Genomic DNA, 144,179 nt, shown 5'->3' with positions numbered 1-144,179 from the left:
CATGACAAACGTGAGCCAAAGAAATGGCGTCAGGAGTGCAAAAAAAAGCTGTCCTGTGGTTCAAATGGGAAAACTATGCTTAGAAGTCACACCACAAAGCAAAATATAGTAGAACCTCAGTGTTACAAACACCAGAGTTACAAACTAACTGGTCAACCACACCTCATTTGGAACCTGAAGTACACATCAGGTAGCAACAGAGACAAAAAAAATGCAAAGACAGGACAGTACTGTGTTAAACATAAACTACTAAGAATATAAAGAGAAAGTTTTTTTTAAAAAGTTTGACAAGGTAAGGAAACTGTTTCTGTGCTTGTTTAAATTAAGATGGTTAAAAGCAGCATTTTTCTTCTGCATAGTCAATTTTCAAAGCTATATTAAGTCAATGCTCAGTTGTAAACTTTTGAAAGAACCACCATAACGTTTTGTTCAGTTCCAAACATTTCAGAGTTATGAACAACCTCCATTCTCAAGGTGTTCATAACTCTGAGGTTCTACTGTAGCACGGATTTCTGAAACACTCAGTATTGGTTGCAGTATTGCATTAAGCATCTACAAGCCCCAGTCAGGGATCAAGACCAGATTGTGCTGGGTACCAATACAGATATATATATATATATATATATACTCACATATAATAAAAGATCCAGCCGTATGACCTACGTCCCCAAAAAATACATAAAACACCTGAACAAGTAGCATGGAAGGTTTAAAGTAAAATGATGAAATTTTCATAAAACTGTGAGCACACGGAAATGGGTTTGTAATTCACACTGGTCTTCAACCTTAACTATATAATTTGCTATCAAGTCAACATTATAACACAGAAATTCCAAGGAGACACAAAACAAACTTGACAGCTACCAATTAGCACAACCATTAACTGCACAGTTCAAAGAAAATAGGTCTTCAGCGTAATGATCCTCAACATTAGTGTGCCAATAAATAACTCCCTCTCTAAATTAGTTTGGTCACCCACACCAATTCTCTATGCTGCTGTTTGAAGTTTCCTGGCTGTTTCCCAATTCTAAAGAATGGCTCTTCTGGCAATCACGTTGGTTTAATTTTTTTAAAATAAAAAGAAAATCTCATGAGTTTACTAGCATCCAAGATGCTCTCAAGCTCACCAGTCACAAACTGAAAATGAAGTCCTGTTTTGCTAGTGGGTGCTGTGTTGAGGCCAGATCCTGCCCTGTTGAGGTTAAAGGGAGCTTTGGAATGGGCTCTACTGGGAATGGCACTTGGCCGCCGGCCATTACAATGCTGTTCTACCCTGAGCATTGACTTGTAAAAACTGGCATCGGGGGGCTCCACGTTCATTTTTGTCACAAGGATTGCTGGATTAAATGTGCCCAGTTTCCATGTAAAATCACTTCTGTGGGGCGGCTACCAGAATCTGCTGGTTACCATAGGCAGGGAGGTAATCAGCAGCAGGCTCCATTTAAGCTCCAGCCAAGGCCCGCTAAGGAGGAGAGAACACCCTGTGTGGACAGAGCAATGGGGAATCACACAGGGTAAGGGCAAGAGGAAGGGAGACTTTTATAGTGAGGGGAAGAGGAACCGTGTCAGAGGGAGGGAGAGAGGACAAATCAGGAAAAGACTAAAAGAACTTGAGAGTGATGGGAGCAGAGAGAATGTACATCACAAAGATGCCAGAAGAGAGAACAGACTGATTGACCACTCCCAATCAGACCAGATGAAAGAAGCTGGTCCCTGGGCTCCTCACCTAGATGACAGAAAGTAGAGGTGTGCTATGGGCTGTCAGGGGAAGATTATCACACAGGGTAGCATTGTGGGGCTATTGAGAGCTGTCATACATTTGAATAAGAATCCGTGGACTCATTTCCAGGGGTGCCACCTACCTGCAGCTGCCTTTGGCTTCAAAAGGAGCTGTAGGTGCGTAGTACCCCTGAAAATCAGGCTACCGAATTTTAAGATTCTTATTTAAACTCTAAACGTTTGGGGTGCTCCCTTGACTAGGTTCATATGGATTTTTGCTTTGGGGATTTGGGGTGGGGTTTGTTGCTCTTATAATGTTTTGCAACAGTGTGAACATGCATCATGCACTGAAGCAAGGCCAGTGCAATATCTGGTTAAGAGATGTAAGATGAATGCTTAGTTTTGTAGAAAAGAAACTCTTTAATGGGAACAGCCAGACCCTGTAACATTTTTGAGACCATGCAGGTCAAGCTATTCCTATTTTTTTCTTAAAGCCTATCAAAAATTATGGTAATCAAAATGAGCACATAGCCTTCCAGCAGCTCCCAAGCCCACCCACCCCTCGGGTTCATTTGGGAAACAGCCCCTGAAAAACATTTACAAAATGCTGGCAGCTATGTATCAGCTCCTTCCCAAAAGGCCTAATGGTCTTTTATTATCCAAATAGCTCAGATGGTTTGGAAAATGCACATCTGTCCAGAACAGCAGAGTGGGGAACAGGGAAAGAGGAAGATTAAATGTAAAACACAGAGCTTCTGACACTTGCCTTGTAAATGACATTACAAAGCAGAGAGGAAAGAAAGAGGTTTAGCTTTTCTGGATTGCCCTCTTGCCCTTGGTTCCTGAAGCCCAAATGGACCTGGGAGGGTCAAGGTTCTTATACAGCGATTGAACCAACATCAAATTAACCAGCACGGTCTGAAGGCGCAGCCCTATGGAACACCCTCTCCCTGAATCCCACCAGTGACCCCTGCATTGGGCTTTGAATTAAAACAGCCACGACATCCGCTTGCAGCACAAATTAACCTGGTGGCGTCCCTTTAAATCGTGATTTTAAAGAAAAAGCTCTGATATGTGAGCAGTTTCTCGCAAAGGTTAATCACTAAGAGTATGTGCCCATCATTATTTTTACTCTTTCCACCTCTGGACAGCAGGAAAATAGCAGCACGTTTTCCTTTGCCTTTTCTGCTCTGGCAGCAAATAACATTGAAGGTGTTACTCTTCACTATTTGCTAATGCTGCCAGTTGAACAAGGCAAGACACTGGCACAGAGAAAGCATGCACTAATCAGAATAAAGTAGAGAAATGATTCATGCACTAATTATCTCTCTTTTGTTGTGTTTGATGATGGCCTTCATTAAAAGTTTGAGCTTAGCACCCCAGCCATAGAACAGGTATGGCAGCAGTGCAAACTTCTCCACATCACTCTGCTGCTAAAGGACAGCTCCTCTCTGCCTCGGGGGTAGTAGCTTTGCAAGAGAAACACCCATCTACTGGGATCTGGACTGTCTCACTCAACTCATGTCACACAGACAACCAAACAGCTGTTATACTGTGTCTGACCGGGACTGCATTTGAACGTATAGCCTAGCTAGAAGGCTCTCTAGCCCATTAACAATTCCAGATTCATCCAGTCATGCCACAGATTACACACAAGCTGTATACTACTAGATTATACAGGTAAATTGGCCTTTAGGAAATCCCCTATCACGTTGTACTACTGTGACCTTAACATTGCCATTTTATTACTTTTGAGCATTTACATTCATAACACTACTAACATAAGGTTAGTATTTTAATTATGTGCCTGGAGTGATATCCTGCCCAACTGAAGTCAATGGGAGTTTTGCCGCTGATTTCACTGGGGACAGGATTTCACTGACACGGTGTGTCCACACTGCAATCAGGACAGCATACCCAAGCCAGCTTTGCTTGAGCTCGCTCACTAAAAGTAGCAGCCGATCCACAGCAGCAAAGGCAGTGGCATGGGCTAGCTGCCCAAGTACAAACCATCAAGCAATTATCTTTCTCATCGGATAACTTCTTAGCTTCATCATCTTCGCCCTCGTTCCACTCAGATTCTTTGCTGCGGTCAGTTCGTGGTCTGTTGATTCTACAAAGTAATTGATTTTTGAAAAAGAAATTCCAAAGTTTAGCTGGGGTGTGGAAGCTCCCTGAACACTTCTATCCTGGAAGAACCACTTACCTGCTCTAATATCTTTCTTTTTTGACTTTGACTGTGCTGAGGTGAGGGTAAGTGAGAATCCTGCCCACTTCCTGCATTTCTGCCTTCCCTTTTTTCCTCTAGTCTGAACTTTACAATAAGCTTATCTCAAATTTGGGTGCCATACAGTCATACATTGACAATATCATGTGATCATATATTGAAAGATCCCAGGCAGTCCATTTTTCAGTAGAATTCCCTGGGACCTCCCTGTCAGACTTGCCATAAACGTTAATAGCAACAGCAGGGCAAATTCCATTAACACCAAGCTGATAATTTGTACCTGTTCTATGTTACCTTTAGAGTGCTAGGAATTTAGCCACTAACATTAAGCAGAGCTGCTACCAGACACTACTCAGTTCTTCAGATTAGAATCATTACTTTGGGAGAGGGAAAGGGAAAAGGAAGGAGGGGCAGATAGCCTTTCCCAGCATGCGCTCCTTAGGTAGCTGGCCATTTAAATCTGGGAGCAACAGCTCCAGCCCTAATGAGACCAGTTGGTAACTAGCTCCCTCACCTTCTCTTTCAGCCAGTAAGTGTTTTTGTTCTTGCTAGATTTTTTTTTCTTCTGTATTTCCTGTTCTCTCATTTTTAAACTGGGGTACAAATTCTGTAAGCATAAAGGGGAGTCAATTTTATTAACTTGCTATGCTGCCAATTACATTTTAAAGTTGAAATCTAACAAACTAGAACTTCCAGTGTGATAAATATTGGAACAGAGTTTAATTAGGATAGCACCTTTTTTATTGAGTCCAAGGAGCATTAGCTATTTCTATTTGACCATAAAATACCCTGAGATGATTATAGGCAAAGCCTCATATTGGTATATTTGTATCTCTCTTTTATTGTCTTCTGTTAAAGTATTATATTTCTGCCAAAATCTGGCTCCTTTTTTATATCTCTGCTCTCTTTGCTGGAACATCGTCCCACTAGTATAATAAATAGAAGGGAGCAGAATGAAGGATGTCCAACCTCCGACTTTCCCAACTTTGGTGATCTTGACAGAGACATGTTATTAATGTAATATCTTTCAGTGATTGCTTTCCCTTCTAGTGCACCTTTCATTAGAGGATCTCAATATGTTCTACAGATAGTAAAACTCACAACAGCCTTGTGAGGCAAAAAATATACAACAATCAATTCATCCACCTCTGAAATACACTCACTTCTGTGGTGCAATGTAGCTTTTGTTTAACATTGCACAGGAAGATTACACAACAGTCTAGAACAGAAAGGAAGTATGGTATCAGATGGAAACTGCTGGGGGAATGCAGGTAGGCAGAAAGAAAGAATGTGTTAGAATTTGCTTTGAACATCAGAGTAAACCACCCTACTTTTATGGAAAGCACTACTGGCCCTTTAAGGACCACCGTTAGTTTTTACATCTCATCTAAAAGACAGCACCCTTCCCACAATACTGGGGAAATGAGTCAGTTCTGGCTCAGAGTACCATCTCCTGAATCATCATCACCACCACTTCCAGCAGGATCTCGGTGTTCTAGGAAGACTCCCTTCCAAACAGCAAGCTACACTGGTTAAAAAAAAAAGATTAATCTTGTGGTTAAGAGACCAGCCTAGGCGGGAGAAGATCAAGGTTTGATACTTAGCTCTGCTGTGTGACCATGGGCACATCATTTAAATTCTATATGCCTCCATTCCTTACTGTAAAAGGTGGATAATAATACTTCCTTTGTCGTGTCTGTTTAGATAGCACCTGCCCTGGAGAGCTTGCAATTTCCTACTATGTGTACGAACAGTGCCCAGCACAATGGGCTGATCTTAGTGATGGCTATTGTGATACAAATAATGATATTACCTCTGCTTAGCTAGTGATATCTGAGAGGCTCACAGATCAAGATGGACTGGCTGCCTTAGGAAGCTTTACATTCCAATCATGTTTTTGGAACCTGTTGTCTTTATAGTAGTTTTACCATTAACTTCAATAAGAGCAGGAACAGGCACTCACGACCCGGAAGAGACAGATGAGACAATCCACCCCACTACCCTATTTTAAATTTTACAGTACACACAAATTATTACTGCAGACTGATAGAAGGTTTTTGTTAGGGGCACTTTGCCAGTCCTTCTCTGATGCCTCCTGCTAGGTAGGCTAATCTATGGAACTCTGAGGGATGCAGCCCAGATCCTTAGCAACATTAAATTTCATTCAGTTAAGTTTGTTGGAGGAAAGTTTCTACTGTCTGTTACCCTGCCTTAGGTTTCATATCATTCTACAAGGCCAGGCATGCAGCCTTAGGTGTGCAAGACTGATGTAAAGAGATTCAAATTCAGAAACTCCAGCTAGGCTAAAACTGCACAATTATCAATCAGGCAATAGCACTGTTTCTTCAAAGGCAAGTTATTAAATATACATAGGAGGGAAAAGCTTGGGGAAGGTCACTTTGATTTAGTGTGGCTAGCTAGAGAACTGTGGTATCAACAGATGGGAAAACGCTCACTAAAGCCAGCCACACAGTTCATGTGTATAAGAAGGAAAAAAAGTATCTGAGTGTGGACAGCTAAAAATAACTGTAACAGCAAGTGAGGAACCTGTGTCACTAGAGAGAAAAGTGCACCGGGATGGGTATCTTTATTCAGCAGAGTAACTCTGCTAGGAACCCAAGGGTCCCTACCTGCTTTGCATTAAGTAGAATGGATCTGCAGCCTTCTGCATTTCTGAGGCAGAGGGGTAGCCCACAGTAGCAACGTGCAATGGCCTATCTTAAAATGGTCTCCATTTAGGTTGTCTGTGGTCTCCAGACCTCCCCAACCCTCATCTCCATGTGCTCCAAGACAGCACCAGTATAGCTCTGTGGATTCGGACCGTAGCTCCTGCTACTGAGCCACTTCTGTAATAACCACAAAAATGGAACACACCTTTGTAAAGAGTGGCCCTGAATCAGTTCAGGAGGAATAGCATGTGTAACATACGGGCTAAGTGCATGAGAGCATCTTTCCCACTAGTGGCTGATCCACACACAAGATTAAAAACCTGCTACTGCTACCAGCGAAGGAGTTTCTCCTTTGTATGTAATGTATTTGCAGTGTGCTTGTTAGAATATTTGATATTGTCCTCTGGGGCGGGCCCATTGAGAGAAGGGAAATGTTAAGGCCCAGCATTGTAGGCCTCAGCTCTCTGTGTGTGATTTATATAGGACTAATGCTTGTTTGCCACACATGAATTTGTTATTATACATGTAGAGAGTTCAAGGAAAATGCTATTAGAGAATGTTTTGTTTCCAGAACTGCTCAAAAATAACCAAAGGAATGGTAATATGCTTTCACCATACTGCAATTAGATCTAGTCAGAGCCCCATCAAATTATCCAGACACATTCAATAATTCTTCCCACTCCTATAATGCCATTTGTCCAAGGATCTCAAAGTGCTTCATAAGCATTAATTAAACTTCACATTATCTCTGACAGAACTAATGTATATGTTTTACTGATGGGTAAACTGAGGTACAGAGTGAGCTACCCACGGCTAATCAGTGAGTCAGTAGCAGTGGTGAATAGAACTCAGAACCTACCCTACTCCAGCCACTAGACCACAATGCTTCACTAAAGGATTTGCACTGCATATCTAACATATAGTAGTGGAAACCATTCTTAAGGTATGTGTCCATTTTCTCCTCTATTGGGACTTACTGGCATCCCACAAATTTCTCAGGTAATGTTAGGGGGGATGGTCCTCTTGTTTATGTTTCTGTTATAGAAAGAGGTGGTTTTGGAATCAGGGAGGTTTCTTGTGGTATCCAAATAGGTGTATATTTTAGTGGGGAAAAAGCAAGCAGTCAGTGAAATTATTTCTTTATTGAAGCAAACTTCCATAAATGCACAGCTCTACATCTCATATTTCTCCTCTTCCAACTTTTCCAAGCTCCTTCTAGTGCTTTCATGCATATATTGCATCTACTGAGGCCATATCTACACTACAAACTTTGGTTGGCGCAAATTACATTGGCATAAAGCTGCCACACTTAGTGTATTGCTTGTGCAATTGCTTGGCTCCTTGTGACAGCGGTGCACATACTCACCAGGAGTGCTTGTATCGATGCAGAGAGTAGTGCACCATGGGTAGGTATCCCAGTGTGCAACCAACCACCATCCAGCATACTGTCTTTTGGGAAGTTTTGGTAATGCATGATGGGGTCGAAATGAGTCACGCAGGGAGCAATGGGTCAACTTCCCTTTGTGCAACTGTCTCCATCCCATAATGTCATCTCTAACCCATAATTTCAAATCTTTTCTCAATTTCCAGCAAACTCAGACAGGACTTGTCACTGTCCACTATCTCTGACAGAACCATAGAGCCTGCACAGCTCTGCACTGTTGTCATAAGCATTGCAAGCACATGATGCACCATCCTCCAATATTTGCAGAGCCACAAGAAGAGCCAAATCAGTGGGGAACATGATGATTTCTTGGAGAACAAATTGCTGTGGGACATAGCGAGAACCATTTCATGATTGTTGGTTGAGTTCACAGAGCAGCTGCACATGGTGGAGCACCGCTTCTGAGCCTGAGAAATGAGCACTGTTTCATGGGATCACATTGTAATGCAGGCTTGGGATGGCAAGCTGTGTCTGCAGAACTTTCAGATGGGAGAGGTCACATTCCTGGATCTGTGTGCTGAGCTCACCCCAGCCCTCCAGAGCAGGGACACCAAAAGTTGCACTGATAGAGGAGAAGCAAGTACTGATTGTACTGGGGAAACCTGCAATGTCAGATTGCTACCGGCAGTGGGAAAACATTTTGGAATTGGAAAAGCCACTGCGGGGGCTGTTATCTTGGAAACGTTCAGGGCTATTAATCATCTCCTGCTACACAGGACTGTGACTCTCAGCAATGTGCAAGACATAGTGGATGCATTTGCAGCAATGGGATTCCCAAACTGCAGCGTAACAATTGACGGCACGCATATCCCTATTTTGGCGCCAGACCACCTTATCAAAGCAGACATCAACAGAAAGGGCTACTTTCCTATGGTGATGCACGTGTTGGTGGATCACTGGGGATGCATCAATGTGGGCTGGTCAGGGAAGGTGCATGACGCTTGTATTTTGAAAAACACCAGACTGTTCAGAAAGTTACAAGCAGGGACTTTCTTCCCTGACCAGTGGATTACAACTGGTGATGTTGTAATGCCAGTAGTGATCCTGCGGGACCCAGGAACCCTTTGCTCATGAAGCCATACACCAGTTACCTCAGCAGTACCAAGAAAGGGTTCAATTACCAGCTCGGCAGGGGCAGAATGACAGTTCAATGTGCTTTTGGTAGATTGAAGGGGTGTTGACATTGTCTGCTCACAAGATTGGATCTCAGTGAGAAAATATCCCAATGGTTATAGTTACCTTCTGTGTCCTGCACAATATCTGTGAAGCAAAGGGGGGAAACTTGCTGCCATAGTGGAGGGAGGACGTGGAGGGGCTGTCTGCTGAATTGAAACAGCCAGACACAAGGGCTGTTAGAGGAGCTCAGGGAGGCTGTGAAAGAGCACTTTAGCAGTGAGCCACAGGAATGCATTGGGTAGTACTGGGTGTTACCTGGCCCTGCTGTTTTGGGGCCTGTTAGGAATTGTGTGGTGCTCGCTGTATGCGTACAAATATAACACTGTCAATGCACTTATTAATTTTGTGGTGCTTGCTGTACATTTATGATTATTACACTATTTGTCACTGATCCTATGAGTTGTTGCACTGTACTGTAACAAGTAATTGGTTGCTTTCAGAACTGCTAGGCACTCTGCAGCACATGTTGTGAACTAATAAAGATGAATTATGATGTTCCAAATAATATAATTTTATTCTGTAACAAAATCAATGAAAAGAAAAATCCATGCAATTGTAAAGCAAATGCATTAAAAACTTAATACATTAATAGAACAGAATTAATGAAGGGGAAAGAACATTCATGTCCATTTTAGCTACACTGACCTGTGAATGGCACAGTTGGTGTATGTGAACTGTGGTTGTCTGTAATGTCTCCCCAGGTGGCAGGGCCATCCCTAGCAGGGTGCAGGGCCCAGGACATAGGTGCCAAGTTTCTATCTGCCAGGGGTGCTCCCAGGCCCCACCCCACCCCATCCCCCAAGACCCCACCCTGCCTCTTCCCCACCCAGTTCTGCCCCCCCCCAGCGCACTGCGCCCTCGCTCCTCTCCCCTCCCCCACAGCGCCTCCAGATGCCGCAAAACAGCTGATTGGCACTAGGTGCTGGGAGGGAGGGAAGAAGGGAGGGGGAGGCGCTGATTGGCAGGGCCCGCCGATGGGCAGGAGGCACTGGGGGTGGGGGAGGTTAGTAGGGGGGCTCCTCCCGCCTCCTCACAAAGCGCGGGGCCCCTCAAAGTGCGGGGCCTGGGGCAGTTGCCCCGAATGGTCGTACCCTAGGGACAGCTCTGCCAGGTGGAGGAGTAAGGGTAGGGCAGTAGCCCCTTGTGCCACATGGAATATTTAAGGCAGGGTGTAGGGAGATACTGCAAGGGAGTTCTTGATAGACTGCTGAGGGGGGTGAACCTGGGAGTGTTGAACCTGTAGTCACCAGAGTCTGCAGCATCTGTGTTTGCTGCCAGAGAAGCCCCATTGTGTTCCTCATGCATCTCCTTCTCCTTTTCCTGCTGGGACTCCTAGGCCTGTCTCCTCTCCACTCCTTCCTTCCCGAGGCTGTCTGCAGTGTTCACTCTCCTGGCCATGTGCTCCTGGCCAGCCCCCCACCCATCCATCCCACGGCTCCTACTGCCACCCCAGATGCCCCTTCCCATCGACCCTGGCCCCACTGCCTCTGCCAGATGCCCACCCTTCCCCCTTGGCTCCCACTGCCTCCCCATCCCCCCACCCATCCACCCCATGGCTCCTGCAGCCTCCCCCCAAAATACCCCCCCGTTGCTCTTGGCCCCGCTGTCTCCCACCAGGCCCCCACCCATCCCCATGGCTGCTGTCCCCTGCTGCCTCCCCCAGCCCCCCATATAATCCCCCCATTTCCCATGTGTCCTGCTGCCTCCCCCAGTCATGCCCTTGGCTCCTGGCCCCTGTTGCCTCCCCCAGACCCCCACCTATCACCTCTGTCCCCTGCTGCCTCCCCTGGCCCTCCATATACTCTTCCCATCCCCCATGGGTAGAGCCCTGCGTGAATACGAATGTATATCCGCTCCTGGGAGTGGCGGCCACACGTTATGCTCCTTTTGCTGCTGCAGTTCCCAGGAAAACCCTGCGGTTCTGTGGATACCGATTTTTATCGCAGCTACCGATTTATATCCGCGGATATCCGCATCCGTGGATATAGATTGGTATCCACACAGGGCTCTACCCATGGGTCCTGCTGCCTCCCCCAGAGCCCCCTTCCTCTCCTCCCATTGCCCCGACTCCCCAAGCTCTCTTGCTCACCCCAGGCAGCGGCACTCAGGCAGGCTAGTCCAGGCACCTACCTGAGCAGCTGCTGGCCAAGAAAGGACAAAAGTCTTTCCCCACGCTCCCTCTGGCAGGGAACTGGGCTGACAGTCCAGTCTTGCTTCCCTGCTCTAGGTGCCGCCTAGTGGGGATCAGCAGGATTTCTAGCTGCTGGTGCCTTTCCCAGGCATGTCTCTGCAGCTGCACTCTCTACTTCAGTGTGGCAGAAATCTGAATGGGGGAGGCATGCAACCCTTTGTGTCCCTCACACAAACACACACATCGTCTATGCATGCTGTGATGCAGCACTGGCTTACAGGTTCTCACAGAACATGTCATCCTGAGTCCTCTTCTTTCTCTTCCTCATGTGGCTCAGGTGTTCCGTCGGCGTGAAGGGAGAGACGCTGAAGGGTGCAATGGTGCCATTGATGGTACCACAGAGGTACCATTGTCAGTGCAGTCACAAAGGAAAGCATAAGTTAAGATTCAGAACTCCTGTCCCTTGCTCCACTAAAGTTTTAAAGTTTAAGTGCTTATTGACACTTCTGCTTTGGAATGCTTGTGCTCGTCGCCACTCACGGCACCAGCCATGGTGAGTATGGGCCACCGGGATGAGAGAAATGAGGAGGGAATTGCTCGGTTGCATGAAACTATGAGTATAAGGCACTGGATACTGGCACCGTTTTCCACAGGCGGTGGTGATTTTAGCTGATACCTCACTCCTGAGGGTAACAAAGGCAGAGAGAGCACAGCTGCTGCTGGCATCCAGAAGCCTCACAGGCCTGTATGCTGCTAGCCTGTGTACCTGCCAAAGTTATTGCTGACTGGTATAGGAAATGCCCTACAGCGGTGGAAGAAATAAGGCAGCCGTCCCTAGAAACCATCGGCAGAGGACTGTAGAACATCTCCATGGAAGTTTCATAAATATCTATCAAGAGGATTCAAAGGACATCCTTCTATACATAGACAAACTGCTCCAAATGTCCACCCTTACCTAACTTCACAGGGCAAAGGAAAGCAGATAACAACTCTGCCTTGCTTTGTTGTACCACTACTTCTTCTAGTGCAAGTAAATTAATGAAAAGTCCATCACTGTGTGCTGTTAAGTTGGGGGTTACATCACTGTAATGAGAAATTAATTTACACGCTTACCTGAGGATCCTTCCCCTGCGTCAGGCTTATCTGTGCTCAACTGCTGGGATGGATGGGAGTGTGGTGGGGTTTCAAACAGGTCCTGGCTTGCTGCATAATTGGACCCCCTGATGGCATGTCCTCCATCCTCCTCCACCTTGTGCTCGCTGTTCATGCCAGGAATCTCTGGCTTGGGCTCCTCAGAGGTATCGACAGCAGTCTAATGGATGGTGGTGGGTCTCCGCCAAGTATAGTATGCAGCTCTTTATAAAAGCGGAAGGTCTGTGGCTCAGCACCAGGTCAACTGTTGGCCTCCCTGGCCTTCTGGTATGCCTGCCACAGCTCCTTGGCTTTCACACAGCACTACTGCTGGTCTGTGTCATACCCCTTCTCCTGCATCCCCCATGCAATCTGCTCATAGATGTCAAGGTTTCTATGTCTGGTCCATAGCTGTGCTTGCACAGCCTCTTCTCCCCACAGGCCCAGGAGATCCAATATCTCCTGTCTACACCAAGCTGGAGCACTTCTGGAGCATGTAGCCAACATGGTCAGCTAGGCAGTTGCACACAATGAGAGAGAAAGACTAGGTGTACTCACCAAGCTGGGCAATCAGGGAAAGGCATTTCAAAAATTCATGGGGCTTTAAAAGGGAGGGCAGTGGAGTTCACAATTGTGACCAGAGAGGCCAGTGGCAGGCATTGTGGGACAGCTGCTGGAGGACTGTTAGTGTCGACATCGGTAACACAGCATCTACATTCGCACTGTGTCAACCTCGGTCCATCAACCATGGCTCAGTGCCACTCAAGGAGGTTAGTGTAAAAGGGCGCTTACATTGGTGGGAGACAAATTTTATTGTAGAAACATGCACAACTAGTTTTATGCAAGACGGCTTATGTCAACCTAAGTTTGTAGTGTAGAGCAGGCCTAATCTCACTCTATTTACTTAACATTAGATGCTACACAAATGCTGGCAGCATGATGTTTAATTTAATTGTGTCTTAGTTATGTAAATTCACCCAGCAGTCGAGGCAACAAATACATGTTTTTGTGCATCAAATTATATATACACACTGTATCGTGTTTTTCCCCAAACACTCTGGGAGTTCGGGAAAATCAGCATTTTGCAAGTAGCGCTTGAGCCAAGCTTAACTGTGTGGGAAAATGTCACCATAAATTTGTCACTGAATAGGTTGACATTTAAGGTGACTCCTGTGACAAAACATTTTGCTCTGAAAAAGCTGCATTTTTTCTGAGGTTTATCAGGATCTGGCAAATATTCCTCCTCAGTTTTAGTGATACATCAACTATGAGAGAACTTGATTTTTAAAATTAATACTAGCAAAAGGGATATTACTAACAAAGCCTTCCCACCAGAATAAAATCTTGGTGTTACTGCAGCCTGTAGGGAAGATATATGTCCTGTGAATTCAGGTTGGGTCTCATCATCATCTACTTCTTCTAGCCTTAGTCCCATCTATATGGGGTCAGTTCTTTGAGTCCTTCCCCATTCCAGTCTGTCTTGAAGCAGTTCCTCAGAAACTCCAGTTATCCAAATCCTTCTGTATAACACCCATCCATCTAGATTTGTGTCTTCCAACCCTTCTCTTACCCTCCACTTCTAAATTCCTATATATTCTTCCAATCTTATTTTCACATTCCCAAACCATCTAAGCCTGGATCCTTTCAGCTTTTCTAAAACTGGAATCACCTTTCACACTTCCCCTAACACTTCATTCCTAACAGGGTCCATCCTTGAAACTCCAGACATCTAAGGTTGGGTCTCTCACTGAACATGTGAAATTTACTACAGTTGATTCACTGAGGAATAAAGATTCCAACTTATTTTCATGAGCACCATAGTATTTCTCCTATTTAAAAAGGGAGGAACTTCGTATAGAAACTCTTTTCTGAGGATGAAGGGAGGTTTCTATTATCACATCTAAAATAGAGAAAACTGGAAGGAATTCCAGTTCAACTTTAGGCCCTGATCCTACAAACACGGTGTAGTGCTTTGAACAGTGAGTAGTCCCACTGAGATCAATGGCAGCTCACTGAGATGAAGGATGAGCTTGTGGCTAAGGCACTACAAAGTGACTCCAGAGAGCTAGCATTAATACCCAGCTCCATCACATTTTTCATTTGCGATCTTGGAAAAATCAAATGGCCCCAATCTTGCAATGGCATTTGCATCCACAGACCCCTGCCTGGTGCTCCAATTAAATCAGGGTAGCTCCAGTCAGGGACAGGAATTCACCAATGCAATGTCATTGCAGGATCACAGCCATAATCTCTCTGCTTCAGTTCCCTATCTGTAACATGGGGTAACCATATTTGTCTGCTACACTGGGATGTTGTGAGTAAAGTGAGGCAAAGTTTTTTGGATAAATAGTTTATTCACCCAAAAAAAAATAGTTTCAGGTTGGCAAAAACTATTTGGTGAATATTTTAAGAAGAACAAAGTGTGAGAGAGGGAATCCTGAAAAAGTCAAAAGATTTTGTTGAGCGTATTTGAAATGTTTAGCCTTTTCATTTCATTTAAAAAAAATGTTTTTTAATTTAGCTGGATTTATTATTAAAGAGATAAAAATATACCCAAAAACAAACTGAAAAAAAGGCCAAAAAAATCATTTCCATTTGAACAAAGCATTTAGTTTCACCCAAAATACACTTTTTCAGTTTTCCATATTGGTGAGAAAAACTACATTTCTGTGTTGAGTTGAGTTGAAATTATTTTCTTTCCTCTGTTGGGTTTTGTTTGTTTTTTGTTTTTTTGTTCAGCCACCAAACTGAAAAATCAATTATTCTCTCAGCTCTAGGGGTGAGGCTTATTCCATTAATGTTGGAAAACGCTTTGAGATCCTTGCATGGAAGGCACTATAAAAGCACTGATTATTATTTTTTTTTCCATTTAGTATACACCAGCCAGGGATCAGTAAACTAATTACATCCACTTATTGAAAAGAGAGTATATTGGTAACATTAAAGCTGCTCAGGATAAACATTCTTATATCTTCCCGCTGTTTAACTGCATTAACATAAGTGTTTAATATAACATTTGACCTATCTCTCTTGAATTTTTCTAGATTACAATTGGGCCATTTGCACTTCAATAGTTCAGGAGCTGAGCTTTATTTTCAGGGAGATCAGAACATAACTAAGCAGTAAAAATTTCCTTGAGGCTGAAACTTGGCATAAAAAGGCTGAGCCCAGGAGCATTTTTAATGCCAATTTTGGAGAGAGAAAATTATTCCATTGTTTTTGTAATTTTTGTTTTCTGAGTCTTAATACTTGAGGTTGTATCTCCAAAATGGCTTCCATTAAAAGAATGCAGTTCAACAACAGTTTGACAGCTTTTTCATTGTATGGGTTAATTTGCTAATCTTTGTAAAGTGCATCGAAGATTAAAGGTCTATGTAAATGCTAGGTATTATTATTAGTAATCATGGGCTATACAGATTAGATATAGTGAGTGGCAGTGGGAGGGAGATGAAGAGTATGAGATTTTAACTAAGGTGGCTACCTGTCCAGGTTTTCCCAGGATTGTCCCTTTTTTGAGGTAGCTGTCCTGGGAAATCTGTAAGGGTGCTCAGTACTCAGGCGTGCCTGCGGGAGGTCCACCGGAGCCACAGGACCAGCGGACCCTCCGCAGGCACGTCTGCGGGAGGTCCACCGGAGCCGCGGGACCGGCGACCGGCAGAGCGCTCGCCGCTGCGTGCCACCGTGCTTGGGGTGGCAAAATGGCTAGAGCCGCCCCTGCTGAGCACAGGGACTGTAAGGAGCAGCAGAGTTACTGTGAAAGATGGATGGGGAGAGCAGGGAAAGCCAGGCATTGGGGAGCATATTTAAGGGTTGCAGAAGAATGGGGTGCTAAAGGTTGTAGGGGGCAGAAGGAATGGGAGCAGAGGGAGACAGCTCAGGGGTAAGGAGAAGGAATGCTACCCAGTTGGGAAGACGGGAGAAGAGAGTGAGTGAAATGTTGTTTCTTGCAAAAGGCTAAACTAATCCCTTATTGTTTTTACAGTGCTATTATTGTTGATATGAACTACTGATATAAGTTTAAAGTTCTGTAATATGTATATCTGTAACTCATCAACCCCAAAAAGTAATATCAATTCTATATGCAACTGTGAATCCATGATGCATTAATTAGGCCAGTGGTTCTCAAACTGTTTATCATCCAGCTCTTCTCTTATCAAAGGAAATAAACTAGGAGGGGTGGGAGTCAAGACAGTAATGGGACATGGATGGCAGTTCTCCTATTTCAGGGGCAAGGAGAGGGTAAGTTGAGTCTACATATGAGCAGAAGGAAGAAGCATTAATTTCTGTGTACGTTAAAAGTTGATATTTTTAACCTGAAATTATCATACCCACATTGGCAAAGGAGTAGGGAGAATTTTAAAAGTCAAAAATGGACTAAAAACATGATTTGATGTTTTTTTTAATTTCATGTCAGGTGGGTTCTGACTCATGATTTTTTATTTTTTGAGGCTGGCAGTACTGGTTCAGCATGTAATAGAATGAAGCCAAAATCCCAACTGGGTCCTCTGGACACTGCCACAATATAAATGTTAAATTAGAATCTGATATATATTGTGCCAACGAAGAAACTGCATAACTTTCTGTATTCTTTCCTCCACCTTGCCAGCATCCTCCTTTGTCATTCTCAGTTTAGATTGAGAGAGAGGGACCACATCATAACAGGGCCACCTGGGGGGGGAGGGGGGCAATTTGCCCCGGGCCCCTGCGAGCCCTGGCCCAGCGGCTGTCCGGGTCTTTGGCCAGCATTTCAGTGGCGGGGGGGCCCTTCAGTCGCTCTGGGTCTTCGGCAGCATTTCGGTGGCGGGGGGCCCTTCAGTGCTGCCGAAGACGTGGAGTGAATTAAGGGCCCCTCGGCACCAAAATGCTGCCGAAGATGTGGACCGCCGCCGGGTGAGTACAAGCGCCGCAGCTCCCCAGCTTTGCCCCAGGCCCCCTGAGGCGGCCCTGCATCTTAATTCCCAGTGAAAAGCCCCAGGCACACCTATGGCACTGTATAGAAGTGCAGCGGCCAATACTTAAACTTTGTCTCATCTGTTAGCTTTTTCCCTTTCAATTGCCAATCATAGAGCATACTGTGCCATTGATTTTTTGTTACTATTATTTTTTAATCAGAATCCCCATCACAGGCTTCCCATTAATCAATTCTGACTAAAAATTAATGGCACATTATGCCTCATTCAAATCCTGCCTAGGGGATTGATCCTGCAAGTACATACTATGTAAGTACCTTTCTGTATGCAAGCAGTCTCAGTGAATTAAAGTTACTCATATGAGTATGTATTTGCAGTGTCGGAGCCTGGTTTGTAACTTACAGTCTGATTCAAAGTCCATTGAAATCAGTGAAAAGACTCATTGATTTCAGTCTTTAGTGACAGACAATGCATAGCATTTGATGTGATGGCAGTTAGATAGCCCATGTGAAATTAATTTGGTCATTTCAGTCCAGTTGTCCACAAAACATCACCACAATTGTCACCCTCGCCCACAATCTGAGCTGAGCAGCAGAAGACTGAATGGGCTTGAAAACTGGGCCACTCGCCCCCTAGTGGTGGTCTCTCTGGCAAGGGTTGACACATAGTGCTAGAGTAGCATGGGGAAAACGTGCGTTGCCACTGCCTACACAGTATCTGTTTCTGTGGATAAAAAGAGGATTTTGGGTCTCCAGGGCTGACAAACAGGAACAAAATTCCCCCAAAAAATTCAACGAATTTTGAAAAATAGTTTGTACTACAAATAATGTAAAAATCCAAGCGGTGAGGACTTGTCCATTAAAGCAAAAGAGAAATGTCTGTGCTGTGAGTGAATGTATGTGCTGTGCAGAGAAATTTATGTGCTGTGAGTGAATGTATGTGCTGTGCAGAGAAATGCATGTGCTGTGAGTGAAATTCACACCTGTGCAGAGGTTCAGCATAAGGCTTTAGCCCTTCTTCACAGAAGTGGATTTCCCCCCGCCCCCGCCCCCATCTGTAGCTGAGTTCCTGTTACTATTATTGTAGAAACTGTTCTTTTATTCTTCATCCCGACACAGCCTTGCCTGCCTGATCCTTCAGTGAGGTCATAAGTCTCAGTTGATCACATCACAGTATGTTGCCACAGAAATGATTTTAGTCACAAATTGTGTGCATTATGATTTCACAGCAGATGGGCTGTGAGGGAGGAAGTCCTCATTTAATTTTTTTTTAATTGCTTTGGTAACTAGCAAGCACAATAAGAAAAATTATGACAATCCCATCAAAGGTTAATGGATTCATCTCTCTCTGATCTGCTGAAAGTCCAAGAGGAGAAATACTGAGCAGAGGCTGCTTCCATGAGCCCACTCAGCACTTTGGTCCTCTGACTGGCTGGAAAATTCTGTAATCTGCCTGACTGCAGGAAACCAAGAGCAGTGGTGTGGAAGTCAAACTTCCCTGCATCTCAAAGAACCCTTTGGTCTATGCAAAGGCCTAGCAGGAGATGGTAGATGGTAGGGGTGCAGAAGGCATGTGGCTTTGTTAAAAGACGCTGCACAGTGAAAGAGGGAGATTTGGACTCCTGAATTAGGAAGACTACTTGGAGAGCTATCTGAGGTATTTATATGGCTCCCTTTACCGTAATGTCCAAGCCCCTCACAATCTTTTAAATGTATTTATCCTCACAACACACCTCTGCGGTAGGGAAATGCTATCATCCCCATTTACAACTGGGAACTGAGGCATAGAGAGACTGCCATACAGGAAACTGGCGGTGGAGCAGAGAATTGAACCCAGATCTCCAGGGTAGTGCCCTATACACTAGATCCCTTACCCGCAGTAAAAGAGATGTCTCTAAGCTAGACATTTGGGTCCTGATTCTCAGAACTGCTGAGCATCCACAGCTCCCGGGGACCTCACCTGGAGTTGTCGGTGCTCTGTATCTCCTTTGATTTCCAGAAGGTCTGCAACTGGGAGGTGGGAGAAGAGTCACCAGAGAATATGCTCTTCCATAGCGGAGCAGCTCAGCAATCTCAAGGCAGATTCTGAAGCTAAATATCTCTCTTCTGTGCCTGCAGCATTCATTGTGATCAGCATTTTGGTGGCCTCGGGTTGAGTCTGATGTATTTTCCTGATAGCAGAGTGAAATGCTGCATGTTCTACTTTGTTCAATGACTAGCTCTTGATCACTATAGGAAGAAACCAGATGGTTCCCACGATAAGTGATCAGCACTCCTGGAGTTTTTGAAACAGAGAAAGACAGATGCCAGCATGCCTTTTGCCAGGACCCATCTTAAGCACAGGCAATACAAGCAAATACTCGGAGGGATTGCACTTTGGGGATTCTCTCACTCTGGACTCGGCAACTAATCTTCCCAGTCAGCCATAGGACCAGAGGGGGAACACATCTTGCCTCCAGATCGCCTCCAACAGCATAGGGCCCTGAAAATCATAAGGTCAGTCCTACCCAAGATTTGATCCAATTAGACTGCTGTGCTTTTCTGTACATTTATTTTAATGTCTTATTTTTCATATAATGCATCAGATCAGCCTCTCTCTGCTCTCCCTGTGCTTGTGATTTATACAACTGAATGAGTAAGAAAACATATTTAACTGATCGCAAACCAAAATGCCCTGGTATGTAGGAGGCTTTCATTGGGTTATTTCTTTGAAGAAGAAGAAAAAAAAAAGGTGTGAGGTTGAGGTTTGGGTTTTTTTGGTTTTTGGGGAGAGCGGATTGGACAAACTGATACTGATATAGAGCCTTGTTTCTCCACCATTTGTTTGCACCATGTGTCCTGACCTTCAGCCAAACACCACTTCCTGCCATTAGCACAGAGATCAAGATCTCTGCAAAAGAAAACAGTGTTTAAACAATGTATTACAGGTACCTTAGTTTCCACTGACATAGATGATAGTACAAAGCCCAATCCACCCCTTAAATTGTAATAAAATCAACATTCAATTCAATGGATGATCCATAAATGAATCCATAGCAGAACTAGGGGGCAAAGGAGACAATGATCATAGCGAAATTACCTATTAGGGGCCAAACCTAACTCCCACTGAAGTCAATTGAAAGACTCCCATTTATTTCAATAGGAGCTGGATCTGATCCTACAGTATCAATTCTACTGTCTTGCAAATCTCCAGCCAGAGAATGTACCCTATATTAAAGGGATAGTGTCAAGTAACTTTGGTCCAAAATATAGGGTCTCTTTAATGGACACAGGAAGGTTTTACAACTCTCAATATTAAAGCTGGGCAAATAACCAAAAAAAAAAACAAAAAAATTGTGAAACTTTTAAAGGGAAAAATATCACAAAATTCAATAAGAATATTAATCCTATAATATTTTACCATCTATACCTAATCAAAACACATTTTTTCAATTTTTTAAAAATAAATGGAAACAGGTTTTGATTAGATTTCACTGTGGTGTTGGCAACCCAAACACTACAGCGTGTGAAAATCTGAAAGTAAAACTCCGTAGAAACAAGTCAGACTACCTAGTATATTTTCATTACCCAAGTAGATCAAATTGCAGCATGCAAAGAGCATGAATAGTGAAACATGCATTGGAACTGTACTCTTATTTCAGTTGTAATCAACAAAGGGACAATGAATAGTGATAAGCTTTATTTTATCTTCGCTATAAAATGTCTATCAATCCCTTTGGTCCCAAATACAAAAAGATGCATCCATGTGATCTAAGCCAAAAGGCTGAGAAGAAGACAACATCTTTTAGCCCCAGAGACTAAAGTCCCTGTCCTGAAAGGAGCTATCCATGGGCAGACCACTTTAGGCTATCTTCTGCACTGTCTAGAGGCAGGGGGAGGCCTCTCCCAGCTGGATAAGAGGCTTTTCAGCCGCCTTTATGCTGCTCAGGCCCTTTTACTCAACATAAAGGGGTTGGAGAGAGGGTAAGGATCTCGCCCTTAGTGTCACTATGAGTGAAATTCATAACATAAGGCATAAGTGGGACTTAAGTAGTACATAGGTCTTTTGCAGCAGCTCTGCCTAGGAGGTAATTTAAACCTGTGTGCGAACCTCCTGCTATGATCAACAGGAGCTCCTCTACTTATTATAGTCTTTATATGGTCTTAGAGACTGACCTTTCTTCAAAATATAAAAAGCAGGTGGATCGCTGCCTCACTGAGGGCAGCAACACTTAAGTCATACGCTGACTTTTTTTTTTTATTTTAAGCAATGGTCAGGATTCCCCTACCATGCTTATGCAAACTATAGTCATGTGTGGAGTTGAACTGAAGCATTTCTGTGCAAACCATGTGTCTCCTTCACTACAGAACAGACTTCCCAGTCATTTCTCTACTAGACCTAGCGTATTAACTCTGATTAGCGTTCTATGAAGAATAAATAATCACTGAATGAAACTGTAAGGTCCAAAGATGGTCTACAATATGTGACACCAAAGAATGGAATATGCCCTCATCATATCCTATTCCTGGCCATAAGCAAAAAAATCCAAATAATTCAGCAAGTAGGATGGTGTCACTTTACATCAGGGCCGGCAATTTTAGGTGTGGAGCTCAAATCATCATATTATCTAGACACGCTGATCATAAGAAAATAAGAGGGCATAATATTTAAAACAAGAGGGATCTCTCCTCTCACTGTCCTGGGAAGCAGTGCATGTGTGTTTTGTGCTATCTAATCAACGTGGCTTTTCTTTTGTTATCCATTGAGAACCAGTCCCACACAATAAAATGTTGCAACTTACCCTTTCACACAATGTATAGGCAATTCCCACTCTGTTACGTTGTCATCAATCCATTAAACGCAGTTTTAAAGTTGTATTAATTATAAGTGATTATTATCTACTGAAAGTTAACAAGAGTATTCATATATCTGTCATAAATAGATATATATTTTAATACATATGGAGGAGTTAGGCCACTGATTGGGTTTATAAACCAAAGTCATGAATCAACATGATATCCAAAGGCAAATAGAGCTTGTGGGGATGAGTGAATTAATTGAAATGTGCAAAATCATGTGACCAGACTGACAATGACAGAAGTTGTGCATTTGCTGAGTATTAGCAATACCCATTATTCCAGCAGGAGATTGAAATAAATTTCTTGAGAGCAGTTTGCTCCCAATTTGTTTATTTCAAATGGCAGGAAACAAATAATTTTTGCATAAGACCAAATTCTCCAAATTTTGATCAAATTATGGCTCATTTAAGTGATAGAAGATCACTAACCTTTTCTGATACAATACATATTTTTGGAGGACAAACAAATCCCAAAAGATAGTTTACTGCAGAAGTCACGGTTGGCACAAGTTATACTATCTTTGCTATGTATCAGAGGGGTAGCCATGTTAGTCTGGATCTGTAAAAGCAGCAAAGAATCCTGTGGCACCTTATAGACTAACAGACGTTTTGCAGCATGAGCTTTCGTGGGTGAATACCCACTTCGTCAGATGCAAGTAGTGGAAATTTCCAGGGGCAGGTATATCTATGCAAGCAAGAAGCAAGCTAGAGATAACGAGGTTAGTTCAATCAGGGAGGATGAGGCCCTGTTCTAGCAGTAGAGGTGTGAAAACCAAGGGAGGAGAAACTGGTTCTGTAGTTGGCATGACTTTAAGGACCCCAGGGTAGAATCAGCCCTTTAAATGTCTAGGATACTTTTTAGACTTGATTTTAATTTACATCTATGTCTATTTACACTGTGTAAAGGCAACTTAAAATGGACACAAATGACATTTACGCCCATTCACAGATTCTTTTGCACTGCCAGACCCATTTAAAGGGGCTGTAATGTAAATGAAAATCAGAACATTTCTAAAGTAGGTGGATTTTTTCCTTCTTTTTGTTCATCTGCTCCTTTTAGAAACACAAACACACAGCTGCACCAAAACATTGTGGCTTTTGTTTCTTTTCATTTTACAAATCGTGGACATGAGGGCAGTCATCAGAGATGGTTTCAAAAAAAATTGTTTGAAAGTTCATCCCTTTTTCAGAAATCTAAAAATTCAGAGCTGGCTCTGTAGCTGGTCAACCTGCCCCTCGCTAGAACCCCCCACCCCCAATTTGCAAATATTGAGTTGAATTTTTTTTTAATAAAACAAAATTGTCAATAAAAACATTTGATCAAAAATAAATCAAAATTTGGAAACTTTCAGCTAGTTTCAGTAGTAATCTTTTGTGCCTTCAATATAGGTGGAGAGTGTGTATGTCTATCCATCCCTATTCCCTAAATCTAGAGCATGAAAAGGTAAGCACAAACCTCAGTTGGAACCACAGAAGAGAAAGACAAAAATCAATTTTGGTATCAAATCACTCACAGATACTAAGCTAAATCAGGCAGTCAAAAACACTCCTACTCAGTTGAGAGTGCCCCTGTAAAGAAGTCTTTTGACATCACTTTGACATATTTACCTTCTTAGATGATTATTCAGTTACAATAACGTGGTGCTTTTCTTCAAACATTTGAATATAAGCATCTTGCAATCCCCCATTCTAGACAGAAAAAAAAAAGTTCAACAAACAAGGTTGTACAGCTGGTTTCAAAGGTGCAAGCTGGGCTCTAATTATGTACCCCAGAATACTATTAACATGAAACCAATTTGAAAACTTCAGGGGTGGTTCTAAAACCAAGTGATTCCAGGTTTTTGGAGAGTTCTATATAAACAATTAAAATATTAATTTAGACTAGATAACATGCCCCTGCCATTCAGATGATAACATGCTTCTCACAAGTCATATTAGCCTGTGGTTGCTACAAATGGCTGGTATTTTGAACTCAGATGCAATCAGTAAATATGAATTTTAAATGAATTTAAGTAAATCGAAAATAGCGTGCAACCTATCTCACTACATCCTTGTAGTTTAAAGCCAAAAAGACATTAAATCTTAATTTTAAATGGTGAAAGGATCCTTCTGTTTATAGTAGATTAATGGGAATTTCGGGCATTAACTGAGAAATAGTATTTCCCAGAAAATAATAAACAAGAGTGATCTGAAGTCTTAAAAAAAATAAAATACAAAAGATTTAAAAAGCTACATTAGAAGTAGAGCATGAAAAAAAAAACCTCCTACCTCCCCAGGTAGCCTGACCTGATTCTAAAAGAGCTAGTTATAATTAGGAAGACAGTTTCATCAATGCCCTTACAATGTAAACAATGATTGGAACCTTGTTTTCAGCTGATATACAAGATGCAGATAGTCACAGCCCGAAAAGGCCAGGACTGTCATTCCTGCCTCATCCCAGATCTGTTTTGTTTCACTAACAGACAAAATTCAGGCAGATCTGAACACTGTAAATGATGAGCACAGGCTGTTTAGCACGCTGCCTGCTTTCTGCAATGCTGCCGCCTCTGTCCCTATTCTCACCGGCTTCTCTGTCTGCTACACGTGGTCGGGATCAACAGTTTGCCGAGCTCGTCAGTGACACCTTGAACTTTTAGAGAAAAATGGGTCTCGCATGGGGATTTTCGGACACTGTCGGTTTCACCGGGTCTCCCCCTTCAAACCTCACTAGAGGAGAGCGTTCCGAAGGCTGGATCCTGCCAATTCTTTGTACCCAAGATCTCAAATTGTACCATCATAATAGAGACCGAATAGAGTCGCTCCTACTGCTCCCCAAAACACCCGGCCCCGATGCACTCCTCCAACAGTGCTGTTAAACGCTGGATCGTGCCAATTTTGGCCTTGACCCCCCCTTCCCCAAATTATAATGCCTAAACAAAGAACGAAACACCCACCCACTGCATCCTGGAACAAGAGGGCGGTAATAGCAGGTCCATTCCGCCCCCAAGACTGGATCCTTACAGTTTTTGGCCCCAAGCCGCAAAATGCCACTGTCTGCCTGAACTACGTTTAGACGGGAAAACTGGGTGTGAGGTATGCAGCCAAATATCAGCTGGACCCAGCAAGATACAGGTGTCAAATTAGAGTGTTTGCATCTCTCTGTTAGGAGGATGTGATGGGGCCAGGGGGGTACTCGGGGGAGAATGGTAAATTCATGGCGTATTCTGTGTTCTAGTAGTACCGTTTCTGTGTGTCTGTGGCCAAAAATACAGCAGGATCCAGATGCCAGATCTGAGGTGTGGCTCATCCTGGGCTGGATAGTCAAGGTGCAGCAGGAACAGCTACTGCTTGCTCGCTCTTTAGGCGGTCGCATTTGGGGGGACTAGGACCAAAAACTGACTGCCCGGTCCTGGGCCCACATCTGACTATTTATGCCGCTGGCGCTGTGGGATGCATTGGAGTCCAGAGGGGTGTGCGTGTGCAAGAGGAGCGTCTACACTTGTTCTTTAGGAAGCGTTACCATTTGGAGGGTGTGGGGCCAAAACTGAGTAGGATCCAGGTGCCAGAATCGGAGCGGGGGGGGGGGGACAGTTGCATGGGAATGTGTTGGAGGGGCTGGGGTATTTTCGAGGGCGTGGGGAGAGGAGACAGTGGGAGTGGTTAGTGTTGTTCTCTATTTTGGTGGGATAATTTGGGGTCTTGGGAACAACATTAGCAGGATCCAGGTAGATGCAGGTTTTGGCATATCCAATGATCTCTCTCCCGGCCCTGCCAACTCCTAGGTAAATAATAATATTAAAAAAAAAACCAGTGGCGGTAGCGATAGACTTTTTAAGTTACCCGAAAGGAAGAGACCCCCCCCCATACACACACGCACACGTACGTGTGCCTAGATCGCAGAGGGGGAGCAATTTTTTTTTTTACAATCAGCCTCTTAAAGGCGCCTGGGTCAATTTCAGTTTCTAACTTTCTCCCAAATAAAGGGACCCCGGTGGAAGAGCCGCTGGTGGTATCGTATGCAAATACGCATGCTGACGTCAGAGATCATGTGGGTTTTGGCGTAGATTCCCCACTGATCGAAGGATTTTTTTTTTAATTATTTTTATTTTTTTGCCCGTGTTTGTGCTGCTGGGGGGGTGGGGAGGAGGGGGCTTTGCCCAGGCTCCCACGTTCCCCAGCGTGGCGAAAGGCAGAGCCCTTCCACTGGGGGAAAGTTCGTGCCGCTGCCTCCTAAAGCCTCCTGGGCGCAGGTAAGAGACTCCCCCGCCCGCTTCCCCTCTCCTTGCCTCGCTCACCTCCCCCCCCCCCTGCAAACACCCCGACCCGCCCGGGGACGCGCCGAGGGCTCCCGCGAACCCCCGAACCTCGCTGCCCCCAGGCACTTGCGAGCGCTCCTGCCCCTCGCCCGAGCCCAGCGCAGGCGACCGCCAGCCGCTCAGACCCAACTTTTCCTCCCCGGCCAGCGCCTTTGGAAACGGGCTCGTGAATGGAACTTCAGCTGGGGGGGATTGCAGAAGGGGGAGAAGAAGCCGGAGGGGGGGGGGGATCGGATTGTGTTTAAACGCATCCGCCCCCCTCCCTGCCATGCAAGTTTGGGTGAATGGGGCAGAGACGAGGAGGAGGAGGAGAAAGGGGGAAAAAAACATGTCTACGTTTCCCTGTGTCTGTCGACATCAGCAACACAAAATATGGCGTCCGCTTTCGACAGGGCGTTACGTAGAGGCGAGCAGGGCGATTTTTTTTATTGCCTTCTTTTAACAGCTCCCTCTGGTTTAAAGCCAGATAAATCCGCGGAGCCGGGTGCCCAACGGGGGGGGGAGGTCCCCTGGCTCCCGCTGGAACGCGTGGCATTTGCACCGCTCGCCGCCCCACTTCTCTGAGTTGGCAGGGGTGGGTAGCGGGGGTGTTATTCTTTCCCAGTGACGATTTGTCCTTAATGTGGTGGCAGGCACCATGACGCGCTGGGGTGCAGCCCCTTTAACAGCTCCTGGTAACTGCAGATAAGAGGTGAGAGGGAGAAGCAGCAGCAGCTGAGACATTGTGTTAACAATCATGAGCTGGGGTGTGTTTCTACACCGGGCCCTGAGGTGGGTAGAGATTGACACCCCCGTCCCAACACACTGCCCCCAAATAAAACTTGCCACGACACTGATCATCCGCCAAACAGAGTTGCTCTCTCTTTAGTGCATCCGTCTTTCCTCCTTTTTAAAAAAAAAAGTCTCAGCGGCTGGTGCTTTAAACCATCCCATCAGAGGTTAATCCTCGTGGCTGCTGGTGGTGTTTTCAGTTCTTTTGTTGCAACTTGCTTTTCAAAGACAACGTTAGTAATCAGAGATCTTAGTTGTCTCTTGGCTTCTTCCGTCCGCTTTTGGGAAGAGTCTTCCAGATTCCTGGCAAAGTTTTTGATTTTTCTAAAGCATCACACCGGTGATTTTTGTTCTTTTCTGTCTTGGCTGAGACTAGGGGAAGAGAGACAATTCCCCCCCGTGTTGATAGGAATAAAACTTGGTTCTCAGGAAGTGAAGTTGTGATTTGCTGAGGAGTTCCACCTGATTGATTGACTTCAAAGCCATGTGGGGGTCTCTGCCCTCAACTGTTTCCTGATTGCCTTTTGTTTGCTTTTACTGTGGGAATCCAGCCTTCCGCAAAGCCAGCTTTTTAAAGGGACATTGTACATTTTTCCCCACCTGGGGCTTCTCTGGTAACTTTTTGAATGAAAGTTCCTGATCTTGTCAATGCGGATGCTGTTTGCAAACGTTTGGAGTTGTAGGGGATTGAAGGAGGCCTGCCAAAACAGAAAACCAAGCAAAACAAAACTTCTGTGTTAAAATTTGAAGTATAAAGGGGTGGGGTGGGTGAGCTAAGCAGGAGGTATTCAATCAAAAGGTAACTACATTTAAAAGGTTTCAGAGTAGCAGCCGTGTTAGTCTGTATCCGCAAAAAGAACAGGAGTACTTGTGGCACCTTAAATAAATTTGTTAGTCTTTAAGGTGCCACAAGTACTCCTGTTCTTTTTACATTTAAAAGATCTCTGTTTCATCACCTCATTACATTTATGTCCCAAGGCAGCAATGCCACAAAGTATCAAATGACTACCAAGAAGAATATACATCTTTTAAAATGGCATATTTAACATCAACCAGGGAGTTATGAAGCCCTCACAAGGGCTTGGTCACCAGTGGAATACTACTTTTTTTTTTTAATATAAGAATACCAACAAACATAATGTGATTCCTTCCCCCTGCTGCCATTTGACTGTGCCGATATCAGGGCCCCAGTTGAGGAAGATACTTCAGCACGTGCTTAACTTCAAGAACATGAAGCCTCAACTAAATACTTTCCTAAATCAGGGCTTAATGCATTAAAAATGACAGCTGCCTGAACTCCCTTTATAAAAAGAAATATTCTGGTTGTGTAAGCACTCTCTGATCTATGTTTCATTTTTTGGTGTACTTATAAGTAGTTTGCCTCTGCCCTGTTAATGCTTTGCCTTTAATTGTTACCCTTAACCCATAGCACTGAGAGTATGGTCAGCCTCAGGTATGAGGCACTAACAACCCAGTAAAACCACATAAATTCATAACTTTAACTATGTATTAATTTCCCCGTCAAGGAAAGCAAATGTACTGCACAGTATGATAGTTGAAAATGTAAATGCTAAGAAGCCTTTTAAAGTTTTAACACCAGCCTTTATTCTCATTCCTTTAACCTATTCATTCTTTCCAAAACATCTATCATATATGGATGGAAGATTTCACTTGTCATCCCCTCTCTCTGTACCCCTTATGATCCAAATCTAGGAAATCACTTAAGCACATGCTTAAATTTGAGCATGTTAATAGTCCAATTGACATCAATATGACTACTCATGCCGAAAATTAAAGCTAAGTTCCCACCTGCTCCTCCACATAAAGAGCAGAAACTCTCTCAGGTTTTCTCTAAGTAGGTTGCCAGTTGAAAGTAGCTCATTCTTGGATAAATAATTCCTCTCAAGTTCCAAAAGCCCTCTTCTCCAAGTTACGATAAATATATGATTTCTAATGAGTATGTATAAAATTAATATGTTGACCCTAGAATTAGATGTTAGTACCATCACGTCTGTTTGTTCTTTTTGCTGGTGAAACTTTATATGAGAAGACAGCTCTTGAGCATAATAAAGGTATCCTTTTTTTTTTTTCTGAATCCCCAAAGTATCTGATTGCTGCTGTGGATCTGCTTGTCCCTGTGCAGAATGTTGATTTTAATGCCAGAAATGACATCACAGTATTTGCATGTATCATGACTTCACTTTTTACTCCCCCTGTTCTTGGATTGTCTTGCAGAGTATTTTAGCTGCAGCACAGTTAATGTTTTGGGTCTGTTTGTGGTGTGGTTTGTTTTTGTTTTTATCCTGGCCCAAATTACTGTTTAGCATGTCCACTGAGTTTGAGGAATAAAAACAGCTACCGACAATAAATAAAATAATATGTTGGGTATAATTTACGGCCGTGTTGTGCAGCATCACTGTAAAACCAGATCCTTTCAGAATTGAGGGGATGTCTTGTAGATAATAGGAAAATTAAGTTTAACTTTTCAATGAAAACAGTGATATATAGATTTTTGGCTTTAAAAAGGAATTTCTTCCATGCTTCAGCATTACTTGACTAATGGTGTTATGCCCTAATTTGTGAACCTGTACACTTTTTAAATAAGTAATAAAACAAAACACAAGAATAATGCATAAGGTTTGAATTTAAACCCACCAAAGTAACTCACTGCATGGTGTGCAGGTATGTTTATGGGTGTCACATCAGCTGTAATTCATGTTTATTTTGCTGGGTTTTTTTATAAACCATATAAAAATATTTCATTCTGAAATGTATTACACATCTGTTTGTTATCCAGCGCATATTTGTTTTGGTTCAAAAATAGTTTAAGCTGTAAAGACCCTCTTGACTCCCAGATCTGCACTGAAAATATTCGTCATGTGCAACAACTTTTATGGACACAGTATTCTATTTCCACAGGCCTGGCTGAAATGCAGAGGGTGTTTGCACCATTCAAAAGAGAGCAGTGTCAGCACTACTAACCTCAGTCATTCAAAAATCATGAATCTGGCCCCAAAACATCATGACATTGACTTAAAAATCTCATGATTTTTAAGTCAAATATATTTTTGGTTCTTTGTACATACCTTGTCATTTTTGAGCCTCTACAGTTCATGTTTTTAAGCTATTATCTACAGCCATGAGGATTAGAAACTTTCTTTATGTGAAAACTGAGATTCACATGTCTCATGCCAACTCTCAGGATTTTATCAGTAGTCTCAGTATTTGGCAACACTTGATTCTGGGCCTGGCCTACACTAAAGAGTTAGGTCAGTCCAGCTACGTCACTCATGGGTGTGAAAAATCCGCACCCCTGTGCAATGAAGTTAAGCCAATCCAACCCTTGGGTAGACAGCGCTAGGTCGTTCAAGAATTCTTCTGTCAACGTAGCTACGGCTTTTTGGTGAGATAGATGACTTGTACTGATGGAAGAACACTGAAGTGCTGCCGCAGTTGTGTGTGCCGCTGTAGCATTTCAAGAATAGACAAGCCATGAGTGCTGTAGTATTGTAGAGAGAGACCCTGTGTAGTATGATTTCATACATTCAGTGTTGGAGAGGCCAGGGCCAGTATAGGTAAAGTAGGCACAAGACTACAGCTCAAATTCGTGGAGGCAAGGGGGGAACAATTTTGTTTTGCTTTATTACCAATGCAAATTTGCACACAAACTGAAAGCACTTCACTCACTTGAGTGGGTGGCTTTCCAGCCTGGCACATGGGGCCATGGGGCTACTCCCTAGATTGAGTAAAGTTGTTTCAGTTCTTGTGCAAAGCCGCACCAGTGGATGAGTGGGCACAGTCCTCGTGCACAGCTGAGTCTCACTTGACAATCCAAACAGAGCCAAGGAGAGAAGAGTCACTGGATAAATAACCCACTTCCTTCTCCAACAAGGTAGGGGCCCAGAAGTGCACGTTTGCCGAAGACCCAGTGATGGGTTAATCTGGCCTTGGGAGAAGACCCTAGATGGAATGTGTATTCTTGTCAGTGGATTGAGTGAGAAATGCAAAAGCTAAACTGAATGGCGTTCGTCACCTTTACAGCCAACAACAGAACACTAATATCATAAGAATAAACTTGACAGAATTCAATTTCTATTTTATTAATTGTTTTGACTGATAATGTCAATGTTTATTTGTAAGCATTTTTCTATTTTTATCTATTGTACAAAATTATGAGGGTTTTTTTTGTTTTAAATTTTTACAGTTGCAGGAAATTTGGGGCGTGTCAGACAATTTATTTAATGAAGTAGCTGTTACAATTCAAAAAGTTAAAGCTGTATAACCATTAAAACACAAAGTGTCACCTTCATGCCAAAGCATACTAGAGCTTGAATTACGGATAAGTACTTTGTAAGTTCTCAGGCAGCAGTTTTCTTAATTCACCCATCTATACATTTCTATTATTGATGGAAATATTTTTTCATCAGCGTGTGTGTACAGTCCAATCAAATCAACATTTACCATAAAAATACTTACCGATTAAAAATTCTAATCCTTCCAACCCTGCATAAGAAGTACCTTTGAGGACTTGCATTCTAATAGACGAATACATGCATTACAGTGTTAAACACGCTGCAACCAATGCAGAAAGGATCTTGACATTCACTCATGTGAGGCCACATCTCTGCTTTATGAAATTAAGGTGTTGAGCCAGGACAGACCTATGCTACTGCTGCCGTTCAGCCATCCAGGAGCCAGTGGGTATTTTCATGTTTGGCAATGGGAATACAGTAGCAGGAGCCAGCAGGGAGCTTGACTGGGCAAGGAATGTTGAGGAGGGGGACTGGAAGCAAATTGTGAGGAAGCAGATCCATGTATTGTGTACAGTTTAAAAACAGCGCACGGGGTGAAAGATCTATGCCTCACATACATCCTGGGGTAATAGTGTGGATAGTAAATAGAGAATTCCATGAACCTCCTTCACACAAATGTGTTTCACCCTGTTAAAAGTACAAGGCTACGCAACCAGAGTTCTGATGACTACATACCCCACGAGAATTCCGTAATTGAATTCTAGCCCCATAATTTGGATGAACGTGTGTTTATTTTCCAGACCTTTGTTTAGAAAGACCTTGGTTAATATTCCACATGTATTTTTGGCTCTCCTGCTCCCCTCTCTCCATAGTGGAATGTTCCACCAGCGGAAAATGGAACAACCAGGCCACCCAGTCAGGCTTCCCTGATGGTGTGAAAGCTGCACGAGCTGATACTCTTATTAAAAAGAGAGCATCAGAACACTGGAGAGCCCTGTGTGTTGAGCAGCTGCCGGGAAGGTAATGTTTGTAAGCAAAATAGCATGGTTGCTGGTGTGCATGTGATAGGAGCGGTTTGGGCAAGAGAACAAATGAAACAGTGCTCTGCCAAACTGCTCATGATCCCACAGTTGTGAGAATGCAACTGTGCTCCCTCAAGAGTGGGTATTCAAAGGAGAGATTGAGTGCAGGTTGATGGAGGGTCCTGTTGTTCATAGATATGGAAGAAAAGACATCCAAAGGCCAAGTCTACAGTAGGAGCGCTTTGCCAATATAGACATACTGGTGCGCTACACTGGCAAAGCAGTTCTAGTGTGCGCACAACTGACACCAGCAAAACTGCACTTTTGCTGGCATAGCGTATTCCAGCCCCATCAGTGAAATAAGCTACATCTGCAAAAGAGCAGTTTTGCTGGTGCAACTGCATTTGCATTAGGGGCTTTTGCTGGCACAGCTACATCAGTCACAAATCACACCTCCTCATACCCCTGACCAACATGACTATGCCAGCAAAAATTTGTAGTGAAGACCTGGCCTAAGACATTCCAGTGCAGAGCTGTTTGCTACAGTACATTTCTTGGTCTCTTCAGATCAAGACTGGGTGCCTTTCTGGAAGTTATGGTTTAGCCAAACACAAGTTGTTGTGCTCAATATGGAGTAACTGGGTGAAATTTAATGGCTTCTGATATACAGGAGAGCAGATTGAGCCATTCTCAAACTGTGGGTTGGGATCCCAAAGTGTGTCGTGATCCCATTTTAATGGGGTCGCCGGGACTGGCTTAGATTGCTGGGGCCCTGGGCCAAAGCTCAAGCCCCACTGCCCGGGGCAGAAGCCCAAGGGCTTCAACCCTGGGTGGCAGGGCTAGGTTACAGGCCCCCGGCCTGGGGCTGAAGCCCTTGGGCTTTGGCTTTGCTCAGGCTTTGGTTCCCCCCTTTCTGGAGTTGGGTAGTAATTGTTGTTGTCAGAAGGGGGTCATGGTGCTATGAAGTTTGAGAACCCCTGGATTAGATGACCTACTGGTCCCATCCAACCTTAAACTCTATGAATCTAAGAATTTCCCAGTGGTTTGTCCAGGCTAGTTTTAAATATCTCAGGGCTCTGATATATCCACACCCTAATATATCTTTCTTGCTGCCAGGAAATTTTTCCTGATATTTGGGCTCAGTTTTCCTTTCTTAATTTGGGCCCATTAGTCCTAGTTTTACCCCCTTTACCATCCTAAATAATTTCTCTGTTTATTATTTGCACGCTCCAGTTACCTGTAGATTTCAGATCCTCTCTTAGTTATCTGTTGTTTTTACCAGCTATTGGTCAGTAAATGCTGAAACTGTTTTTACTCATTTAGGCTTTGAGCAGTAAAACAGATTCTGAGAGCTTTTCTGACCTGCCTAAGCGAATTATCAGAAATAAGGACTCTTAAGGTTACTTTACGCTGCTTTTTAGGAGTTAGTTAACCTACTGTCTAGACTGGTGTGGGGAAGATGAAAGAAATAGCTTCTGGTACATCTCTTATGACAGACATTGTCATGTGAAAAATGTGATTCCTGCCTTTTTAAACAGAATCTTTGTATTTAATTGTTTCTTTAAAAAAAAAAAAAGAACTAGCAGTTAACTCTGTAGACAACATGGAAGGGGTTTGATACAAGGCTGAAGAAAAAAGCCCATGGACCTTTTGACATAGGTGTTCTTCTTCCCTGCTCTCCGAGTTTTCTGGAACTTTTTTCCTCCTCCTTATCTCTAAACTTATATTTCATGCTTGTTAGTTTCAGTTACATAATGTTACACTTCAGTAAGATGTTAGAAGCTGGAGATTCTTGCTCCTTTTTATAGATAGATAAAAGTCAAAGAGTAGAAAGTTTCACCTCACGTTTGAGATAGCATGTGTTCTGTATTTCAAAGACTCCATGGTTAGAAGCTGTGAGGACTAATCCTGCAAGATTTTGAACATCTTCAGCTTCCATTGAGCATCTCTCAGGTACAAGCCCTGGCTCACTGAAGGCAGGCAATTATCTCTCACTAAACAAAGTCTGAATAGTTTCACCTGCAATGTTGTTTGACATGATTTTTTTCACCACTAAAGCAGAACTGTGTTGTTGAATTCCTCCTGCCTACTTTTTAGCACTAGCTGTAAGTTACTGCAGAGAATTTTTCTCATCTCTTGTCTCTATGGTTATGCTGAGAATGCATGGATGGTGTAAATTTTATTGCTAATGTTCTTCCAGGTGTTCATATGGCTTCCCTGAAACTTACGAAATATCAAGTTATCAGAGAGAGAAGGGATTCTGATCTTGGTTAAAGCTAAATGCGCTGCGTTCCTCCAAAAAAAAATCTCATTTCACTCTTTTGGAGCAGAGTGACACTAGGTCAAATCTAATTTGTTTCCTGTAATTCAGAAGAAAGGATGTTGTTTTAAATAGTTGGCTCCCTTCCATTGAAAGCTTTTGATAGTAGCAGACTGTTATAAAGGATACACCGGCTTGCTGATTGTCAGCACCTTCAGTCTTAGTGCTGTGGATGTCTTGCAGGAGGCTGACTAACAGCCACCCATGTCCTGGGTCAAATGTAGTCATCGATGCTGTACTGCTTGGTTCATGCTCTTACTGATGGGTCTCAGGCCACACTAACCATTCCATTAGTATCCATTCTAGTATGCTATGTTTATGATGCTGCTATCTCCTAGCTCAGTTCTAAAACACAATAGGAAGGGATCATGATCTAGTGATTAAAGTACAGATTGGGAGTGGAGTCTGGGTTTGGTTCCTGATTACACGTTCTTGCTGTGTAGCCAGAGCCGGTGCAAGGATGTTTCGCGAAAACATCCACCTTGCGCCCTCCCCCGTCCCCGAGCCCCCGCCCTGAGGTGCCCCCCCCTGCGGCAGCTCCCCACCCCTCACCCTCCACCCTGAGACACCTCCCCCGCCCCAGCTCATCCCTTCCCCGCCTCCTCCCCGAGCACGCCGTGGCTGCTTCACTTCTCCCGCCTCCTAGGCTTGTGGCGCCAATCAGCTTACTTGCTGCAGGCGGCCCTCCCCGCGCTCCCCTGCCCCAGCTCCCTCCGCCTAAACGCCGGTGGCGACTGGGGTGGCCGAAGATCCGGCCGCCGCGGTCGCTGCCGAAGAAAATGGCGCCCCCCAAATCCTAGTGCCCTAGGCGACCGCCTAGGTCGCCTGAATGGTTGCACCGGCCCTGTGTGTAGCACTGGGCAAGTATCCTAGGAACTGATTTCAGAAGTGCTGAGCACCAGAAACACTCATTGACAGTAAGGGAGGTGAAAGGTATGAACACCGTAGAAGATGAGGCCTTGGGCTTCTCTTTGTCTTCCTTTTTATAAAACAGGGATGATCATGCTTATCTCACTGGGGTGTTGTGAGGGTCATTCACTGTAAAGCACTTGGACATCGTTGGATGGAAGGTACTAGATATTGTGTACATGGCCACAGTGGGGAGCAGAGAGGTCTGTTCCTTTGGCATAATCTGGATTCCCATGTAGATAATTCTCCTCGGTTTGCGAGAGGAGGCTAATGCCATTTGGGGAAGGACAGGATTGTGTTGTGACTCCGGACTGTCTAGATCTCATTATCCCCTAGCTCCATCTGATTTTGCTCTTGCAGATCCTCTGTGCATAAACCTGGGATGTCAGACTCATTGATGAACTGTTTGCTTTCTCAATGAACTTTACAGAGGACAATCTTGAGCTTCTACAGTATCCATGCCCTGGAACAGTACAGCCTGTCTGTTAGAGAAGAGACGTCCCATTGTCCCCACCCATTCCCTTGTTTTTAAAGGATTAAATTGTTTTCTTCTTTTAGGAGTACAGGTGATCAAATGTTTTGGAAAAAAGCATACACTTTTCATACCAATAAACATGTTTGAGGGAATCCTCCACCTAGTGGTACAATCCACTAGAGAAGCCTTAGAAAGTTTTTATCTTAAAACAATATTTTCCTGCCCACTCTGTCTAGCACAGCCTGGCTTACCGGAGGAACAGATTGTGAACTTTTCTTAATGGGGATTGTTTGGGATGGAGGTGAAGAGGGAGCAAATAAAGGAAGCTGTTTTGCTTATGATGCCAAATTGGGAACAAAATATCCATGCAGACTTAAAAATTGCACATGCTCTTTACATTATCAAATGCAATATTTATTGATAGCTCCTCCTCCTTTACCTGCTGAGTCTGCAATTTCTTGCATTTGTCTTTGAAAACAGATGATCCCAACTGCAGTTACTAGCAAAGATGCATTATGGGGTTGGCAGGCGGTTGTGATCTCATTGTTTGGCACAAGACAAGTGCAGATTCCAAACCCCAGATCTTAGAAGGTTACAAAAACCCATCTACTCTCTAAACTCTTTTTTGCTCTCGAGCATACAGGTATTTGAAACACCCTTAAATCCCCTTGTGTTCTGTTAGCCATTTGAGACCTTTGCCTTTCTCAAAAGTTATTTCATTCCAGAAGCTTTTCATGCTTGCCATGCTGTAGACATTTGCCTCTTGGGAGAGACTGACTGAAGCTTTGTGGTTGTCGACTAACTTGGAGAGTAGAATCTGCTCTTTAGGACGGTTGTCATACCACTCATTGGTGATAGTCCTTCTTTATATCCATTTTGATTGAGAGCACCCTTAATCCAGACGATTCAGCCAAATGCGAGAGTATTTATGGTATCTCCAAGTAGGCGGAGAAGGAATGTCACAACCTATCTTGTGCCAGATCTTCGCTCCATCCTGTCTCTTCTCAAATACCAGAAGATCATAGCACTGTCTTGTGGGTATAACTTAATCTAATAAAATCTGAACTCTTTTTCTACTTCACTCTTACATCTTTACAAGGGCAGTGTCTCATTATCGCTAACGCTCTATGGGCAGGCAGCTAAATTTCCTCTTCTGGCATTGGAAGGATCAAAGAGTTGAGACTTGCCTATAGGTCTTAGTTTCTTGGCAGGCCTTTCTTGTATCCTTTCCATTTTCCCCCACTGCCACTGTTTCCAAGTGCTCTGTGTCATGGCAATCAGTTTGCTAGAGGGGGCTGCTCATGGGTGACCTGACAATGGTCTCCCTCCTCAGCCTGAACACATTGCTCCATAGAGTCTCTATTAGTCTGGGAAGGGAGGGACCAAGCTTGGCTCCCATTTCTGAAAACATGACCAATGTTTTGGTGCCTAAATGGGAGCTGAGCTCTTCTGAAAATCTGGCCCTGATTGTGGGTATAGAATTCTTTTGAAGATTCTGGCTTTACTGACCACATTGGAGAGAGCAAGGAGTTTTCCAACAAAAGTGTTAGGGGTGTTTGCCACAGTGGCAGACTGCATGATGGGGTTGCCTGTGATGGTAGGGGCCCTTGAGCAGGGCTCAGCAGCCCTAAGGCTCACTTTTGGTTTTCATCATATGTTCCTAAAAGCTAGGGTTGCCAGTTTTGGTTGGATGTAGTCCTGGAGGATTTCATCACATGACATAATCTTTAATTAAAGATTAATCTAATTCCTGGAGACTCCAGGCCAGACCTGGAGGGTTGGCAACACAACTAAAGGCACATGCTTCAGGGTTACAGCCAGCCACCTGCAGGGGTTAGGAAGAAATGCCTCCCTCTCCCTCCCCCCCGCTGCCACCAGCACGCACATGCGCACGCACACACAGTGCATTCTGGGTTGGGTTTGGTTTGTTTCTCCTTCCTTTGAAGCATCATAGCCACAGCTGGTGAAGGGACATTGGACAGGGTGGGCCAGGGCTCTGAGGTGGCACTGAGCCCTCCCTCTCTCTGATGCTTGCCTGGCTGGTTCTTGCTCACATACTCAGGGTCTAACTCATTGCCAGATGTGGGGTCAGGAAGGAGTTTTTCCTCCAGGCTAGCTTAGCTGTGACATTGGGGGGGCGGGGGTCACCTTCCTCAGCAGTGTGTGTGGGTGCAGGTCACTTGCCAAGATTATCTGGGTATATCTCACTTAATCATTTCCCTGCTGTTGCAGGGGCCTCTGGCACAGGTGCACCTTGGTCCCTCCTATTCTCTCTGTGGCACATAATAGTCTAACCTCTTGTGGGCCGTCATACATTGGTCTACTTTCCGTTGTTGGGTTTAATGTGCGGGAGGTGTTAATGGCCTGTGTGATACAGGAGGTCAGAATGGATGATCTGATGGTCCCTTCTGGCCTTGAACTCTGTGACACAATCCAATTACAGTTTGGGTGACTAGCATTCTGCCTAAATTCACACTGTCATTCCGTGCGGATATTTCACTTACTGTCCTAAACTTTTGCTGTGAGCTACTGGGTAGTTTTTACTTTCCATTTCAGCGATGAGTAAAGGAGGGTGAAAGGCAGAGGGTGAAAGAGCTTTGATCCTTTGGGGAGAAAAGGTGGTGTATAAGTGTAAGCCTATTTTTCAGTGGTGCTCCAGGTTTATGTGAGATAAATGCAGATCACAAATAAGGTGGCAAGTGGTATGTTTCGCTCAGGATTAGGGAGTTCAGGACTTCCTCTATCTGCAGCTCTGTTATTGGACTCCTGAATAAATTGTCCTCCTTCAAGTATGATGTGAAATACTTGGTATGTCCAGGTTAAAGCCTTTTGCGTGGTTCCCAAAGCCAAAATTGCTGTCTGACGTGATGGACACGGTAGGATACTGTCTTGAACTGGGTCTTCACTTTATGTACCTTTTTAAAGCCTCTGTTTATATGTACGCTCTAGTCTGCTGCATCCCAATAGTCTCTCATCCCTTGGCCAGGGTACATTTTGAAGCTAGGAGCATTCCGGTTGTAAAATCACATTTGACGGGTGCAAGACTAATGTCCCATCCAAGAACTGGACTTTCAGTTTCCCGACAACAAGGAATTTAAAAAAAAAAAAAAAACCCTATACATTTACCATTATTTGTGCCCACTTGTTTGAGCAAAGTAGAGTCCTAGAAGGCCAAATAAAATTGAAGTAATATCAGGGCTTGCTGAAATGGCATCTTGTCCTCTCTATTGGAGTTCTGCAATTGGAATTCCAACAGCATTACCCAGATCCCCTCCAAAAATTGATGGATTCTGTACTGTTTTGTTAAGTGGAATGTAATAGTTGCTGCTTCACTGAAAAGGTATATAATGTGACTAGTGTGTAGCCGTACCACTGCTGTCTGGACTCAAAACCTTTGTGTCATAGGTACTGTACTGCAAACAGATTCTCCTGTAAGCACAAGTGGTTGGAGGAATGTGGTTTTGGAGTAGGAAAATGAGGTGGGTTTTAGCCCCACTTTCTCCAAGAGTTTCCTAGGAACCAGTAGCAAACGTAAAGTGCTAAGTGGTCGTGGATGTTTTAGAATATCAATTTGTTAAAATACCTATATCTGATGCGTCCTTTACTCTCACAGATTGCCTGGTATCAGCAGTGCCTTGTGCTAGGTAAGATTTGGTCCGACTGGCTCATGTCTTTGTATCATGCTTTTTCTTAGTAATGAGGTGGTTTTGGAAATCAGTCTGTTTTTGTTAACACCATTAGCGATATGAATTCCACTTCTTCCTCTTCTCTCCCTTCCCCCCCTGGCCCCTCCTTTTCGGATCTCTAGATGGAGGCAGTTACCTCATGCTGTAATGTTATGCTGGCATCCCACTTGTTTCATGCAGCTAGGCACTGCAATAGCTTCCTTCTGGAAAACCTCCCCCAGGCTTGCTTTCTGGCATAGATCAGATGGGAGACCATTCTTCTGCTTGAATCTGTTACAGCTGGCCTGCACGACAGAGCAAAGGGACTGTGCATTGACATGGTTCATTATTACTCTTTTTCAAAGTACAGACTACTCATTCTGAAACATCACTTGCCTTTCGGTCTCACCAGTTGGGTTTCTTTTTGGTGACTGCTTGATACATTTTTGGCTTGCTCGAGTGTCATTGGCAGTTTACTGTGTTTTAAAATCTGTAAGCAAAACAATACACGTACAAAGTACTGAAAAATCAGCAGTGTATATGGTTAATAACACCCTTCCGGACACTTACAAACCCCCTACCCCTAAATTCATATAAGTGAATCTCGTTATGTTTGTTTTAAAATAAAGCAGTTGTTATATTAATATAGGAGGCCGGTTAAAATGCATCTAAAGTCAGTTATGTCGGTGGTTCTCAACCAGGGGTACATGTACCCCTGAGGGTGCACAGAGGTCTTCCAGGGGGTACATCAACTCATCTAGATATTTGCCTTGTTTTACAACAGGCTACATAAAAAGCACTAGCGAAGTCAGTACAATCTAAAATTTCATACAGACAATGACTTGTTTATATTGGTCTATGAAATGTAAGTACAATATAAAAAAAATCTATTGTAATAGAAATCATGTAAAAATGATAAAGTAAGCAATTTGTAAGTAACAGTGTGCTGTGACACTTTTGTATTTTTATGTCTCATTTTGTAAGCAAGTAGTTTTTAAGTGAGGTGAAGTTTGGGGGTAGGCAAGACAAATCAGACTCCTGAAACAGGTACTATAGTCTGGAAAGGTTGAGAGCCATTGAGTTAGGTGACATTTTTGTTATTAAACTTTTCTGGCTGTTCTGCACCTCTAAACATCTGTTTTCAAAGATGTAAACATTGTTTATTATTTTTAAAAAACCCATGCTTGATAATATTTTTTGTATGCAAAGTTTCAGCCTAATGTGATTTAAACAGTTTTAAGGTATTAACGTCTTTAAATCAAGGGTTATAATCAATTTAGGAGATTCCACACTTAAAATATGAAAAATGTTACTTCCCGTAGGTTTTAAAGGGAAGCTCTTGTGAATTTGTTGCTAATTATGCACTTTATTATTTGGGCCAAGTGATAAATAATTACTTGAGTACAAAAATTACTAGAAATTTACAATAATACATTCCTATTTTAAAGGGCTTTATACACCGAGGATTTAAAAAACCAAAACACCTCTCTTCTGTACTGAAACTTGACAGGTAGGGTTTCATTGATGTGGAGGGAAGATGACTATTTTTGTTTAATACTAGAAAGCAGCTAATTTTATAGCCGTGCTCATGCAGAGTACCCCAAAATTTACCTGAAAGCGCTGTTTAGGTTATAATTATTTTTGGTTGGGGAGGGAAGAGAACATTCTGGCTCTGCCTTTTCAACATCCACATATGGGTTTCTTAGTCCAAATCTTAATTAGTTTTGTTTTGTTTGCAAAACACTGGGCCAAGTGCTGCACTCGGTTGTACCAGAGTAACTCCAGATTTGCATTGGTATAACCGAGACCAGAAGTTGGTCAATAGTTTTGCAAAGAAAACTCTCTTTTTACATTCTTCCCAGTTTAATCTAGAGCGCCTGAAAGGTTCTGAATTGATAGCCCTCCACCAAAGTGCTCTGTGTAGCTTCGGAACAGATACAGCTCAGGCAGCAACAATGAAAGCTTCCCCACGCTGCCCTGCTAACAACCTGGAAGGAACTTCTCCTAAGGGCAGGAATGCAGGTCAGTTTCATTTCCCCATTCAGTTGTTGGCCTGTCATTTTCACACCAGTTGTAGTTATTGGTATTAACGACAAACACCAGTGGTGGGTAACCTGCAGCCCGTAGGCCGCACGCAGCCCGTCAGGGCAATCCACTGGTGGGCCGCGAGACAGTTTGTAAACATTGACCATCTGCAGGCATGGTTCCCCGCAGCTCCCCGTGGCCGCGGTTCACTGTTCCTAGCCAATAGGAGCTGTGGGAAGCAGCGTGGGGTGGCCGGCGCTTCCCACAGCTCCCATTGGCTGGGAACAGCACACTGTGGCCACTGGAAGCTGCGGGCAGCCGAGTCTGCGAGCGGGTAATTGATGAAGGGATCCATTCTTGCACTGTACTGAATGGGCAAGCATTTCTATTCTTGCTTCCCCTAGCTCCAGCTCCAGCTGTCTCATCAACTATTAATGACCTGCTCATTAATACTATAGAGGGCTAGGACCAATCCTGCAAGTTTTCTGGGCTCTTTCGCATAGTGAGCAAGTCATAAATATTTCAGGAAAGGGCAAGAGCAACAGCAGATAACATGCCTTCAAGTTTCATTTGGCACTATTATTAAAGAGCTCATGAATATGAACAAGGCAGTTTCTTTCTTCTCTCTTTCTGAAGTTGCACTGCACAGCTAGCTGGAGGGTCAAACAGCCTGCCTACAATTGACAGTTTTGAAGCACCAGCGAGTAAATGGGTCCCAAGCTGTATGTTTGTCATATGCTCCAAGCTAAGTTCTGTAACACAGCAGATTCATAACCGAAGCAATGCAACCTACATACTTGTCCCCACCTTCCCGCAAAGTTGCAGCTAATTTGCAAATGATCTGCCTTTGCTGTAGTGTTTGCCTCTGATATTGATGTGAGTTAGAGACGTTAAACCAATTAAGCCTCACAACAACCTTATTAAGTCAAAAGTATTATCTCCCTTTTATGGGGAGATGGGGAAATGGAGGCACAAAGGTTAAACGGTTTGTCCAAGGCTGAGTTGCAGTAAGTCAGCCGGGGCTGCATGTGGTTTTTCTAAATTTTGCTCAGGCTTTCGATTAAATAGCATTCACCACTTCCTCTCGCCGGATTGATGCCTCCGGCTCCATGCTCTCTTTTCTGTCATTCTGTTTTTATGAGTGACTCTGGTGAGATATACAGATTGACACAGTAATCTCTCCATCTGCAGTTAATATCATCACCCTCAGTCAGGCTCTGCCATCATGATCTTTTATTAAGTTTGGTCACAGGGAAAACCTTTTGGTAAACAGTGTTACTACATGAACATACCTTTTATATAATTACTCTTTATAATTCTCAGGTTCCATATATTTTGCTGTTATATATTCGTTCTTGTCTCGTCTAGTCTGCCTCTCAATCTGTGTGCTCAGTTCCTTATAGTCTCTCCTTCATTTTTCTATCTCCAAGCCGTTCTCTTCCACTCTGCATCCTTTTTCCACCAGCTCAAACACCTTCTCAGTTAACCAACACTGACTTTCCTGAATGTGTTCTTTGGCAGCTTCAAGCATAATGGTTTTCAGTTTATTCCAGGTTTTGTTGGGGGTTGTCATCTTTTCACCTGTGCCAATGCTTTACACGCATTCTGGACAGAAGTTATTATATAAGTGCTATTGGGGACTTATTGTAGGACAGGACTAGGGGTAGATAACATACCTGCAGAATTGTTTTTCTTTTGGCCCAATCCTCTAATTTGTCTAGGTCCCTCTTAAACGCTGGAGAACCGAATGAAAGGAATTTTTCTGCCGTTACCAAAGAAGGGAGACACATAACGGTGTAGTAAATATCATGCCATCTCCCAGATCAAGCACACAAGCAAGATTCCTGATCTTCATAATTCAGGATCACATGAAGCAAAGGATAGAAGCAGAACTACCACCACAGTAACCTGGCCTCCCAGAGGGCTGAGCCACATATGACCAAATCGCAAATATCCATTGAAAAATGCAGAGAGTACAATTGCCCATTGATCATGTGCTTCATTGATGACTCAAAAGCATTTGATATTGTCTGACACAACTGTCTTTGAAGGACACTGGCAGACATGGGGATTTCATACCATCCCATTGAGCTCATTGCAAGTCTCTACCAACCACAGACCACAGTGCAAACAGCAGTAGGCCACAGAGAGTGGGTTTCCATACGACAGGGTTTAAGACAAGGGTTTATTTTGTCCCCAAGCCTCTCTGCCATGTACACAGAATTTATTAGGAGAAAAGCCTTGGACAGTTTTGAGGAAGTGGAAGGACTGGGATTTCCACTGGTGGACACCACTTAACCGACCTCAGACCTGCTGATGACACGACGCTCTTTGCTACAACCACCAATGCAGCGCAACAAATGTTGGAGTCTGCAAAAACAGTTAACAAGGAATATGGACTATTCCTGAATGCGACCAATAAAATGCATGCACATTAACACAACTAGCAAAAACCGGATGTAAGCAAACATCACAATGTAGTGGACAAGCTGAACAGGCAGTACATGAGTTTTTCATTTTCTGGGGGTCATATATGTCCAACCTAAGAGGCAGTTCCAAAAGAAGACGAGGGATGATCTGCTCAGCTATAGCCTCCCTTAAGAAAGTACGGGGAAACTGTGGCATTTCAACATGTACGAAGGTGCAACTGGTGAAAAGCCTAATTTTTTCCATAGCAATTTATGGTTGTGAATTGTGAGAAGTTAATGCTGCAGACAAGAAGAAAATTGAAGCTTTTGAAATGTGGGGCTGGCAAAGACTCTTGTGTATCTCCTGGATGGGAAAAAAAGACTGTTAGAAGTATTATTGGATAGAAGCAGACACTAATGTCCGCTGCAAATTCATGTACTTTGGCCACATTAGGCATAGAGATAGAAATTCCCTTGAGAAAGTTATTATGGAAAGAATGATGGAGGGTCAAAAGATGACTGGTGAAAAGATGAATGGATGGTATGTGACAGATCACTGGAAGGTTAGTTGCTGAGGCTCAAAGTTAGCGATGGATCGTGAAGGTTTCCAAAACGTCTGCTATGCTGTCACCAATATTCATACATATGTAAATGGATTTACTGACTTCTGATTAAGATACTCTCTCTTTCATACCAAGAGTACATGTGTACCATGTCCAACAGCCCTCCAGCTACTGCACTTGGTATATGAATGAATTCTCTTGCTGGGATTCAGAGCTTCATGGCCCATACTGACAGGTCATTCCTTTCTCTCCTCCCTCCTCTCGCTATGCCTGTCGTAGTAGGGTCTAAAAGAGATGCAACAAGAAGGTGAAAGGTTCTCAACTGGAGTATTGTGTCCCGTTCTGGGCACCACATTTCAGGAAAGATGTAGAGAAATTGGAGAAAGTCCAGAGAAGAGCAACATAAATGATTAAAGGTCTAGAAAACATGACCTATGAGGGAAGATTGAAACAATTTCGGTTTGTTTAGTCTTGAAAAGAGAAGGCTGAGGGGGGACATAACAGATTTCAAGGACATAAAAAGTTGTTACAAGAAGGAGGGAGAAAAATTATTGTTCTTAATCTCTGAGGATAGGACAAGAAGCAATGGTCTTAAATTACAGCAATGGAGGTTTAGTTTGGACATTGGGAAAACTTCCTGACTGTCAGGGTGGTTAGGCACTGGAATAAATTGCCTAGGGAGGTTATGGAATCTCCATAATTGGAGATTTTTAAGAGCAGGTTAGACAAACACTTGTCAGGGATGGTCTAGATAATACTTAGTCCTACCATGAGTCCAGGTCTCAAGGACTCTCAAGGTCCATTCCAGTCCTATGATACTCTGAAGGCTGAAAAGACCTTCAGTCCCAGAGCTCCAAGTAGTCAGTCTGTTTCATGTTCCTTCCAGTTTGACAATCATGTGATTTGTCATTAGTTTGATCATCATTGGAGTTTGTCCCTTCCCTGTGAAATGGGCAGGTAGGGGGTCTCCCTTAACCAGAGAACAACTGAAGATTGGCATGGATCTCGGCCATTCCCTCTCCCAACATCATAGTCCCATGCTGCCATAGGCTGCCTTCTGTAGGCATTAATGTTGCTTTGAAGGTTCATTGACTCCTGACTGGATATATTGGCTCAAGGAGTGCATGTGCCTCAGTGAACCCTACCTCTAGCCCTCCTTTTCAGAGTCCAAACTCTACGGATCTATATCACCATAGCATCTCACAACATTTGATGGTCCCACCCTTAGGACACTCGTGTGAGGCAGGGAAATGTTATCCCTATTTTAGGAAAGAAGAAATTGAGGTGCAGAGCGATTAAGGCCCAGATCCTCAAAGGCATTTCGGCAACTAACTCTCATTGATTTCAATGTGAATTAGGCACCTAAATCACTTTGAGGAGCTAGGACTAATACTTTCCCAGGCCATGCAGGAAGTCTGTGGCACAGCCAGGGAATGAATACACAGCTCCTGAGTCTCAGTCCAGTGCCTTACCCACAAGCCAGTTCTCCCTCTCAGGCAGAGGAGCTTCCATTGAGTCACAGAGAGGAAGGAGAATGCCATGGATTTGTGTGACCCCTCCCTGAGCTGTCTTCCAATTGCTTTGGCTCATCTCCACTCTAAAAGCAGGGTGGACAATATTTTCCTCAGTCTGGAATTTGAAAATTAAGCTGTGCTCTTCCTGCCTGTTACATCATCACCAGCAATGAACAGTCGGCAGTTGGGATTCAGTGGGCAATTTAGGTGGTGATATGCCAAGGAAATTAGCATCCAGCTCTTTCCTACAGCTGGCTGCAGGGGAGGGGGAAAAAATTAAGGAAAAAAGGGGGGGATTAGGTGGTCATTAAAGTAAGCAGATAACATGCCTTCCAGGGAACAGGCATCTCAAGTAAGAATGAGCTCATTTTACCATAATCCCTTTGAGTATAACTACACTTGAAAAAACAAGGTTATTCTGTATAAAGTATAACGCCTCCTTTTCTGTGCAAATGCCTTCACCAGTGTAATAACAGCTCTGTGTTTTAAGCATGCAGAGTATATCACAAGTGGCCTGTCTTTAATGTTCTTCTTGCTTCTGGACTTGCTAATGGCACTGAAGTGGAGGACTCAGGCAAAACAGACGCACATCAAAATCCTCTCTGCTTTTTGTCTCCTTTTTTACAGTGGTTTTTATCCAATTTCATGTCAAATTTCAAAGAATATTTGGTTTCCTTACTAGACTCATTAGTTCCATTTGTTGGAGGCTGGAGAGCAAAGTTGAAGTGGACTCAGGGTAGCCCACCCCTCAGTAAAGCAGATGTCTAAGGGTTTATCTGCACTACAGAATTTTCTCCTGGTAAGACACTGTGGAGAGTTGAGTTAGCTAACGCTCTGGTGACCATGACATTTCAGTTAGTGTAGAACAGTGGTTCTCAAACTTTAACAACCTGTGCACCCCTTTCACTAAAATGTCAAGTCTCACGAACCCCCTAGTAAAAATGAATATTTCCAGGGATTTTCTCGTTTACCTGAATATAAATTAGAAAAGCAGTGATCCTGGAAATATAAATTCTGTTTTTATGACATGCTTATTACACACTATTTATTATTAATTATTATTTATCATTAGTCTTTTTATTACATTATGAAAATGGCAACTCTTCCAAAATCTCACTTTCATAGCTTGTATCATTTTGAATAAGCCTGTTTATAAAACAAGGCTCCTATGTTTCATCAAGGAGTATCAGACGTGAAACAGCATGAAGGTATTTAAGAGGCCAACTCAGAGTTCTTCCTACACAAGCATTCAGGTCTTGAGTAGTCCAGGCAAACAACGCACGTTACAACAAACCTTAAACTTGTTCTTCATAATAATTTTTAAAACAATACTAGCTGCCTATTTAATTTTAAAAACAGCAAAAAATATCCACCGCCCTTTCCATTTCTTACAAGGAGTCTTGAAGTTTAAATCTCCTCAGTGTAATAGATGTGCTTGCTTTAAACTTCTTAGCTCTTGGAAGTCCAGGGGCTCCAGGCTGCTGGCCCCGTGCTGCCCGCAGTCCCTAGGGACAGCTCTGTCCGCCATTAGGGAATCTGTTCCTGAGAACCCCCTGTAACATTTCGCGAACCCCCAGGAGTTCACGAACCCCAGTTTGGGAACCACTGGTGTAGAACAAGAATAGGCCATTGTCAGTATCCTGTCAGCTACTCATGGCTAAATCCTTGTCCCAGTAAGATTTAGCAATGACCAGCTGACGTGATGCTGAACATTTTGTCCTTGTTCAACAGTGCCTGCAAAGCCACGGTCAGCATCACGTGAACTAAACTGACACTTCACAGTCGTGTCCTAATACAATAACATTTTGTACTGAAGATAAGGCCTTAGGCTCTTGGGAATCGACTGATCTGGGAGCTGGGTCCAGACCTCTGCGTTACCACCAAGCACTCTGAATATATTAAAGTGATTTACTGAAAAACCAGGGAACAAGTAGATGGCTGGGCCATACAAGGATTCATATTGATCTTAGAATGCCTCTAAAGTGGCAAAAATTGGATATTTAATTCTTCATCTGTGCAACTACTCCACAGGCCACAATAATAGAAGCTGTAGTGTAGCCAGAGCTGAAGCACTGTTTTACCACTATGTCATCTAAGCTTGTTCTGAGCAGGTTTGGACAGCACAGTGATAAATAACACATGAGCTTGTTTTGCACTACCCTTGCACTTCTGCTACCATTAGTGAAGAACGGTGGGTGCACCATGAGAGGTCTCTTGCTCCTTCAGTTAATTTTAGTTTGAGTTTTAAATGCGGGCTGATGCAGGCATTCTGTGGGAAGCCAGGTAGGAAGCCTGTCTGAGTTAGAATATTTCAGTAAAGGTCCTAATTCCGGGGTTGATCCTGCTCCCACCGAAGCCAATAGCAAAAAGTACCATTGACTTCAGTGGGAGCAGGTTTGGTGGTGATGAAGATCTCCAGTAGGTAAGAATGTGTCTGAGCCTACAGAGTACCAAGAAAAAGTGGGAAGTCCTCTGTAGAAAAGCAAAATTTGGTTCTCCTCCAACTGTTGGTGACATAACTTGAACTAAAAGAAGAGCTGCTCCCAACCAAAGTGATTGAAGATGCACCTTCTGTTTCCCACCAAACTGAGGGATACATTTCCAAGGAAAAACCTACATCAGTTGGGAAATATCCTCACAGGCCTGAACAGAATCCTAACTTCAACAGATTTACATGCATGAAATTCTGAGCTGCTCTTATGATTGTTTCATTTCATTTTCCATTCTCTCTTTTGTTGCTATTACATTTCTGAAATGTCTTGTCAAGACAAAAATGGTTGCCCGAATTTTCAAATGTAGGCGCCTAAAGTTGGGTACCTAAATCTGTCTTTAGGCACCTGAATGAGTGGCTTGAGCCCTTCCAGTTCAATGGGAGTTGTGGGTGCTCAGCCCTTTGGTAAAACAAGCCATTCATGTAGGTGCTTAGATATGAATTTGGCTGCCTGGCTTCAGGCACTCAAGTTTTAAAATTTCAGCTCATATTTTCATGTATTACTACAACTGCTGTTATACACACACTCTCTCTCTCTCTCTCTCTCTCTCTCTCTCTGCCAGTCATCCTAGTGTCCGGATAATTTGATATGATTTAGGGGCAAGAAACATTAACCAAGCACAATAAGAAGAGCAAATAAAAACTCACAGCAACACCGTTTTAAAGAACAGAGCCTGAGTAGCTGAGTCAATGGGGTGTATGCCAGGGATTCCAGAAGCTGCAGTTAGTGGAAATCTTGGACAGAGCTCTCTTGCAGTGCATTCTAAATGTGGTCACCTGGGAACAGTCCCTTCAATTTCAGTCATTCTTTGATTTGTATTAATCTCTCATCATTCACCATGGATGCTGTTTATTTCTTGCATTTCACTCAGATTGAGTGATGAAAAGTAGGCTCATTGCTTCCACTCTTGTCTAGTTGTGTTCATTCTCTGGTGCTTAAGCACAAGCACAGTGTGGTTGTGCCGGAATGCTTGACACTATAGGGGAATATTTATGTGCCTTACAGCTTCTGTCGAGGGGCTGAATCCTTTCCCAAAGCAGTGTTAATTTAGGGTTTGTTTATTCATGAAAACTCTTCTACTAGGTTTTTGCAAAACTTTTTTTTATATTAGCATCGGCATCTTGGTGCTTCTGTTACAGTACTTGACACTTAGTGGGGTGTAATGTGAGGCTTTTGGGGAACGTGTAGATAAAGGTTGAATTTTGTGTGAATATTCTGAAATGGTGGGTTGTAATTCAGACTGTAAAGCTAGACTCGATTTCTCCATTTCTTCTGAAAACACCTTAGTTTTATGTACAGTTAAAAATATTTTCAGAGCCTTGTCAACAAGCAGAGGACAGTCATGAAAACTGCATATTAATGATGTGGCACCTCTTCTCTTGTGTCATTTTCTGATGTTCCCTAAGCATTCTGGAACAGGGCACCGCTGGCTGTTGTTCTAGCTGTGCATGATTTAATATTGTATAATGTTGCAAGATCCAAAAATAAAAAGGGGAAAAAATTGCAGACAGAGGAGGCAAAATGGAACTTTACCTCTCAGGTCAACACAGTGACTTCCCTCCCCCACCAATGCCGTTCTCCCCCTGAAGGATTGACATCTCCACCAAACTTTTATCTTCTACTCTGCTCTCCCAGCCCTGGATTTTTGTTGCTATTACAAGTCTCACAGATCAAATACAACAATTTAAGTTGTTCCTCTTCCCCCTCTGTCATTTTTAAAGTTTTCTGCTTCTTTCACTGGAACGTACAACCCAAGGTCATTCCCTACACCTTCAATGAGCCACAGAAAAGGCATCTATCTCTCTATCTATCTATCTCAATGGTTTTCACACAGACTCTCACAGACTAAGTCAGAATGAGGAAGAGTCCAAAACTCACTCTACCAAGTTTGGGTACCAGGGTTTTCTCACACATCAAAAACTGGCCTTTCCCCCTCACGCTCTTCTCTGAGTCCCTGCCACCATGAGGATTTGGCTACTGCAGGGTCTCTTCCACATGCAGAAGCATCATGGATGATCCAGGCCGGATTTAGGGTCTGATATCCAGCAGTTGCATAAACTCTAAACCAATATTGTTTACAGCAGTGAAGAGCTGGATCCCTGGCTTTCCAAGGCATAAGCATTCATGTTTGGCTTGCTCTGGCTTGTCACAGGATATCAGACCTGAACACGGTAGTGTTCAGTTTATCATCTCCCCGCACGCCATGTTGGAATTCTGACATTATTTCAAAAGCCACAAACTTAAGTTGCTGTAGCACTAGTAGCCAATGCCTGGACTCCAGCATTCAAAATCAAATGCTTCATTTTATTTATTTCATTTTTTTTATTTTTTCCCAGAAAAATACAAAACAAAGTACAACAAAACCATGAACGAGAGATGTAAATGAATACACATTCTTATTACTGATATCAGGACAGAGGAATGCAAACATACAAGTCTGTGGCTTTACACTTTTGTCCTCAGGGTTGTGTTGTGTTGTTTTTAATTTTGGTCACAGAAGAGTGAGTGTACTCAGGGTATCTCCTTACAAATGTCATCCAAACAATATATTATTCTAGCAATGCCATGTCATGTACTGGATGTGCTACATCATTAATGTATCCAGATGACTCCAAATGGAAGTGTATTCTTCCTACCCCATTTTGTCACCAATATAGAACCATATTTCCTCCATCAGAATTGTACAACCAGGGGTCTCCAATGAAATTAATAGGCAGCAAGCTTAAAACAAACATAAGGAAGTACTTCTTCACACAACGCCAAGTCAACCTGTGGAACTCATTGCCAGGGGATATTGTGAAGGCCAAAAGTATAACTGGGTTAAAAAAAAATTAGATAAGTTTATGGAGGATAGGGCTACCAATGGCTATTAGCCAAGATGGTCAGGCATGCAACCCCATGCTTTGGGTGTCCCTGAGCCTCTGACTGCTAGATGCTGGGACAGGATATGATAATTACCCTTGTTCTGTTCACTCTCTCTGAAGTCTCTGGCACCAGCCACTGTTGGAAGACAGAATACTGGGCTAGATGGCCAGTGTGGCCATTCTTATGTTAACCATTATGCATAAGCAAAAGTTGGTAATAAGCAGGTGCTACAAGGGCAAAAATTGCATTTAGAAGACTTGCAAAGGGATTTCAGACCTGAAACAGGACAGCCGTTAGCATTAAGAACCATTGAAGTCAATAAGATATAAGCACATGTTTAACTTTAGGCATGTGCTTAAGTACTGCACTGATTAAGGATGTTTTCCTGTTTAGGGACAGCTGTTAAGGCCCCAGTACCAATGCTTTCAGGGCCAGCGATCTCTTTCCAAGCACTGCAGAGATCAGAAAGAAGAGCAAATGACCCTGGATTCTTATGTCATAAAGAGAGAAGAGTGACTTAAAGTGAGGAATAATCAGGAGGGGTTCATGCAAATATTTTCATGAAAAGTAACTCACACTCATGCTTCTATTGCTAGCCTGGTCTACACTACGGGGTTAGGTCGAATTTAGCTGCGTTAGGTCAATTTAAAAATGACTGCGTCCACACAACCAACTCCGTTCCATCGACCTAAAGGGCTCTTAAAATTGACTTCTGTACTCCTTCCTGGCAAGGGGAGTAGCGCTAAAATCAACTTTACTGGGTCAAATTCAGGGTAGTGCAGATGCAAATTGATGGTATTGGCCTCTGGGAGCTATCCCACAGTGCTCCATTGTGACCACTCTGGACAGCACTTTGAACTCCAATGCACTAGCCAGGTACACAGGAAAAGCCCCAGGAACTTTTGAATTTCATTTCCTGTTTGTTCAGCTTGGCGATCTAAGCAGCAGAGGTGACCATGCAGTTCCCCCAGAATCGTAGACCATAGAATATTTCTACGCTTCCCCTATAATCTCCATCCCTGAGGTTATCGCAGATTAGAAGGTGAAAAAAACCACACTTGCGATGACATGTTTTCCGAGCTCATGCAGTCCTCCCGCACTGAGAGGGCACAGCTTGATGCATGGAGGCATTCAGTGGCAGAGGCCAGGAAAGAATTAAGTGAGTGTGAAGAGCGGAGGCAGGACATGATGCTGAGACTAATGGGGGAGCAAATGGACATGAAATGTCTGCTGGAGCTGCAGGAAAGCCAACACAAGCACAGACCCCCGCTGCATCCACTGTATAACTGCCTACCCTCCTCCCCATGTTCCATAGCCTCCTCACCGAGACACCCAAGAATGTGGGGGGGATGACACAGACACAATGACTCACTGGCACGGCGCCTCCTGCTGGTCATCCTGAGAATTAGCTCTTCCAGCCCGGAGCACCCTCTGCAGGTCGGTGTCTCACCTGCCGCTGGCCCCCGTGTCCCTCCTGGACCCCGGTGCCCCTCTATGTCAGTGTTCTGCCCCCAGCAGTAACCCACAATCTGGGTCCCCCGGGAATTGATTGATATTTGTGAAGCACTTTGAGATCAGAAATGTGCAAAGTGGTGTTATTCTTGATAGCTGAAGTTGTAACCTAGAATGTTTTCTGAGAGGCTGGGTGAACGGTGTTTGGCAACACTTGGAATGGAGGTATTATTCGTGTTTAATTTCTTAAGCATCTATCAACATGTCATTGAGGTGCTTTAACATGAATTAATACCAAATAAATATACAACCTATCTACAGCTGCTAGATCCAGGACCTTTGCATCATGGAGGGTCAAGCTGGTAGCTTGCCAGGAGCCACAGGGCTGGGATGGTTATTTTGCCAGATGCTGTATGATAATTTGCCAGATGCCAGAGGACTGCATCTGATTTGCACCTATATTTACATACATACTCTAATTAAAAATAAATGAACACCACCACGTCTGCCTGGATAGATTTACAGAAAAGGCTGCTGCTTCTTTGCATTCACCAACAATAAAATCCTACCTTGACTTCACCCTCCAATAAGAGCTTGAATCCAATGACACAGTGAGTTCTCAGGCTATAGACTAGAATCTTTAAAATGTAATTGTGGGTTCTGCAGCAAACAGTTGTGAAAAGTCTGAGGGCCAAACTTTGCCTTCATATCCCTGCATCACAGTGACACCAATGGGAGCTTCAAGCTTGTGACTAGTGGTAGAATTTGGTCCCCTGGATCTGCATATCTGGGCATTTTTGCTCTCTTGATTTACCAGTGTCATTGCAAACTGTTCATGTTCTGAAGGCCTTTGTAACACCTCCCTAATAAGCATAATGGGGTAAGCTTTTGAGAACTGCAAAAACGTTGTATGGACAGTCTCCTCCACTAGTAATAGCCCCTGGCACTGTTCATTATCCAAGCGCTACAGACACAGCTCCTTATGCTTCAGGTTTTCCATAGGGACAGGAGTAGAGTGCCTGAGGCCTGGTCTACACTGGGGGAGGGCGGTCGATCTAAGTTACACAACTTCAGCTATGCAAATAACGTAGCTGAAGTTGACGTACTTAGATCGACTTACCATGGTGTCTTCACCGCGGTGAGTCGACTGTTGCAGCTCCCCCGTCAACTCCGCCTGCGCCTCTCGCAGCGGTGGAGTACAGGAATCGACGGGAGGGCGCTCGGGAATTGATTTATCGCGTCTAGACTAGATGCGATAAATCAACCCCCACTGGATTGATCACTGCCCGCTGATACGGCGGGTAGTGCAGACATACCCTTAGATCAACTTACCGCGGTGTCTTCATTGTGGTAAGTCGATGGCTGGCGCTCCCCTGTCAACTCCGCCTGCACCTCTTGCTCCGGTGGAGTAGCAGAGTTGATGGGAGAGCACTCGTCGGTTGATTTATCATGTCAGATGCAATAAATCAACCCCTCGCTAGATCAATTGCTGCCCGTCGATCCAGCGGGTAATGTAGACAAGCCCTGAGTGCAGCCCCATTGACTTCCATGTGATGGACCTCTGCACTCGTGGGAGTCCCATTGAACAGCTGGCAGGATTGGGGCCTTTCTTTGCACTGATGACATAGCACCTTCCACCAGAGAATCTCAGAGCACTATCAAGCAAATCCTTGCAATACCCGTGTGTGGTAGGTAAGTCCCCAGGTTACAGATGAGCGAACTGAGGTTCAAAGTGCAACTTGTCTAGGATCACAGATGGGAGCCATGGACAGAACTGGGACCAGAGTGCTGGAAATCCTGGTTCCTAGGCTTCTGCTTAGACCACCTATGCATTCACATGTCTGGAAGTCTGGAACATGCCAGTGTATGAAAGGATAACTCTGAATTATAAATAACCCCCAATCTGAATTAAATGTAATCTTCAACAGGTTCACAGTTTCCATGTGGACAGCGAGGGATGTCGGTATTACTGTACTATTCTCCAGTTAATGGGGAATATGTCCTAGAACGTCACCAAAGAGACACACCAGATAGCAAAGTTATGACTGATATTTAATAAACCACTTTATGCCTAAGGGAGAGCTCTAACAACCCAGGAAGGATGTATAGGGTTGCTGAGCGTCATTTAAGGACGTCGCCCAATGGCAAGGCTCTGTATAAAATATTTCAAGCCTCCGCCTTCCCCCTCCAAAATATTCCGTGCTTCGCTAGGCACATTCCCTGACGCCTTCTAAGTAAACTTGGCTCCATTCATTTCTGGATCCAGAAGGAGGGAGTCAATTCAATTTACATAGTGTGTCATGTGTTAACTAATTTGTACAATAGTCCTGTTAAGTAGTATTAACTGTGCTGTGTCTTGAACTTCCTATGAGAACAATGGCCAGATCCTATGCATTGAAGTCAGCGGTAAGTGCATGTGTATAATATATACAATCACAGAGGAGAACCTCAGCATTTAAATATGGAGATTCCCTCAGTCCTCCCAAGAGCTCGTGTGATCCTAGAGATAGGTGACGTGGTAGGAAGGAGAGCCTTGTGGTTGAGGCACAGGACTCAGATTCAGTTCTCAGCTCTGCAACAGACTTCCTCTGTGTCCCTGGGCAAGTCACTTAATCTCTGCGTGCCTCATCTATGAAATGGGGGTAATAATAATTTCCTACCTCGCAGTGTAAAAATCATTAACATTTGTGAGGTGCTGTGCTGCTCAAAACACCGAGTGCCTGCTGGTCCCTCCAGCCACAGAAAGGAAGGAAGGCACAGGGGGGACAAGACAGAGCTCACCTTTCCTAGATCAGCTCCCAGTGAAGCTTTTCCAGCCCAGATGGACCTGATCAAAGAAAGAAGCCAGAATGTGGAGCATATTTATTTTGAAAATATGGTCTATTTTTATATAAGCATCTTTCTAGGTAGATGGGTTTTCATTCCGCCAGCCAGTTAAGAAGGGTACTTTTTGCTGATGCTTTGGGCTCATCCTAGAATAATGACTATTTTAATTTGAACCCAGGAATCGTTTTAAACACCACATTTTCCACAAGACCTTCGTACAACATCTCTTGCATGAGAAGAGAGAGCTAGAAAAGGAATTAAATGAGCAGCACGGAGTTTATGAAAGGTTTCCTTTAAAATTACTAATGACTGTATAATTTTAAAATTCACTGCTAATGCCTTAAATTTACTAAACACTGTAAGCCAGTTTTTAATCAGCAGACATTGTAACAGTGTGTGAATATTTTAAGGATCTTCATATCCTTTTACTGTCGGAGAGATACCTGGAGACTTGGTAAAGAGAACCCTGGCCTAGTTTTTTCAGCATAGCTAGCAATTCATTTTCCTTTCTCTGTTTAATGTGATTCTATCCAATCTTGTTTTTCAAGGGGCTTTCACTAAAGATCACAAAGCGCAGAGCAATCGGTTAACACATAGCATAAGACAGACGTCAAAATACAGTACACCAGCAGTCCCGCAATTAGTACATTGAAAACTGGATTTAAAACCTTGAATAGAGTATACGAGAGGCCATTCCAGAATTTATAAAATGGCACAATAACTGGATCCCCAAGCCCATTATTAAGGAGGCATAGGCCCTGATTCAGGAAGGCACTTAGGCACATGCTATAGCAATTGTCCTGACTAGGAGCTATAATTGGTTATAGTTTTCTGATTTACCACTGGAAAATATGGGGGCAGGAAGGAGACTGAGAGCCACGTGTATTGTAGGAGAGGAGTGTATTATACTTCACCTAATAGCAACAAAGAGTCCTGTGGCACCTTTATAGGCTAACAGATGTATTGGAACATAAGCTTTCGTGAGTGAATACCCACTTCCTCAGACGCATCTGTTAGTTTGTAAGGTGCCACAGGACTCTTTGTTGCTGTTTACAGATCCAGACTAACCCAGCTGCCCCTCTGATACTTGATACTTCACCTAACCAGTCAAAAATACAAGGTAGACTTAAGCAAATTGTTACCTCATATACAGGGCTTGTTGGAGGAGAACTAAGAAGAAGAAATTACAAGCTGTTTTGGATGGCGAATGAATGACTAATCTATGGATTGTGAAGGAAATTCTCTGAGTGAGAGGGGATCTAGAGCCCTGCTTGCATGAAGGAAATTCGCTCCACTGTACCTATATTGCTGTAGTTACGCCAGTACAAGCCTCTCATGTGGACAGTGCACCAGCCCAAAGCAGGGCTTACATCAGTGCAGCTGACTTCTACGTGCTACCAGACTAAGTGTCACTAGGGCAAGCCTGGCTTTGAACCAGTACAATGCACTTACACTAGGGGTTGGCGGGATGCAGCTACACTGGTGCAAATTTCTTTAATGTAGACAGGGCCTAAAATGGCAGAATCTTACCTTATCCTTGTCATTTCTGTAATACACAGTCATTAAACTAGTGGGTCCTGAGGGCTTAGGATTTTTTTTGTATTTTGGAACCATTTTTTGGAAACTATTATTCACCTTCCTATTCTTGGCCCTCTGTTGGGGAAAATGAAAAAATTGTAGCTCCTTGACATGGATTAGAGTCATGGGTTAGAGCCAGGATGACCCTCTGGGTCTGAGTCTGCCAGTTTGAGCCCTGCAGTCAGGAAAGCAATCAGCAACGTTAGGCAGTTTGCTCATGGTCTTTGACATTCAGGCATGTGCACACACTGCTCCTGCTTGTGTGCTTATTCCCCTGTGAAGTGAGAGCCTTGCCAAAGTGCTAAACCAGCTTTCAGCAGAAGCACACTTGTTAATCAGGCTCCTGGGCAGCATTTAGATATTCCGGATGCTGCAACACCAACAAAATATGCAAGAGCATCTATCAGAATTGAAGGAACTGCATCCTGAAAAGCACTTGAGAGCCAGTTCATTAGCTCTTTGTTTTCATTGCGAGTTAATTAATCTTCCTTGCCTCTTATAAATTCCTTTCAGCTGTCGGCTTGAGTTTCCAGTGAATTTTATGAATTGCCACAACTCCAAACTGTGTCCTTTCAGAGGCAGTGTCCCTTAGAGCACATCTTCCCATGTTGCTTCCTTGCATCCACAGAAGGTTGATGTGTCACATGAGGGATACATTGGGGTACATCGGGGAGGGATGGCTCAGTGGTTTGAGCATTGACCTGCCAAACCCAGGGTTGTGAGTTCAATCCTTGAGGGGGCCACTTAGGGATCTGGGGCAAAAATTGGTCCTGCTAGTGAAGGCAGGGGGCTGGACTCAATGACCTTTCATTAGTCCCTTCCAGCTCTAGGAGATTGGTATATCTCCAATTACCCTTTACCTTTATGAAGATCTTTACAGCAGATCACTCCCAGGACAGAATCCAGCCTTTGTCTGCTGATATCTTATTATTATTAATTTATTTAATTACAATAGCATCTTGAGGACCCAGTCAGGAACCAGGAAGTCATTGTGTTGGCTGCTATACAAGCATAAAGAAAAAGACAGTTGCTGCACCAAATAATTTACCATCTTGGTTTCAACAAGGGGATGAAACCAGCAGGTGTTGGGTGACAGGGAAGTAGAAGTAGGATGACCAAATAGACAGCGTGAAAAATTGGAACGGGGGTGGGAGGGAGTAATAGATGCCTATATAAGAAAAACTCTCTAATATCGGGACTATCCCTATAAAGTTGGGACATCTGATCACCCTTCAGGGAAGTGGGAGAAGGGGATAATAGTGACACAAGTGTATTTTTCACCATAAGCAGTTTCTGCTTATCTTCCTAGCCAGTGTTAGCTGTCATTTGTCGGCCTCACAACAGAGGTGTGAAGGAGCGTTTCTTCTTAACAGAAGTAATGTGTTAAGAGTTTCTGGATAAAAGAATCAATCCAGACACATAGTAAGTGTTTAACATTGTAATGAAAACCAAAAACCCCGCCTTTGATGAGGAGTTACCCAGCAAGACTAAACTTTAGCTCAGGTGAATGTCAGACTTAAGTTCTAATGAACAGTAGGGAGGGGGATGTTAACTTAAAATAATTTTAAAAAAGCTTTTTTAAAAATAATTAAAACGTAAAGTATTTGCAGAATCAGTAGAAACACTGACCCAGATAAGTGTGTGAAAATTGGTTTCATGCCCTAGAACTTTTTTCTGCATGCTTTTTAATGCAATGTATCTGATCCTCCAAAAAGAAGGTAACATATAGGATCTCAGCAGCTTTGAAGAGTCACATTGGAATAATAACAAGAAGAGAGTTGGAGAAGGTATGTGCACATGTACTTTTTGCACACATTAAATACACTAAGAAAGGAGAGATTAACGCCATTATCTTTCAAAATAGGAGTGTACATTGTATGCCAGAGATTTTAAATTGTGAAATGCCGTCATCCTGAACAACTCTCCACAGTGGAACATGGTTTTTAGGGAAAATAATAAAACCTGGTCTTTCACCTCACTGTATTATAGTTCCATCCTGCTCCAGCTGAAATCAGTAGCAAATTTCTGTTTTAAATGGCAGCTGAATTCATTATATCCTGGATTATTAGTCAGCTGGAAAGCTGCAAACTAGCTATATCTGCTGCTGCAAACGTGACTCGACGTTTCTAGAGCACATGATTCTTCAAACTAATCTATCCAAAAAACAAATTAATCTCCAAGCAAATTTATTTCAGCCTCTTTTACAGTAAGCATCTGATCCTGAATTCTTTGTGCTCCCCAAACTCCCGTTAAAGTTCAAGGAGTGGGATGGAGTTTGATGTGAAATAACAAATAATTGTTACTATTGCTGTAATTGTGATAAAACTGATGTGATGCAGGGTGCAAAGGGAAAGTTCATTCAGTTTCTTTACATTCCTTGCTTTTAAAAACATTTAATATATAGATGGAAGGGAAAGAAGGACACAAGATACTATAACTTAAAAGCCAAATCCATCAGTGCAGTACCTACCTATGTAGCAGGCTGTGACCTGGACAGCTCCATGGTAGACCACAGAGCAGCCACTCTCAGTAGCCTCTGCAGATCCAACGTGAGGGTAGGACTAGAAGTGGATGCTCTAGCAAGAGAATCACTAGAGCTGTGAGATGATGTATAACCCCCATCCCCGCCTAGTACAGTCACCACTGTGGAGACCTTCCAGAGCCATGGACGTGTGGCTGGTTGTGCCCCCACACACCATCTTAACTATTTATATGTTTTTTTCAGTCTGAAAAGTATTCCCCTTTGGCCTTCGCTTTGTGTCCCAAGTAAATAATGACTTGAAAGGTAATGATGGCTCTTCACTCCTATGTACAAAATGTGAGGTTAGGGAGTTATCGAAGGGCTTGTCTACACTACCGCGCAGGGTCGATCTAAGATGCGCAACTTCAGCTCCGTGAATAGCGTAGCTGAAGTTGACCTACTTAGATCTACTTACCGCAGTGTCTTCACTGCAGTAAGTCAACAGCTGACGTTCTCCTGTTGACTCCGCTTACGCTTCCACTCCGGTGGAGCACTGGAGTTGACGGGAGAGCACTCAGTGGTCGATTTATCGTGTCTATACCAGACACGATAAATCGACCCCCGCTGGAGCGATCGCTGCCTGCCGATCCAGCGGGCAGTGTAGACAAACCCTAAAAGTCCCCACGGTGGCCAGACTTACTTGTTAGTTGTTTCAGTGTTTGGGATTTCTTTTATGATTTCACCCCTAGCTGAAAGCATATATAATAACGTAGGCTGGTTTGATGGCTTCTGATAATGGGAGCACATGGAGCTAAATGCCGAGAGACTGTGAGTGACCATAAACCAGCATATAGTGGACTCCTGGCATCCTCTCCCACGATCTTTAATGCCTCCTTGATGATTACTTTTAGCTGAAAATAGGTCACCTGGCCAGCTCTTATGGGCTGCTGTCCAGATTGCTCCTTGTTTAACATCATAAATGTAAATGCATATATGCACTTATTGAAAATAAGAGGCCAGATAATGCCTAATGGCAGCCGCTGCAAATGAAACACGAGTACAATCATCTGAAAAGGGAGTGAAGTGATTTTTTGTTTTATTGTTACATCCTGTGCTCATATTATTTCCTTTGCTGCTTTTGCACTGGCTGCTGCTGTGTTTGGCAGGAAATTGCAACTCTGATGCCTCCAGCTCAGTCAAAACCAGAAATAGTCCAAACAGCCTGATAAGAGAAACCACATTTTTAATAACAAAATTTGGACATACGCAGCATGCTCAGTATTTTCTTTTCAGTTTTCTTTTTTGGTTTTCAAATTAGGGAGAAAGGGAAGAAGGGGAATGCTTTTCTGTATGTAAGCAGAAACATGGGCCAATGGTTGGGAAGCTATTGGGACTTGGGAGATCTAATTTTAATTCCTTGCTCTGCCATAGACTTCCTGTGTGGCCTTGGGCAAGTCTCTTAATTCCTCTGTACCTCAATTTCTTCATCTGTTAAACAGAGATAATAGCACTGCCCTAGCTGACAAGGGTGTTGTGAGGATAAATACATTCAAGATTGTGAGGCGCTCAGATACTATGGTGATGGGAAATGTATACGTCTCTACAATAGGTAGAAATGTTGCTATCTGCAGCCCAACACAAACTAGTCACAGAATTTACTGTTGATCATATATATTATGGTGTGACCCCTATTCATTCTAACAAAAGTGAACTGATTATAATTTAACCTATCTTCTTTCTAATTTGCCAAGCTCTCTTTTTAACCAATAATTAGTTCAGGGCTTGATCTTTCAGGATTTGGATCAATCTATTTCTATATTTTATTGCCTGAAGTTCTCTTTGAAATGTAGCCATGTTAGGCTTTACTCTCTACCCTCCCTATCACAAGCTGAATGATCTCTGGGGATTGGAAAGAGTGTGTGGTAACTGAGCTAAGCCCCGTATGCATTATGGCTGGTAATATCAATCCTACCTATTCCTTTGTGTATTTCTACCAAGCATATCACTGTGGTTCCCAGACCTGCTCTACCAGTGTTTAATACAGTGTTCAGAATTGGGTTGTAATTTAATTAGTTGGGGGGAACATTCATAGCAGGGTGGCTTGTTGGTTTTTTAAATCACTGTATGTGTGCTGGAGAGGAAAACAGTCTTGCAACACTGCGACTGTAGCAACAGCTATGATGGGAAACAGTTATCAATCATGGTTCTGGCAAAACGGTGTCTGACACGGCTTTCCAATACATATATTACTAGCACAGTTTAAGTACAGTGTAACAAGCCCTCATGTTGCATAGTGTGTAACTTTTTAAAGGGTGTCCATCTCAACTGTGTAGGAAGAGGTGATGTAAATATTTTGGATTATTCCTCTTTACATCTATTTCAAGCCAAATAAGTTAACGATGAACTTTCTATTGGTTGGCCAGAACCCATCAGGACAAACACCACTCTTTGGCTGAATTTTCTTATGTATTCAAACAGTCTCTAAAATACTGACTGCCAATTTAAAATAGCACGCAAAAGTGATATTTCTCAGCCATTCTGAAAACACAGCTCTTCTCTTTTGATGAACAAATAAAGAAGCAAGAAGAAAAAATAAATAAGGTAACGTGATTGTTTCATAGGTAACACATACAGCTAGAAGGTGTGATAAGAGAACTGCTGAAAAACATCTTTTTCACTAGAAAAATTCTGACAAGATTTAAAGCTGGGGATACTGAGGAATGGAGAGACTATGTGAACTGTCTAAATAAGGGTGTGAAGGAATAGCTCCCCAGATGTGTACCTTTTTGTTTTTTAACCCCAGAAAGGCTCGGTTGCTATTGATTTTATACGGAAGGCACTCAGATACTACAGCGATGGGCAGCAATATAAAACCCTCACACAGATACCCTAGACCATGATTTGTCTCTCTCTTTTGTGAGTCTTCAGATGACATGCACCATGGTGAAGTGTAGAAGCACCATGTGGTGCACTAATTTCTAGTGCCAGATGTTCAGGTAGCTGCTGTTTACCAGGTTTAGAGCATTACACCCTAGTGTTGTCCACACTAACATTCCAATGAGCAGGTAATTTTCTGGATTTTTTATCTTTATATATAGCACTTTTCTCCCTTGCCTCCTCACCTGCTTCCAAGAATTTGGAGGTAACTGGCAGAATCTAGGACATTTTTGAATAAAATGTTAGTCTGTTCTTTGTCTTGCTGTAATTTAAAACAGATTTGAATTCAGAAGGTAAGCTCAGATTGACAAATTATTTAGGCTTCTAAGTTCCATTGAAATCAATAGAAGTTAGGAGTGTAAATATCTTTATGGCTCTGGGCCAAAGAGAACTCTGAAATACAACCCATGTTGTCATCCGCTTTAGTGTGGAGGTGGACAATATTTTGTCACTAGTATAACTTACATTGGATGCTGGCTAATATAGCAGTGGTTGTCTAAGATGATTAAGGAGCTCCAGTCATAGACTTTGAGTTCATTGTGTGATTTTTCCTAACACACCAGTGTTTGAGGAAGTACAGTGTCTCACAGAGCTCTCTGGTGTCCAGGGGAAGTGTGTACTTTGCACCACCTCTTGGATGTGGTATGCCTCCCCTTTTCCTCTAGATATTCCTGGCCAGGTCTGCAAAATGATGCAAATGGGATGGGTGAGATGGGATCTGTCCCCTCCTGGGGTAGTAGTAAAGATCAGGTCCAGGGACAGAGCACAGCATAGCCCTTGGTGTTTCTAAGTTGTGGTTTTGTTTCTGTTTACTGTGGCATGCACCTCACGGTTCAAATGGATTTGATACATTTTCTTCCTGACCTTCACCCACTTAAATTTAAAGTGCTTCTGTCAAGGTTTCCAGGCCCCAGACTCGTCCTCATTAGAGTGTAACATTTTTAAGGTGTACTAAGTCCTTAGTCCTTCTCCTAGTCTCTCTATTTAAATAAATACCTGATGTTAATAGTCAGAAACCAACCACCACTTCAGATAAGACTCGGGGGGTGGGGATATTGTTAGATTCCCATGACTGGCTATGCAGCAGCTATTAACTAACAAAACAAGATTTCCCCAGAGCTGTGCTGACCTTGATCAGCAATGTCTGTGCACAAACCGAGATTTTAGACACAAGGTGCATGTAAGGTGAAACTGTTAAATGTAAACATTCATTTGAAAACCATGTACTTTTATTTTCTAGGTCAGGGGTTGGCAACCTATGGCATGCATGCCAAAGATGGCACGCGTGCCGATTTTTTAATGGCACGCAGCTGCCAGCCAAGGTACCGGCCACCAGCCCCACTCAGCCCGCTGCCGGCCTGGGTGAAATAAACCCCAGGCTGGCAGCGGTCTGAGCGGGGCCAGTGGCCAGGACCCCAGGCTGGCAGTGGGCTGAGTGGGGCCGGCGGCCGAGACCCCAGAGCGGTGGCGGGCTGAGTGGCTCAGTCCGCTGCTGGTCTGGGGTCCCAGCTGCCGGCCCCACTCAGCCCGCTGCTCTCCAACAGGGAGTTCCTCCAGGAAGGGCAGGCAGCCGCTGGCCAGGGATTCTTCCCCGTGGGGCAGCAGAAAGGCACCTCGGTGATCTTGGTTGTGAGTTCCGAAGCCCCTGCCCATGGGGCTCGGGGAGCACTGGGGGGACTGGGCTCTGGGAAGCAGCTGCCTTACGGCTCCCAGATGCTGCATGAGCGGCTTGTGCAACTCTCTCCTGGCCTCTGGACTTTAAAGGGGGAGCCTGGACTGGTGCAAGGCGTCACAAGTTGCAACTGCCCCCACTCTTTGCATGGCCCTGCTGCCACCTCATGCTTCCACTCTCTTCTCCCCTTCTCTGGCACTGCATGAGCCGGCCGGGCAGCAGTGGGGTTGGAGGGGTTTTGCAGCCTCTGGAAAGAGCAGCTGGAGACAGGGAGGCTCTTGCTGTGTCTGTGCATCCTAACACAGTGGCACTTCAGCTCGGGCAGCTTTCAGCCCCCAGGAGAGTTCGGGTTTAAAATGTGCAAAATGCAGAGTGATCTGGGTAGGATCTGCATCTCAAAGGGGAAGGCAGTGGGGAGTGCAGTGGTCCCTAGATGCAGCCATATGAGTTTTTTGGGCAGCAGGGACCCAGGTCTTAAGAGCCGCGTCTGAGAGCTCCAGTCCCTGTTGTGTCAGTTTCATATCAGGAGTTGCAGCTGAGCTGCTTCTCTGAACCATTGGCATCACCGAAAGGGAGAAGCTGAAACTCCCCTGGGCACTGTGTCAATAAAAGTATTCGGTACACAGGTTCATTTGAAAGAACCTCCTAATGCTCCTTTATGTGGTAGCAACGTCCGCCTTCCCTTCTCCCCCACACCATCCCCACCCCGCCCTGTTGCTGGTACAGTCACTGCTTTTCCTCTTAAATGCACGTGCTACCATCTTCTGAACTTGAAAAGTATCTGGGGTGTTTGTGTGGATCAATATTGCAGGGAGAGATGGGAGCCAGAAAGGGCAAAATCTATATGGACCGTCCATTTAGATCAGTGGTAGGCAACCTATGGCACGTGTGCCAAAGGCAGCACACGAACTGATTTTCAGTGGCACTTGCACTGCCTGGTCCTGGCCACCGGTCTGGGGGGCTCTGCATTTTAATTTAATTTTAAATGAAGCTTCTTAAACACTTTTAAAACCTTATTTACTTTACATACAACAATAGTTTAGTTATGTATTATAGACTTATAGAAAGAGACCTTCTAAAAACGTTAAAATGTATTACTGGCACGCGAAACCTTAAATTAGAGTGAATAAATGAAGACTCAACACATCACTTCTGAAAGGTTGCCGACCCCTGTTCTAGGTTATTCTTGGTTCAAAAGCCTTTTATTGAATTATGTGTTTCTCTGGGGTCAGTGTAAAATGCTGCGGTCCCTTTAAGGAAATCATGGTTTCCAACAACAGCTGCTGTTAAATGGAAATAGCCATATCTATTTCAGCTCCGTTCAAAACACAAGAGAAAGCCAGTTAAATGGGATCAGGACAAATCAGTGGGGATGGAAGGGCAGGGATTATTGTTTCCAGGAGGATCTGACACATTGCATGTTTTGCAACATTATAGGTGTTTGTAAAAGACTCCAAAGTGTATCCTTTAACTTCCTTACTTTATATTTCACGTTGATGTTTTTTAATAAAAAACTTGTTCCCTGGCTTTATGGGTTTGTCTGGGAAACAAAGGGGAAGTGGATTCATTAATCCTCACAATACACCTATCAGGTATGTAAGCATTATTTATCCACATCATAGAGATAGGTACAGGACTTGCCCAGGCTAACACAGAAAGTCTGTAGCAGAGCCAGAGATAGCACCCAGATCTTCCGATTCCAGTCTTGCGCTCAAACCATAACGCCATACTTCTCTTTTATGTGCTTTTTGTTACTGTAGCAATGTATATTTAGTAAATTACACAAGGTTACTGACTAAAAAGGGTACTTGTATGAGATTTGCTAAAAAACAGCTGATGAAGGAATGATTCTCTTGCAGCAAAGCTTGCCTAGTGCTTAAAGAAAAGAAGCTTAGAAACCCAAAATCTTAGATGTTAAAACTGATGTCTGTCCTGCAAAACCAGGATCTACCAGGATGAACTGAATTTTCAGCACGTTGATACAGATTTCCAGAAAGTTTATAGCTTCTAATTATATCATAATAACAGCATATAATCTACAGAATGCAAACCATACATTTCCTGTGCAGCTGTGAATATTGAATTCAATATCAAATAAATAATTCAAGTAAATAGGGCTGTGATTTTTATTATGGTAATTTTTAGGGAAATCCATGTATTAGGGTGAAAAATATCAGAACCCTTTGCTGTGGGTTAAATACTCAAAAGGTACAAGTCTTGGATTCTCATTTAAAGGGGTCACTTCAAGAATTGTGACCATAATGCCCTTTTTGATGCTCTGCCTACCTGAGTGTTTCTCGTGTTTGAGTACTTTATGGGAGATAGTTGGAACAGGGAGCAGAGGGAGATCTTGGCTACCTTTGTGACAAGTTTGCAATTATCAGCATAGTTCACATTGGGTTGCAAGCTTGGTGCCAGCTGTGTCTCGCCCTCTCCACCAGTACCCCCTCCCCCTTCTCTCACACACTCACTCACTCTCTCTCACACACACACACACACACACACACACACACACACACACACACACATATATATATTTCACTGGTATGGGTCAGAACTCCCATTCCCAAGAGCCCCACCATTCCAAGTAGGGGCTTGGTTACTTTTTAGTGCTTATGCTCCTGACAGAGCTAAAGTCCGAGAGATATTGTGATCCTGCAGCGAGAAAGCTCTATATATAGGCAGTAAAATACACCAGCATTGGTGGGCAGAGAATCTGAGTTGAAACTTGGAAGGCCTGGGAAGGGTCACAAGTTCAGGCTAAAGCTTTGCCTCACAATATTTGTCACCACAGCCTGGATGTAGTCAGTTTATCGCACTTCCTCTGATGTCTGTTCTTTCCTTTAGACAGACCTCTTCCATCCAGACAGGGAAAGGGCAGGGCAGTGCAAATGCTCTGATGAGAACATTTTCTTTGATGAGAGAAGCTGACTGTATAACATGTAGACAGAAGGATAATAACCAAATTGAGTAAGTCTCTCTTGCTCAAATGTGGGATATGTTGGTTAGCTGGACAGAGCGCTTTCCTAACTATGAATCAGGACATTTATACTCCATGATCAAATAAGGATAGTAGAGCACAGCGTCTTTTTAAAAAAGAGAGACAACTCATTTATTACGACTTGCCATTCCTCTTTTCAATAATAAGACTGAAATGTGGGCTCATTTTAGCTCAGGAGGGAAGCAGCACTTTGTGATACTTATTTTTATATCTCTGTCGATAGGGGTAACATAACACGTGCCAACTGCCTTCCCCACTGCCACTAGTGTTTTGCATTGTAAACAGCCTGGGGAATGCTGGAGCCGGAAGGTTTGTGTCTACTGTCCAAAGTACACCTCTACTCCGATACAACGCTGTCCTCGGGAGCCAAAACATCTTACCGCATTATAGGTGAAACCGCGTTCTATCGAAGATGCTTTGATCTGCCGGAGCACCCAGCCCCGCCCCCCTGCAGTGCTGCTTTACTGTGTTATATCCGAATCTGTGTTGTATCGCGTTTTATCGGGGTAGAGGTGTACTGTGTTAAGCCTAAATAGGAAGAGCCAGAGAGTCTGAAGGCTGTTCTCTGCCAGCAGATGTTTTGCATTATCTCCTGGACACTGATGCTTTCTGTGAAATTCACTAGGGCTTAAACTACCATGTTGGCATCTTCTGGGGAAAATCTTTGCTTTAAGAGCAAGCGTAGCTAAGAAACGCAAACAGTTCAAGGACTCCCACTTTCATCATACACATTTCTTACACAAAACTGATAATTTTCTTAGATTCAGTGAATCTCAAAGGAATTTCTTTTTACCTTGGTATTAGAAGGTACCGTTATTTTCCCTCTCCCTTCCCTCCCCTCCCCCATATCATCCCACAGAAACATCTGCTGTAGATCTATGTTCCAGATCACCAAAGATCTCGACATCTTGGGGATCTGTTTCCTTCAGCTTGAACAATGAAATTCTCACTGCCGTTATGTTTGGGCTGCAAAAAAATGCATGGGAATGTTTGTGTTTATAAAAACAGTTTCTAATAGGGTTTTTTTAGATCCTTAAACTATTTGTTATGGTGTTAGATTGTTGTCAAAACTTTTTTTTTATAGCAATCTAAATGTTGCACTCAATTTGAGACCCTTTTGAGGGAGGCAGGATGGACCATACAGACTGGGATACAGAATGGAGAGTCAAGAGATTCAGATTCCAGGCCAGAAGAGACCACTGTGATCATCTAGGTTGATGTCCCGTATAACACAGGCCAAAGAACTTCCCCAAAATAATGTGATGTGAGTTCTGTCAGTAACTTAGTGAGTTAATGTGGGCAAGGCTCAGAACCTTTCCAGTGCCTCAGTTTCCTCATCTGAAAAATGGGAATGATGATTACATACCTTTTGTAAACATTCTGAGATGTCTGTGTGAAATGCACCATTAGATGTGATCATTTATTACCTGCTGTAATTTCAGTAGTGCCAACCCCAAACATTCAAAAATCAAGTCAGGTCCCCAAAAATCCTGAGATTGGCTTAAAAAAACATGATTTTTTTTTTAAAATACATATATATTAAATGTGGGACCTTTTTATTTGCCTTCTGGTTTCTTAACCTTTAGGTTGACCCTCAGGTTATGGTTTCAGTGTTTTCTCCACACCAGTGAGGAGTAGAAACGTATGTTTAGAGCTGAGAATCTCACATAATCACTGTAGGAGCAGGGGCTTTATGAAAAGCATCAAACATTCTAAGACTCACCATAAAATCCTAAGCAGTAGCAACACTGTACATTTTTATAACCCTTCCTTTAAAAACAGAGTGGAGATGGGGCTATCTCTGTTGCAGTCACAATTCTCATCACCTTCCAGGAAAATAGCTGTCTCCAGCGCTCGGCTCAGGAATGCCAACTGTTACTGTGATAGATTTGGAGCTGCCTGTAACTTACGACTATTCTGTGTGTTTGTAAGGGGGTTTACTGTATGAGAAGAAGGGGTTAATTCAAGACGAGGCTGGCTGCACATAGACAGGAAAGAGTACAATGTCCTCAAATAGCCACTCATCTACCAGCACTCTCAGGACACTGCAAGAGCCATTGACTTTGAAGCTCCACCTCTGATACCCTGCTGAGCTCACCAGACTGGTTTTGGGCAGCAGGGCAAAAGGGGCCTGGGAAATTGAGAGCAAAGTGCTTTGGTTGGATTTAAAAGCCAGACCCTCAAGAACATGGTGAGGGAGAGTCAAGGGGAACAGACTGAGACCCGGGCTCCTGAGGGTAGAAGTCTGGGGTAAGATAGGCCTGCCTAGGATTCTAGGTAAGGTAGACATGCATGCAGACCTTTTTGTTTTAAAAAAACCTTTTCTCTTATGCTGTGCTTTGCTCCTACTAGTAAGATTAAGCAATACTTTGTTTTAAGAAAGCTGTTTTGGGTCACAGTAATCCAGTGGTCGCAGCTCCCGAAGGGAAGAACTACAGGTATTGAACCCAGCTGGCTTGAGCAAGGTTGATACACCGAGGACTGTGGCTGGCTGAGACCCAGTCTAAGAGAGAATTGCAGGATTCTGTCTGAAGGAAAGTAAAGGCACGAGGCCTGGCAGCTGAGGGGGTGCATGCAGAGAGACCAAAAGAGGAGTAAGAGGTGTAGCTATCCCTGTAACTATGACTGCAACTTGGGTATGTTTACACTGCAATTATAGCCCTTCCTTTAAAAACAGAGTGGAGATGAGGCTATCTCTGTTGGGTATGTCTACACTGACTCAGGCTCCCAGGTCGAGCTGCAGGGCTGTTTAATAACAGTGTAGACGCTGCAGCTCAGGCTGCAGGACCCAGTGTGGTGCGGGGCAGGGGGGATCCCAAGCCCAAGCCCAAATCAGCTGGCCCAGGTCAGGAATGGGTGTCTAATTTCAGTGTACACATACCTTGTATCACTTTTTAAAATTACAGTTCAGGGGAATTAGAACTTCTTTGTAATTTGAGGCTGAGCAAAGTAGATGCAGTTTTCTTTTAACTATGTAACTTTTTCTACTCAAACTTCTTGAAAATGGTTTCGGTTGTATCACACACCCCAGTCTCTCAGTTATTGGAATTGCTCTGATGTTCTTTCCAGAAATCAAGATGTATCTTCTTTTGGGAAAAGCCAGAAAACATCATCCTCACTTGCTGGAAAAGAGCAAAAGACTTATGGCTCCTCTCTTCCTATCCAATTACAGATTTTCCAACTTCCCATTCAGATGAATGACAAGACAGCATAGGCATGTGCAGCACATTTCATTAGAGTGTGCACCCAGGGAAAATTTCTTTTTAAAGGCAAACATTCATTGAATACACAATCATAAAGGACATTATTTTTATTCATCAAACAAACTAAAGAAACTAAAACTTAATTAAACTTATTTTTTTTAAATTAACAACTAAATTTTACTTAAATTAAAATTCAAAGCCACTTTTTTTTTTGAGACATTAGGGTGTGCCTGGGCACGCCTCCTACACATGCCTATGCAAGACAGTCTGAAGTTTCTGTCCAAATCCTTCAGACTGAGTTAAAAATGCAGGTGGTTCTCTCTCTGCTGACTGAAATGACAAATTTCCTTCAATCCCTTCTCTTAAACTATTGGCCTGCTAAACCCAGCATTGTGAGTTCAGTCCTTGAGGGGGCCATTTAGGGGTCTGGGGCAAAAATCTGTCTGGGAATTGGTCCTGCTTTGAGCAGGGGGTTGGACTAGATGACCTCCTGAGGTCCCTTCCAATTCTGATAGTCTATGATTCTTCTTGCTCTTACCACTCCCATGATTATTCATTACCTCCTACCTCATTCCAAACCCAGCTTACTCTACAGGCTCAAGGGTTGGCTGTCTGTCTGTCTCCCAGATACACACGCCCCTTCTGAGTCACGCTGAGCTTTTATCATCAGGGCTATTGCTACAGCTGCTGACAACAGGACTTGCCCTCCCTACCCTATCTTTGTTCTGGTAAGAAACGGAGATAGGTAAAGCAAACTATAACATTTGGGGCACATCAGATGAGTCTTTCTGGTGGGGAAAATAGTAGCAGGACTTTCTGTCAGCAGGTGCCACTACTCTCCCCAGAGTTCCACCACACCCTGGATGTCTGACCTCTTTGTCAAGATGCCATCTCCCCATGAGCTAGCAGAGCAGATTGTGTTTTGGAGGAACGTGTCTATTGCTGGTGGACCTTTGGGGATTAGTTTCGGAATACACAATTAGCAGCAATGTTTTAGGATTCCAGAATGTATGATAGGTTTCCTCTGTCTGCTGAGCTTAGACAATATGAAATCTTGTTCCAGACACCTCCCAGGTAAATAATGCTACCTCCATATGAAGTGAACTCCAAGCCTTCTGGTCTAGCACTCTAATGGTTAGCCAGAAAAAACTATTGTCACTCACCCTGCTCTGATTTTTGTTTTACTTGCTGGTCAGAGAATTGGGGTGGGTGTTTGCTTTTTCTCCCTTCCTTCTGATTAGTTAGGTTTTTATTCCCTTCCATCCCGTGTAGGTGTCTGAAGTTCTTCCTGTCTTCAGTGTGGTTAAAAATACTAATAATCCCATGATGTAAGGCAGTGCTTCTCAAAGTGATGGTCCGTGGACCGGTGCCAGTCCACGAGCCATCGGCTGCCAGTCCGCGGCGAGTTTCCTCATAAGAGCATCGAATAGGATAATAATGTAGCACTGGTCCCTGGCACATTGGGGGAAAAAAATGCCAGTACTACACATCAGATAGCTTGAGGAGCACTGATGTAAGGGATAGGTTACTGGTGAGTAGCATTTTCTCTTTTGTTTAAAATGAGAAATCTGGGTTTGGTCATTCTGAAGGAAGGAGATAGAAGATTGAAAATGAAAGTTAAAGTGCCTTTATTTAAGAGATTTTGTACAGTGAGAAAATCCACTGTTGTGTGATTTTTGACATATCCGGTAAATCACAAAATAAGGTCCATATTGTGTTACCGTATAGGCTGAATAATAGCCTTGCTGAAGACATAAACCACATGGATGTGTTTAACTGAGAAAAGGGACAACAAAATGGAGCCGTGGCACTATCCAAAACTCATTTATTGTTTTATTTGCTGTGCCACAGAAATGTTGATTTTTCATGTCATTGGAGATCTAAGTTCAGAATTCTTCTTTAGTGGAAAATCTGCATATTCTGAAGGGAAAAGGGAAAAAACGGTTCTATCAGGATTCTGATGGCATTTGTACCTAAGACACCAATTGTATCATCGAAATAGACAACTGGTCTAGTTGTTCCTACTGCTCCCCAAAAACCAGACCCAGTGTGTCCCAGAGCAACAGCACCATTAAACCACAGGTCTGACACCTAGATCCGCCTGGATCTAGCCAAGTGTAGAGGATTGGGACAATGAGAAGCGCAAATACCAGGGGGGAAATTGGGGCCAAAAACTCTAGGATCCAGGGGTCGGATCCAGGCATTCACATGCTGTTTCTCCAGGATGCACTGGGATCCAGATTTATGTTAGTGTAAGAGGAGTGCCTACACTTGCTCTCCATTTAGGCAATACAGTTTTGAAAGTGGAGAGCAAAATACTGGCTGGATCTAGGTGCCAGACCCAGGGTTTAGTGTGGCATTGTTCTGGGATACGTATGTGCTTGGTGCGGGGATGCGTGAGTTTGCAGCAGTAAAAGCAGTTAGTCTGCTCTCTATTTTTATGTTGTAATGTGTGGTCTTGGGCACTAACATGGGCAAGATCCAGGTAAACCTATCTTTTATCCACACCCTACAGTGATGCCTGTTAATACTTCCAAATGAGCAGGACTTCAAGTTGAACTACAATCCCATTTTATTTTGCCTCAATGGAAATAATCCCTTTGCAAGGATGGGTCACAGAGATTGCAGAATGAGACCACAAACTGAAACCATTTAGGGAAGTAAGTAGTAAGGACTATATTTTGCTAACGAGAGAGATAGAGACCGATTCCAGCTGTGCTGAGAAAAGAAATGGTCACTAAAATACCTAGCAGTCATTTAGGAATTGAAAAATGTAGGTATAGAGTAGCAATTCTGCAATAGAAAATCCTGTGTTTCAGTCATTTGTGAAATGTTAAAGGTAAGCATAAAGAGGCAAATATTTTGGAAGAGAATCTATTTTTAAAGTGCAGTTATTGTTAGAAAAGTGACTCTGAGTTATCAGGGGATTTTTTATTCTCTTTGATAACTTCCATAGCACATATTCTCCAGTTGAATAAAAAATGTTTTTATCTAAACTACCAGTGTTTCCAATGCCCCCTAAGCTCTGAAAATCTGCCTGTGTTCTTTCAGTCAGTAGCTAAGACTCTGCAGTCAGAACAGAGGCCATTCTGCTTCCGATGCATGAGCCAGACCAGAATCCAGCTCCTTTGCCTGCAGCCATGTTGGCTGTGCAGTGCCAGCAAGAGTAGAGCTTGTTTGTGTCAGTAAATTCAGCAGATATGATGGGGACAGTCACAGGGGATAAATGTATTAAGAAGATGCCATCTTTACCTAGTGTCTCTTTCTGAACATAACCATGGGTTAGAGGGCCACTTTAAAGTTGTTTGTTTACCTAGCTTGAAAAGTAACGTTAATTTGTTTTGAAAATTAAATTCATACATTTGAACATTGGTTGTGGGGGGTCTTTTGTTTGTCTTTGGTGGTTGTTTTGTTTTTCTCTTTAAGGAGATTTATAAAACTCACATTCTGGAATTGCACCTTTCCTGTACAGTAACAAACCACTTCTCCAAAGGTTCACTCCATGGCAGTCCTTCCCTCCCCAGCTGTTCCTTTAGACACACTTCTTCTAAGGTGTCATTATTGAAACTGGCAAGAATCCTGCTCTTCAGCATTTCTGGGGCCCCTCTTACGAATTCTAGTGTAGTGTTAGCTTAAATAAGAGGAATAAACTGGCACTGGGTGCAGCTGGAAGATGGGGAGACTCACTCGTATTTGCCTGCTCACTCTTCAAAACTCGGCTGGTAGCTCAAGTTGAACAATGTCCATCTTCTAAGTCAGACCAAAGTGAAGGGATGATTTTGAATGAGGAGTGCAGCCTGTATGTGCCACTAGTATATCACAGCACTGTTGAGAGAGGGAAGAATAAAACTGAGATAACAGACCACTTGGAAGCCACCCAGGTAATTGGTGTGCATTATTCTCATGAGGCTATAAAATTATTTGCAGTGTGATGTGCTCACTGCAGCATAGTAAGAGCAGACTGTAAAATTCCCAGCTACCTGTCTCCTAATGTACTGGCACATTAAATCCTGTTGGACAGAAGTGTGAATGAAGAGAGTGATGCACTGGGGAATGCAAAATGTCTGCAGCAGAGTTCCCCTGACTGACTGAGGGAAATGATACTGCTCGAGAGGTGGGGGAGAAACTGGAGCTGGAAGAGTTGAGTTTCTGCACCTTTGCGATCTGCATTTCCTTTCAGTAGTTTCCGGTAGTTACCAGTGCCTAAGGGCCAGATGGTTAGTTATTCAGAAATACGTTTTAAGTGTAATTGTCATGTTCAACCTGGTGAGATTTTGAGGGGTCCAGGGGAAGGAAAATCCTTTAATATCCCTTCACCGTTTTTTTTCTCTTTCAGTTCCCCTGCCTTTCCTCATGGCAAACTTTCCCTAAGCCAAGCAGAGCTAGATATTGCCTGTCTTTTTTTCCCTTCCTTTCCTCCCTCAAGAGCTGTCAATGTTGCCGCAGAGGTCACCCAGACAAGCTGCTTAAGAAAGATCTGAGGGTCCATCCAGGAACTGAGCACAAAGCCACCACAGTGTTTCAGCATCTTGCCTGGTACAGGGCTCAACAACCAAACCTGGGTCCTGTGTATTGAGGTGCGGACCTGGGGCAAAACTCAGAGTAAATCCTGTGTAAGGGAATGTGAGTTACACATTGTTAGATTCATACCCACTTAGCAATCTCACTTAAGACTCACCTCTGATTTTGTTCCCAGGTGTTTTCTACATGTTCAGATAAATCAGAGATTCACCCCGATTATAACAATGAGAAAATCCTCTTTCCTAGTTACCCAACAGCTAATGATGTGCCCGAGAGGCCTAATCTCAGATACACCAGTGTAAATCAGGAGTCCATTGAAGTCCATGTATTGACTTTAGCCAACTTCTTTTGTGATGATCAGTTGACTTCATAGTGCGTGGTTTGTTTTAAATGCATGTTGGCCCTTCTAGTATCGGATTCAGGATGTAGTGATTTTGCGTATGACACAAACTTCCTGATTATCTGTGGGTCATATAAAGGAGATGTTTGTTGCGGCTGACTGTTCACTAACTGAAAAGGTTGGGGTGGTTTTGTATTCAGTCCTGTGTTTGCTAACCGTTTGTAACCACGTTAAAGACAAACAAAGCAAAGGAGAAACTTCGCTGAGTGAGCACAATAATGACTGTGCAAAATGTGGCCACGTGACAGCGGTTTGCTGGGCTTTCCTCTCCTCTTTTATGTGAACTGAAAGATTCAACTCCAGCTGTGGAGTTTCTTGATAGCTAAGATGTTCATTTGCACTTTCACCAGAAAGCCCACCTCTCTAAACATCATCAATTAATAGGCAGATATTCCCTGTGCTAAGTCAAACCATTGCCCGAGTAGTACTGGGGGGAGACCGTGTATTGAATTTCTTTAAAAAACTGAACACACCTAATAGTACATAGGGGGGAGTGAGGGGAATCCTGTCTCCAGAGGGTCCGAGCTTAAATAAAGCTACCCTTGTTTGACCTCAGAACTTGAGACCAGAGATCATAGTGACCAGAGATGGAAGGCACCTGTTAGATCACACAGTTCTCGCCATGGCAGGATGAAGAGGAGACTTATTCCTTATTGCTATGAAATTACATTCGATCTCATACATGTCGGGGTCAGAGTTTCCAAAGCATTCACCATTGGCCTAGCTCTTCTCCCTTGACCGTTGTAAGGCTGAAATCCACTATTCTGTTCTTTCTAGGTTTTGATAAGGCACACCTCTCATTAGTATCTCAGGATCCTACCCAGTAGATCAGGGCCTTACCGTGCTTAAAAGAAAAGGAACAAAAAAAATCATTTAAAAAAAAAAGTTTTTAACTGTTGGGGGGGGAAGGGGCAGTTTTCATTCAGCAGGATGCCACGAATTGCATCAATCCAAGAACTGCTTGTGGTTGTCATAGTCACAGCCTACAACACCCAAACAAAGCAGCAAGGAACCAAAGCTGGCATCCGAAAGCTGTTATATTAATCACATTCTTCTGGTTAATTACTAATTTATGTATTTATTTTCCATTTTTTTAAAAAGGCATGAAACCTAATCATCTTTTGCCCACAGCTTGGTATGGGTTTTTAAATAAAGCCTAAGTTTTCATCCTCCCCCAAAATTGAACATTACCATGGGATTGGAATTTCTGATTCAGTAAGAATCCCTGCCGCAAGTTCTACTGGTATGACACATAGGTAAAATCCTGACCAGTGAAGTCAGTGGTAACACTTCCATTGACTTTAATGGGGCCAGGATTTCCCCCATGGGAAAGGGGGAAGGTGATTCAAATGTGATTGCCCAGTGGGCAGTCTTTCAAAGGTCATTGCACACATGACGATATCCATGTGATAAATTGCACAGGGCTGTGACAAATAAATTTATTACAGGCCTATGTCTGTATTGCTTGCTTCCTAACCCATTTCCCCAAGACTTATTCTAACATCCCAAGCCCTGGAGCAGTTTCAAACTCCACCATTTTTTCAATAAAACAACCTGAGTGAGAAAAGTTTTATCCTTTTACCCCCAAATAAGGAATTTATGGCTCAAAATTTACCTGCACAATGTTCAGGATAAGTGAGATTCTGTCCTGAGCCAGGGACTTATTTTCCTTTCTATAAAATATCATAGCTGTAAAATTTGGTACCTTGGGATCCTGCAAAGCTAAAAATACGAGCTTTATGCAATTGGAAAGGTAAGGCTCAAATTCCTACCTTCCCAATGGAGCCCAGTGCCTGGCAGGGGCTGAGATATCAAACTTAAAAGTGGTGACGTTTTTATGTATTTAAAAAAAAAAAAAAAAAAAGTTCTTCCAGGCTAGTTTTGAAAGGGTTTTGCATTTACCAGATTTATTTTTTTTCTCCCTCTGAGCCCTGCACAGTTGGATTTATGGCAGTGGTTCTCAGACTGTGGGTCGTGACCCCCAATAGGGCCGCGCCATCAGCAGATGGGGTCACGGCAATCCCTAATGTGTGGAGGATGCTTTTGCTCCACACAGCATGACCCTCATGTATGATGCGTGTGAGGACACCATTTTGCGCTATGAAGAGGCATCCCCTGCACAGCATGACCTCACCTGCACCATATGAACGAGGTCATGCTGTGTGGAAGATGCTATTATGTAGGGCAAAATGGAGTGATCCATGCATGTGACCTTGCACATGCAGTGCGGGTGAGGTCACACTGTGCAGAAGATGCCATTTTGCTCTACAGAATGGTGTCTTCCATGCTGCCTGGGTTCTGGGAGGCAATAATTCATTAAAATGGGGTCATGCCGACACAAAATTTGGGAACCCCGGGATTATGGTAACTTCAGGCACCTACTACAAGAAATAATCCTAATATTTATTTTAGACTTTACTAAAATAGATTTTCTGTGACACATATGGTACAACATACATGGTTATGTGGTATGAGCTAAAGGTTTCATGAGCACTCATTTAGAATAATCTGCATAGTTTATTCATGCCTTCGTCACTTGTGAGTAAAGCAGCCATTCCAAATTTATGCCAGTAAAACCTCTATACCATCCCATTCCATTATGTAGTACCTATTTAATAGGGTCTACGATGCACACTCCAAAAGCATTTTCTTCCCATGTTGGGGACAGACACTGAGTGCAACAGGCATTAGCCATAACAAAAAGGTCAGAGTCCAGAACCAAAGCGACCACAGATGATGGCAGAGCTCAGGGACTATTGATTCAGCGACTGCTGTATTCTTATCAACTCTGTCATTACTGTAAGACCTTGCAGGGGGCTCTCATTAAATAATAGCTAGTGGTTGATTAATATGCTGTGAGTCAGCAGCACAGTATTTTAGCTTTCTCTAGTTGCTATGGTAACATTATTTTAACAAATAGCTTTTTAATATTTAATGAAAACTATGCTTCTGGCAAGCTAGAGTAAGAACTACTACAATTACTACTACAAAGGGTTAGCAGTGAAGAATATTTCAGAGCCACATTTTTTTCCCCCGGAACTGTCAGCTCCCTAAAAATCACTTAACAATTCATTAGTTGTAAGGAAATGTAAGCCTGTTCCCAAGACACAAAGCAAATGTAATGCAAATCCGCAGTTACACTCTGCAATTGAAGGTTGTCTCTTCTTTGGTGTGTAATGTCAACTCACTACATAAGGACATATCAGTATGATAGCATTTACTAAACATTTCTTTGTAGCTGGAATTCCTCTTTTTACCTGTACTTGCCTGATGAGATCATTCTGATTTTGTTTGCTTCATGTTCCTTATGTGTCAGGTTGGATGCTGCCCCCTCACTCCATCAGCTTTTACTGGTGGCAATTGCTGTATCCAGATCAGACTCCGGAGTGAATCTTTTTTTAAGGTGAGCACCTGTGTTCCCTAATGAACCAAATATTCTACAGGGGAGACAATAACAGAGAACCAAGTCAAAAAAATAATTAAAAACCCTTTTTATGAATTATATTATTTTATATTTTTTATCATCTACATCAGGGATCGGCAATGTTTGGCACGCGGCCCATCAGGTAAATCTGCTGGTGAGCCAGGACGGTTTGTTTACCTGCAGCGTCTGCAAGTTCAGCTGATCGCGGCTCCCAGTGGCTGCAATTCACTCTTCCAGGCCAATGGGGGCTGCGGGAAGCAGCACAGGCTGAGGGATGTGCAGGCCGCTGCTTAGGGTGACCAGACAGCAATGTGAAAAATCGGGACAGGGGTGGGCAATAATAGGAGCCTATATAAGAAAAAGACCCAAAAATCGGGACTGTCCCTATAAAATCGGGGCATCTGGTCATTGGCCTGGAATGGCGAATCGCAGCCAGCGGGAGCTGTGATCAGCCGATCCTGCGGACGCTGCAGGTAAACAAATTGTCCTGGCCTGCCAGCGGATTTCCCTGATGGGCCGCGTGCCAAAGCTTGCCAATCTCTGAACTACATAGTATCAAAAGTTTCTGGGCTTTTTATATAAGAAAGCTGCTCTGGAGAACTTAGTGTGTGTGTGTGAGACGAATAATATAATAAGGAAACATAACATGAGTAATTCTATATAATATTAGTTTCATAGATAACATTTATATTACATACTTTTATATCACGCATGAAACATTATTTGCATATTAATTAATTTTCTTTGTAAAGTGCTTTGACATCTTCAGAAGATTCCATTCTCTTCTAGATATCTTAAGTAGTTCTCTGGTCCCCAACACTGTTGTATCTGAGCACCTCAGTTTTATACATTTATCCTTGCCACAATCCCATGAGGTAGGGAAGTGCTGTTATCTGCATTTATCATTGGGGAACTGAGGCACAGAGAGAGAAACTGACTTGGCTAAGGCCACACAGGAAGTCTGTAACGGAGCTGGGAATTGAGCCAAGTCTCAGGCTAGTGCCCTAACCCTGGACCATCCTCCTCGTTCTATGTAGGTTTTTATACCACCCTTGTCATCTTCGTATGTGAGCAACGTCCAAAGCAACTTGATTAACATCTGTCACGTTCATAATAAGTGTTATAGAAATGAAATAGCCCAGTGAGAGGCAAACATTATTAAACCCAGTGAGTTTCCATATGAGCAAAGCAAGGCGCAAAGACGTTCAGACCCGCTGAAGACCTTCTAGAAAGTCAGTGACAAAAACAAGGCAAGAACTTAGGAATCCTGCATTTCCTGCTCTACTCCATTAGACCACAGTCCTTCCCATTTATGCTAACTAATTATAAGATCACGTAAAATAATCAACGAGGGAAGAAAAATAGACTCACGGTCTCTTATTTTATTTTTCTTTCCCCATTGACTATTTTAAGTGATCTTTTACTATATTTGCTTAATATCGCACAAGCACTAAAAACCTTTGTTACATCTGATACCACACCTCTTATCTACATGCTGAACATTTAGATTCATCTTATAGCCTTTTATATCATGTATATATTTGTAGCTGCTGTAAAAACATACTCAGTGTCAGTCCCTTTGCCATATTACCCTCTGAATTGAGAAGTGTCTCGAAAGCTGAGTCTGACAGACAAAAGAAGGAAAGGTGGGCAGGGAAGGACAAGGTTAATTTAGAAGATCGCACAGGTATATAGGTTAATTCTTGTACCATTCCTGATAGCTCCAATAGAGAGATTTTTGTTTTACAAAAATAAATTAAGTAAAAGGCTGCTACCACAGAAGCAAACTCAGTGGTCTTGTAGCAAAGGTGGATCTCTAGGAGGCATTTAAAAGAGCATCAGGTAGTGGCTTTGCAAATTAATCAGGGAAGGCATTCCATGCCTAAGGGCCAGCATGGAAGGAAGGCCTGGAGATTGTTTTGAGAGAAGCTGACAGACACATGGAAGAGGGTTCAATTGCTGGTGGAACGGAGGAGGCAAGTGCCGAGATGATGACAAACAAGAGCTGACAATTATGGAGGGGCAAGAGCCTTAAAAGTGAGGATTAACAGTTTGAACTTAATGCAGTGAAACAGAGGGAGTCGGTGGAGGGACTTGGAAGGTGATTTGGTGACAGTGACTAACAAGGAAGGATGATTATCCTAGCTGCTGTGCTTTTGAGTGCATCAGAGTGGGGTGCTGTGTGTAACCAGAGAGGAGTTGGCAATAGCCAAGAAAGGAAATGACCAAGGCCTGAACTGGGGCTTTAACAGTGTGGTTAGATTTTGGAAATAATGTGGAGGGGAAAGCAGCAGGATTTGTGTGCTACCTGGATGTGAGGAGTGCAGGCGAGGGAGGAACCAAAGATGGCCTGGGTCTGAGTGACACGTGTTGTCAGTAGTGCTGTAGAATGGGAGGGGAGAAGGAAGATTTTGGTAAGAAAGGTCAAGTTCTTTCCTGTTCCACTGTTCCAAAGTTCCACTGTTTAGCTTGCTGATGAAACAGTCAGGGGATGGTGTCGGAGCGATTGCTCTGAGGGAAGGTATGCAACAGAGTGGTAGGGCTCTTCTGTTCACCCGGTTAACAAGTTTTGGAGCCCTCCTGGGTGATGTGATGCTGACTGATAACTGCTGACTCCTGGCAGGTCTGACTTGTTAACTGTATTACCCAGGATAGAAGGGAGGTCAGAGGAGCTCTGAGCGGAAAGGCTAGGGGGCAGGAATAGAGAGGTTTCTGCAGGGAAACCCAAGGATCAGCCAGACTTGGGAAGAAAGCTTAGACTAACGGCAGGTCTACACTACGGGGCTAAATCGACCCAAGTTACGCAACTCCAACTACGTGAATAATGTAGCTGGAGTCAATGTACCGTAGGTCAACTCATTGCAGTGTCTACAGTGTGCTGGGTTGACGGGAGAGTGATCGGCGGTCGATTTAGCGGGTCTACACTAGACCCGCTAAATCAACCCCCAGTGGATTGATCATGTGCGTTGATCCCCCGCTAAGTGGAGACAAGCCCTAAGGTTCATGTTTTTGTTGTTTGTTAGGACAGATCTATGCAAGAAAGTTTTGCCAGCCTAGCTATGTCAGTCAAGGTTGTGGGGTGTTTTGTTTTTGTTTTTGTTTTTTTGCTGGCATAGATATGCAAGTAAAAGACCTAGTGTAGATACAATTATACCAGTATAAAAGTGCTTATACCAGTATAATTTGTGCCAGTTCCCCAACCAGACTTTCCACTGTAGACTAGGCCTTTGTCATTCAAATGTAACCTCCCCGGAAGGGTGTTAATTCCAACTAAATACAATATGTAGAATCTGTTTACAGCAGGGTTAGAATTTTGCCTGCTTGTAATACAAAGTCATGATCTAAACCCTAGCATATTCCAGCAATACTATTTCACATTAAGGGTAATAAGCGTATGGACTTAGGCTGTGTCTACACTTAAACTGCTACAGTGGCACAGCTGTTGTGTATCAGTGTAGATACTCACTCCAGTGACAGGAGGGGTTCTCCTGTTGCTATGGTTAATCCACCTCCCCAAGAGACAGTAGCTAGGTCAATGGACGAATTCTTCCATCGACCTAGCAATGTGTACATCGGGTTGGGAAAGTTTAACTACGTTGCTCAGGGTGTGGTCAGAATTTTTCACTCACCTGAGTGACGTACCTGGATCAGCCTAACTTTTTAGTGTACACCTAGCCTAAGTTTCTGGGGAAGTCTGCTCTAGAACAAAGGGTGTAGTTCTGTAAAGAGAAACTGAGGCCTGGTCTACACTAAAAAGTAGTCAACCCAGCTACGTCGCTCAGGGAATTGAAAAATCCACACCCCGAGCAACGTAGTTAAAGTGACCTAACCCCCCCACCCCGTGTAGACAGCGCAAGGTCAATGGAAGAATTCTTCTGTTGACTTAGCTACTGCCTCTCCGGAAGATGGATTAACGACAGCCTCTGGAGAACCGCTCCCGGCACTGTAGTGAGTGTGCTGAAGTACTACAGTGGTGCAGCTGTGCTGTGATAGATGTTGAAGTTTAGGCATAGCCTAAGTACCCAAGATCAGAGATCAAGATTCTGTTTCTCTGTAACAGATGATGATACCATGAGCACCCAACAGCAGGGCGAAGAATGCAGCTTAAAGCATTGTTGTAGGTATTTGTGATGATTGCTTACACTTTCCTCTGAAGCTTCTGATACAATCCACTGTTAGAGACAGGATAGAGCGCAAGGTGGAACATTATTGGTCTTTTTTGATTGGCAATGCCTGTGTTTCTAGATCAGTTTCTCTTGGCTATTCAGGAATAGCTCATTCAGTGAGAATACTTAATACATAATCTTCAGCAGCACTGGGAAAAGAGACCCACCACAGAGAGCTGCTTCAATAACACCAACAGCATGAGGTAACCTTTGCTAGCACTGTCCTCCCAGTGACTGCTCCTTCGGGGCATCAGCTAACACAAGTGTGGAAATCAGTCAGGGTTGGTTTTCTAGAGAATGGACTGCTTATGACTATGACTCCAACCGTGCATTAGGGAAACCGAGTTCTGTCACACTCCCCTGTTGTGCCACTCACGTGATTTGCATCATAATTAGTCCCATGTGATGCAACCATGAAATTTTGCATTGGTTAATTTGTGTTTAGCACTGATTTTGCTTTGAAGCAAATCAGGCTAGTATTTTATAAATACACTGTGCACACACTGGGGTACAATAATAGTCTGAGTTTTCTCAGTTTTTACTGTCAACATTAGTCATCACTCAGTCAGATCTAAACAAATCTGGCATGTTTTCATTTCTACACTGCCCAAAGTACAATCCTCCCACTGAAAAGTCTAAAACCAGTCTGCAACTCCATTCCGCACAGTCTGAATCCCAATCAGTACTGCCATGTGTGAATTTAACCTAGTACCTTTTCACAGTACCACATTGCAGGTTTAGGAGGTTTATGTGTGTAGGAGGGAAGAGAGAATGCAATGTTGAGAACCACTACAGTAAAAGTCATAAGATCCAGTATTACAGGGAATTGTGCTACATTTTGAAAAATGCAATTCTGGGTGAGAAGAAATGTATTATTTTTTAATTTTTTTTTGCTGAAGGAGGAAGTGGATTTTTGGTTTTGTGCTAAACCATTTAATGGGTTTCTACATTTTTCTCTGGTGTGCCAGAAAGGCCGAAACATGAGACTGAGTCACCATGAATCAGCTTTCCCCTCCAGTACCAGTGGAGTGCCTCATATGGTGATGATAACACTCTTTCCATTCTACTACTATCTCTGGAGGAATTTAAACAGAACCTACTAAAGTTAGAGTATTTTAAATCAGCATCCAAGAGTTTTAAAAGAGCTGGAGCTCACTGGATGGTTAATGTTGATTTTCAATAAGTCTTGGAGCACGGGGGAAGTTTCAGAAGATTGGAAGAAAGCTAATGTGCCATTTTTTAAAAAAAAGGGTAAATCAGATAACCTGGGTAATTTATAGGCTTGTCAAGCCTGCCATCGATCCCAGGCAAGATAATGGAGCATTTAAGACAGGACTCTATTAATAAAGAATTAAAGGAGGGTAATGTAATTAATGCCAATCAACATGGGTTTATGAAAAACAGATCCTGTCGACCTAACTTGATAGCAGCAAAGAATCCTGTGGCACCTTATAGACTAACAGACGTTTTGCAGCATGAGCTTTTGTGGGTGAATACATGCATGCATCCGATGAAGTGGGTATTCACCCACAAAAGCTCATGCTGCAAAACGTCTGTTAGTCTATAAGGTGCCACAGGATTCTTTGCTGCTTTTACAGATCCAGACTAACACGGCTACCCCTCTGATACTTAACTTGATAGCGTTTTCCATAAGATTACAAGTTGGGTTAATAAAGATAATCAGTAATAGCATTGAAGTAATATACTTAGACTTCTGTAAGGCGGTTCACTTGGTACCCAATGACATTTTGATTAAAAAATGAGAACGATATAAAATTAACGTGGTACACATTAAATGGATTTAAAACTAGCTAACTAACAGGTCTCAAAATGTAGTTGTAAAAGGGGAATCATCATCAAGCAGGTGTGTTTCCGTGGGGTCCCTCATTAATAGCCTTACGCTGTTAAAATCCTCATCAATGACCTGGAAGAAAACATAAAATCATCACTGATAAAGTTTGCAAATGACACAGAAATTGGGGGAGTGGTAAATAATGACGAGGACGAGGTAAATAATGACGCACTGATTTAGAGCGATCTGGATCACTTGGTAAACTGGGTGCAAGCATGTCCCCCCTCTGGTGTCTACGCGGAGGCACAGCCAGATGGCTCTGCATGCTGCCTCGTCCGCAGGTGCCACCCCTGCAGCTCCCATTGGCCGCAGTTCCCAGCCAATGGGAGCTGCAGGGGCGGCACTTGGGGCAGGGGCAGTGTGCAGAGCTGGAGGAGGGACATGCCACTGCTTCTGAGAGCCGCATGGAGCTGCGGCACATGCGCACAGAGCAGCCCCCGACCCTGCTTCCCAGCTGGAGCACAGGAGTGGGGCAAGCCCCAGATCCCACTCCCCAGCAGGAGCTCAAGGGCCGGATTAAATAGGCTGGCGGTCTGGATGTGCCATAGTTTGCTCACCTCTGAACTAGATGATCACGATGGTGCCTTCTGGCCTTAGAATCTATGAATCTGTGAAAGGGGGACAGCCTGTTTCCTATGTCTTGCAGTAATATCAGGGCCGCCCAGAGGATTCCGGGGGCCCGGGGTCTTCGGCGGCGGGGGGGCCCTTCCGTTCCGGGACCCGCCGCCAAAGTGCCCCGAAGACCCGCGGCGGGAGCCCCCCGCCGCCGAATTACCGCCGAAGCGGGACCCACCGCCGAAGCGCAGCCCGGTCTTCAGCGGTAATTCGGTGGGGGGGGGGGGTCCCCGCCGCGGGCCTTCGGGGCACTTAGGCGGCGGGTCCCGGAACAGAAGGGGCCCCCCGCCGCCGAAGACCGGGCTGTGCTTCGGCGGCGGCGGCGGGTCCCGCTTCCCCCCCCCGCCTCTTACCCGAGCACGTCTCCGGCGGGGCCTGAGCTCCGTCCCGCTCAGAGCCGCGTGGTGAGGGGGCGGGGCTGGGAGCTCCACGCCGAGCGGAGGCAGCTGCCCCGCCCCCTCCCCACGCCGCTCTGAGCGGGGCGGGGCTCAGGCCCCGTTGGAGCTCCCAGCCCCGCCCCCTCACCACGCGGCTCTGAGCGGGGCGGGGCTCAGGGGCTCGGCCAGAGACTCGGCGCTTGATGCGCTGAGGCTCCAGGAGAGGGGCGGAGGCGGGAGCCTCCGCTCTTCTCTTGGGGGCCCCTGCGGAGCCCGGGGCCTGGGGCAAATTGCCCCCTTTGCCCCCCCCTCTGGGCGGCCCTGAGTAATATGCATATGGTATTTGATCTTGCACCTGTTGAATTCAGTGGAAAAATTCTAATTGACTTCCATGAGACAGAATCAGGCCCTTAGTGCTTGCTAGGCATTAAAAAAACATGCAAGTAGACAAACAGAGTGAATGCTCAGGTGGATGTATGCATGCAAAAAAAAGTCATAACTGTGCATTCCCTTCATAAAGGCCTCAGCCCATATTGTAAAAGAAAAGAATCCCTGTAGCATTCTATAGCAATGGTCTGAAACACATAGCTACTTACTGTGATGATTCTGCAGTGGTTTGGTCCACTACTCTAGCATACTGGCATTTACTTTATTTAGAAAGGATTCAAAGCTATTTACTCCTCTTGTCTGTGCTGAAACCCTGAAGTGCAAATTTCATGTATATGGTGAGAATCTGGAAGTATCTCTTTCAAGACCTTTCTGGTTGGGTAATTGTGCCTTTGTGACTAACCAAGGATTGCTTGCACTAGAGTTGCACTGATGTACCTCCATAGGCTTCACTGGAGCTAGACCTGATTGACATAGTGAGATCAGCACTAGGCCGTTACTGGTGAGAGAGACATAAAGCTGTCAAACTCTGTGATATGTAGCAGTGTGGTGAGTTTTCCAGGAGCTGTAATTTTGGATCTTAAAAAGCTCAATGGATTTTTTTTCTTTTAAATGCTTACTTTAACACCCGACCGGATGCAGTGGCGCACACCTATTTGGGAGGCTGAGACTGGCAGGTCGCTTGAGCGCAGGGGTTCTGGGCTGCAGTGCGCTATACCGATCGGGTGTCCGGCGCCACTGACAGCCTGGCCAGTGGGTGATTGAAGGACTGGCTAGAACAGGGGTGGGCAAACTACGGCCTGCAGGCCTCATCCAGCCCACGGGACTGTCCTGCACGCCCCCAAGTCCTGGCCCGGGAGGCTACCCCAGCCCCTCCCCTGCTGTCCCCCCTCCTACCCCTGCAGCCTCAGCTCGCTCGCTCCGCCGCTGGCGCAATGCTCTGGGTGGACAGGGCTGCAGAGCCCAGCCTGATGCAGTTTCTGTGCTGTGTGGTGGCGATGGCGGCGTGGCCCGGCTCCTGCCAGGCAATGCAGATGTAGTGCCACCAGCCATCGGTGCTCCAGGCAGCGTAGTAAGGGGGCATGGGGGGGAGGGGAGTTGGATAGAGGGCAGGGGAGTTCAGGGTGGTGGTCAGGGTGTGGATGGGGTCGGGGCATTTGGGGGGGAATAGGGGGTTGAATGGGAGCAGGGGTCCCGGGGAGGCAGTCAGGAAGGAGGGGGGTTGGATGGGGCGGCAGGGGGCAGTCAGGGGACAGGGAGAAAGGGTGGTTGGATGGGGCAGGGGTCCCAGGGGGCCATCAGGAATGAGAGAAGGGGTGGGGGTGTGTTAGTCACTCCTAGTGGAGAGATGGCAGCACAGTTTGAGAGATTACTTTAGTGAACATGTCCCACCAGAATGGAAAACACATTCTGACACATCCTCAGGCCCTGGGCTGGCAACACAGAGAATGTGCTGAGCCCCCAAGAAGGTCTCCTACCCCTACTGTGCTAATGGCAAAGCCATGCAGCTGAAGGAGTGGTAGACATAGAGGAGGAGAGAAAATGGAGTCAAATGGGAGCATTGCTGAACAGCTGTTGTTTTAGTAGCTATGGTGTAGCCACCTATTTGGATTCCTTTCCTGTGCTAATTACAGCTAGTTTTAAAGGAGAGGGGATCTTCAACGAGCTTTTAATGGCAGAGTGAATAGCAAATCTGTGATGAGGAATGGGCATATCAGGGATTTAAGACAGCTGCAGCATAAACAAACATTGAAATCTTGCCTACAAGGGGAGAGGATTTCTACATTCATTCATGAGTGGAGAGCACAGTATTACCTGTTGTGTTTGAAGGCAATGCAGCAATAGGTAGAGCTCAACTGGGGTAGCGGACCAGTTTAAAAGTTCCAGTGGCTTGATTCTCCTCACTGCACAGGCCCTTAAGGAGTCAGCTCTGGACCTTACAAGCACATCCCTCTTCCTTCTATTCCAGCAGGGTTTTCTTGGCCAATGTTAGCTCGCGGGGCCTAGAGGCTCTTGAGTTCCACAAGCAAGGTTCACTGCACTGCTTATCTGACAGGAGTGGCGGGGAGTTTCCTGCAAACTCGACTGGAGGCAGACTCTCTCTCTCTCTCTCTCTCTGTGAACAGGCTCTGTCAGTATTTATCAGCCACTCTTCAAGTCACCAGTTCAGGCCATGGCCTAGTTTGTAGATTACATTCTGCTTCATTACATATTGCTGCCGTAGCAGAATATGCTGCTGCACTCCTGGTCCTTTGAACTGCCCTTTCATGTTGCCTGCTCAGGATATTGTCACAGCCTAGATTCAGTGTTCATAAAACTCCCAAATAAAAAGAATAAAAACTCAAATAGATTTAGCTGGTAAATTAGATTGTTAAAATGGAATCCCAAAGGGACCATCTTCAGCACCTCCCTTTTGTAACACAGCTTTTCTCTCCAGCTGATACAGAATTGTTTCTGTATCAGCTGAATACAGCTGAATATTTTTTTAAAATATATAGAAACTACTTTATTACTTTTAAAACACATTTTAATGCGGCATGAGGCAGTTTAAGATACTGTACCCCTTGCTTCTAAAAGACTTAAAGGAAACACTTCCATTATACCTTACTGTGTATTAATATGCGGGGGGGAGTGTTTGCACGGTGCCCGATTGTGGTAACATCTTCTCTCCTTCCAGCTGAAATAAATGCCTGAGGCCTAAAAATACAGTTATGCTCCTGACATCAACATAATAGACTTTGGGCTATGCTTTATGGCATGATGTTTAAGGGAAAAGCGATGTGCAGTGGGCTATATTTTCATATCTCTTGTACTGGGATTTACACGTGAAATGTCTTGAGCACTGAGCTGGTGCTGTATCAGCCAAGCACTCTCCTTTCGAAGCCCTCAGTGAAACAGGCATCTTCTATGAAGCTTTCAAACATCATTTTCTCTGTAAGTGATGATTTTAAAGTAAATCGTTCAATCCAGTGCATTCTGTTTATACTGTATTGTCTGAGTCAGGCTCAGGGTCTGATCTTGTGAACACAACTGACTGTAGCACTCATTACCATAAGCATTTGCAGGATCAGACCCTTTGGCTGTAAGGTCTTGGAGTAGAGGCTGTGCCCTCTTCTTTACAGCCTGATTGCACTCAGTGAGCTCATGCATGCAGTTCTTTTACGTGTAAAGGTCTAGAAAACATGACCTATGAGGAAAGATTGAAAAAAATGGCTTTGTTTGCTCTGGAGAAAAGAAGACTGAGCTGGGAACATAACAGTTTTCAATACTTAAAAGGTTGCTTCAAGGAGGAGGATGAAAATTGTTTTCATTAACCTCTGTGGATAGGACAAGAAGCAATGGGCTTAAATTGCAGCAAGGGAAGTTTAGGTTGGACATTAGGAAAAACTTCCTAACTATCAGCGTAGTTAAGCACTGGAACAAATTGCCTGGGAAAGTTGTAGAATGTCTATCATTGGAGGCTTTTAAGAACAGGTTAGACAGACACCTGCCAGGAATGGTCTAGTTATTACTCAGTCCTGCTTTGAGTGCAGGAGATTGGACTAAATGATCTATTGAGGTCCCTTCCAGTCCTACTTCTATGATCCCCTACCCTACCTGACTTCTACCAAGATTTGTATTGGTGACATCTTCTAAATCCCTTTTTGTCAGTGGTGCTCGTAAGGAAATACTTTTTAAATTTAATTCCATAGATGGCTATCTCAGTAACTCTTATCAGAGTCCTCTTCCTTCCTTCCTGCTCAGTCAGCAGATTTTCCTAGTGAAGAGGAGAAGGCTTACCACACCTTCACACCTGACAGAGCATCCTACTCCATAAAGGAAATGAAAGCACTAGATGACCTACATCAGTGGTCCCGTAACTGTGGGGCATGCCCTAAGGGGACATGGAGAAACATCCAGGGGGGCACAGCAGGGCCCAAGCCAGCCCCACGGGGGGGGGGGGGGTGGAGGGAGCACCACCCAACCCCATTTTGCCCCCAACTCTGCTCCAGCCACGCCCCAGCCACAGTCCGTTCCCGTCCCCGACTCAGCCTCTGTCCCCAGCTGTGGCTCCAGCCTCTGGCCTCGGCTCCGGCCCTGAGCCAGCCACGACTCCACTCCTGGCCGGGAGGTGGAGGGGGGAGGTGGCGCGTGCACATTCCATTACAGGTAAGGTTGGGCGTGACAGGAAAAGTTTGGGCACCTCTGACCTAGACTGTCTGTTTCACAGGAAGCCAGCGAAGCAGACTGGCAGGATTTTAGTTGTTGGGATAACAGGATCATGGAATTTGTTTTTACAACACCTTTCTTTTACTTTCCTGTTATTGCAAAGAAAGGTTTGCCAGTTTCTCTAAGCCCTTAACTGTAAGGGCAAGTATGGTACCATATACTAGTGTGCGCAGTTCTTCTGACCCCTCACTGAACTTCACCTTCCCCCTCATTTGCAAAACCCCCAGTTAACCACCCCCCTGGCAAGCACCCGCAACACCCCACACAGCTGCTGCTCTTTCCCTTAACTCCTCTGGCAAGTATCCCATTCTTCTTCCAGCTACAAAGCCTTCCTTCTGCTCAATAGAAGCACCTCATTCTAACATCCCTGTTCCTCACATACACTTCCTCTGTGGTGCCCAGCTCTCCTGCAAGCACCGGTCCTCAGCCCCTCAAACGAATCTGGTTTCCAGGTGTCATCCACCTGGAAATTGGTGGTGTTCAAAGGGTTAAGTAACTAGCTTTTTTTCCTCTTAAGATGACATTTATGCTTTTTCAGCAAAGGAGCCATTCATGCTGTTAATGAGACTAATTCAGGTTTAAAAATTTTATTAAAGCTAATGTTAAAATTATATAATACACAGGTTGAGAAAAGAGTGTCTGTACATCTGGGTATATAGTGCTTGGATTATCCACAAATACAAAGTTTTGTTTTTAAAAGTCATATGGTACATACAGTACATGATCAGCAATAACCCAGATTTAGGTGAATACATTTAATACAGTTTAGATATTTAGCATCCAAGTATTTGGGTACATCACTCATGAAAAGTTGTACAGAGTTGGTTGAAGAAAGCAAAATATATCAATGAGTGAAGATTGTCCCTCAGTAATTGAGAATGAGGGCAGATTGTCCATTTAGAAAATACAGTCCATCAGGGAAGTATTTCAGTTACTTCCCTTCTCTTCGGCACTCCAGCTCATCCCCACTGGTATTGCCAATGTCCCTCGACCATCTGATGGTGTCCGACACTATGAGTTGCTGCATCAGCCGAGCATAGTGTTGCCCGATTCTGCATTCCTGTAATGCTTGCTTGTTACTGGGGTCCCATGAACCCAGGGCTCTGATGATCAGCATGTGTGTCTGAACCTGGTAACCCCTACCTCTCAAGGTGTCGGCTAGAGGGGTGTATTTCTCCACCTTTCGAGCTTGGGCATTGTGGAAGGCCAGGGTCCTGTTCTCGAAGGGCACTGTGACGGCCTTCTTCCGGTCCTCATTGGTGATGATGATGTTCAGTTGCAGTCAGTTCTGGGGATGGTAGAGTTCATGGCAACCTTCCCTATGGGTGGCAGGACAGTGCTGACCAGGCAATCTTGGATGGCATTGTGTCACAGCTGCCAGGCTTTATTTTTCTGAGGTGTTGAGCACGCAGGGCTCCCAGTACTCCTTCTGGTGTTTTGAGTGCTGAACATCAGACCCAGGCTGTGTTTCTGTGGCCAACCCGTAAAGTGTGCACATGAAGTTTTGCTCTGTAATTGTATGGGGGAATTTGATGCTTGTGAAGGTTAGGGACCAATACCATGGCTAGAGCCATCTACATGTGCTGCTGCACTATGCATGCTTTCCCAGTACACTATGATACCAAGTGTCTCTTGAGCAGAGACTTGGTGCCAAATTATGTTGTGATGTTTTGATGGAATTGGAAGGCTGTGCTACTGTAACGCTGACAGACCCCGGTTGTCAGCAGGCAGGATCGAACCGGGGACCCCTGGAGCTTAGTGCCTGAGCCTCTACAGCATGAGCTAGAAGCCAGCTGGCTGTTAGCTAAGGCTGTAGAGCAGACTTATTTTATCTCTCTCTAAGTGGTCTTGGTGCCACAAGCTGGGACAGCACACCACACCTAGAAGGTGTGTGGGTTACACTACCTTAAGCAGAATAGCAGTTAACTAAAGTGAGTGCTGTTTTATAAACTATCCAAGGAGTGGATTCCAGTGTAGCAGAGGACAGAAGGCTCCCTGACAATATCAGCTATCCTCTGATTTTTGCAGGGTGAAAGTATCTTCAGCACTCTTCTTACTCATCACATTAAAAGGGGTGAGCAAAATTGCCTAGTTGGCAAGTGTGGATGGGGGGTGGCTATGAGAATGCAGTTAGCCACACCTGTTTTCCTCACTCAGCTTAAACATGCCAAGGACGGCTATCACAGATGTCAATTGCCACCAACCAAACAATTATAAAGTGTCTTCAGGATATTGCTCAACCATTTACAACACTTTAAAATTTAAATTTAACAGAGAGTTCAGAGGAGGATGTGGCGACTCAAGAGAACAACAATACTTAGCACATACATGTTTTTTACCTTCAAAGTAGTTTATAATTAATAATTCTCACCTCCTCCTGGCGAGTAAGGTCAGTATTAAGATTGTAAATTGTTTGGGGCCAGGGACTGCCATTTACCATTTAATTGTACAGTGCTGAGCACCATAGGGCCCTGATCTGGTCAGGCTTCTAGGGACTGCTGCAATTATATAAATATAATTATTCCCATTTTTCATCTACGGAAGCTGAGATACAGAGGTTAAAGGACTTGTCCAAAGACCCAGAGTCAGGATTTTCCCAGTAATTTGCTAACCACTAGAACGTGTCTCTCTCTTTCTAGTCTATGAAGAGTTTTCTATCTCTTTGGGGAGATCTGTTTCGCTGTTCAAAGTTCCATAAGTATACAGAGGGATTTGAAACTGGCTGAAAACTGTATGTTTTTGGAATGTAACCCATTTAGTGAGGCATTCTTGATCTAATTTGTAACTTAATGCAAAAGAAAATGCAAGGTTCTCTTGGCTTGTTCCATTAATAGGGTATATATGAACCAAAGTACCTGGCATGTCATTAAACATATCATGATTCAATACTGACATATATACCAATAAGCATCAGAGACACTGGGACCAAAAATGTCATTTGTTTTACATGTTTCTCTATTCAAGTAATTGCATGGAATATAATCTGCAGGGAACCATAGAAATAGAGGGCTGGAAAGGACCTCAGGAGGTCATCTAGTCCAGCCCCCTGTGCTGAGGAAGAACCAAGTATACCTAGACTGTCCCTGACAAGTGTTTGTCTAATCTGTTCTTAAAAAGCTTCAGTGATGGGGATTCCACAACATAACATCATAATAACTGTAGTGGGTCAGACCCATGGTCCATCTACCCCAGTATCCTGTCTTTTGACAGTGGCCGCTGCCAGATGCTTCAGAGGGAACGAACAGAACAGGACAGTTTTAGAGTGATCCATCCCCTGTTGTCCAGTCCCAGCTTCTAGCCGTCAGAGGTTTAGGGACACCCAGAGCGTGAGTTTGCGTCCCTGACAATCTTGGCTAATAGTCTTTGGTTGGCCTATCCTCCATGAATTTATCTAATCCTTTTTTGAACCCAGTTATATTTTGGCATTTACAACATCCACTGGCAAGGAGTTCCACAGGTCGACTGTGTGTTGTTTGAAGAAATACTTTCTTATGTTTGTTTTAAACCTGCTGCCTATTAATTTCAGTGGGTGACCCCTGGCTCTTGTGTTATGTGATGGGGTAATAACAGTTCCTTATTCACTTTCTGCACACCCGTCATGATTTTGCAGACCTCTATCATGTCCCCCTTTAGTACTCTCTTTTTAATCTCTCCTCATATCCAAGTAGTTCCATACCCCTAATCATTTTTGTTTCTCTTTGTGCTTAGAATTGGACAAATATATCTTTTTTGAGATGGGGCAACCAGAATTGCACACAGTATTCAAGGTGTGGGCGTATCATGGATTGGTGTGGTGGCATTATGATATTTTCTGTCTTATTATCTATCCTTTTCCTAGGCGTTCCTAACATTCTGTTCACTTTTTTGACTGCCGCTGCAGTAGATATTGTCAGAGAACTAGCCACAATGATGCCAAGATTTTTTTCTTGAGTGGTAACCGCTAATTTAGACCCCATTGTTTTGTGTATATAGTTGGGATTATGTTTTCCAATATGCATTACTTTGCATTTATTAGCACTGAATTTCATCTGCCATTTTCTTGCCCAGTGTGGTGGTGTATGCACACTCTGTGTCCCTTTGGGGTTGATCATGGGTGTGGTGACACCGTGGGTACAGTCTGCCAGATTGTCCTGGGCCTCACAGTGGTGCAGCCCACTGGCCAGAGTCAAAACAGCTGCCCATGGGTTCTGGGCTGCATGGCCTTATGGCCAGAGTCAATACCGTGGCCCTCGAGTAGAGGGCAGCATGGCCTAGAGGCCAGAGTCAATACCGTGGCCCTCGAGTGCAGGGCAGCATGGCCTTAGAGGCCAGATCTAGGGGGCCACTACCAAAGTGGGGGTGGCAGCCAGGGAAGGGGGACCTAGTCCACCCGACTCTACTGGGTCCAAGCCCAGGGTCCTAACAGTAGCGGAGTGGTCCACCACTGGGTCAGCAGGGAATCCAGCCACAACACGCTGACCTTACACGGGTGGGAGATACCACTCACTCCACCTCCCTGGGCTACTTCCTACTGCACTTCCTGAAACTGCAGTCCCTATGAGATGGGAGTCTCCAGGCTCCTTGGCATGGGTAGGTGCCTGGGGCTCTGACTCCAGCCAATCAGCTGTGGGTGACAGTTCTAGTCTGTGTCTTGGGATCTCTGGCTTCCACAGGCAAGGGCTGTAATGGCTCCTGGGCTGGAACCTCCACCAAGCATCCTTCCTCCTTGGCAGACCTCCTAGATTGAGCTGGGCAACTCGACTTTGTACTAGCACTGCAGTTGGAGCATGCCCAGCGCGGTCTGAGGGGCAGGACTTCCTCTGCCTATAGCAGTACGCTTCACTATTTCTGAAGTAGGGGGCCACTTCGGCAAAAATCCTTCAATGCGAGAGCCGCATCAACCCACCACAGACGGTTGAACACTCCGAGTTTTTTGTTGGTTGATATGGTTATATTACCATTATTGGTAATATTGCTTGGGGTACAGGAGGGAATATGGGGGGCTGGCTCTGGGAGGGGGCTCAGGGCTGGGGCAGGGGCTTGGGGTGGAGGAGGGAGCATGGGGGGCTGGCTCCGGGAGGCTGCAGGTTGGGTGACGGAAGAGCTATTCAGAACCTGCCCACTGAAGGGGATGACACTTACTTCGGGTGGCCCCGGCCCCACGCCACTCCTGGAAGAGGCCAATGTGCCCCTGCAGCCCCTGAGGGGGGCATGTGGCTAGCGTGCTGCCCCTCTCTGCAGACACCGCCCCCGCAACTCCCATTGGCCACAGTTGCCCATTCCTGGCCAATGGGAGCTGTGGGGGTGTTGCTTGCAAGCAGTAGCAGTGCACGGAGACCTCTGTTCACCCCCTTACTCCCCAGGGCTCGGGGGCATGCTGGCCGCTTCCAGGAGTGCCATGAGGCCGGGGCAGGCAGGGAGCCTGTCTTAGCTGCAACCCCACTGCGCCGCCAGAGAACGCGATCGACAGGGAGCCACACTTAGGGTCCATGGGAGCCGCCACTGGCTCGCGGGCCTTGTAGTGAAGAACACTGGTCTATAGTATGGAATTAACCCTTTCCTGCACAGTGTGGGGTATGCTCTCCCCATCACATCCAATCTCCCAGTTTTGTGAGATCCCTTCATAACTCTTTGTGGTCTGCTTTGGACTTAACTGTCCTCAGTAACTTTGTATCGTCTGCAAACTTTGCCACCTCACTGTTTACCCCTTTTTCCAGATCATTTATGAATATGTTGAGCAGCACTGGTCTCAGTGCAAATCTCTGGGGACCCTGCTATCTACCTCTCTCCACTATGAAAACTGATAATTTATTCCTACCCTTTGTTTCCTTTCATTTAACCAGTTACTGATCCATGAAAGGACCTTCCCTCTTTTTTCTGATAACTCCTTGCTTTGCTCATGAGCCTTTGGTGAGGGACATTGCCAAAGACTTTCTGAAAGTCCAAGCACATGATATCGAGTGGATCACTCTTGACCACATGTTTGTTGGTCCCCTCAAAGAATTCTAATAGATTGGTGAGGCAATTTTCTATTTACAAAAGCCATGTTGACTCTTCCCCAACAAATCATGATCATCTGTGTGTCTGATGACTTCTGTTTTTTACTATAGTTTCAACCAATTTTCCTGGTGCTGAAGTTACAGCCTCCCTTGGAAGCCTATTCTAGTGCTTAACTATCCTTATAGTTAGAATATTTTTGTACTATCTAATGTAAATCTCCTTTGCTGCAGATTAAGCCCATTACTTTTTGTCCTACCTTCAGTGGACATGAAGAATAATTGATCACTATCGTCTTTTATAACAGCCCTTAACGTATTTGAAGACTGTTATCAGATCCCCCTTCAGTCTTCTTTTGTCAAGACTATACATACCCAGGTTTTTTTAACTTTTCCTCAGAGGTCAGGGTTTCTAAAATTTATATCATTTTTGTTGCTGCCCTCTGGACTCTCTCCAATTTGTCCAGATCTTTCCTAAAGTGTGGTGCCAAGAGTTAGACCCCGTACTCCAATTGAGGCCTCACCAGTGCCAAGTACAGCAGGACCTCCTGTGTCTTACATACGATACACCCCAGAATGATATTAGACTTTTCTGCAATTACATCATGTTGTTGACTCTTACTCAATTTGTGATCCATTCTAACCCCCAGATCCTTTTCAGTGGTATTACTGCCTTGTCTATTAGTTCCCATTTTGTAATTGTACATTTGATTTTTTTCCTTCCTAAGTGAAGTACTTTGCACTTTTCTTTATTGAATTTCATCCTGTTGAAGTCACAGCAATTTTCCAGTTTGTTAAGGTCATTTTTTAATTCTAACCCCGTCCTTCAAAGTGCTTGTAACCCTTCCTAGCTTGGTGTCATCTGCAAATTTTAGAAGCATGCTTTCTACTCCATTATCCAAGTCAACCCAGGACTGATTCCTGTGGGACTCCTTAGATATGCCCTCTCACTTTGACAGTGAACCGTTGATTATTATTCATTGAGTATGGTCTTTTAACCAGTTGTGTACCTACCTTATAGTAATTCCATCTCGACAGTATTTCCCTAGTTGCTTATGAGATTGTCATGAGAGACTGTGGCAGAAGCCTTACTAAAATCAAGATATTTCATGCCTACTCCTTCCTCACTATCCACTAGGTCAATAACCCTGTCAGAGAAGGAAATTTGGTTGGTTTAGCATGATTTGCTTGTGATAAACCCATACTGGCTATTCCTTATAAACCTATTATCCTCCAGGTGCTTACAAGCTGATTGTTTATTAATTTGTTCGAGTATATTTCCAGGTATTGAAGTAAAGCTAAGTGGCCTATAATTCCGCAGGTCCTCTTTGTTCGTCTTTTTAAAGATAGGTTCTATGTTTGTCCTTTTCCAGGCCCCTGGGACCTCACCTGTCCTCTGTGAGTTCTCAAAGATAATCACTAAGGATTCTAAGACAGCTTTTGCTAGTTCCTTAAGTACTCTTGGGTGAATTTCATAGGCCCTGGAGACTTGAATAACTAAATATTCTTTAGCTTATTTCCCTATTTTGGCTTGCATTTCTTCCCCCTTGTTGATAATATTGTGTTAAGCATCTGATCACAATTAACCTTTTTAGTGACGACTGAAACAAAATAGGCATTAAACTCAGCCTTCTTGATGTTGTCCATTATTAGCTCTCCTCTTCTGCTTAAAGGACCTACCCTTTCCTTCATTTCCTATTCTCCTAATGTGTTTACAGAATTTCTTCCTACTGTCTTCTGTCTCCCTTACTAGATCTAAGTCATTTTCTGCCTTAGCCTTTCTAATTTTGTCCCTGCATGTTTGTGCTAAGCTTTTGTACTCATCCTTATGAATCTGTCCATGTGTCCAATTTCTGTAGGAATAATTTTGAATTTCAGGTAATTAAAGAGCTCCTGATGGAGCCATATTGGCCTATTACTATTCTTCATAACTTTTCTTCACATCACGATAGTTCGCTGTTGTGCCTTTAATGTTGTCTATTTGAGAGACTGCCTGCACTCCTGAACTCCCTTTTCCCTTAGAGTTTCATCCCATAGGACCTTCCCTAAAAGCAGCAAAGAGTCCTGTGGCACCTTATAGACTAACAGACGTTTTGGAGCATGAGCTTTCGTGGGTGAATACCCACTTCGTCAGATGCATGTCACCTTCCCTACCAATTCTCTGGGTTTGTTAAAATCTGCTGTTTAAAAGTCTGTTGTCCTTATTCTGCTGCTCTTCTTCCTTCCTTTCCTTGGAATCATGAAATCTGTCATTTCATAATCACTGTCACCCAAATTGCCTTCAGTCTTCAGATTGGCAACCAATTACTTCCTGTTAGAATTAATTCTAAAATCGCTGTCCCCTTCGTTCCTTCCTCCATTTTCTTAAACAAAAAGTGGCCCCCAATACATTCCAAGAACTTACTGGACATTTTGTCAAGTATCAGAGGGGTAGCCGTGTTAGTCTGGATCTGTAAAAGCAGCAAAGAGTCCTGTGGCACCTTATAGACTAACAGACGTTTTGGAGCATGAGCTTTCATGGGTGAATACCTACTTCGTCGGATGCATGGACATTTTGTGTTTTCCAACAGATGTCTGGGCAGTTAAGTGTTATTACCAGGTCTTGTATTCTGGATAATTCTGTTATATGTTCTAGAAATGCCTCGTGCATCCCTTCCTCCTGATTTGGAGATCTATAGTAGACTGTGCCATGACGTCACACCTTTTCTCCCCCTTTTATCCTCACCCAGAGACCGATTTGCCCATCTGTCTCCTTCTGGACCTCAGAACAAGTGTATATATTCCTAACGTATAATGCAAGACCTCCTCCCTTTTTTCGCTGCCTGTTCTTCCTGAACAAACCCCTCCAATGTTACAGTCAGGAGATTTATTCCAGCAAGTCTGTGATGTCAGTTAAATCATAATTTAGTTTAGGTACTAATCCTTCCATTTCTTCCTGTTTGTTTCCCATACTCCTTGCATTTGTGTATTGACACCTAAGATGTTGAGCAGATTTCCCCACCCACCCTCCAAAATCCTTCTTGTTGCTCCTATGACACTGTTGTAATTTTCCATTTCCCTGTCTTCTCCAACATTTAGCCCTCTGTTAAGGTCATCCTTTTTTATACCTACCTGTGAGCTTGTGTCTCTGCCCCCTTTGAACCTAGTTGAAAGCCCTCTTCACTAGTCTCGTCTCTTTCTTGGTCAGGTGGACCCCATCTCTTACCAGCATTTCTCCTTCCTGGAACAGCATCCCATAGTTGAGGAAGTCAGAGCCCTCCCTTTGACACTATCTGCACAGCCATGCATTTATCTCCAGGATGCTCATGTCCCTACCTATGCCTTTCCCTCAACTAAGAGCTTGGATGAGAACACAACCTGCATCCTGACTCCTTTACCCTCACTCTCAGAGCCCTGTAGTCATTGCCAATCTGGTCAGGGTCAGACCTGGCAATATTGTTAGTGCTCATGTGGATGAGCAGCATGGGGTAGGGGTCAGAGGAATCTATCAGCATGGGCAACCTTTCTGTAATATCTCAGATGTGGGCTGCAGCAGCCAGCACACCACATCATGTCTGGTCAGCAGATGGATGCCTCCTTTCTCCTCAAAAGGGAGTCCTCGACCACCACCACCACCCTACATCTCCTCCTCCTAGGTGTGGTGGCCATGAGTCTCCATGAGGGACTATAAGGTTACACCTGAGAAATCTTCATTTTACTCATGTACATTTAACATCCAAAACACTGACCCCAGGGCCATTATTGCAGCAAATTCATGAACTTCTATTTCCTTGACACTTTCAGACCTCTTCATGCCCTAAATTCACCTTTCCTGAAGCAAAATAAATCCCATGCACCAACCCTCGGTGTTGATACCTACAAAGTATATTATGGAGGTGCCAGTCCATAGTTAAGGTTGAGTTCCAATTTGAACTCCAAGTTTCCAGTCTGTCAGCTCAGAGTTCATGAATGGAGAGCCATTCTGGGTAGGACTTCTCCTGGATAATATAATATCACATCTTCCAAGGGTGTTGTATTGGATTTAACTTCCTTTTAAGGAAGGTAAATATTGAGGCCTAAGCATTTCCTTTAAAGAGAACCTTTTCAAAAATTGCATTGGGCCTTTTTGAAGATAATCCAGTTTAGGAAGAAGGTAGGCTTTTCCAAAAACAGGTTTCCAAGCCTTTAGAACTTCTTTCCAGTCCATGTTTTAAAAATTTAAGTCCTGCTTCTACCCAACCTTCTTCAAGTTCAGCTGGACAGTCCGCAGGGTCAGATGGTCAGTTTACTGACAACTATGATAGGGTTTAACCTTTTTACATGGTCATTTAATTTAAATGGAATGTCAAGAGAGAATTCAAAACAAAAACGTTATGGAGTGCATTAATTTTCCCCTTTTGTGTGTGCTTTGTTTGGAGGGAGTCTGGGGAGTCTCTTCATGTGTATATAAATGCAAAGTATTAGAAAAATTAGTGCAAGGAACATGTTTTGTGCTGGCTACCATATTGGCTGAAGCACCAGAGACTGAGCTGGAGACCTCACAAACTAAAAACATGTATCTATACCTTGAGCTAAAGAACCAGTTTTACAAGCTGAAGCAGACCCATATCTTCTGTGGGTCAGACACAGAGGGATGAAGTATAATACACATTCCCCAGTAGATTATGTCTCCATCAGTGGGGCATGAAGATATTCACCTAATCAACCTTTTGCGTGTCTCTACCACTTTCACCATGAGGAAGAGTGATGGAGTTATCAAAGAACTGGATGACACTTTTATCATGAAAGGTTGCTGAAACTTGCCTGGCTCCAGGTTTCATGACAAACCCAGAACCTGGGCTGGTTTCTGAACCTTCAGAAACCCTGGGCAGATTTACAGCCTTGAGAACATGCCATTGGAATCTGTAACTTGTAATGACTTCAGACTGAAACTGGTCAGAGTTTGGGAGTTTGCTGTGAACACCTGCAGTTAGAAACAAGGGGAGATTGGCTGGCCCATTGCAAACAGAAAGTGCCAGATGCTATGGGGAATTCAGTTAGAGCTGAGGTTGCTTAGCTCCTCACAGGTTCAAAAGATCAGAGATCAGAGTTCCTTAGAACTCTGCAGGTGCTCAGCCTCCTCTCTAGGCCAGCGCTGCTTTAAACAGCCTCCACAACCCTCCCCAAGTAGAACTACTTCTCCCGCCCCAGGGAGGTGCTATGGAAGAGAGGATGGGAGCTCCATTGTGACTGGTGGGAAGGGAGAGAGTGTGGTTGAATTGATGAGCAAAGGGGAAAGCATCAGGAGGATGGGGAGGATGCAAGGTATTCCTTTATTTCCCCACCCCCATTTTCCTCTGGGGCCTAGTGACCTCATAATTCTGTTCATTTTCCCCTTTCTTCCCAGCTGATGGGGTGTGACTCAGCAGGTGCCCTTTCATGACCCATCTGAGGCTCACACCTCACAAACTGAGACACACCTCTCTAGAATCCATGCCACAATATATACACAGGAACCAATCTAACGGCTCCTCCATGGTAATCTCTTTATTAAAAACTGGAAAGACTTACGCGACATAATCAAAGCTCTGGTGTAGGAAGGGCTGACAGAAAATGTCCTGCTCACCTAATGCCCCTTTTTAAAGCATCTGTAGTAGGTGTAAATGGACTAGATTTTTCTTTTCATTCCTTTTTTTTTTCCCCATCATTTCTCTGTTCCTTCTTCATAAGAACTTCAGTGCTACATTAAAGAGATTACAGGTGCATTTCATCTCTACTTTTTTCCCCATTTTACTTCTTTCCAGCAAGCCTCAGTGGGGAGAAAAAAAAAAAAGCAGCTATTGATTTATAGCTTGCTTTCCTGCTAGGAGAGATTGACCTGCTGCTATGTGTCTTCAGACGATGTTCCTTTTGAGCCACTGAAGGTTGGAAGCAGGGCTGTGTTAAAAGGTGTTCCTCCCCTGGAGCTAGCCGCACCCCAAAGAAATTGTGATCACATGCAGTGTTGTTTTATATCTTCACATCAGTTCATTTTTTGTGGACTCGGGGAGGGAAAACACATTTTCTTTTATTAAATAGCCTTTTGATTTCTCACGCTGGATCTCTCATTCACTCACTTTTCTCTCCCCCTTTTCTTCCCAATATGTTTTCACATAGGCCTCGGGCTGTACTTCTTTTCCCCCTTTTCCTCTAAAATGCTAAGCTTGGATCACATCCAACATTTCTTTCAGTGGGTTAAATAATTTGTGCTGCTTCTCCAGGTTTAATACAAGAGTCTCTCCCTTGTAGCTTATGGTTCTTGCATCTCTAGAACCGGAGACACAAGGTAAGCAGCATTCTTCAAGCTGGATGTTGGTACATGAACTGGGAATGGCCTTTTTCAGAGCAAATACTTACAGATACATTTATCCCAGGAACCACCTTATTATTTCATTTTAAAACATTAAACATTTAAAACGTTAAACAATTTAAACATTTAAAACATTAAAATATTAAAATATAAAATATCTCTTTAGACTGCTTAGAAAAAGGGACTTTTCTAGTTCTTGCTATTGGCTATCAACAATAAATTGCTCCAACTTCAAACCCACTTGATACTGACAACAAGATGGCCATCACTTTCTAAAAGGTGAACTAAACTACATTAAACACTTTGGGCTAGATCCTCTGATTATATAAACTGGTCTAACACCATTAACAACAACGCCTTGATCTTGGGTCTATATCTACATCCGTACTCTGTTAATGATTCGGGATGCTGAACTTCAAAAGAGAATGGGCCATTTCTTCAACTGGTGTAAAATCTACCTAATTCCATTGTTCTTCCTTTTCCAGCCCCTTCAAGCAACAGTTGGTGACTGCTGAGTCCAAAAGCAGTGCTAGGAGGGTAGCCCCTGGTTCTCTTTGAGTGTAGTGGTGTGCATCAATGTTACAAGAGAGCAAGAGGTTCTGAGCTCAATCGCTGGCAGTCGAAAAACTTTCCTGGGTTGCATTTTGGTCTCATTTTATCTGAAACTCCAAAGTTTGGGATGGATAAATGATTCCGCTTTGAGGCTGATTCTAACAGAAACCATTTAGATCTAGAACTTGTCTCTGCATAGTCTCCTTTTGTCTTCACATTGTGTTTCACCAGATTGGCTTTATTTTATGTCTTTGTCTATTGTTGTATATACTAGGTAACCTACTGGGAAGTGTCTGTTGTACCTCTTCAGAACTGCTTTACTTTTTCTTTCTCCTTCTTGCCTGAAGAGTGGGAAATTTTACTTAGGATTGAAATGTTTCAAAAGAGAAACAGAAGCACAAGCTGCTTCTTCCGCTCCTGATGCGTAGGGAAAGGGATGTAAAGGGCCACTGATCTGTACCATTCCCAGCCTCATCCACTCACCTGCAGCAATACCTCCTTGTGTCAGACCTCCGCTATTTCATGTCTTGTCTTGAGGCCACTGAAGATGCCAAGTGAACGGATGCATTTTGCTGTATCGGGCCTGGAGTTTTCTAACCCAGTACCGCTCGTCCTCTCCATAGGCTATGTAAAAGAGTCCCTGTAGGTATTTTCTCCTAGATGGGGAGACCCTGGCCACTCCCAGTTATCTACACTGGGTGGCTTACACAGAGACCCCTGTATCTTAGCTCTTGCCAGGGGGACCCCTCCCCGTGCAGGCCTTCTTAAGTCTCTTCTGATGGGGAATCAATAGAGATGCCAACCCTCCAAGATTGTCCTGGAGTCTCCAGGAATTAAAGATTAATCTTTAATTAAAGATTATGTCATGTGATAGGAATACATCCAACCAAAATTGGTAACCCTAGGAATCAAAAGGAAAATTAAATGTTGCAGTGCACCTGAGAATAACTTCTTCCCAGAGCCTCCTCAAAAGGAAAAAGGCCAACAGTATGTCCTTACAGCGGAGCCATCTGCGTAGCAGTTTTCGAAGAGGCCTTCTGTCTGGGCTGCTGGGAGTTTGCCTGTAAGGCCAGGATGAAAATCGCCTGGATGGGAGTGCCCCCTACAGCTTCCTGCTCAGGGTGGTCTCTCCCCTCAGCTGACTGCAGTTTCCTCCTTTTTAAGGGCCTTCTCCCTCCCATACATGATTGGCAGGGCGGGGCTAGCCCTGCACACAGGGCCTCTCTTACACCTTCCTCTTCAGTGTGGGGTCTATACACTGCATCACAAGCTGGCTCAACAAATGTACCTCTAAAGGTTTCCAGCCATCTTCATTCAAAGGCAGGACCTCTACCGGTGGTCTGTCCAGGGGACAAGTGTCCTTAACACAAACACCCGCATGGCTGGAACTAACTGCATCTTCCCAGTGGCCTTAGCAAATAGATCCAGAATAGAATGGGCAATAAAACTGAACTCCTAGCCTAAGAGCTGGTGTGATGGTACTTCCCCTGCTCTTCATGGTTAGGGTTCTAGCGCGTTGGTAAAGCAGCAAGGAGAGGACTGCGCTGCCGCAAACTGAGCAGCACTTGTTTAATAGATGATTAAAAGACTTGAGACTCGCAGGCAGGCAGTCTCTTTAAGTGAGATTGAGACAGAGATACCATGAGGCAGGAAAAATATCTGCTAGATTTCTATTTGTTGGTGCCTACTGATAACTCACTCATTTAAACCACTAAGTGGGGTGAAGGAATAGTAGGAGGCACAGAAAGCTGCTTAGCATGGGGTGACGGGGTCCCCAGCTGCAACCTGGGCTGCCTCGCACACTATGGTGCTAGTGTTAAGCTTACCAGCCTCTGATAGGCACTGCACTTACACAGCCATCCACAGGCAGGGACACACCCAACTGAGCTACATGAATGACCTCCCAGCCACTCATGAACCATCAGTAGAGAGGCGCCAGCCAATTCCCCCAGCTTCCCAGCTGTGCACCCCAGAACTGTACTGTCTTTCACTAGTCAGAAGCCTGGCCAGTGTAAATTCATTACTTAGTTCAGAAAGCTAGATTTTAAGTGATTATAAATACCAGGCATAGAGCTCAACGTTGGTTACCTAAAAAATAAAATAGAAACTCAGTCTAAATTCTAATTTTAACAGACTAAGCAAGATTAGAATCAAGCAATGTCTTATCCTAACAGATGGTACAAGCAGGTTACAGTTCCTCAGTACACAAACTCAGGACCACCCAGAGGATTCAGGGGGCCTGGGGCAAAGCCGGGGAGCTGCGGCGCTTGTACTCACCCAGCGGCGGTCCAGGTCTTCGGCGGCATTTCGGCGGCGGGGGGCCCTTCAGTCGCTCCACATCTTCGGCACCACTAAAGGGCCCCCCGCCGCCGAAATGCCTCTGAAGACCCGGAGCACTGAAGGGCCACCAAAGACCCGGATCGCCACCAGGCCAGGGCTCGCAGGGGCCCTGTGGGGCTGGGGCCGGGGGCAAGTTGCTCCACTTCCCTCCGCCCGCCCCCCTCTCCCCCCGGGCAGCCCTGCACAAACTGGACACCCTTCCAGCCTGGGATCACTCTTCCCCAGTTCAAAGTCTTGTTCTTCCAGGTGTTGAGATGGGAGGCGGGAGGGAAAAGAGGCCAAGTGATGATGTCACTGTCACTCTTTTATACCTTCTTCCAGCTGCTTGAAAAATCCTTGCTGTGACATGGGAGTCAGACAGTCAAGCAGTCTCCTTTGTTTATGTACCTCCTCTAAGGAGCCTCTGGGATAGTGGATTGTTTTCTTGATGGGCCATTAACACTTTCTGGGTACTTACTTTGAGGTACAGAGTGTCACACATGGTGCAAAAGGAAATTTGAAGAATAAAGGAAATAAAGGAAAATGCAGTTTGAATTTTTCAGAGAGTCCCAACCAATGAAAGCACCAGCAAAGGGTATATGTGGGGACTAGTTAAGGGGGAGAGACCCAAAATGTATAGTGTGATCCATCTCCTGAAATTCCAAACTGAAATTCTATTTAAAAAAATTCACCCTGGCTACCAGGAAGCTGGTCTCAGTAAAATGGACACACAGGCAGATCAGTACAATGCCAGGAATGGCGACGATAGAAAATAATGATGATGTCATCAAAAGACAGACCACTGCTTTGGCACAAAGTGCATCTCAGCTGGGATTTGGGAAGGGGAAGTGATCACAGCAAGCAGATCACTGCCACTGCAGTAAGAATCTTAAGAATAAAGTAACTTTTATACAACACAGATAATTATAGCAGTGGATTTCTTTTTCTTGGACTTCCAGAGAATACTAAAGCGAATGGGCCCTACATATATCCTGCAGTAAATGGATCCCTGATGCTTTGGCTCTAGAAGTATAATCCTGCCTGATCTAATTCTCTGGATATTACAGAATAGTTTTGAGACTTTGAGTGCTGGAACTAGGGGTGCTGCTGCAACCCCTGGCTTGAAGTATTTTCCATTGTTTACAGTTTGGTTCAATGGCTCTCAGCACCCCATATTTACAAATTGTTCCATCACCTATCCTTGAGACACCCCCCCCCCCCCAAAAACAAGAATAACTCTAGATTGCTCCGTTAAATAGGCATAATCAGCACAGAATTTTGCCACTGATAAGAAGGAAGCAGGATATTGTTTAGAAGGGACAGAAACCCCCTGGATTTGCCCTGCTTTAACTAGGATCAGATCTGGATCCAAAATAGTTACACAAAACTGTTGGACTGGGTTGCATGGCTAGATTTAAGCATACGATCAATAGGCATGTGCCTAGGTCGCCAGCTGCTGGAGAGGTGTGATAGGGCTAAAACTGAGGTTTTCATTTAAATGAAAAAATTGTTTCTAGCCTTTATGGTCATAAAGAAAAGCTTGAAAATGTGACCTATGTTTAATTGCTGCAGGGCTGTCTTCAGACTTCCAGCATCCTTCACTAGAGCCAGGGAGGAAGCTGTCAGGCCTCCACCTGCCTCAATACAGGCCAGACCCCTTCTCTGGATGCAGGGAGCCTGTCTCTTCTGTGATTCTGGGAGCAATCCCCTGTTGCTGTTCAGGGGATGAAAGTAGCCTAGGCTCCCATCACTGCCTGAGGAGAGGGCAGTAGCACCGGTCCACCTGCTCTACTGGAGTGGTGGCCATGGGGGCCCACATGGACCAGTGCCTATGATCCCAGATTGCCTTAATCCAGACCTGTGTGGGTGAGTAGAATGATTTTAGGCAGCATTGCTAACGTGATTTATTAATGTCATCTGCCTTTTCTGTTTCGGAAACAAAATATTGAATATACTGCAGTGTAAAAATTAAATATCTGGGGTGGGATGTGTCCTATAAAAACAAAACACCACCACCAGTGAATGCATTTAAAAGCACTACAGAGGAGCTGGGTACCAGTCTGAGATAAGATCCATTCAAAAGTGAGGTGTAAAATTGTTGCCTTTCTCTGATGTCTTCAGTTTCCTGAAGTAACCTGGTTCTTAGATTAGAGTAACCAAGCCGGAGCTTTTTACCACTCTCTTCCCCCCCCCCTCCCACACACACACACCCCAAAATGTATTTTAGCACTAGCTGGTTACAAAATCAGCAGTTCTTGGAACTTCAGAGTGATTTGTGAATCTTTTCCTCTTCTGAGGTTTTTTGTGTATTTTACTGCCAGATGTACTGCTGAATGATTAACATGTCTGAGCGTTTATTTGTTTGGGGCCTTTTTTGCAGAGTCAAGGAAGGGAGGAGTGAAAGTGTGTGTTAGGTGAACTGAGTGAGAAGCCAGGATATAGTCTAGTCTAGGGTTGCCAGGTGTCCGGTTTTTGATTGGAAAGTCCAGTCAAAAGGGGGACCTGGCAGTGTCCGGTCAGATGTACCGACTGGACACCAAAAATCCGAAACCACGGGGGGTGGTGGTGGAAGGGAGGCACCAGGGCATCAACCCGCATTATCTCCTGTTCAGCTGGGGTCGCCTCCTACCTGCATCTCGTGGGCAGGCAGCAGGCTCCACATCAGGCTGCAGTTCCCATCCCAGCCCTGGAGCAGAGGAAGCGATGAGGAAGGAGGAGGGGGGAAAGCAGCAAGCAATAGAGGGAGAAGACCGAGAAGGGGCGGGGCCTTGGGGGGAAGAGGTGGAACAGGGGGCAGGACCTCAGGGGGAAGAGGCGGGGCAGGGGGTCCAGTTTTCAGAAATTAGAAATTTGGCAGCACTAGTCTGGTCTCCTTGCTGTCCTCCTTCTTTAGACCTGTCTGTAGCGCTCCTCATGCTTTTCACACTTTGTGATCCTCCAACACAGCATTGTGGATTATTAACTTCTTGTTCTGACTGAGAAAACATGTATTTTAGCACTCTGCAAAATTCAGCCTTTTGTATTCACAGGGGCCTCAGGAAGAATTTTTTTTGCAGGGGATGGGGAGTGAGTGATTCATACCCTTAATTCCACCTTCAATTTGTGGGTTATTTTGCAATTAAGATCCCAAGAGAAATTCACATGAAACTGCAAAGTTCTGTACAGTGTTTGGATTCAAACAGAATTTTGACTGGCTTCTGACTGAAAACATCTTTCCGTTCCATTTGGCTTGAAAGGTAGTCCAGGCTGCCCAAAGTACAGCTCCTTACTGAAATAATTATATGTAGAATTTTTATAACACCTTCCATCTGAGGTTTTCAAAGTGCCTCATTGACAAACAAGCCTCACCACACCCCTGCAAATTAGGGACGTGCTGTTGAGCACACTTTCACAGATGTAGAAACCAAGGAATAGAAAGATATTAACACTTTCTTTCGATTTCCCCTCCCCCCCTGCAAAATTTAGTTATAAGAGACTCCATCATGATAGCAAGCACAGAACAGCATTGGGGTTTAGAGCAGGAGGAAAGAAGTTGAGGGAGGGATAAGAACCATAAAACGTAAAAGGAAAACTGAAGTATGGCATTGAAGTGATGTTAAAAACCTAGGCCTAGATCCTGCTTCCCTTCCACTGATTTAGATAGGTGCAGAATTGTGAAGCTTTGAGTTTGTTTACACTTTTGTACTTCCATCAGCTGTATTTTATTTTGCACTTGCTGTATTTCATTCATCCTAATATAATCCTTTTGGAGAGGGGCTAATACATTTTGCCTTTGGGATGAATAGACTAGTTACAAGAAGTATTTTAAATAATTTCTTCAAATATTTGATAAAGGAATAAACCTGTTAAATGCCTAGACTTGGCATGCATCAAAAAAAGGCAAAAGCAAATAACAAGTGGACTTACTAAGTGGGAACTGAGAATTATTTCTCTAAGAGGACGTTTTCTGTATAACTAAGCAAGTGTTTTCTTTGTAAAACGAGAGATCTCACTGAAATGTCCATCTGTAATTCCCCATTTCTGCTTTTGTGACCTATTGCTCAAGATACATTATAGCAATCTTACTCATGAGGACATATTTCTTCCTTGCAGCTGCATGGGCTGAAAGCAGGCAGTAGGACCTGACAGCAGTGGACAGCAGCTCTTATTGTGAGGACCAGCCAGGGCAAAGGTGGGACAAGGCTGGATTCACTGCAGGACAGTCTGACCCAATCGCTCTACTCCAAGGCCACAAATAATCCAGGACTTCTGCCTGCCTACAGTGCCCCCAATAGCCTCATCAAAACCCTGGAAATTACCAGATGCCCAGACAACATCTCCTTGGTAACTGGCTGGATCACTGGTGGTTAATTTTAAAAAGAACATAATTACACAGGTAATGAGCTTACTGTGCAATTTTCAGGGGTTGTCGGTTCCTAAAACTCTTGTCCAGGGTCTTATCACCTATCTCTGGCCTCCCTGACATCCATATTGCCTTCTCCACACCAGTCCTTACAAAGCAATGCTGCTAAGGACCACATTCCTTGCCTGTGGATCTGATCTGATCTTGTGACATGCAGTACACCCCTCTGAATTCCTCTCTTGCAGTTACCCCTGTATTTCATTTCAGCTTATTCAAGCTTCCTGTCTTCCTCTTCAACACCCCTCCTCCCCCATACATTCTCTCTCATCTGATTTTTCTCTTACCATGTCATCCCAAGCCCCCTACTCCATCAGTGATGTCAGCCTCAGTACCCCATATGAATGTTTTTCACAACCACCTCTTCACTTTATTCCATGCTGCCCCCTCAGCATGGACCAGCTTTCCTGAGCCGCAGTACAAAGCCCCTGCCCTCTTCTCATTCAAATCCTTCTCGAAGTCCCTCTCTTTCTGCACTGCTTACAAGAGACTTAAGGCCAGATTTTCAGGGGCGGTGAATACCTTTTACTCTCATTGACTTCAACTGGAATCCTGGGGGCTCAGCACCTCTGAAGGATTTCTGGTCCACTGAATTCGATGGCAATCCATTCATTGGTTTCATGGCCACTGGACAAAGTCTAAGTTACTTCAAATACTTACTAATTTTATTAATCTGTAGTCCATCATCCTGTGTGTGTGTGGCAGAACAGTTACATAATTTGATTACTGTTCCCTGTGTGCAACTACTAATTGGCAGGGTTCAGCAAAAAAAACTTCTCCAAAGATTAGGTTATTACAGATTTATTTACTACTTCTTGCACCTTCCTTTAAGAATCTGGTATCTATCTGAGACAGGACATGAGAAACCACTGGCAGTTCTAAGGATGAATGTGCCATGCAAGTGCAAAGCGTAAAGCAAGTGATCTAGTTTGATCACACATCTATAAAGCTACTTGAGGGCAAGAAGAATCCTGGAATTCAATGAGCAATATATTCGAGTCTCTAGTATAAGCTACTATAAGAATATAAGAACGGCCATACTGGGTCAGACCAATGGTCCATCCAGCCCAGTATCCTGTCTTCCAACAGTGGCCAATGCCAGGTGCTTCAGAGGGAATGAACAGAACAGGCAGTCATCCAGTGATCCATCCACTATTGTCCATTCCCAGCTTCTGGCAAACGGAGATTAGGGACACTCAGAATGTGATGTTGCATACCTGCCCATCCTAACTAATAGCAGTTCATGGACCTTTCCTCCATGAATTTATCTAGTTCTTTTATGAATCCTGTTATATTTTTGGCCTTCACAACATACCCTGGCAAAAAGCTCCACAGGTTGACTGTGTGTTGTGTGAAGAAATACTTCCTTTTTGTTTGTTCTAAACCTGCTGCCTATTAATTTCATTGGGTGACCCCTAGTTCTTGTATTATGTGAAGGAGTAAAACATTTCCTTGTTTACTTTCTCCACACCAGTCATGATTTTATAGACCTCCATCCTATCCCCTCTTAGTCGTCTCTTTTCTAAGCTGAAAAGTCCCAGTCTTTTTAATCTCGCCTCACAAGGAAGCTGTTACATACCCCTAATAATTTTGTTGCCCTTTGCTGAACCTTTTCCAATTCCAATATATCTTTTTTGAGATGTGATGACAGATTTGCACACAGTATCCAAGGTGTGGGTGTACAGTGGGTTTATAGAGGCATTATGATATTTTCTGACTTATCTATCCTTTTCCTAATGGTTCCTAACATTCTGATAGCCTTTTTGACTGCTGCTGCACTCTGAGCAGATTTTTTTTTCAGGGAACTATCCACAATGACTCCAAAATCTCTTTCTTGAGTGCTAACAGCTAATTTAGACCCCATTATTTTGTATTTACAGCAGGGATGAGGATTATGTTTTCCAATGTGCTTTACTTTGCATGGATCAACATTGAATTTCATCTGTCATTTTGTTGCCTAGTTTTGTATGAGTCCTTTGTAACTCTTTGCAGTCTGCTTTGGATTTAACTATATTGAGTAATTTTGAATCATCTTCAGATTTTGCTACCTCATTGTTTTACCCATTTTTTCCAGATAATTTATTAATGTCCCAGTACAGATCCCTGGGGGACACCATTATTTATCTCTCTTCATTCTGAAAACTGGCCATTTTTTCCTGCTCTCTGTTTCCTATCTTTTAACCAGTTACTGATCCATGAGAGGACCTTCCCTCTGTTCTGATGACTCCTTACTTTGCTTAATAGCCTTTGGTTAGGGACCTTGTCAAAGGCTTTCTGTAAGTCCAAGTACACTATATCCACTGGACTGCCCTTGTCCACATGTTTATTGATCGCCACAAAGAATTCTAATAGATTGGCCAGGCACAATTTCCCTTTACAAAAGGGACTCTTCCCCAACAAATGGTTTTGTATGTTTCCAAACCAGCTAATGTTGCAAACAGGCCCACTGATAGGATTGCCAGGTGTCCGGTTTTTGACCAGAACACCCAGTCAAAAAGGGACCCCAGCGGCTCCGGTCAGCATTGCTGACTGGGCCATTTAAAGCCCGGCTGGCAGGCTCCCTACCTGGCTCCACATAGCTCCTGGAAGGGGCTGGCATGTGCCGCACTCTGGCTTCTAGGTGAAGGGATGGTCGGGGGGCTCCAGGCACTGCCCCCACCCCAAGCGCCAGCTCCGCAGCTCCCATTGGCCAGGAACCGCAGCCAATGGGAGCTGCAGAGGCAGTGCCTGCAGATGGAGGCTGTACACAGAGCTGCCTGGCTGCGCCCCTGACTAGGAGCTAGAGGAACATGTCACTGCTTCCGGGAGACGCCCAAGGTAAGTGCTGCCTGGAGCCTGAACCCCCTCCCATGCCCAAATTCCTGCCCCAGCCCTGAGCCCACTCCCAAACTCCCTTCCACAGCCCATACCCCAACCCCCAGCCCTGAGCCCCCTCCCACACCCAAACTTCCTCCCAGAGTCAGCACCCCAACCCCCTGCCCCAGCCTTGATCCCCCTCCTGCACTCCAAACCCCTCAGCCCCACCCCAGCCAGAGCCCTCACCCCCCACACGCACACTCCAACCCCAGACCAGAGCCACCTCCCACACCCTGAACCCCTCATTTCTGGTCCCACCCCAGAGCCCATACCCCCAGCCCAGAGCCTGTACCCCCTCCCACATCCCAACCCCCTGCCTCAGCCCTGAGCCGCTTCCTGCACCCAAACTCCCTCCCGGAGCCCACACCCACTCCTGCACTCTGAACCCCTCATCTCCAGCCCAGACCCCCTGCTGCACCCCAAACCTCCCATCCCCCACCCAAGAGCTGGCACCCCCAGCTAGATCCCTCAGCTCCCCAACCCTCTACCCCAGCCTGGAGCCCCCTCCTGCACCCTGAACCCCTCATTTCTGGTCCCACCCCAGAGCCCATACCCCCAGCCCAGAGCCTGTACCCCCTCCCACATCCCAACCCCCTGCCTCAGCCCTGAGCCGCTTCCTGCACCCAAACTCCCTCCCGGAATCCACACCCACTCCTGCACTCTGAACCCCTCATCTCCAGCCCAGACCCCCTGCTGCACCCCAAACCTCCCATCCCCCACCCAAGAGCTGGCACCCCCAGCTAGATCCCTCAGCTCCCCAACCCTCTACCCCAGCCTGGAGCCCCCTCCTGCACCCTGAACCCCTCATTTCTGGCCACATCCCAAAGCCCACACCCACAGCCTGTACCCCTTCCGACACTCCCACCCCCTGCCTCAGGCCAGAGCCCCCTCCCACGCTCCGAACCCCTGGATCCCACCCCCCAGCCTGGAGTCACCTCCTGCACCTCAAACCCCTCATCCCTGGCCCCACCCCAGAGCTCGCACCCCCAGCCAGAGCCCGCACTCCCCCCACCCGCTACCCAACCCCTTGCCCCAGCCCAGTGAAAATTAGTGAGTGAGAGTGGAGGAGAGCGAGCGACAGAGAGAGGGGGGATGGAGTGAGTGGGGACGGGGCCTCAGGGAAGGGAAGGGGCAGGAGGCAGGGCAAGTATGTTTGGTTTTGTGCAATTAGAAAGTTGGCAACCTTACCCACTGAGATAGAACACCATAATCTGTCTGAGACCCATCACTCCCTGCTGTAATTCAGATTAGAATTAGCAGAATTAATACTACAAACAACAGTTTGCTTTGCTTCCTTGTGCCTTGCCTGCCTGACCATTTAAAATGGGAAGAAAGGATTGTAAATTTGAGAGACAGGTTTGTGTTTTTCCACCAGATTATGCACAATCAATTTTGGGTGGCAAGGGGAAAGAATTGCCTTGTGCACCCAAGTTCTAGCACGTACAAAGGCCTTTTGTGACCTTGCCAAATCTTTGTTGTAGCAAACCATTACTGTGCATAGAGGGCAATGGCTTTATACTGTGTCAAATCTGAGTGGTGAAATATGCTTAGTAGAGGAAGGAGAAGTCGTTCTATCATGTGATCTGAAATGGCAAAGTGTGTTTGTTTGCCATTGTGCCTAATAGATGCCTGATTTGCAAGTAGTAATGCTTAATAAACTGTAAAAGCTCACCTGAAATGTCAGGCATTATATGGTTGGACAGCCCTTTTCCCTAGGAATGGGCACTGTTTGAAAGGTTTAATAGCAGGGATGTGTGTTTGCAAACTATGCTTATATTCTCACCCACTTTGCAAGTAAGGGGTGCATTGGCCTAAAGGAAACAAGTATCTGAGTCTAAGTTTAATTTCCTGTATTTGAGACTCTTGTCTCAACTCTTGAAGTAGTTATTGTCTCATTTGTTACAAATGAAGCCAACTTCGTTGGCTAGCATTCCATAGAGTGCATTTTTGAAAAACTTGACTATATCCACAGTTTAGAGGTTGATGGGAAGGCCGAATTCAGTGTCATTATAATGATGTTTTTTATTTATGAAGTTGCTACCATGGAAGCTAGGGACAATGATTCTGGATCCAGTTCACTGAAAGCAGCATGCTGTTCAGTTTCTTATTATTCTAAATAAATGTGTTGCTTGTGAGAGGTGCTGGGAGACTTTGTATCCTACTGTTATTAAACATTGGGTGTTGTGAGAATAAATATACAAAAAAGATTGTGAGGTGCCCACATTCTACAGTGGTGTGGATCATATAAGTTCCACAGATAGATAAGTGCCTAAGCTAGAAGTCTGTACGTGTAGAGGGGACACAGAAAGGTATAATTTCAAATTGCTGCAAGGGATTTTAGCCAGTAATGGAAATCACCTGGCAGCACTTCAAAAAAAAAAAAGTCCCCTAGTTGTGGTGTTGCATTTTGATGGCCATCTACAGAATACGTTTGAAAATAATTTTTCCTTTAAACAAGTTACAATAAAATACATTTTAATTAAAAAGTGTGACAAGATCAGATTGGATCCCAATTATACCAGGATATCTTTGTACAAAAGCCTCTCATTAAAACTAAGTCCTCTAATCACCATGGGATTAAAAAAATAGAGAGACAAGAAAGCCTAACCATTGTAAACCACTCCCCATTCAAGTACTGTATTCCTTGTATCATTTTGGCTACGCTTAAAAAAGCAAATCACCACCACCCCAAAGTAATCAGTCACAATGGGGCTGTATAGATTTGGCCAGCTGATCTCCATCAAAAGCTTCTCTATCTTATAAAGATACTTTTGCACAAGATCTTTGTCTTGTCCTGGGGTGAGTTTCTTTTAAAAACTAGGGGAAGCAAGTTTTGTGTTAATATCATGCAGCGCTGACTGTGACTGCAGGGGAACTAATCAAATTTTAGGAAGGAGCTGTACCAAACAAACTGTTTTCCCCAGTGACAGGAAAAATAAAGGCTGGAGTGCAAGGCTGAGATTTTCAAAATGGGTCCCTGAGGTTCATCTCCTAAATCCATATTTAGGTCCTGACTCAGCCAGGTACTTAAGGATGTGACTAGTACCAAAGATTTCAGTGGGACTGACTATTCTGTGCTTAAAGCCAGACGTGCTTAAGAACCTGGCTGAATCATGGCCTTAGGTACCAAAATAAGAGGCCTGGTTTTCTTGGGTGCTAAGCACACAGCAGCTACCCTTGGCTTAATTTGAGAGGTACTGGATGCTCAGAATGTATGGAAGCCAAGCTGTTTATTTAGGTGCCTAAATATGGACTAAGGACTCCTATTTTTTTTAACATTTTTTGAGAGCATAGTTATTGTGCAAATACTTCTGCTGTGTTTCCCCTGTAGTGCATCCTGCACCCTTCCTTATAGTATCAAGGCACAGAAACCTCAGGAGTTCACTTTTAGTAGAGGGGTTTTAAATCTGGTTTCCTTTTATTCCAGATTGGAACCGGTGGTTTAAAAATGGGAACTATTGACCTGTCATGAGATGCTAAAAAAAGGCTCTAGGCTAACTGAAGTTCACATTTCAGAAACCTTGCCAATTTAAATGAGTACGAATGATAGGTGGCATCAGTGGGAACACAGAGTTAAAGGAGGAAAATAAGGAAAATGTGGAAAACAGCAGTATATTGGGAGTAAGGTTGAAACCACCATGTGGGAGGAAGATTTTAAGCTATCCCATTCTCAGATTACCCTCTCCTGATCTGTGAAAAAAGGCTCAAAGAAATAGTGATCCTTCTTCAGCAATGTAAAGATGAAGTACATACAGAAGCCCTTGAAAGAAAGGAAATAAAGTAGTTAAATAGTGACCCAACTACATAATAAATATTTAAATCAGGCGGCCCATCCCTATGTTTTGATAATGCATCTTGGTGGGTTGCTACCCATGCAGCAGAAACTTCTTAAGCATTTGATGGCACCTTATTTTATATATATAGTATAAAAAACGTTTATTTTGCTTTCCACCTCTGCTAGATTTTCCTATGCAACAGTAATATTACAAACCTAAGCTTTCAAAAATCATGAGCCAGGCCCCAAAAAATCATGAAATTGACTTAAAAATCATGATTTTTTATTTTTTTTGGGACCACACACACCAATATGGTTCTTTCTATTTGCCTTCTGGTGCTGAGGCTTTAAGAACTTCAAATATCACAAAATTACAACTGCTGGCAACACTGAAGAGGTGTCCAATATGTAAAGGCAGCACAATGGGTGTATCATCAACAGCAGGGATCAAACCCAGAATCTCTGGATCTGAAAGCATGAACAGCTGATGTGTGAGCTAAAAGACCCATCTCTCTTAGCCAAGGCTGATTCTGCAGGCTTATTGACCTCTCTGTGTCACCCAGTCAGCAGAGACGGAAAGAGCACCACATTGAATAAGCATGAGTTACCAATGTACATCATTCATTTTTTAAAGTTTTTTGTTTTTATTGTTCCATTTTATAAGGTATCTACTAAGAACTTTCCTAATTGGTCAATAAGCTACTCAAACAAAAGTCTGTCGCGTGCGGGGGGGAGCTGAAGGGGGTATTTGTCATTCAAACACGTCCTCTTGGTTATACGCAGGTTTTTTCATTCCCTTCTGTTTGGTTTTTTTTCGTTTTTGTTTTCCAAATTAAAAAGTTTTCAGTGCTTGTGAAAGGTGCCAGATTGCTGATGCTGGAAACTGAAGCCCAAAATTCACAGGACAAGTACAGCAGGGAAAGCTTTTCCACAGCAAACCACCAGCGTGCCTCAACCTTCATTGCAGGAATCACATTTAGAAGTGAGTCTCCACATATATTCAATCCCTGACATTTCTGCTGAGACTTAAATCAGGCATTGAATGCCCCCAACTATGCAGGTTTACGGGAGGGAGGAGTTGGGGTGGGGGAGGGAGCTTTTAGTACAATAAGTTTTCTCCTCTGTGAAGTCCTCTGGGCACTGCCTGGCTTCCTGTATCATTCGTGACATGTGCCATATGTTGTGTTTGTCAAGCCAGAGAACAGTGCTTTATGGGATATTTTTCAACAAACTAAAGATCTTTTAAAAAGGCAGTTAAAACTTGTTTCTGTGCTGAATGCCCCATACAGTAGGAATATCCAGCAGGTACATCTAGGCTTAACTCTGTTTTCTTTAACTTTGTAATTCAACTTCAAAAGTCTGCATGAGTGCCTGTAAATTGATGTTGTTGCATGGAAAAGGTGATTTTTTTTTCTAGTTAGGTGAAAAGATTGTACAACTCTCCGTGGAGAAGACTGGTGCTAGAAACACAAAAGGGTAAACACTTTGTCCTATTGCTTAAAAACTGTAAACATATGAAGAGAAGAAATCAAATGATGAAGGACCTGGCTAGACCCTAGACTGTCCAGTTTTCCTTGTGGTCTGGGGACACTTAACCTGGTAGAGTTCTTACCTTATGTTTAAAGTGGATAAAATTACTTCAGCATGAGAATGTATTCCATGTAGGTGGGGAAAAGCTGTCATGGAAGAGATCAGAGGAAGGAGAAAGGAAACCCAGGAGGTGCCATTTAGATGTTTGATCTTAACAAATGGAGTTGGTTTCTAAAAGTTGCTAGAATGAAGAGTGATCCTTTAACTCACCCCCACCCCCACCCCAGGATAACTCACTCTTCTGTAAAGGCATCAAATGTGCTTCAAAAGAGAAGAAACTAAATACTCAGACAAATAATTTTCTCCATGTAAAATCAAATGTGGATGCAGCTGGGGTTTACGCAGTGTAGTGGAGGGTCCTATCTAGAAATACATTTTCTATTCTGTATCTGTAAATAACATGCCTCCCATCTTATGGCCACAGCTAAAGCCAAGATGGAGAAAGTTGAATCCAGTGATGGAAATTCAACCAGCTGAATAGGCAGGGAATTAGAGTGGCTAGGGTAATTGTTTTGTAATTTTATACTTTTCCTATTAAGAAAACTCAGTCAAATTTTTAAAAACCCTTTTTAGAAATCCAGAGTTTGATTTTTTTTTTACACACACAAAACTAAAACAAACAAACAAAAAACACAACTTTACTAGCAACATTTTTTTTACACAGTGCATAATTAACCCGTAGAATTTACTGCCACTGGAAATAATTGAGGCCAAGGATTTGAAGAGGTTAGACATTTCTGTGGCTATTGAGAACACTTACTATTACAAATAAGTAGGATATTTAAAAATATAGTTTTGGAAAGATATAAACCTTCATGCCATGCTTGCAGAAACAGTCTGTTCCAGTGGATAGAGCACTGGACAAGAAGTATGGAAACAGGGATTCCATCTCCAGCTCTGCCACTGATCTGCTGTTTGACTTTGGACAAGTTACTTCACCTCCCGGTGTCCATTCTTCCACCACCCCTTGTCTGTTTAGCCTGTAAGCTCTTCTAGACAGAGTCAGTCTCTTACTATGTTTGTGGAGTGTTTGCCAGACAGAGGCCCTCATCATTGGGGGAACCACCATGCATTACTGTACTGCAAATAATTATGTTTCAGGGTGTAATCTAACCACCAAGTGACAAGGGTTAGAGGAGAAACTTCCCTTTTAGACAGATTATTCCATGATGATTCAAAATACAAAGTCAGGGCCAACATTTTCTGACTTGAGAGGCAGGCTCCTAAAACTGCACTCAGGCACCTACATATAATCAGCTTGATACGGTGCTAAGAACCTGAATCTCCCGTTGATTTTACTGGGACTAGTGAGTGTCTTTTGCATTTATATTTAGGTCCCTAAACATGGATTTATGCGCCTAACTTTAAGCCATCAACTGTAAATATTCTGGCTGATGATTCTAGCTGGGAATTTTTTTTAAAAGTCATGGCACACAGTATTTTAGTTTAATATTAAACTTAACTGGGAAAGGACTGTCCATTTGTGTATGTACAATAGCTAGTGTAGCCCTGATTCTGTCTGAGGCCTTGGACTCTCAGCAATGCAAATGACAAAGTTTATTTTTCATGATGAAAGTCTTCAAATAGCTGTCATCTATAGTTTAAAAATCTGCAATGAGAACAAAGTACCTGTGTAAATTATATAACACTTACTAGTATGTCTTGGTTTGATGAGGCGTCTCCCAGTATACATGATTTTATACCATTTATAAGCCCAGATCACTATCACACTGGTCATATACAAGCCAAATTTGTTTAAAGACAAAGGGGAAGATTTTCAATGGCACAGAGGGGAGTTAGTCACACAGCTCCTATTGGCTTTAATAATAATAAATACCAACCACTCTTCGTCAGTAGATCTCAGAGTGCATCGCAGTCTATAATGCATTTATTCTCACAACGTCCCTACTAGGTAGGGCAGTGCTATTATCTCCATTTTACAGATGGGGAACTAAAGTTCAAAGAGGCTAAGTAACTTGCCCAAGGTCACACAGGAAGTCTGTGGCAGAACAGGGAACTCATCCCAGGTTTCCAAAGTCCTAGGCTAGTGCTATTACCACTGGGTCATCCTTCCTCTGCAGTCAATACCCCTTGGTGCCTTTGAAAATTTCCCCTCCCCCAACCCACCGTCCCAACCCCCCCAAAAAACAACATGGAGTCTTGTTCAGTAGTTAATTGGCAGGCTAGGGTGATGAAGACCAGTGACTAGTGATTTGGGGTGCCTCCTTTAAAGGTACCTTAAGGAGTATTTTAAGAGGGCTTGATTTTCAGAAAGTGCTGAGCACCAGCTGTCGGAAAGTCAGGCCCTTTGTACTGTCCCAGGTTGGGTGCCGAAAAAGTAGAGCGCCCAGAATCACTAGTCGCTTTTGGAATCTTGACCATATGATTTTATAAGAAAGAAAAACTACAAATCACTTTTTTCGTTTAGAATTCTAGGTGTCAAAAAACAGCCATAATCATGAACACCTGGATGTTTTCAAATTGTGTTCTGTTTATGGCACTATAATTTTTTTTTAAGTTTCATTTTGTCACTACTAACATACACGAAGCAAAAATAATAGAATAATTCAAATTATACAGAAGTTTATCTTTAACATTAACCTAATAAATTAACATTTCCACACAAATATTATAAAACGTATTCAGAACCCTCACCTTCTAATTCCACTTTCTTCTAATTCCATTTTATTCAACCTACAAAGAATCAAAAGGGTCTCAAGCCTCTAGGCAGCTCCAACATGAATAAAAGTTTAGAACAGGGTTTCTCAAACAGGGGTCGCCGCTTGTGTAAGGAAAGCCCCTGGCAGGCCGGGCCGGTGTGTTTACCTGCCCCATCCGCAGGTCCGGCAAATCGCGGCTCCCACTGGCCACGGATCGCTGCTCTGGGCCACTGGGAGCTGCTGGAAGCGGCGGCCAGTAAGTCCCTCGGCTGGACCTGTGGACGGGACAGATAAACACACCGGCCTGGCCCGCCAGGGGCTTTCCCTACACAAGCAGCAACCCCTGTTTGAGAAACCCTGGTTTAGAAGATCTAGTCTGTATTCCCCAACACATTGTCCAATGTAAACTGTGCTCCAACTTCCAAGTATGAGATCTTCCCGAAGTTTTTCCCTTCTACTACTATTTTCTTCTGTAAATCATGTAAGCTATAACCAGCTGCTATATATGAACCTTCTTATGGGTCTCATTTGCCCTGGTCCACTTGTGCTTATTCCCCTGTACATTATTAAAATGTGCTAAGCATGTAATTACAGTAGAATGTAATGGCATTTTCGCTATCCTAGTTGATATGCTTTTTTATATTACTGTAACAGCTGCACGCTAAAAACAGTTGTGGGGGGAGGAAACACTATCCCGTATAGGTTCCTTTTCATACCCTGAAATGTAACTCTCCTCCCACATCCCTGGATTTAGCTTTTCTAAATGGGGACAGGATAATAACTCTAATATACTGCACACCTTTGCCATCTCCCCCTCCCATGGTCTTTGTGTGGTGAAAAATAAGGGGGGGGATGTATGATGATTGATCATGTAATGTTAATTAAAATCTGCTCTGGCCTAAACTCCTCGAGTTTGACTTTTGCATAGCCATGCCTCTTGGAATCAAGTGTTTCAAAGTCAAGCATGCACATCCACACTTTGAATCTTGTAGATGATGTGCAGGCACAAGTTGAAAGGTATGGGGAGAGGAAGCCATCAATGAAGCAAGTCAGAAATTAACTAGCCAGTTCAGGTATAGAGTAGTTGCAGCATTGTAGAGTGCTTGGCTTTAGAGTACTGATAGTGGTAAGAAATTCTGCTGATAAGAGGAAATAAATGCAACTGATTTTCTACTTTATAAAGTGGCCGTGCAGTTTGTGAGTTGGTAGAAACAATATCTGAATGGCATCTAAGAGTAATGAATGTAGACTGTAATTGTTTTTCAATCAGATTGATTTGTTGCACTATAAACTGGGATAATATCCTGAAACCTGAAGGCATAAAGACTTGGCTGCTGTCTGTCAGAGATGTCCCTAACGTGTGTTCCCCAGCTGCTTCATCTGTAACTCACTGTGAGGAACGGGTTCCAAAGAAAAGAATTGGAGAACTGTGTGAGGCAGTTCAGAACTCAGTGAAATTAGACATCCGATCTGGGGCATTGTTTCTTGTAGCTTTTTTTATTGTTACAGTTTTGAGTCATAGGGCGCAATTCATTCCTTGAGTTGTGGTGACTGTTTGTTGTGTTCAGGAAATTTATTATCAAGAACATACTTTTTATGGAGATTAGGCTACTGAGCAATTAAACCAAAAGATTAGTAAAAAAAAAATCCCAACCCTCCCTGTTCAAAGTGACGACACCACTCCCACCCTTTCTGTATCTTGGAAGTGAAACCTCAATTTTTTGTTTGTTCATTTTAATTTATATTTTCTTTTGATTATTGTTGTTCTTTCCCCTGCCACAAATTCCTGGATGAAGGCAGGTGCTGGGGTCCCTCTGTGTTGATGTATGGCAGAGCAGACAACTGAGTAAGACAGATCCGTTAGATTCTGTTAGCGTGATATAAGCCATACAAGTGATGCCAAAGTGTGTCGGGGGGAGAGGGGTGTAATTTTTCTTTAAAAACAAAACAAAACAAAAAAAAGACAGACAGACCTCTCAGGTATCAATCTGCAGTAGGCACAATTCACCGAGGATAGGGTTTCAAACAGTTTGGGGTTTCATCCCTTACCCATTTGTCAGATCTGGCCAATTTTGATACTGTTGTAGGATGCTGTATAGCATGGTCCCATTTCTGCTGTCTCTCTCCTTTCTCCCAGAGTTACGAAGATTTTCCTTATTGCTTTTTAAGGAGAGGTTTCTTACAATTTCTGATGATGTGAGGAAATACCTTTTTCACGCCCCTCATATTCTGCATGTTGGAGTCAAAGGCACCTCTCATCTTCTATGTCACATTGGTTGCAGTTGCTCTTCTCTGGGTTTTGGCTTTGCTTTGTGCAAATGGGCAGTATCCCAACTGCATGGGAGATTTCCACTCTGCTGCTTCTTCTCGGGAGCCAGCTTAGAGGGAGCACTGTTCCTTAAGCAGATAATTGTGGGGAGGGAGCCCCAAAGTAGAAATTAGGAGGTGCAACTGGCCAGTGGTTAGGGCCACAAGTGTTGAAAGAGAGGGATGTGAGGGTATGAAGAGGGGCTAATGCCCACTTCTCAAGAGGCTCAGCGTTCAGCAGGTAAAGAATTTTGATTCTTGGTCTGATCAGTCCTAGGCTAGAACAACTCCTGAAGCCAGGTCTACACTAGAAACCTTTGACAGTACAGAAATGTCAGATAGGGAAGTGGATTTTTTTTTACATTTCTATACCTGCAAAAGCCCTATTGTAGATACAGTTATACTGGCATGAAACTTATTTACCTCAGGGAACTGGCATAAGCTATGTCAGTAAAAGCACTTTTTTGCCAGTATAAGCTGCATCTATACTGGAAGGATTTGCTGGTATAGTTACACTGGTATAGCTATACTGGCAAACCTTTTCTAGTGTAGATCTGGCCTAAGCATTGGTTCATTTTTCGCAGCCTGTCGCGCTGTATGGTTCTTAAGAACCCATCAGTGGCCCCACTCTTGCCCTCTATTCAGTGCCTAAGGGCACAGCTAAGAAGTCTGGGGCTTTTTCTCACATGGATGCACAAAATCAGTTGACACTCTGTCCCTGAGTCTGGCTCTGTCGAGCCATTTTCCTATTTAAAAAGTCATTGTGAGGGGGAAGTTGAGTTATTCTGACCCAGAGTTAAACAGTAACAAAGCCGTTCACTGTGGCCACTCGTTCAAATGCTGTAATGGATTTTTGAGAAGATATATTTAAAGGAGCAGGTCACTTTTGACCTGTACAGTACCAGCTCAAATCAGTTGTCTGTCTCTCTCTCTTTTTCTCTCTCTCTCTCACACACACACACGGTTTGGACCAAGCTCAGGCATACAGCTGTGTGTTTAGAGACAAGTGATCTCATTTTTAACCTTTGTTGTCTTTAGCTTTTTGTGTCTTAGCTCATGAAATACCAGGATTTTGTGTTCTAGCATGGCAAGACAAAAAGGAAGTATGGCAGCCCAGGTTGCAGGGGTGGGGGTGCAGGAAGGAGGCCAGGGTTTGGCTGTGTGAAGTCTATATTTCATCCCCATGTTCAGGTGAGTCATGTATGCTTGGCCTGAATGAGTCACTGGTCTAAGGCTCTCTGCCTGTTGTGCTCGCTGAGGCCTAGTTCCATGGCTCCTGTGGTGGAGCACCAGTAACAACAGCTCATCTCTGCACCCCCACACTGCCTGAGACTGCTTCTGTCAACAAAAGCAACTGAAAGGAAGGTCAATGGATTCCCAATGATAATGAAACATAAACAACAAAACAGGCTGGGTTGTGGTGGGGGAGGCTGTGCGTGACTAGGGCAAAAAAATAAAATAAAATCCATTCCTGGCAAAACACCATTGGCTTCATACCAGGGATGAATATGGCCCCTAAAAATCTTAGTATTTTTGAAAAAATAAATGAAGGCTGTGAGATGAGGTTTAACTTTTTTGTTTTCTACGTAGATTTGTTTGTTGCTGTGGAACAAAGCTAGGCTGTAGCTGAGTGAGTTTGGGGTTTGTTTGATTTTAAATCATTGCTAGTTACAGAAACAGCCATCTGTTGGTACAGTGTGGTGACTCATGCCAGCACAGTGGTTCTCAACCAGGGGTCCAGGGCCCCCTGAGGGGCCACGAGCAGGTTTCAGGGGGGCCACCAAGCAGGGCCAGCATTAGACTTGCTGGAGCCCAGGATAGAAAGCCGATGCCCACTGCATGGGGCTGAAGCCCAGGGCCCTGATCCCCGCCACCCAGAGTTGAAGCCAAAGCCTGAGCAATGTGGCTTCGTGGAACCCCTATGACATGGGGCCTCAGGCAGTCACCCTGCTTGCTATCCCCTAATACCAGCCCTGGCTTCTATTTGCACAAAGCCAATTGTTGTGGCACAGGTGAGCCATGGAGATTTTATAGCATGTTGAGGGGCCTCTGAAAGAAAAAGGTTGAGAATCCCTGTGCTAGCAAGTTGGTATTCTTCCTTAGCGGCTGATCTAGTTAACTTTTAAGCACAGGAGAGTCTGAGGCGCCCATTTCAGAGAAGCAGAGGCAGAATCATTTAACAGCTCTGTCAGAAGACCCAACGAAGCTAAAAGCCATCTTTTGTGGGCTTTGATGTCCTGACAAGATGCTTCCTTTTGAAAGCTCTGAGACACTTCTGTTATTTTCTCTGACATTCCCAGTGAAAAGCTATTAAATTAGATGTGGCAGCCCCTCCAAATTCATATGGTGTGATTCTTTGAGATTTGGCATATGTGATCTTCATTTGGTATGAGAACTGACTGGTAGCTTCAGGGCTGGAGGGGGCTTCTTAACAACTTTATATTAATTTATCCCAAATGAGACGTGAGCCAAGGTATTGGAGGGGCAGGCACCATGGACATCTGAATTCACAACGTCTCTACACTTTGGCAGACATCCCATCGAGGAAGTCAAGTGCTGGAGAGATGTTTTCCTCACCCTGACAGCAAAAGGCAATGTCTGCATCAGCTGGTTTGAGATGCCTCTTCATGGGCTCTAGAGATTTGTGCCCTATTTTTCCTCCTCTTGCAGGCAGGCCATCTCACGTAAAGGTCAAGGGTTCAAAGTGGTTTTCTGTGGCATCACAGAGATCTCATTGATGTCTGGGACTGGGGAGAACTTCTGTGGATCTTTTCCTGCAAGTAAACACGGATGATCAGAATAGAGTTAACTTTTTACAAATCTCTAAAGAGAAGCATCCGATTTGTCCTTAATTTGCACATAGGGTCATAATTTTTTTTGAGCGGAAAAACTAATTCTTAAAAATAAATTTACAAACCGTAGGTTAAAAGGAAAAAAAAGTCTTTCCACATCGCTATTTGAGACCATGCCCAACTGGAGCCTTATACAATTTTTAGCCTTAATCACAATCTTAACTGGAACAGTGTCTTGCTTTCTTCTACATCTATCTATCCATCTGTCCGTGTAGCTATTTATAATGTACCCATCATTGTGGTATCTCAGCTCCTCCACTCTATCCGAGCATCCTCACATGCACACGTTCAATAAGTCTTGTTTTGGCTTTGATGCCTCTTAGATTCTCTTTCTCTTTCTTTTGCTGATTTTACCACATGGTTCTTTTAGAGAAAATAAAACAAAAACAAAATAAAATAAAACCTGTTCTTAGGGAGGCACTGTTGCCTAGTGGATAGAGCACTAGACTTTGGAATTGGGAGAGCTGGGTTCTAGTCCTGTCTCTGCCACTGGCGTGCTCAAGGACCTGGGAAAGTCACTTCATCTTTCTGTGCCTCAGTTTTGCCACCTGTAAAATGGGGATAATGATAATACAGGGGTAATGCATTTGAGCTCTGTGGCTGAAGAACTAGGTGGTATTATTATTTCAAAGTGGTGAAGCGAAAAATGAGACAGGGAGATGACTAAAAACCAAAGTGGCCTCTTTGTCCGTCTGTCTCTTTCTCTCTCGCTCGCCCACTCTTTTTTTTAATCTTTATTTTAGAACAAGAATAGTGGAAGCTTAGAAATAATTATACAATGGTTCTGCAGTTGTATTTCATTGTGTGATGTCTGGATTTTGCCATGGTATGGAAACTGAAACATATAAGAGGAATTATTTCAGGGAAATTCTATGGCCTGTTATGCAACAGATCAGACTAGATCAAACTGGTCCCTTCTGGTTTTATAATCTATTAATAGACTGACTGTGATCACTGCAGTATAAAAATGAGTTTCTTCTATGAGCAAATTTGAATTTGTTCTTTTTGATGGAATAATCTGTCACATATGAAAGGGGGATGAGGATAGATGGTCTTGCATCCCCCAGCACTTTTCTAACAATCTTCCAGCACCACCAGTGGTAGCAAAAGATTTTACTGCTGCAGCATCTAACCCAGCTCTGAGTAGATTTAGGCACAATGGTGGTGAAAATGGATGAGCCCTTTTTACTTCCATAAAACAACTGTTGCTACCAGTGATGCTCAATGGAGACAGGGGCCTGCAGTAAAAATGGTATGTGACCATGTAATTAAAGTCTGTAACATAATGCACATAATGCAACCTGAATTCGGCCCCCTTGTGTGAACTCTTCAAATAAAAAGAGAACTCTTATATGAGTCAATCCAGATGTGTACAGTACCCCAGTGTATCGCATCAGACTCTGCAAGGCTTTGGGATATGGACAGCATTATCTTTTCTGGTGTACAATATTGGTGCTCTCCAATCAGAGGAGCATGGAACATAATAGCCCTGATTCAACAAAGCATTTCAGCATATGCTTAACCTGAAACACATGAAACAGTCCCATCCCCATTAATTGAAGCACCTAATGATGTGCTTAATTCCCATTGAGTCCCAATGGGACTTAAACATGTGCTTAACATTAAGCACATCCGTCAGTGCTTTGCCGAACTGGGGCCAATATGCATTAGCATACTTCCCCAGCATGCCAAAGCATCGTCTCTGTTAGCATGTAGAACAGAGCTGTCCATACTAATAAAAGGTGATGAGAGGAAGCTGACTGTGACCGAGGTATGTCTGCACTACGGGATTATTCCGATTTTACAGAAACCGATTTTTGTAAACAGATTGTATAAAGTCGAGGGCACGCAGCCACACTAAGCACATTAATTCGGCGGCGTGCGTCCATGTACCAAGGCTAGCGTTGACTTCCGGAGCGTTGCACTGTGGGTAGCTATCCCATAGTTCCCGCAGTCTCCCCCCGCCCATTGGAATTCTGGGTTGAGATCCCAATGCTTGATGGGGCCAAAAATTTGTCGCGGGTGGTTATGGGTAAATGTTGTCAGTCAATCCTCCCTCTGTCAATCATTTTTCACCCTTTTCCCTGGATTGCCCGGGCAGACGCCATAGCACAGCAGCCATGGAGCCTGTTCAGCCTTTTTTCACTGTCACCGGATGTCTACTGGATGCTGTTAACAGACACGGTACTGCAGTGCTACACAGCAGCATCCCCTTGCCTTTGCAAGTTAGCAAAGACGGTTACCAGTCATACTGTACCGTCTGCTGCTGTCATGGGTGCTCCTGGCCGGCCTCAGTGAGGTCAGTCGGGGGTGCCTGGACAAAAATGGGACTGACTCCCCAGGTCATTCGCTTCTTTAAGTTTTGTCTAATGGAGAGTCAGTCCTGCCTAGAATATCAGGCAAACGTACTAAAGAACCAGAGAGGCAAACGGCCGGTCTGGGTCAGAGCCCCAGACATCCCGCAGAAATGATGAGCTGCATGCCATTCTAGGGGGTGCCCCTGCAATAACCCCACCTGTTGCTTCCCTCCTCACCCACCCCTCCTGGGCTACCGTGGCAGTTGTCCCCTCCCATTTGTGTGATGAAGTAATAAAGAATGCATGAATAAGAAACAGCACTGACTTTATTGCCTCTGCCAGCAGAGATCAAAGGGGGGAGGGGAGGGCGGTTGGCTTACAGCAAAGTAGAGTGAACCACCATTCTGCACTTACTCAGCCTATAGCTGAAAATGGGAATCTGTGACAAGCACTAGGATAGAAGCACAGGCAGGACTGAATCTCCATTTGTGTGTGGGCCTTTGGTTGACACTGGTAAAATACAAAATGTCCCAGGATATGTATGTTAGGGGACAGTTCTAAACGGCAGCTTAATTTTTTTTATTTGAGGCAAAATGTAGAGGTCTAAGTATCTGATTGTGTCCCTGGTAGCAAGAGGTAGACTGGGGTAGGCGCAACCACGCGGTGCTGTTGACTGGGAGAGCAGCCTGAGGCAGAAGCCTCCAGCTGGCATGATATTCCAGGCAGGACTGAATCTCCATTAGACAAAGAAGAGAATGACCTGGATATATACCCTGAACCACCCGCAACAATGTTTTTGACCCTTCAGGCTTTGGAAACTCAGCCAAGAATTCAAATGGTTTTCGGAGAGTGCAGGAACTGTGGGATAGCTACAGATAGCTACAGTCGTCAGTCGCCCCTCCCTTCGTGAGCATCCATTTGATTCTTTGGCTTTCCGGTACGCTTGTCTCAGCTCCTTAAGTTTCACACAGCACTGTGTTGAGTCCCTGTTGTGGCCTCTGTCCATCATAGCCTTGGGATTTTTTCAAATGTTTTGGCATTTTGTCTATTGGAACGGAGTTCTGATAGAACAGATTCATCTCCCCATACAGAGATCAGATTCAGTATCTCCTGTACGGTCCATGCTGGAGCTCTTTTTTGATTCTGGGACTGCATGGTCGGTCACCTGTGCTGATCAGCTCTCCACGCTGGGCAAACAGGAAATGAAATTCAAAAGTTCGCGGTGCTTTTCCTGTCTACCTGGCCAGTGCATCCGAGTTCAGATTGCTGTCCAGAGCAGTCACAGTGGTGCACTGTGGGATAGCTCCGGAGGCCAATACCGTCGAATTGCGGCCACACTAATCCTAATTCAAAATGGCAATACCGATTTCAGCACTACTCCCCTCGTCGGGGAGGAGTACAGATATCAATATTAAGAGCCCTTTATATCGAAGTAAAGGGCTTTGTTGTGTGGACGGGTGCAGGGTTAATTTGGTTTAACACTGCTAAATTCGAGATAAACTCGTAGTGTAGACCAGGCCCAAGACAGCATGGATCTCTACTGAGACATCTATTATGTAACAAACAGCATCTTCAGCTGTGTTCTCCTCCACACTTTTGCTGTACCATTTTAATAATTCACATTTAGTGAGAGCCTTTTGTGCCCAGGTGCTCCACACTGTGAAATATAGGGAATCGCTTCACCCACCACTGAAATGCAGGCCCTTTTGGGGCTGGAATGCCATAGCTGTTTAATAGTGCACAGTAACCCTGGACAGGAGAACACTGTATCCAGTTAAAACTGCCATGCAATGTTATATCATTTAATTTAGATTCCTCCAATGTCTCTGCTAGGCTCTGGACTCCTCCCAGCATTTAAAAACAGGCAATTAGAAAATTTAAAATATTTCCATACAGGACCTTGATCCATAAATTCTCCAATTAATAGTCCCCCTACAAAAATAAAGGCCCTCTACCTACTCATTTCATACGTCCCCTTCCATATACAGCTCCTCCATCTATGAACCCTGGCTGCCTCTTAGTAAAGATTAGTTCTGCAGCATGCACAGAAGTTTACAGAATCCAGGCTCTGACAGATCAAGGAAGGAAGCAAATTGGAGTTAAGGATCCATCAAAGAAAACATTCTGTCAGTAGGAGGCTTCAGTTCAAGTGCTTGTCTTTGCTGATCACTGGCAACATTGCATAAGGAGAAGGGTCAGTCAACTGAGTCCCAAACCATTCAGTGTTTTATAACTTAAAACCAGCACCTTGAGCTCCACCCAGAAATTTACATGAAAGCAGTTCTCTGCTGTTATGTGCTTCTGCCTGATGCACCACACACCAAGTGGGCAGTCACATTCTGCACTAGCTTGAGCTCTTGAGTGGTCCCAAAGTGAACCAAACCCGGGTTTGATTGTGAATTAGAGAAATGCCTCAGCACGCGACTGAGATGCACTTTCAGGACCTGAGCCATTGGAAATGTGAACAGCATTTGCAAGATTTTTAAAGCCTATTTCTGAAGTAGCATCACCTGAGTTTGAACTGGAGAGTTAAATCCATTGGCATTGAAGCCAATGGATGCAGTTATTTTTGGTTTATACCTGTGTAATCAAGAGCAGATTTTTGATCTTTTTTGAGTTTGACCTGGTTTCCAGCAGTGCTGAGCGTCCATAGCTCCATCTAACTTCAACAAGAACATCAGGTTCTCAGCACCTCTGAAAAATCTGCCATTATTACCTAGAAACAGATATTTTCAGAAGGTCTCTATGTCCCTTTAACTCTTCCATTTACTTACAAGTGAAATTTACACTGACATCAATATTTTGGTTTAGGTACATTAAGTTGTTGTGACACTTAAATTCCATCCCCTTGATCAGCACAGAGAGATCATAATACAGCTTGTGTCATTTTGTTCTTGTTTGCTATTCTACTGACTGGTGTTGATGTCATGTTCTTTTAAAAAATAAAACATTAACTTAAAAAAATCCATGCAGAACATCAGGAGTTCAAAATCCTACAATATGTGAATCCAACCCCTGAAATAGTTAAATAGAGCTAAGGAAATCCTTCAGAAAAATTCAATATATAACTTATAGTTTTATCATAACACCAGTAGGAACAAAGTACAGTAAGGGTGGGTAGATGTGTGTGTGTGTGTGTGTGTGTGAGAGAGAGAGAGAGAGAGAGAGAGAAATGGGCCTTCTAGAAATTTCCCTCAGTCATTTTTATCGATTTTCAGTGAAAAGCGTTCTTTAAGAAAACTTTATTTATATCGCTGTAACTTGTAGCATCTTCACAAAGGGCTGATGCAGCAACTTGCTGTCTATTTTAACCTATTCTAAATCAAGATGTAGCGTTTCGAAATTGAGTGGCTGTGTATAATAAATATTTGCTTTGCCCTAACTCTCTTTTTTTCCATTCTGCATGTACCAACACAAGTGAGACCACCATATATCTTTGTTTAGAAATCACCCTGGATTAGTAACCACACTCATTCAGTAGCCATATACTTACTATGCAAGCCACCGTATGAAGTAATTAAGTTTCATATAAAACACATTCAGTTTTAAAATTGTAGGCTTAAAAATAATGGTAATAGAAGCTGCAGCTTCTAAAGAAAGATACATGTATAAATATTGTGTATCTTCTTCCTTGCCCAGCTAAATTTATTGGCTCTGTAATGGGTCTTAAACATTATGTCTGATCATCTTGACTTCTGTTCCAGTGCCATTTTGTACCTTTAATGAATTTTTCATTCTGAGATGCTCATTTCTTTTGTCAGCCTGATCCTGCCCTTGAATTAATTGGGAAAAAATATTAGATGTTCTCATGCCTTGTAATACATGAAGCAAGCCAGTGTTTTCATATCCATCTGTCTACTATAAGGAAAAGAGGGTGCTCAGCATTATCCAGGGTTGAATCCTAGATTTGGGGGCTGACTTTTTTTTTTTTAAATGCATTATAAATAAGAATCTAATTGTGTGTTTTGTTTTGCAGGTGTAATGCAGCCCAGTATGTTTGGGGGTTGGAGCTGACGATCACAGATGGCACTTAAACTCTTTTGGAAACATACCAGGCCATAACATTCAAGGAAAATCAGCCATTAGAGAGGGCTTCTTTGGGTTTATTCCCCCAAAAGAGAGTCACCATCTGAAACAGTTGCACACCATAATAGGTGCTATGGCTAGCAAAAGAAAGTCAACAACTCCATGTATGCTGCGATCACCTGAATTAATGGAGCAGGCTGTTCCTGAGGATGGAGAAGCCTTAAAAGAAAGAGGTGCTGGCACTCCCCAGCAGGATTCTAAAGATGGCTGGGCTGCTGATACAGAAAACTCTGTAAAAGAATGTGAAGTGATGGATGGAAAAGTCTCAGTTGAGAATCAATCCAAGAAACCCCAAGGTGGTTATGAATGTAAATACTGTCCTTATTCAACACAAAACCTAAATGAATTTACAGAGCATGTTGACACACAGCACCCAAATGTAATCCTCAACCCTCTCTACGTGTGTGCTGAATGTAACTTTACAACCAAAAAATATGATTCCTTATCTGATCACAACACAAAATATCACCTGGGAGAGAATAATTTTAAACTGAAATTAATCAAACGCAATAATCAGACTGTGTTAGAGCAATCCATTGAGACAACCAATAATGTTGTCACTGTCACAAACAGTGGAGTAGAAAATGCAGAGTATGATGAAGCCCTTCATGGTGAGATCAATGTAAGTAAAACCCCAATTATGAAACAGGGAAAGCCTAAAGTCGAGACCAAGAAGGGTCCCAAAAAGACAGAAGAGGGAGGTATGGAAAACCATGTTGATGGGACCCTCCCCCGTGTCATTACAGAAACCACTGAATCTATTGCTTGTATCAACGGAGCTGACCTTCTTCATGATGTATTGGCTCATGTTATGCCCTCTGTACAGCTGCCACCAAATATCAACCTTGTCCCCAAGGTCCCAGTCCCTCTGAACAGTACCAAATACAACTGTGCACTGGACACTAATGCAACCATGATCAACTCCTTTAATAAATTTCCTTACCCAACACAAGCAGAGCTGTCATGGTTGACAGCAGCATCAAAACATCCAGAGGAGCAAATCCGAATCTGGTTTGCTACCCAGCGTTTGAAGCATGGAATAAGTTGGTCTCCAGAAGAGGTAGAAGAGGCAAGAAAGAAGATGTTTAATGGAACCATCCAGTCAGTACCCCAAACCATCACTGTCCTGCCAGCTCATCTGACAGCTGCAAAAATGCCACAGCCAATTATCCAAACAGCTTTACCTTGCCAGATACTCGGCCAGACTGGCCTGGTTTTGACTCAAGTGTCAAATGGATCAACAGTTTCTTGCTCACCGATTACACTTGCTGTTGCTGCTAATCACGGACAGAAACGGACAATACAGACCTTGTCGGGTGCCCCAGAAGTAAAGCGTCCACATGTAGTTCATGTGCCTGAGGTCTCACCCAAGCTGAATGCTTCTCCATTGACACCAACAAATGACCGAAAAAAGACCAAGGAACAGATAGCAGAACTAAAGGCTAGTTTTATCATGAGCCAATTTCCTGACGATGCAGAAGTCTACAGGCTAATAGAAGTAACCGGTCTCTCCAGAAGCGAGATCAAGAAGTGGTTCAGTGATCACAGATACAGAAGTCAAAGGGGCATTGTTCACATCACTAGTGAATCTATAGCAAAAGATCAGTTAGCCATTGCAGCTGCCCGGCACGGGCGTACATACCACACATACACAGATTTCACATCCCAGAGGTTCAAAGAGAAAACACAAGAGCAGCTTAGGATTCTCGAAGAAAGTTTTCTTAGAAGCTCTTTTCCAACCCAAGGAGAATTGGACAGACTTAGAGTGGAAGCCAAGCTGAGTAGAAGAGAGGTTGATTCCTGGTTCTCTGAGAGGAGAAAGCTAAGGGATAGCATGGAACAAGCTGTCTTGGACTCTATGGGATCCAACAAAAAAAATAAGGATCGGGGACTCCATAATGGTACAATAAGCCAGACTGAGCTGCTGAATAGCTCCCAGCTACCCAGTTCTTTGTCCGAATCCGAATCCTCCACAGCATTTAACAAAAAAAACCAAGAGCAGATTCACCTGCTGAAGAGCACATTTGCAAGAACCCAGTGGCCATCACCCCAGGAATATGACCAGTTAGCAGCTCAAACTGGGCTCACTAGAACTGAAATAGTCCGCTGGTTCAAGGAAAATAGATCCTCCCTAAGAACTGGGACATTAAAATGGATTGACCGATACCAACAGCAGTATGTTGTTGAGGGTCATAATGAGCAAAACCAGAAAAAGGGATTAAAACAAAATGAGAGTCCAAAGAACAGTAACCAGGTGTCTCGGCAGCATTACCAGGAGCACAAAAAGTTGAATGAAGAGAACATGGGCAAACTAGTCATGAGAGCAACAGAAGACTATGAGCCACCAAAAGACTCTTTGTTAGAGAATCAAACTGAGGACAGATTGGAATGCAACAGCCAAGACGGCCACGGTAGTGAGGAAAATGAGGATGCTGGAGATGTGAACTGGGTGGAGGTGACAGTAGGGGATGATGATGCTGTCTCGGACTGTACAGACAGCTGGAGTCAAACTGCACCTGAAGGCCCAGCTGAGTTAGCAGATTTTGATTCTGAAAGTGTATCTGGAGACAATTCCCATATTTAAACAGGTAACACTACCACTGCCCTGTTAGTCTGACCTACGTCCTGACCTTTTTAATTTAAATCCCAGGAGTGCTTTCCTGATGCATGTTGTGTGTCTACTGGATTTCTGAGCACAAGGGAGGCTGTCCTGTCTTCTGTAGATTAAACTAAATGTTTAATATGGGAGGGATTGGGAACATTTTCTTTGTTGTGTTTTTGGTGTTTGTCATGTACTGGATAAGAGAAGATGCTCGGAATAACTCATTAAGCTGAAACACTCTCCCTTTAATTGACCTCACATAACCTCTTTAGAGTTTGATATAAAGCATGCCGATGAAGCCATACAAAGAAAAAGTAGTAACCATAGTTACTAATATCCATGTTGCTCACATAATGATCATCTCCAGTGAATAGAGGCCATGACTATTTTTGCAACAGGTCAGCATGGATCTTGGCTCAGCAGCAGTCTGCCCTGCTCAGAGAAGAGGTCGAGATGATGCCTGGGCCCAGTTCAAAAACATTCTTTTGTTACTTGCAACAGCAAGTAACAATATGTTGAGCCAAGTGGGAACAGAAATGACTTGTGCAAATGTGCAGGTCCTCCTGCAGATGAGGGGACCTTTCTAATGTTAAACACACAGGGACATGGGGCACTGTATTCTAGACGCCCAGGAATCCAAGGCTTGTATGTGGGTTAGCAGCTTTTCTTCACAAGAGCCTCACTGTAAAAGTGAACTGCAGGGGCTTTGCTAAGAAGATTTCTAATTCTAAGCTCTCTCTGTGTAAAAGGGAGTGTGGTTTGAAGACTTGGAACCAGTTTCTGATCTCAGTTATACAAATGTAAATCTGGAGTAACTCCATTGACTTCGTTGGACTTCAGTGACTTCTTGAGTTCATTGAAGTTACTCCAGATTTACCCTAGTGTAACTGAGATCAGAATCTGTTAATGGAGTCTCCTTAAACTATCCTCTCCTTAGTCCATTAGATAAATAAAGTAGCATGTATGTGTTAGAAATTTATTGTTAAATAATACCTGTGTTGCAGATTATTAACAATTTTCCATTGACCTACAATAAATGCAAAACGTGCAATTTCTAGCACACCCAGAAAATTCAAAGCTATGACTGACGCTTAGCACTGTCTACATTAGAAAATTGTGCTGTTCAGTTGAATTGAACCACTGTAAGCTACCCATCCTGGCTTAGTGCAAAATCTTCAGCATGTCTACTTGAAGCATATTTCCAAAAGTCCCCAGCACATCACCCCTTGGTGATAATCTGAAGATGAAACAACCATTTTGAAAATAATGCAGATTTTTTAAACTATCATTTTGTAAAATTAAATGGCACCAGTATGGCAAAAAATATTTGTAACTAAAAAGGCCATCGAGATTGCATGCAATGCACCATATTAAAAAAAAATTGTGCATTAAATTTTCAGAAGCTGCAGTAGCATAAAGCAAAAAAATGATCCTGAGCACAGGAGATTATGCATATTGCATAGAGTGGTCACTGATGGGGCTAGAGGTGCATTGTGGGACTGTGCTGGAAGAACTAATTGCAACAGTGCAGATGCAGTTGCCTGTACTTTTAGTCCACGCTACAGCAATATAGGATTAATTGATGCTTAGACTTGTTCTGAGAAAGAGTATTTGCAGTGGTGCTGGTAACACTGGTACACCGTTGCAACAACTTTTGCATGCAGAGATAGTCTTACTGTGATGTGTTCAGAGACTTTTTTAAAATATAAAACATATTTTAACATCTGTTAAATTTCAACTAGTTTATCTTTTTTACAAGGAATTTTCATATAAAGGCTAGTAAAATAAAAGTATATTTTAAGGAAGAGTGATTCTATCATATACAGGTTTGGGTTAATAGGACTTTCACCTATTAGATTATTCAAGAAATGAAGACTTTGCCCTCTGTTAATATATTCATTTCTTAGCACATTGGCCCTAGTGCTGGATAAAAGCCTGAAGCCTTTATCTATTTTGTTTTCCTTCATACAAATCCATCACTTCAGTACTCAAAATGTGAGCCCATGCCCTCTAGTGGCAGAATGTGAGGTTCTTCTGACATGCTTGGCACTATTTGTTGATATGTTTGCCTAAAAGTAGTGCGCTGCTTGTACTCTTCTGGCTCTGACAACCCCTGAAATATCACTGCAAGCTCTTGGAGGCACACACAGAAAATCACGGTTGGAAGGGACCTTAGGAGATCATCTAGTCCAACCCCCTGCTCAAAGCAGGACCAATCCCCAGACAAATTTTTACCCCAATTCCCTAAATGGCCCCCTGAAGGATTAAACTCACAACTCTGGGGTTTAAGCAGACCAATGCGCAAACCACTGAGCTATCTCTCCACAGTGGAATATTCATCTCATCTGCTAAAAACATATGAATGATTTCAAATTGGGAGGAAGAGAAAATAATTGTTCATTTTTTCCACAAGACAGATTGTTCTAATTTTCTTCATTATTTTTTTAAACCTTTGACCCCACTTCATAGCAGGTTTTGTACAACTTGTTGTATTAAAAACTAAACCTAAATTTTGGTTCTAACCCACCTAATGCTGGACCAGATTTTTTTCTCAGTTTAAAGCAGTGCAAGTCCAGAGTAACTCAATTAAAGTCACTGGAAGTACCCTGGTTTTTTCCTACTCAAAATATGCCTCTCCAACAGCCCACAACAGCACTATACATCAGTTTAAGACAGAAAGTGACAATTAATACTGTATCTTGTGAAAGCGGAGGAGGATTCTTGCTAAGCAGAATATTATTATCCAAACTGGAATTTGACTAAAGGATTGACTGTGAGGGGAATTAATAATAACAATAGATGTCTAATTATTGATTGATCATTGCTTAAATAGTGTGATACCTTCTTTTCCTAATGTGATTAGATGCAATTAAATTGAAAACTAGTTAAATTTGGGACTGAGTAGTGTTTATGAACTTTGAAACCTACAAAAATTAAATAAGATTCCATAATCTCAGTGCTTTTTCTCATACCCAGGACGTCAACTGAAAATGAGTGATTTTTTTAATGTTAATTTAACAATAGCATTTTAGAAATCCACTCCCAGGTATTACTTAAAACTAAATGTTTTCAGCATTCATTTTTATACTTCTATTGTCTGCCGAGTTCATGTCAAATTTCCCTAAAAATTGATAAACATTTCACATATTTCTTAGGTTAATCTTAATGGATAAATGTAATTTGAGTAGGTTCTTAAATTATTAGTAGCTGTATAGTGAACGTTTCTTTAGAGAGTGAAAGAGAAGGGGATTTTCAGAAGCATTTGGCATTCCCCAGACTCTACTCCCAGTGAAGTCAATGGGAGTTTTACTGCTGACCGATTTCAGTGGGAACAGAGTTTGGTCAATACTGAATGATTTTGAAAATTCCACCCATAGAATATAAAAAGATTTATTATTAAATCATATACCATAGGATCGCAAGACCTGTACCCTTAAGGAGCCTACAGTTTAAGGGCTAAGAATTCACTCCTGCCAGGTGCTGTGTGCCTCCTGCAAGGTGCATTGAAGACAATGATTTTGAAGGTACTCTGCCCCAAATGAGACCCTTAATCCTACTCACAATGATGTCAGTGGGCCTGATTCTGATATGATTTGCACCACTTTTATATCGGTGTAGTTCCATTGACCTCCGTTTACAATTTGTGCTAGTAAGACAAGCAGAATTTGGTCCTAAATACAACACAAATATGGGCAGGCATGAGAGTGGGAACAGATAATGCCAGCAGGGTTAGTAATTACTGCTGGTTTTCTTCACACTGCTGTCTCCCACTGGGGCGGTCCCAAGACCGGTTTCTCTCCGAAGCAGGACTTTTTACTTTTAAAAGATGTGGGTTTTTCCCTTTTCTGACAGTTGCATGAGCTTGCTGTTTAGAGCTGTTACCATCGCCTATGACAGGGATCGGCAACCTTTGGCACGCAGCTCTCCAGGGTAAGCACCCTGGTGGGCCACGCCGGGTCGGGCTGGGCCAGTTTGTTTACCTGCCGCGTCTGCAGGTTTGGCCAATCATGGCTCCCACTGGCCACGGTTTGCCATTCCAGGCCAATGGGGGCGGCGGCTAGCACATCCCTCGGCCGCGCCGCTTCCCGCAGTCCCTATTGGCCTGGAGCAGCGAATCGCAGCCAGTGGGAGCCGCAATCGGCTGAACCCGTGGACACAGCAGGTAAACAAACCGGCCCAGGCCACCGGGGTGCTTACCCTGGTGAGCCGTGTATCAAGGGTCGCCGATCTCTGGCTTATGAGAATCTTATTCCTCAGCTGCTGAAATGCTTCCATGTGCCTTCTTCGTTCTCGGCAGTCCATATCTCCACCACAGTCTTCTCCACTATCTCACTGCAGGGGTGGGGCTGGGTGTTCCTTGCTTGCAAGTGAGTCAGGCCCAGAGTGGTGCTTCGCAGAGATTTACCAAAGGCAACCTGGGAAGTGCTTACAAAGAAGTTTCTGACTCGCTGTTTGCCAAATGTACACATCACTTTGTGCGTTCGGCCCCTGAACTGCACAGTGCCTGCTGGTGCCCTCAACTTCCTTTGACTTCAGTGAGAGTTGAGCACACTCAGCCTGTCACATAGCCTGGCCCAGCTCTAGATGGGTGGTTGGTTTGGTAAAAGGATAGTTGCAATATTGGGGTTTCCCTCCCTTTTCATTCAGGTTCTCATTTCTTTAGGGATTTAGGGCTATATCCTAAAAGGCATCTGCCACTGGCACTATTGATGTCATTGCATGTTGGAATAAGGGCTGCAGGGGTGGGCCCCAAGTGCTTGATCCTGTTCCCGCTAAAGTCAGTACAAGTTTTGCCACTGACCTCAGCAGGGGCTGGATGAACCCAAAATGGTCTAGAATGGCCTGTGGGTTTGATCCTGAGATGCTGAGCACTGACAACTTCCACTGAACTCAGTACGGCTTTTGGTGCTCAGTGCCTCTCAGGAGCAAGGTGTAAATCCCTAAATAGATGAAACAACTCAGCCTGATACAACATTTGCAAATTCCAATTGATTTCAATGGGAGTTTTGCTAAGCAAAGACAACAGGGTCTGGGAATTTTTTTACCGCCTGTGTGTGTGCACCATTTCACACTAACAGACTGGTTTGCCCTGCGTCCTGAATGATGAATGGTGCTCTCAGAAAATAAGACTAATTGGCAATATTAACAAAAGGTCTGGGATGAATGACTCGCACAAAGTTTTCAAACATGTTTTAGCACAATGGTGTTTGATGGGTTTTGAAAACTGTGCAGAATCTGCCAGTCTGTCACTACTGGACTCACATCAGAGTAAACTGATGTTTGCACTTTCACCCAGACTCAACACTTCACTAATTTTCATATTTCAAAACAAATCTCTACTGTAATAACCTTGCATCTGAAGAAGTGGGTATTCACCCACGAAAGCTCATGCTGCAAAACGTCTGTTAGTCTATAAGGTGCCACAGGATTCTTTGTTGCTTGTAATAACCTCATTGTAAATTGGTCCAGTACATCCCCATCTGAAATGCCATGAGAACTCGGGGGTGTCTTTTAGTTTGTTGAGAGGTTTGTTAAATCCCTGCTTCAAGAAGAGTCCTTTACTCATGAGGCATTGATGCCAATAAACCACAGGAAAGCTAGCAAGAGAGGGTAGCCCTGAAACTATGTGACATAGAGGGGCCTGATTCTTCATTACCTTGCACTTTGTGTAATCACTGACATCTGTTCAGAACAATAGCGTATTATACCCACTTCACAGAAGCGTCAGTTAATACACAAGGTACAAGGCGGTGAAGAATCAGACCCTCCTAAATCATAGAGATTCAGTGAAGAATCAGGCCTATTTTATGTTAGCATTAGAAATCTGTATGGGGAAGTATCAGTTAAATACTCTGTAAATTGTAAAACTCTAGCACATTGGGAAGGCCTCAAGGTACAGTTAATGTAAAATATAATAGCACTATAAATGTGAAGAGGAACATTGACAGCGCGAATGTGTGCTCATCATTTATTTAAAAAATAAAATATTTCTCTTTTTTTATTTTTGTAGGGATGCCAATCAGTCGTGCTGTCGTGATAATCAAGGGGGGAAAACTGTCTCTGAAAACAGGATAACCGTCTATTTTCCTACTTGGGACAAGATAACCAATGAGTTGCAACTCTGAGTTGAACCACGCTTGCAGAGGCACAGTGAGAAATATCGTGGAGCATTGATATGGAATTGTTCGTAGTGCCAAAGTCCTACTACCGCATTAAAGAAGAAAGGGTCCTTGTACATAGGTTTCTCCCTAACTTCCCTTCCCCTCACCCTTGTCCTCTACTGGAACTGATTTGTACAAAGTGGGAATTTTGTTACCTTTTTAATTGGTGCAAGTTACTTTTTCAGATCATCCCATTGCAAGGTTTGGGGCTTTTTGTTTTTAGAATTAGTAACCACTATATCTGCTTCGGTTTTAAAATATTAAAAATTTGAAATCTTTTCAATGTGGTGCATCAGTAGCTGATCCTGGATTTTCACCCCAATGATGGTTTACATTTCAGCCCGCCGAATGCATCAAAGGGTTTGTGGTGTTGTTGCTTGTTCAGCTTTCTTTAAAAAACAAAAACAAAAACAAAAAAATACCTGCTGTTGGCTAAATTATTTAACTCTCCACATTTCTGGGCAATGGAGGGGCAAATCTCCTTTCCAACTGCTGTATCTCACCCTTGCCCAACCATCAAATGCCAGCTAGAGCCGCAGACCTCTGAAGACCTTAATAGCATGCCTCTCTCTTATTTGAGCACCTTTTTTTTTCTTTTTTACATGCATTACAACCCCCAAAAGGAGTGACAGTGGGGAAATGAAGATTCTTCATAAATGAACTTGTTCATATTTCTTTAGTCGGTACAAAGATGGATTATATTTTTTTGTCTGCCCTTCAGCTTTAGATGTTGTAGTGCACAACATACGTTTCCTTTAACCCTTGCCACTAAATTGTTAGACCAGTTCTAGATCCCTGAGTGCACTTTTTTCGAATAGCCCTAACCTTTTTATTTTAGAGCGAGCCAGCACGCATGAGACAGCTCTGGTAAAAATGTTGCAATCTGACTAGTTGTCTTTTGGAGACTTACCCATATTTCAGTACACTGCACAAATATAATTCTAGGGAATTTGAATAAAATCAACTTTTCTAACTTGTTGCTCATTTGTTGTAACTCAATAAAACAAAGACTGAACATTTTTTGTAACCTTTTCCTTTTTTTTTTTTTTTTTTTTTAATTTAAAATCTCTGCACTGTGGATGGGAGCTAAATACCTTATTGGTCGTGACTAGTCATCGCTAAGTGTGGCTTTTACTAGCCACCTGGATGGCACTGGAGTGGCTGAGGTTTAAAATGGAGCCACTTCAAGCTAGCTTTCTTATAACAAGGTTGTTTAGTTCATAGTTGAAAGGGATAGATGGTTTGGCCATTAACTTCCATTGTCCCTCTGTTTACTTAAGGCTAGTTTGTGCAATCCTTACTCTCCTTTTGGTGAGCACATGAGTAATCCCATTGCGCTGAATGGGTCTAACTGCATGTGTAAATTCACTAATGTGCGAGTAAAAATTGCAGTCTCGTCTTTATATAGCATCTTTGCTTAGAGCCTGCTCCCCTTGCAGTCAATGGGAAATTTTAAAAATTGACTCCAGTGGGGATTTCTGGGCCCATAGATACTGCAGCAATGGAATGCTAGAGATGAATTTCAGAGAGCTCTCTTCTACAGGTTAGACATTGTAACCCAAATTAGTTGCCACTGCTTACAGCTTTGTTTATCTGAAGGGACGATTGATGCTTTTAACTGCCATTTTGCACTGCTTGATAATAGCTACTTGGGAGCTTAAAATTGAAATTTGATTTCTTCTGTTGTGTTTGCAGACAAGATTTTCGGGCTCAGTCCTCCTTTCTTTTAACCAGCCACGTTCCCATTGATTTCAGTAGGAATTTTAGGGCCATTTTAGGGAATTTACGGGCCATCTTTTTGTTTGTCTCACACCTAGCACATTGGGGTTGGGATCCATGACTGGAGCTCCTACATCCTATACTCCTGGGGAAATTCTGTGCTACTGCGCAATGCAGAATTTTGCAGAAATTAATGTGCACACAAAATTTCCTTTCCCCCACAGAAATGGTCAGCAGTGCTGCTGGCCATCACTAGGGACCACTGGACTCTACAGAACCCACCTTGCACATAGAAGCTCGTGGGAGGGAGAGGGAGCTAGAGGGTCCCTGGCAGTTGAAGTTCCCAGCATGCCCTATGGGAAGGAGAGGGCAGCGTGCAGGAAACTCTGTGCAAGCCTGAGACCGAGCATTAGGCTGTTTCTCCCTCTGGATCCCTGGGCTCTGGGGCAGAGGGGAATGGGAGTTTGGGGAAGGGGGGCTGCATCTGGGCTCTGGGGGGAGGGATGGGGTATCTGGGCTTGGGGGCCCCCATGGTTGGGCTCTGGGGAGGAGGGGGTTTGGATGTATTGGCTGGGGGGGGCTCGCAGGGGTGCTCTGTGGGGGAAGGGTTGTGGGTGTCGGCCTCCCCGGCTGGGCTCTGGCAGGGGGAAGGGAGCAGAGAAACAGGAACTGGGTTGTCGTGGGGGTTTCTTTAACTCTCTATGTCTGAGGGAAATTTTGTGTGTCTGTATTGTTACAGACATACTTGCTGACAGGTATCTTGAAATAAATTACCAAAATAATTGAAACCGGTGTAATGACGTAGTGTTATTTTGACAAA

At 43.8% G+C, this 144,179-nt stretch overlaps 1 protein-coding gene across 2 annotated transcripts; it reads left to right on the top strand.

Annotated features, from left to right (window-relative positions):
- Positions 1–26,188: 26,188 nt before the first annotated feature.
- Positions 26,189–141,919, top strand: ZHX2 (zinc fingers and homeoboxes 2). Of its 2 annotated transcripts, XM_045006203.1 has the most exons (4): positions 26,189–26,473; positions 110,148–110,430; positions 132,768–135,465; positions 141,490–141,919. In XM_045006203.1, exon 3 carries the CDS (start codon positions 132,951–132,953, stop codon positions 135,459–135,461), a length of 2,511 nt encoding a protein of 836 aa, XP_044862138.1. In that variant the 5' UTR covers positions 26,189–26,473; positions 110,148–110,430; positions 132,768–132,950; the 3' UTR covers positions 135,462–135,465; positions 141,490–141,919. The 2 variants fall into 2 exon arrangements, with proteins under 2 accessions (XP_044862138.1, XP_044862139.1); XM_045006204.1 differs by lacking the exon at positions 110,148–110,430.
- The last annotated feature ends 2,260 nt before the right edge of the window (positions 141,920–144,179 follow it).

The sequence above is a fragment of the Mauremys mutica genome, chromosome 2 (assembly GCF_020497125.1).
Source record: "Mauremys mutica isolate MM-2020 ecotype Southern chromosome 2, ASM2049712v1, whole genome shotgun sequence".
NCBI classification, from domain to species: Eukaryota; Metazoa; Chordata; order Testudines; family Geoemydidae; genus Mauremys; species Mauremys mutica.
This window is presented reverse-complemented; position numbering and strand designations above follow the sequence as displayed.

What these genes read in the sequence shown, in the direction of transcription:
- ZHX2 (XM_045006204.1), top strand. Translation starts at nt 132,951, where the DNA reads ATGGCTAGCAAAAGAAAGTCAACAACTCCATGTATGCTGCGATCACCT.